The following is a 144,179-nucleotide window of genomic DNA, read 5'->3' as shown; positions in this document are numbered from 1 at the left end:
ATTATAGGTCCCTGACCCAAGAACTACCTTTCCAGGTTCTGTTTTTTAAGAAACCTGTTGTGTATGAATTCAGGCACCATCCACTAAACACCTAAACGGGAGGATGATTTTAGGTAGGAAGGGATGCTGTGTTTGGGAGAAGTCCTCCAGAGTACTCTCAAAGGCTGATTGAGAGTTCCCAACTCTTTTCCTACATCTTAATATTCCTTAGCAAGTAATTAACTTGACTCTCACACAACTTATTATTTTATAAAAGGAAACAAGTCCAGAATCTTTGCATAGGGATTATAAATAGAGGGGTTGGAGACAGAAAAATAAAAATTAAACCCCAAGAGCAGAAGAACAACACGTTTAACAAGAACCCGAACCCCAAACAAAGAAAACCTCAGGTCACTGTTAAGTTGAACCTCAGAAATTTAACCACAAAGATACAGTTTTACTTGGTTCGGTCTGAACTGTTTTCCAAATTCTTACAGACACCACACACAGTGTAATCTTTCTAGAAAAGAGCTCAAAAGGAAATAGATGGCTCAAAGGGGGAAAATGACAGAAAGAAATGTCATAAAAGTTAGTGGAGCTCCCAAAGAAAACAAAAGGTGAGAACAAAAAAATACCACAGAGACAAAAGTTACAAAAGGCCATAAAAATAAAACAAAAGTAACTGAAAATAGGATCCTTTGAGGAAATCATGCAAGACAAAGTGGAAAAGCAACAAGACAATCATGAGTACAAAGCAGCTGGTCTATAATGTTGTAGTGACGGAGTTACCTGGAAATAACTTTGAGGTAAACCACTGCTGGCAGAAGATTGTTTGAGACCATCCTCAGGGCAACAGCTCTAAGGAGAGAAAATTGGCAAGAGCGGGCATACCTGTGATGTGTTTGTAATCGTTCTTCATAGACTCCACACGGAATTATCCGACATTGAGAAGAAAGGAAAACCTTTGTTTTTCTCCCTCAGAACAGACCATCCGTGGTTAGAAGCAGGTCACTGAGTCAGGGGGTTTAGAGCCTTTGCCTCTCAGTCACTGGTTTTTCTAGCAGCCGTGGGGCACCTGACATGATTTGAAAGAGGAGAGCTGATGGAATCTGCCATACCCATTCAAGATCATACTCCCTGGAGCAAGTATCACACCTGGAAAGGAGCTCCTTGTTGTTGTTCCCATAGACCTGGCTTCTCTTTGGTCTCAAAAAGCTGTGGGCATTGGAGATGTAACCTGCTGTAGAATCCTTTCCTGCCTTGGGCATCACTCAATCAGAGACCTATGATGTGTAATTCACAAATGGTTCAAATATGCAGTTATTTGAACTGGAAAAGACCATTGAAATGTAATGCCTCTGTCTTCATGATGGATTGTTGTATAGGACTATCCTTTGAGCCAAACTGCAGCTACTTCATGAGTTCTGGTGGACTCGCCCAGGCAAGATCATCACAACTGGATCTGTTGACAATTGAACTATTTCCCTCCCTCCAGTGGAGGAGGTGGTAGAGAGGGTCATATCACTCTTACCTTAATATCCAGTCACTCTTCTCAACCAGCTGTATACAGTTCTTCCTGTTGCCCTTGGCCTTGAGGGAGGGGATAAAGGATATAGGTGGGCAAAAATGAGGGGCCAGTGTTCTATCCACTAGCCATGTGGAAGCTATAGTCCCTGTGAGGTACAGACCTTCTGTTGTAGATACTTTAAAGTTCACCTTTATTCCTGCCCACATCCACTCATCCATTGGTTTGTAAGCCTAATAAATTCACTGATTTTTCTTGGTGAACTTTGGTGGAATCATGCCTTACCTTATCTCTGTAACCTTGGAAGAGTGGGTTTACCTTGTTTATGTCTCTCCCAGGGAAGAAATTTTAGCAACAAGGATATTATGATATGTAATAATTTATCCTTAACTTTGGAGGATGTCACACATGTCTCAAGTCCCTGGAAATTTCACTGATACATTTGGCCACTAAATCATAGAACAATAGAATAGAGAGCTCCTTAGGGGTTGTGTTAATCTTGTGATTTTATTTATTCTTCTAGATTATAAAAGGAGAATGGGAGAATATCTAGAGAGAATATGTTTTGTCTTACAAGAGGTGCCTATAGGATTGGAGATTGATAACCTGTCTATACAGTGGGCCCATCTGCATAATCTGCACACCCACTGAATTGTGGAGGATCTGAAGTTCAAGGTTTTAAGTTACAAATACAATGGCACCTTTACCCCAAGTCTCTAGTTCACAATCATCTCCCACAAGGGCCCTCATCATTATGGAATTTCTAAGCAAGCTGCTCTGAGGATGGGCTCTTCCCTGTTTGGGGTCAGCATCCTCAGCAGTTTGGGGTTCTTAAATATTGCCATGGAGACACACTGACTTTCACAAGTTTTCTTGCCTTGAAGCTTCCAGTGGAACTCTTCAGCCCCTGCTACTCAAAATTGTCACCTCATGCCATTGTCCCTACAGTCACACCATGTCTCTTAGAGCTGAGACCCCTTCCACCAGCATCATTTGCTCATGTAACTCTTTAACCTGGTCGTAGAAACAGCTGTGCTTGTGTGCTCGCCCTTCTGAGCCTAAAGAGAGGTTGCCAATACTTTTATGCTGGTTTTTAATCCATTATTCTTATCGAATAAGGGCTTGGATCTTGGTTTCTCATTTCCCGTGTTATTCTCCCAGTTTCGTACCACCTGTACATTTGATGGTTATGTCCTCCATGTCTTTATTCAATGTATTGATGAAAGCGTTGAGTAAGATTGGGTTAATTGGACAGAAATGCTGAAGAGGGCAAGGGTAGAAACAGATTTCTGAGGCATGCCAATACAAGGCATGCCTCATTACTTTCACCGATTCAACAAATATTTATTGACTATCTGATATCTTCTGGGCAACCTGTTTCAGTGAGGATGCAATAACAAATATGATGGTTTCACGCTCATAAAGTCCTGATGCCCTTCATAAAGGTTTTTATCAATCAACTTACTTTTTAATAATAGGGGAGGAGAAGGGGCAAACTTTTCTTTTTCTGTTTCAGTACAGGACTTCGGTGACCTTGTGCTGATCACCAACTAAGGGAGTTTCCTTTTGGACAAAGGCTACTGCCACCATTGTGGGCACATAGCTTTGCCCTTCAGTAGCTGGTGTATTGACTAAATTATGAGTAGCTGAAATGGACTACTGGCTAGCCATGTGGTTCTCAGAAATTTTTATTTAGTGGATCTTTATAAATAATAAGAGATGGCTAATATGAATATTATTTTTCCTGCTAGTAATTTTGTAAAGACTCTAATTTAAATGGTACAAAGTGATATAAGGTGATATTACCATTTTATCTAATAAAATAAAGGTACAGATCCTGCCCTTCTAGAATTATTTTGTCTTTTGAGAATTAGATGTTAAGCAAAGACACAAAGGGATGAATACTAAGTGCATGTTTTGTTATTTGATATGAAGGAAGGATTCTGAGTATAAGAGCAGTGACTAATGGAGGAAATTGGGAAAAAGTTAAAGAAATGGCATTTTGGCTTACACAAGAAGGAATATGCATAAATTCCTGCAGAAACTATTCAAGGCAGAGGTCGTTGCATGTAAAGCTTCCTATGGTGCAGTTAGTGGTGTTCCTTCTGTGCTTGAGGAACTGAAGGAATCTAGTGTAACATAGAAACATCCAACGCTTGAAGGTAGGACTGTTAACCCAGGGAAAAGCAGGTTTCTCCCTGCATTGCCAGCCAACTGTCTAGACTGGGCCAAATCTCTGCTTTCCCCCGCAACGAGTGGGTAATGCATGACCTTGGCTCCCCAGAGGGACTCCAGGTGCAATCAGAACTGGGCTGCTGGCTCTCCCAACAGGTGTGTGCAACTCTCCTGAACACCTGGCACCCAAGCTTCCACAGGACCAGATTTTACAACATCCTGTGACAACTGGGAGCTTCATGAGGTGGTGTCCATCTCCTGGGCACAACCCAAGATGCTGATAGGTTGGAGCCCAAGAGACACAGCTGCAGAACCCCTGCCGTTAGGCTACTGAGTCCTTGTCAGGGAACTGGCCAGAGTTGGCTAAGTCACAATAAACAGCTTGGAGTTCATTCAAGAAGAAAAGCGGAATCACTGAAAAACTTTGAGCAAGTAATTGAACAAGGAATCCGACTGATACTCAAAGCCTTTACTCTGCTGGTTTGAATAGGAGTGAACTGCATGAGGACACAGTTGAAGCAGGGGACCAGTAGGAAGGTTACTGAATTAGCCAAGATGCGATCAAGTGAACGAGCAAGTAAATTCACACTGGGAATGGGGAGAAGTAAGTAGATTCCTCATAGGGCCAGTAAGCATGAAGGGTAAAAGTCATTAGCACACTGCAACTAGAATAATATGTAAAAGAAGTATTCAAACATCCGGAAGCTCTGACTGGAGCTACTTACTCCTTAGGGCAGACGGACTACCTGAGCACTATGGGAAGACATGGGGCTTTTAGTTACACGGATGAAGAGAAGGAAAGATTAATTAAAGGAGAAAAAAAAAAGAGTAAGTCCATTTAGTGGTTTGAATGAGAGAAGTCTCCCATAGGCTCACATAACCGAACCCTTGGTCTCCTGTTGGTGGCACTGTTTGGAGACTATGGGACCATTATGAGGGCCTTGCTGGAAGCCCATACATCACTGGGGACAGGCTTTGAGAGTTTATGGCCTCATCCTACTTTTGCTTTGCTCTTTCTGCTTTGTGTTTGTGATTGGAGATGGGGATCCCTCAGTTACCTGCTCTGTCTGGTCTTCTACTACACCTCTCCCGCCATTATGGATTGCCCCTCCAGAGCAATCAGCCAAAATATCCCCTTTCTCTGTAATTTACTTTTAGTTATGGTGTTTTATCACAGCAATAGAAAAGTAACTAATATGGTCTCCTTCCAGTAAGCTGTGTTAGATTAATCTGTCAGATATTGAAATGGAGATATTTAAAATATCCTATTGGGTATATATATGTAGAAATCTGAAGAAGGGTGAGGTCTGGAGAGGTAACTGTTGGAATATTGTCAGATGGTATTTAAAGCCATGGATTAAGGACAGTGTAGAAGATGTAAGTAGAGAACAGTGCTAAAAACCCTGGGGGTAGGGTGGGGGTTTTGTATAGAAAGTAAAAAAAGAGGGGGAAGAAACAGAAGGGGAAGACATAAGATAAATGAAGTGCACTCCGTGAGAAAAGGATGGAGCTGGTGACAGTCAAGGGAGGAGAGTGTTTAGGCAGGAAATGCTGCTAACAATGTACACAGCACACCAGATTGAAAGAGAAGTGACCAGCATATTTGGCAAATGCTGATGATCTTGACGGCAACATCTTTAATGCTGGGAAGCAGATCCATCTTCCTGTAAGATGATGTGAAATTTCTCCCTTTTATTAAGCATAGATTATATTTTCATGCAATATACTCTGAAACCAGTTTCCCCTCACTTTACTCCTTCCAGTTCCTCCCCACCTCCTCTCCTATCCAAATCCACTCCTTTTCTGTCTTTCATTCAGAAAGAACAGGCTTCTAAAAGATAACCGAAAATAACAAAAATATAGTAAGATAAAACAAAAACCATCACATTGAAGTTGGACAGGAAAAGCCAACAGAAAAATAAAAGGGCCCCAAGAGAAGGCACAAGAATCAGAGACCCACCTGCTTACATCAGGAGTTCCACGAAATCACTAAACTGAAAGCCACACATGCAGAGGACCTGGCGTAGACCAATGTGGGTCCTGTGGTTGCTGCTTCAGTCTCTGTGAGTTTGTACTGAGCCCTGCTCGGTTATTTTAGAGGACCTCATTCTCCTGGGATGGGAGGGTGCAAATGAAAGAAAAAATGGAAGAATTCCACTGTTGGGAGAAATAGCGTCATCATGGGCTCGCAGCTGACACGTTCTTAACAAAAGTCAGGTCAGCAGGAGAAAGATGTAACAGATGAACTAAATCCATTTTGCATGTCATGGGAGCCTTTGGAAATGATAATCCATACAGCAAGAGTCTGATAAAAAGAAGCAGATAGTTGTGGAGAAATGTGATTGGGTCCAAAAAATAGTTGTGTGTGTGTGTGTGTGTGTGAGAGAGAGAGAGAGAGAGAGAGAGAGAGAGAATGTGTGTGTGTCCAAAGGGTAATAGACTGTGGCGGCGGGTGAGGAGAACTTGTCAAGGCCTGGTTTATCTGGCTTATTTTGCATTCTGTTGGATTTGGGGTGGAAAGCAGAAATCTTTTGAGGCAAGATGGGTCAGATGATTTCTTCATGGCCACACTTTCAGGGTGAAAAGCAGTAGATTATAGTGTCCAGTTGCTTTGGTGATTTTTGTCAATTGCTAGAGTGGAATAATTTCAGGTATCATGTTTTGAGTCCCAGGGATTTGTCGAAAATTCTGGTAAGGAGTTTGTCCCTAAAGACCATCTTTGGAACAGAATGATAGCTGGAGATGGATGAAGGGCTCCATGAAGCTTCTCAAAAAACACACGATCTCAGGCCATTTTGTGAGCCACTGGAGAACTGCAATGGAGGGGGTCTGTAGACTGTCAGAAAGGGAATGGATCGTGAGCCATGTTAGAAAAAAAGAACCTACTTTTTTCTTAAATCTCCTAAATAACTGGATCCTTGTTCTCTCTAGTCCGTGAGTCTTTAAACACACAATTAAGAGTCTTATTCTTCCGATCATGAATTCTTTTTGAGTGAAATTATCCCAAGTCAAAAGCCCAGAGCTTTTTGACAGGGTATAGTGAGTATGTAGGCACCTTCATTATCCTGTGCCTATCTTGTGATCAGGGTCCATCCGGACGCAGAGCAGTGACTAAGGGTCCCCACCTGCCCTCTCCCTTTGACTGATACTGCACTGTTTGCTGCAGAAACTCCGGTGTTCTCCACTCTGTTAATGCAACCCCATCTGGGAGAACATTTGTGTTGTCCTTCCCAGGGTCGTCATTAGCTGTACCCTTCAGAGATAGCTCTTTGTTGGCATGGCTCGCTCTGGTTCTTCTTCTGGGTGATATGTCCATCTAGTGATCATGTTGACTTATTTTTCAAGGTCCACTTTCTCCATGGAGATTACTATCCTGAGGCTTTAGGAAACAGTCCTTGCCAATGATTGGCCTGTGGCTGACTCTATGTTATGAGGTGAATTCATATATTGAAACATAAACTCCCAGTGGGACTGCATTTGGAGCTTGTATTCAGGGGGGTGGTATCTTTGTGCTGGGAATGGTTCCCTTGTAGGGGGAGATGGGAAAGACCTTATTTATTCTCTCTCAGCTGTCCTTGCCCATGTGAGGCCTCAGTGAGAAGGCATTGCCTGCAAACCAGACAGGCCCTGGCCAGCCCTTGAACCGGCTGGTGCCCTGTTCTTGAACGTCCCAGGTTCTATAATAACAAGAATTGAATGCTTGTTTAAAATACAAACAAAACAAAACCAAGAACTCAGTCTGTGGCAATGTGTTATAGGAGCTTATAATGGATATGACATTGTCAAATTTTTCTAGTCAGTGTGAAGCTAGAAGACAGGGGTGGTGGGATCACAGGAGCCACAGTGAAGCAGAGTCAGCATTCTCGCTAAGTCCACTAACGAAGCTCTGTGGTAGAATGTTCTTCCTTTTAAATCGGTTTGAGTTGGAGCTTCCTGTTTTCCAGCCTAAGCCACCATCCTCTCGCATCTTCTTTCTACCTCTGCACATTCTTCTAAAATCAATGTTCATCAAAAATGACAAAAAGGGTTGGTTTCATTCACTGTCTCCCTGCCATTTTAATTGGTAGTAAGAATTTTGCATCCTGGAAAATTCTTATTTGGGGGCCAGTCAACATCTCCCTCAATAGCCCAATGTTATCAAATTTGAGACCCCATTTCTGACACTCTGCTGTTTTCAAAGACTATTAAGATGTGTGCTAGAAGCCTGGCTGAGACATCCAGACTCCTCTTCAGAGTTCCCCTTGCACCAGTTGCAGCATAAAATCTGTCCTTGTCCTATAAAATGTCCTGACTTTTAGTTTGGAGATGTAGCTACTGTTCTTTTAAAGCCGCCCCGGCGCCAAGCTGACAGGAATGCTTGAAACCGACTTTTCAAAATGACATGTCTGACCAGCGTCAATGTTTCTTTCTTTCACAATAACAGCGTCCAACATGACCTAGCCCCCTCCTCCCAAGGTTCCCATCACCTCTCCTGCATCAATTTGTCCTTCCTTGTTGGTTAGAATTGAGTCCGGAATTGTAGTTCTGCTTTTACATCCTTTTCTTTTTCAGCGACGGAATTGTTAGCTCTGTGAGTCAGGTAGCTCAATTGGGACGGACCCAAGGGATGTATTTGTGGTAATTCACATGCCTGGAAGTAAGGAGTTGGATGTGAGCTTCAGATCAGCAGAGAAATTGGATTTATTTTGGACACTATATCAGGAGGAAAAGGACCAGAGCTGTGGGAGAAATTGAGGTGATTGAATAGATCAGAGTGAGGCTAAAGGCTGTGCACTTTTCCTTTCAAAAAATGAAACACAGCTTCCTAGAGACATCGTGTCTACATTAGAAAGACACCATCAAGGGTTGTTGACAGACTCAGGACAAGACGCAGACCACTTTCTACGGGGACTAGCAAATGTCAGCCTGAGACTCGTCAGTGTTGGGTCACCATTACCAACCACTTTCCTGGTACTTCTTCAGGAGCCTCGTTGGGGCTCATGGCAGAGGGGAAGCTGGTTAGTCAGTGGCAGGTGGCAGTAGTGCGGGGGACGCAGTAGAGCTTTCTCTATAAATTGGGAGAGGTAGGACAGTGGGGAAAGTTTTAGAATCAGCCATCTTTGAGTTTGAGTCCCTCTGCTTACTCCTAGCTCTGGTCAAGAGTAAGTTACGAAACCCATTGGCATGTCAGCATCCTCCTAGGTGAATATAGAGAGTACATTTTCCATGAGCTGGTAAGTAGTTGACTTTCATCTTGGTAAAGATTTCATATGGGATTAGCATAGCCTTATGGATTCAGGAAATGAGATGCTGAACCATTACAGGTCCTGGGTCCCAGCACTGAAAAGGAAAGTGGACACAGGCTCCTTCCCCTAACCAGGAAACTATTTGTAAATGATACCTGCTGACAAAGGAAAAATAGGGTTTTTCCAATGGAGTGTCCTTGAGCGTACCATCCATACTCCAGGGCAGGCCCCATGTCGGGGGTAGACGACCAGCAACAATAACTCCATGTTTCTTTTTTGTGGGCCTTCTTTTTGTTTGGTTTATTTACTTGACAATTTTTTCTTACTGATGTCTTTGTTTTGATTTTCATTTGAGAAAGAGGGAAAGAGAGAAAGAGAAAGAATAGAGTTGGATGGGAAGGGAGGGTGGGAGGATCTGGAAGGAGTTTGGGAAGGGGAAAGACATGATCAAGATATATTGTTAGAAAAAAATGTAATAAATAAAAAAATCGTAGTGCTTGGGGCAAGGAGAGGCAGATTCTTCCCAGGATCAAAAGACTTCTGGGAGCTTTATAAAGTGTAGGAAGTTGGCAGGTGGGGAACTATTTGTGAGGTAAAACTAGGTAAGAATGGGAGGCTAGCCCAGAAATGCTGAGCTAAGGGTTAGAATCCAGAAGCAGGGCTTGGGAAGCCTGTGATAAGGTCTCCTTTCGGTTGGCACACTATGTATACATTTCATGTACATATATTATTGGAATGTTAACATGTACAGAGAAAACGCATGCTTATGCACAATTTAAAAAATGATGGAAAAGAATGAGGATGAGAAAAGCCTGACAATGGATCCCCAGTTCAGATGAGAAAGACAAACCAGTGCCCGGACCATAGAGATTCGTTTGTCCTCTCCGCTGGTTACTTCCCTTCCATTCCCTCCAAAGAACGATTGCCCTGGCATTTATGACTTCATTCTCTGACTTTCCTTCGTTAATATCCTATCTGTTGACATTTCTCTAACTCCTGTGTTGTGTGCGCTGTGGTTTTGAACTTTATGTGGACCACATCACACTATATGCTCCTTCGGTGACTGTTGCTCTGTATGAGCATTGTGAAGGTGGCCAGCTCACTGCAGAGGACAGTGGATAACTTGACAGGAGGAAAACACCATTCCCCAAGCAGAGGGCCAGAGATCACCTGTACCCTTAACAATCAAACCAGAAAATGCACAGATTACAACAGAAATTTGAGAAACATGGAAGATCAAAGTAATCTGATGCCTCTGAAGGATCATAATTCCTCGATGACAGAACCCAAAACCACTGAAAATAAAATAAAATGCCTATTGAAGGCTTCAGGAATTTTCTGGTGAAACTGAAAGAATTACAAAGAAGTGAATGAATTCAACTGAGGTCCTGGAGATAAATGTCATAAAACAGAGGAAAGAACAATACATAAGAGAAAGCAGAAAGGAAATTGAGATTTTGAAACAAACAAATAAAAAACCAAATAGAAATAAAAAAGCTCAACGAATCAACAAACAAAGCATATGTAAAGCATCATCATCTGATCAGCCAAAGCAGAAGAAAGAAAAGTATCAGGATAGATGATAGGATTCATGAAACAGTATATTCAAATATCTGTAAGAAATATAAAAATAAAAGAATATATGAACCCTGGAGTGAAATCATAAGACCAAATTGAAGAATCCATGGAATAGAAACAGGAACTAAGATAAACACTAAAGGCATAGAAATATATTCAGTGAAATTATGGCAGAAAATCCAAGTCTACAGAAAAAAATAGACTTTAAACAAGAGAAACTTATGACCCCACATAGACATGACCACGGATGGTACAGTCAAGATGTCAAAAGACACAAAGCAGAGAAACAATATTAAAGCTTTGAGGGAAAATTGATAACTTACCTACAAAGGCAGAAATATCACAATGAAATCAGATCTCTCATTGTTAATGCAAAAACCAAGGCAGCACAGAAAGATGCATTTCAGGTCCTGAAAGTAAATCCGGGAACATTGAGAGTGCTCTGTCTAGCCAAGCTATCTGTGAAAATTGACCAAGATTGAAGGTATTTCATGACAAGGACACACTAATGCATTTCACAACCACCAAGCCAGCACTATAGAGTATTCTTAAAGGAATCCTATACGCAGAGAAGAAAGACAGTCCCAACCATGAGCACACAGGAAAAAAAGGTTACCTGAGAAGAACAGTTGAGCAAAAGAGAGCTAGGATGGAATCCAACATGGCCAATACAGCGAACCAGACAGAGATCTTCCTAAATACAGCAGAACTAAAATAATCTGTTGAATCTTATCGGAATAGACTGCAACAAACAGAAATCAATAGCACGAGAAACTACAAAAATTAGTCAGATGAATGAACAAGACACTTTGGAATGACCAGTGGGTAAGAAGGAAATTAAAATTAAAGTACAATTTACCAGAAAATTTGTAATATAGCTAAGGCAATGTGATGGCTGGTTTGGTTGTCAACTTTACTCCATCAGGAATTAACTAAAATCCAGGCAGCTGGGCACACTTGTTTCTCCCCCTTAGTGAAATCGTTTGAAGTGGGAAGACTCATTTTTTAATCCAGATTTTTTGAGATGGAATAATTCACCTCTAATCTGGGCTACACCTTCTGCTGGCAGCTTATATAAGAACAGGGAAGAAGGAAGCTTGCTCTCTTGTTTGTTCTTATTCTCGCTAGCAAGTCCATTCCTTCACTGGCATTAGAGCCTACTTGGGATTCTAGCATACACTGAAGATCAGCTGAGACATCCAGCCCTGTGGACTGAACAGCTATTGAATTCTTGGAACTTCTGTTGGTAGATGGCCATGGTTAGTCTAGCTGGACCACACTCTATAAGCGGTTCTAATAAATCCCCGTCATCTGTCTATCAATCAATCATTTCTCTCCATATATATCCATTCACACACCAACACACACACACACACACACACACACACACACACGTATATTTCCATATATATTCATTTTTAAAAGTTCTGTTCTTCTAGAGAACCCTGACTACTACAGACAGGAAGAGAGAAGACCCACCCTAAATATGGGTATTCTCATTCCATGGGTTGGGACCTAGGTCTAAACTAAAAAAGAGAAAGAGAACTAAGCACTACATTCAACTCTTTTCCTGCTGCAGAAGCAGTGTGACCAGCTGCCTCGTGCTCCTGTTGACGTGACTTCCCTGGGGTGATGAACTGTACCCTCACACTATAAGCCGAAGCAAGCCCTTCCCTCCTTCAGTTGCTTGGTTTTGTTCCCATCAATGAGAAAAGTGAGGAAAGAGTACAGAGGAGTAGGACCCAGGTCTGAGGCTGTCAGCATGATGAACCTGACTATGTGGCGCTTAGGCAGCCTTTGGAACTTGGTTGGCAGAAAGAACTTGAAGCTTTGAGTTAGAAAAGCCTGAGAATGCTGTAAGCGAAGCTCAGTGGTCTATGCCTGTGCTAGTTTAGAGACCCGGAATGCTGGGAGAAGAGCTGACAGTGGAACCCTGGCTCTTAAGGTTTAAGCAGGGCCTTAGAAACTGGGATGGAGGCACTTATGTGATATTCTGACAATGAATCTCGCTTCATTCTACCCATGACCTGAGAAGTGAACCAGAAGATATGGAGGTGCTTTCTGGGATGCTAGAATTGTTGTATAGTTGATCTGGATGTTTGCCTAGGTGTGGATATTCTTGCAAAAACTCACCAATTATATAATAGGGATCTCTATACTTCATTGTATATGAATTTCTACACCAATATAAATGACTCCAAATAATAAATTATTCTAAGTATTTAAATGGTCTCCATCTGGTGTTACCGTGTCATTATGACTTGCTCTTCACTGATTGCTTCCTGCACATTGTGCCAGGCATCACATTGAACCCTGAGCTTTGTTTACTGTGGGCAGGCTGTGGTTTATAGAAATGTATAGCAGGGTTATGTCTGTTTAAATAGTCATGCACAAGGAGATACACAGAGATAAAAATTAAAATACATGATGAACAAATTACCCCACTCTAGAACAATATCCTAACTGGTAACACGTGTACCACAAGTTTAGACATTTGACACATATGACAGACATTATGCTACTTTAAAAACCTGGTTTCATGGATGGATGTACTTGCTTAATTTTACGATGCTATGTATTTCCATGCTTGTAGTATTTCGCACCGTGCTTTTAAACTATAAATATATGTTTCTAATAAGGATCAAATGTTTGTGAAAGCCCCGGAGTGCCTCCCAGGTTGAAAATGGCTGGTCTAGCCATATTAACTCTGTGCTGGAGGCCTGGATGTTGCCTTCTGTTTATGCTAAATAACTTTGATAATAGCCAGTCTTAAGCGTTAACACTTCAGTGGTAATGAGTGAGCTGGTGGTCTGGGAGACTAAATGACTCCTGCTAAAAAGTATTGATAATAGTTCCTGGGCAGAAGGGAAGGACAGATAAGTATAGGGAGGTTGGAAACTGTCCAATCCATCTACAAGTCCATGCTAAATGTTAGTGCCACTTTTTCAGCCCAGTTTTGTGAGCCACTCACATTTTGTGGAATGCTGTTTCCTCATGCGCTCTGCCCAACCCACTGGGCTACAACGCAGCTTTGCAGACTTTAGTATGCATTCAACCTGCCTGGAGAGCTTGTTAAAATGCAGGTTATAGGGCTACAGAGACATCTTGGTTGGCAAAGTGCTTTCTTCATGAGGATAAGGCTCTTGTTTTGGGTCCCCAGCATCCATGTAAAAGCCTTGCACGGTGACTGCCTGCATGTGTCTATAATCTTTCAGCAGTAGAAGAGGACACAGGAGGATCTCTGGAGTTCACTGGCCAGCCAGCTTGGTGGGACTGATGAGCTCTAGATTCAGTGAGAGGCCCTGCTTCAAAATACAACATGGAAGCAATCAAGGAAAATGCCTGCGGTCTACTTTGGCCTCTGCCTGTGCACATAGGCACAGAGGCATGTGTACGACCACACAGCTCTTACCAATCAAATAGGCCCAGTAGGGATTGAGGTGAGACCTGGGATTCTACTTGTGCTGTAGACTTGAGACCAACACTGAGAGGGTGCATGGTGAAAGAGCCACATTGCTGCACTTTGAGTGCCGCTCCAGTTTGTGTTAAGAGATGATAGGATTAACAAAAAAAAAAAAAAAGGAGATATTTTGGGGATACGAAGTCCAATATGGTAGCCAGTATCCCTGTGTAGCTATTTAAATGTAAATAAGATAGAATAACAAATTCAGTTCTTAAGTCCAAATAGTCACATTTACAGGGTCCAGCAGTCACTCAAAACAAATCCCGGATAATGTCTTATTAGCAGTATAGACTCAGAACACTTTCCTGGTCTTGAAGAGCTCTATTTTGCAGCTCATGTTGGGGAGGGCTTTATCCCAGAGCAGTCTAGAACTATGGAACTAGAGAGCCTTCTTATGCATCAATTACTCACAGGTCCATCACCTAATCTGGAGTAAGCTGGACACTGATTTTACGGTGAACACTTGTGGTAAATGGTCCCTATGGATCTCATTAGAGTCATTGTAAGTCTCTTGACTTGCTCTATGCAGGTACCTGTCTCTGACCTTTGGTCGGTGCCATTCTATCCCCTCTGCTGCACTCCCAACGTGGGCCACTTGCTTTGAACCAAGGTTAGTGGCTCTTTACATGGTTAAGTGATGGAAAGAAGTCCAATTCTGATGCTTTCTAAGTTGCATTTAGGCCCTGACCCTGAGGTCCTGCAACTGGGTTCCCTCTGCTGCTTCAGACAGGCCCGTCTCTCTTCTTTGTTTGCACACTGGCTTCCTTAGAAGTACACTTTGGGAAAATAACAAAAAACCAAAAAACTGGTCCCACCTTTAAAGAAGATTTCAAAACCACCAGTTCTAGCTTAGCAATCTCATTTTATAAACAATGAAACAGAGGAACAGGGAGTAGGAGGGCCTGACCTTTCCAGGGTTACATGGCCAATTAGTTGTAGAACTGAGATCAGAAGCGGACACCCTTGACCTGGGCAGCATCTCTTCCGTCAGCTCACTGTTAATTAACTTTGTGAGCTACATGTCTGGTGGCCCCAGCTGCAGTTGGCTCCTGGAAGGAAAGACAAGGGCTGGCACATTTCTAGGACCCTTGCTGGACCTGTGCTTGGGTCACTTTGAGGAAGTCATGTTGTGTAGTGAATGTGAATTGTGGTTTGTGAGAGACAGCTTCCTGGGAAATGAGTACCCTGTTGATTTCAGAGGCAGGACATCCACTGTATCATCTTGTCTGTATTTGCAGTTTGGAGGTGACTGTCTACACAGCTTCTGAATGCTTGAAAGAGCCATCAGAAAGAGCCATCAGAAAGGACTTGTTCTTCCCTGGCTCCAGGTTTCTGCTTCCCTGGCCCTGAAGGTGACTAATTTCTAGCCTCCGACTAGAGCTGAGTGTGATTCCATTGTTGGCCTCATTAACCATACAATGATGACTGCTAGCTCCCTCGTTGGCTGTCTTCCTTCTTTTTTGTTTTTATAGTAGATCTTTCTTGAGCTTCTATCTGTCCCTCTGGTAACACTTCAGCTCTATATTCAAAATGCTAGCCATCTGCCGAGGAACAGAAGTTTCTGGGCTTCTCCTAAGTAGTTCTGAGGAGGGACCATGTTTGGTTAAAGTCACTGAATGCTCAAAGGGGTTAGTTAGAGAATGATCTGAGGAACAAGTCTCCAACAACTGAGTCTTCCTCTTAAGCTGTATTCTTCCCCAGAGAGCCAGGGGCTGACTATTCCAGACACAGAGCTTTTGGCTTCATGAAAGTGTTGATGTAGCAGGGCATTTATAATTTAGCTTAACTTAAAGCACATTCTAAATTTAACAGTCTCTTTGTTTACTCCATGATGATTTACTGGAACATACGTAACACATAGGCATCCATGAATCCACAAAGTTAGTGTGTGTGTACACCCCAGAGGTCTCGTTCGGAAGATTTCTGTGCCTCTGTTATAGTTCTGACCCTCATATACACGTGCAGCTGGTTGGAGAAGCAGGCCAAGGGATTCACCCAAATAGTGTAGCCAGCCCCAGAATTGGAAGACCCAAAAGTCAGAAACCAGGGTCGGGAGGACCAGGCTGACAAGGATGCTCTTCTCTCAGCCTGATTACTTTGTTGTCTTTTCTAAGATTAATGACTGACAGCACTAGTTGGATCACTCAAGGTCCACATTCGTCCCTGCTTGCTTGTCGATCTGCCTTATGGACTCTAGAAAGCAAAATTACTGCCATCTCTCATTTTGTTTGCCACCTTGGTGCCCATGTGAGATCATTCTGGATAGTTGGATGTTGTTGGATTCTGGAGAGATAGCTTCCGTTCCTGAACAAAACCCGGAAGGCTTCCGAGGATAGAGATGGTTTGCTACATTGAACATGCTTTCCTTCTTCCTGTTTGTGATACAGAAATGATGTCTGGAGGTACGGCAGCTCTTTCCTCACCATGAAGCCTGAGAATGAAAGCTTCGTGTTTCAAGGTGGCAGAGCTGAGAGACAGAGGAGTTTGCATCCCTGGCGATAGCTCTATCAGCTGTCTTGCCCCAGAACTGCAACTCTGCCCTCTTCTTGTGAGAGAGGACATTTTTGAAGCCTCTGTTGATTGTGTTTTGGATTACTCTCAAATATATTCTTTAGAACACCAGGGAGAATGTACCATTTTCAATGCCCTACTTTTCCTACAGGGCCTTCTTGGTTAAGATGCCAGGGAGTGACCAGGTTGGACCCCAGACTAAACTCCAGAATGGAATTCGGAATCTTAGGTGCTAGTAGTTGACACACACATGCACCTTCAAGGCCTTTTCACATAAGCCATCTTCCTTACCACATGTTCATCTGAAAAATTGTAGTCTTTCACCATTTTTTTTTTTACTTTTCTAGGTCTCTATGAAAATTCAGGGAAAGATACGTTTCAAAATCCTTTCTCTTGATCAGAACCTCTTTCCTTTGTATGTTATACTTCCTACATTTTTAAATGACTGAGCAAGGGGCTGGGGAGAGAGAATGAATATAAATCACAAGAAACAAACCATTGTTACTGTAATCTATTAGGTACTGGTCCAGTTTGTTAGGCAGCATGGTTAGACTAACAGATATAAGGCAAGGAGTAGAGACAGTGGGACTGGGCTGTGTGATTTTGAATTAGAAGTCAGGGACCTCAGTTTGTAGTTTAGTTTGGCCACCAGGTAAATTTGTCACTATATTAAACTGGTTTGGCCTTTTTTTTTTCTTTTTGAGAGAGAGAAAACGAGGGTCTCATCTATTCCATGCCAGCCTTGAACTCATTACATTAACTTATCAGTTGAACTTCTTATCTTCCTGCCCACATCTCCTAAGTGCTGTGATGACAGCCACACACCATCATACTTCATTTAAGGGGTGCCAGGGATTGAACCCAGGGATTTATGCATGCAAACACTCCACCAAATGAGCTATATCCTCAGCACCCCATTATCTTTACTTTAATTTCTTCATCTGTAAATTAACTGCATCCTTGCCCTCATTCTGGATGGGGATGAAGGCCTTCTCCCTTTGACCATCATCCTCTTCTATGTGCATTTTTCCAGCTGGTCCAGGCTGCATCTCTCAGTTGGGAGTCCTTTGGTTTCCGAGTTTTAGCCCCAGTTATTTCTACTGATGGTCTGAGAATGACAGGGTGATGGATGCTGCTCTTGCCATACCGTGGGGAATGTTTGCTTTGGCTGCTGTGGAAGTTTCCCTGCTATGGATTTTCCTGGGGCTCAGAAGCTTGACAGATGGCAGTCAAAGGAGGCCTGGGATGCCCTAGGAGAACTCCCCAGTTATCTGTCCTGTGAGTGTGTTTAGCCACTGCCTAGCTTTAGAAGTATTTACTATGTTGTAAAGTTTGGAGAAGAAGAAAACAAATGAACTGGGAGGTTCCTGCAGAGTGTCTAAACTACAGGAAGCAGGAAGGAGGTGGATTGGGTTCTTTCTATAACCCATTATATTCTTTCCTATTGTCTGGGGATGTGGTAGAGTGGAGAGAATGGTTCTTCCAGACACCTGTGTCAGAAATGGCATCCCAAGCAGTCTGCTCCCAGCTCGTCTGCCATGACAGTTGTACAAGGCATGATCAGTTGCATCCTGGACAGGAGGTGACCTGCAACCTGTCTCCAACATCTTGGCCGCTGGAGAAGGTGCCACAAATGACAAGGTTTCTTGTATTCTCGCAAATGGGCAGAAAAATGCTCCCTACCCACAATGGTTGGGGAGAGCACAAAGTTCAGTCATACAAGAGTTCCTTCCAAAGAGTTGACTGTGACATCTCAAATGCTTTCTATAATGGATCTTCTGTGTGTGAGTGCCTGAGTGATCTATTCCTCCAAGGGCCTGGGGCCCAGATTAAAACAAAACAAAACAGAGAAATGCATATAGCAACTGACTTTTAACCTGGGCCGAGGAGAAAGTCCAGAGTGAATATCTTTTTTTTTTTTTTTTGCTTGCTTGATGTGTTTGCTTGAGAATCTGCTCTCTGTTGGAAAACCATATTGAGTCCTTAAGGATGGGTCAAAGCAAGAAAAAAAAAAAAAACCCAGGGTCTAGAAGGAGAAATCAAGGTGAAAGATTTGTTCCTTTTGGAAGCGCCACTTGAGAGAAGACACAGGACCCCAGAGGTTCCATTTCTGTTTATTTTGGGGGCAGTCAAAGAGAGGGCACTGTGAGTTGATGCCCCTTCTACATACGTTATGACACCTGCTGCTTTCGGCTGTTTTTCTTGGATTCTGGCTTAGAGTGAAGCTTCAGAAACTGGGAGAGAAGAGTGTCTCTCTTCAGCCTGCCTGACCCTGGGAGCAAAGCATGGACTGTGGTCAGGCCCTGTTACCCCTGGGAGGTAGAAGAATAAAGCCCCATCTGAACATCCTGCTGGAGCCGACAGGAGTCCTGGAACACCTTTGAAGTGTAAAATCATAAAACTGACGGGAACTTGGCAACCGGCAGGTCCTCCCCAGAGGAATTAATGACAGCACCACATCTAGCTGGGTGCTAGAGACTACACTGCAGAAACAGCTCCCCTGCACCCTGGCCCTGTTAGCTGATGGCCTGTGCCCTCCTGCTCCTGGCCCAGCTATGGGCTGGCAGAGGTGGTCCATATGGGCAGTGGTTGAACACAACCTGGGGGTGGAGAAGAACCTGACAGCAGCCAGATCCTTGAGGGTCAGGTGAGGTTAGAGCAGATCCGGGCCGCTTAAAGAATGGCCTTCGGAAGCCCTGGAGGAAGGCAGGCAGAGGAAGGTGGACTTGCAAAAAGGGTAGTGTGAGAAAGAAGAGGAGAGAAAAGCAGAAGCGAGGAGAAAGGAGGAAAAACAGCTAACACAGGAGAAACTGACCTGAGTAGAAGGACGAAAAAACCAAGTTTGGGAAATGGAACCCAAGTATGGGACTGTGCTTAATCATCAAATGAGCATTCCTGACTCTACGGGGTAACTTCTAAAGCGAAGGTGGAGCTAAAGAGCTCATGCTCCCCGCCTTTCCTAGAATCATTTGACTACAGTGGACACAGCATTTTTGGTAACAAGAGTCAGCTGCTAGGAGCAGCCTCCAGCTGGTAAGAGGGGCAATGGTGAGAGACTGTAGTAGCTGCAAGCCCCCTCCCCCTAATCCTCTGCAAGGTGGCATGCCTTTAGAGAAGGGACCCTGTGTGGTAAGGACAGAAGCAAAGAGGAAGCTTGAGTAAGGCATTGAATGCTCTGTGCCTCAGTTTCCCCATTGTGAAATGGGAATTATGTCTCTTGCCTTTTTCTTCCTTACGTTTCTGCAAGAACTAAACAGATAATTACTCCTTCCATACATTCCTTTCTCTTTCTCCCTTTTCTCCACCCTTTTCTTTCCATGCCTCTCTTTCCTTTCTTCTCCTTTCCTGAATCTTCTCCCTGCCTTCTTTCTCTTCTTCCCTGTTACTTCACTTCTTTCCCTTTTCTTTTATTACCCTCCCTTCCTTTCTCTCTCCCTTCTTTCCTTCCTCCCTCCTTCCCTTCCTCCCTCCCTTCCTCCTTTCCTTCTTCCCCTCCTTCCTCCCTCCCTTCCTCCCTCCCTTCCTCCCTTCCTCCCTTCCTTCCTCCCTTCCTTTCTCCCTCCTTTCCTCCCTTTCTTTCTTCCTCCCTCCTTTCCTTCCTTCCTCCTACCCTTCCTTCCTCTTTCCCTCCCTTCCTTCCTGTCTGTCTGCCTTCCTTCTTGCCTTCCTACCCTCCCGTCTTTCTACCCCCTTCCTTATTTTCTTCCTCCTTCCCTTCCTTCCTGTCTTCCTCCCTCTCTCTCTTAATCCCTTCCTCCTTCTGTCCTTCCCATCTTTCCTCCCTCCCTCCCTCCCTCCCTTCCTCCCTCCCTCCCTCCCTCCCTCCCTCCCTCCCTCCCTTCCTCCTCCGTCCCTCCCTCCCTCCCTCCCTCCCTCCCTCCTTCCCTCTCTTTTTTTCCTTCCTCCCTTTGTCTCTCCTTTCTCCTTTAAAATTTCTTTCCTCCTCTCTTCCTTCTGTAATACAAAACCTCTGGTGACAAGTGATTACTGTTGGACACTATGTTGATGCCAGAGCTACCAGGTGACTAAGACAAGGTCCTTGCTTTCAGAACCAGATTAGCACAAGAGTAGCATGTTGATGGCCAGATCTCAGAGCTCTGTGGGATATGTGTAAAAACAACATCATGTGTGATGTCTTACTGTTATCCATGCTGGGATAAAAGCCAGCCTCACTTGCATGACTTGTGAATATCTCCATGACTTGCATGCGGATTGAGCTTCTTCTTTGAGCCTTTCCTGTTACATTGACTGCTGTTCCTCTCTGCAGACAGGCAGCTGATGCCACTGCTTCTGCATTCATGCTTTCCAGGAATAAGATACTATCGTCTTTCTGACTCTGGACCCCAATCCCATAGTTCTAGAAAGACTTTTGCCATCTCCTCTCTGCTGACCTCCCCAGCTAGAGACCTCAAATACTGTTTTTAATTAAAAAATTAGAAATTCAGAACCATCATGAATTTCTATCACTGTTACAGAGGCAGAGGGATCAGGGACCTCTCCTCATGCTTGTATCTCAGTAGACAGTGAATAGCAAAGTTAATGTTACTGAGAGTCTGTTGAGATGAATGGAACCATGGGTCTTGTTTGGAGGAGTTTGTGGAGGAGAAAAGATGGATAAATGTATTCTAGTAGGATACCATGTATTCAAAGACCCAGGACATGGGACTGTATGGTTTGTCCAGGAGGGACTGTGAAGGCTGGATGAACAGCAGGTACAAAGCCAACAGGTAAAAAGTTAATTCTATTAATCAGCTTGGGTATGCTGCCAAGCGCCATTCTGGATGTGTCTGTGCTGGTTTCTGTATTTCAGTGAGATTAGCACTTGCTGGGTGAATTGGATGAAGAAGGCAGTCTTTCCACTGTGGCTCAGGCTCACCAGCTCAGCTGAAGTCTATGTGGGACCAGGAGGCTGAGCAAGAGGAAACTGCTGTTTGTCTGCTGAGCTGGACTTGGGATTTTTCCTGTCTTTGCATTGGAGCTGAAACTGCTGGGCTGTCTTCCTGAGACTGGAATCTGCTGGCCCTGGGATGGGAACCGGGCAAGTTAGTTTTCTCATTGCCTTGACAGAACACCTAATAAAAGTAGCTTACAAGAGGGAGGGAGGCTTGTGACGATAAAATCTATTGATCTGGGAAGACACTGCTACAGGAATGCGACATGACTGGTCACATTATGTCTTGCAGTTAGGAAGCAAGAGAAGGCAGGAAGTAGGGCTGGTCTATCTAGAATCAAGGCTCATCCTCAGCGACTCACATCTGCTAGGGGAATCTCTACTTCCTAAAAGCTCTACTGCCTGCCAAAACACAACCACCAAATAGGAAAAGGTGTACAAATGCATGAGCACTGGGGGATGGTTTGATAGTTCAAACAAACCATCCCCTTCTGAAATCTGTATCTTGTTGCCTTCCGATCTTGGGACTGGCAAGCTTTGTAACCTCCTGAGCTAATTCATTATCATGCACCTCTGTGTCTGTGTGTCTGTAGTCTCTGATGGAAGATCACTAACCAGTGTACAGGGCTCCATTTTAGAAGACTGTGACTAGAGAGTGATGGGGAGATAAGGGAAGGCATAATGATAACATCATATTTGATTTCATTGCATCATGGGATTGGTTCTGACACATCCATATCTCTTGTACAAGCCTGCTAGTCCTGGCTGTCTTGTGCTAGTGAATATGGGATTGCATCAGAGGTTGTATCTGTCTCATGGGTGAACATGGGTATTCATGCTGTCTCCTGTGGGTTGGGGTGATTTTTTTCCCCTCTATGTTCCCCTAATCCAACTTTGCTAGTAGACATTGACTGCACATGGACTATAGGGTCACTTTTTTGATTATAATGGACAGTTCAGCCTGTGAACTCACTTTTGGCAAGATCAGGAGACTGGGGGTTAAATGCTGATGTTCCCTCCTTTTTTTCTCCTCTGTACTATTTGGTAGAGTTTTCTCTGATAAGTTAACTGCCTCAGTTGTTCTAATTGGCTCCATGAGCCAGACTTACACATATATTTGGGCAGTGTTTTTAAAGTGGAGAGCGGTCCTTTGGGGCTAGCTAGGCAGCCACATTGGGCTGCAGATGCCAGAACTCAGAGGAAAAGAGGAACTGTAAAGAAAACCACAAGAGCCTCTTGTTTCTGCTTGCTTTTCCAACCCAGAGGCGTTGATATCTGAGATTAAACCATGGGAGGTACAATTTTGTCTTAATAAGGGGATCTCTTTACAGCCTGTCACTTGGCAAAAGCCATGCTCTTGGCAACAACAAATACAGTTTCCCCTAGACTTTGGAGTCAGTCCTAGGTTTGAGTTTTGGCATCACTGTAGAGTTGTGTGCCTAGGTACCATTCTCCTGGGTCTCTGAGAGACACAAGATTTTACTTACCTGACAGAAGGGTTGTGGGAACAACTTAATGGGGTGAGTGTGTGAGAGTATGTGGTACTGTGCTCCCCATACACATTTCTTCTTCCCTTCCAACCCCTAGGTGAGATCTGTAGAGAAACTAACCCATCCTTCTTTGTGGACCCTCTTGAGAATTCATTCCTTCTGTTTATTTCCTTTACAGTGAAATGTTTGCTCCTTCTCCATAGTGGAGTTTATACTAACAGCTTTGGTAGTCCAGGCCTAGAGGCTCAATGAAGTCTCAGCCAGTTAAGGTCCTTGGAAAAAAACTGAATCCTCAGATATATTCCCAGGCAATGGCTAAGAATCTGTATGTCCAGGTCCAGTCTGCTGCTGAGGTAGACCATAGCTCTTTAATTCCTTGTCCAATGAAGAAAGGACTCCAGAGAGAAGCCAACTTGTAGTGTTAGGAAAAAGAGAGGCATTCAGACACAAACCTAGCTTTTTGTATTCTTTCATTCGCCATGGAACTGTGAAATCTTCTTGACTATCCACTCTAGTCTGGTGAATAGTATTTTCCACCCACCCATCCATCCACCCATCTACCACCCACCCATCCATCCATCATCCATCCATCCATCCATCCATCCACTCACCTACCCATCCACCCACCCACCCATCCATCCACCCACCCACCCATACACTCACCCATCCACCCACCCATCCATCCACCCACCCACCCATCCATCTATTCATCCACCCACTCATCCACCCACCCACCCATCCATCTATTCATCCACCCACCCATCCACCCACCCACCCATCTACCCACCCACCTATCCACCTACCCACTCATCCACCCACCCATCCACCCACCCATCCACCCATCCATCCATCCATCCATCCATCCACCCACCCACTCATCCATCCATCCATACACCCACCTACTCACTCATCCACCTACCCACTTACCCATCCATCCATCCATCCATCCATCCATCCATCCATCCATCCACATACCTACTTATCCATCTAATCAACCAAATATCCACTTAGCCATCTACTCACCCACTGGTCATTCCCATGCTTCCCTCAATCCCTGTCTTCCCTGCACTTTGTGCTTACTCAGAGCCAAATGCTGCATCTCCAGTTCATCAAACCTCAATTTACTATGGAAAATGAGAATAAATAAGAGGTGTTTTTCCCCAGCCCAGTGATAAACAGTGTGACAAAAACAAACGACAAATAAGGTTATCAGAACACACACACACATGCACAAAAATCTTCAAAGAGAATTCCTAAACATGTGACCTTTGACCTGGGTCTTTATGGACAAACAGGAATTTTCTAAATCTAGTAAGAATTGTGTGGCATGAGAGGGAGTCCCTGAAACAGGAGATCCTATGCAAACGCTTGAGAAGCTGTGCTGTGCTTGGCTGTTGTACATGGGTCAGGCTAGCTGGCAGGCAGAGGCGTGGAAGGGACTGAGACCATGTGATTGTGAGGGTAGATTATCATGGCAGGTGGGATTCATAGGGATAGTTAAGAGCAGAATGCCCCAAACAGTATGCTTTGAGGCTAATGATTCCAGGCTAGTTTAGTTACACTATACAGGAACTGTAGAAGAGCAGCTACGGCATTTCTTTCTTGATTACTCTTTTTCTATGATTAGTAATGCAGATATTCAAAAAGGAATTGTCAGGAATGTTTCTTGTATTTGTGGAGCTCAAGCTTTGATTGAAATAACGTGAAAACCCAGGGCCTGGGTCCTCCCTTCTCTCTTGTATGTTTCTCACTTGTGCTATGAATGTTCTAATCAAATGTTCTCTACAGAGCTGAAATCATGCTGAGAATCCCCTACACCCCCTACTATGTTGCTCAAGCTGATTTCAAAATCCTCCTGCCTCAGTTTCCCAAGTAGCTTGGACAACAGGAATGAACAACAGACCCAGCTTATAAACAGGTTCTTGAATACCAGTTCCCTGCTGCTGGTCCTAGAAAAAGGAAGCCTATTTCAGCATCCACAGAGACACTCACAATCCACCCCAGAAGACACATATGGGGCAAATGATGCTAATTTATGAATATTTATAATCAACTGATTCTGTATCCTAATGAGTTATATATAGCCTTATGAGTTCAAAGTTAATCTCCTAACAACAAAAGCAGAATTTTGACTAAAAAGAATAGCCTAGGCATCTGGCAGATGTGGTTGGTTAGGAGGGGCATCTATTAAGCAGCCATCAAAGTAACTTGGCCATTGTAACTGATTCTTATTTAAATGAGTTTTCTCTTTTTGTAAAAAAAAAAAAAAAAAAAACCAACAAAGGGAAAAACCGTCTGTGTTTGCAATGTTTTTCAGTGAACTGGGATTTCTTTCTCTTTTTGAAAAAAAGTCATAATTGACTTATTTTTGTAATGAAATGTTGCCCAACATTCTCAGCCTCATTTGAATAAATTATTTACCAGGATTTTCTTGGTTTTATTGAGGAGCCAGTGCAGGCCTGCTTGGTGTCCTATCAGCTCCCTTCTTGCTACCCAAGTGCAAGCATACAGGGCAGGCAGAAGGAACAAAAACGTGAAGCCAGGGAGTCGGTTTTAATTAAAGTCATGAAAGACTAGGCTGTTAATGGGGATACTTGATGGATCTCAGCACTAATGAGATGCGGGAAGGGGTGGAATCAGAAGCTAGCTCTGGTAGTGTGCATCTTATTTGCTAGAATCTGGAATCTTCCTTGCTTGTCAGGAATGTTACGAAACCAGGCTCAAGTCACTGGATGCACGTGGGACAGTATTTTAGCCAATGGTCTTGGGCAAAAGTGTCATTTCTTTGGACTCCCCCTTCCAATTCAGAACATAGATTCTAAGCCGGCGTTTGGAGCTCATGAAAGGTACATGGATCTTAAAAACTTTAGCCCAAGAATGAACGCTGTCATTATGGTCATTAATGTCCTTTAACATTGAGGACAGAAGGGACTCTGTAGGGTCATGTTGGCGAGCATGAGACATGAGATCAAAATCTTTCATCTGGGACCAAGGTGCGGTTGCCCCTGGCAGAGACATACAGAAATGGGGCTATCTGGAATTTGGAAGTAGAATCATGGACTCCCTAAGGTGCACCCTGAGGTTTGGGCTCAGAAAAAGCTCATATAGTAAATGCTTATTATGCAAGCGTGATGGCCTGAGTTCAGTTCTCCGCACCTACATTAAAAACTAGGCATAGTGGGCTGTGCTTTTATTACCATTACAAGGAGTCAGGCAAATCTCTGGGCCTTTCTGGCTAATTAGTTTAACTTAGTAGACGAGACAGTAGTCCCAATGAGTTGCTGGTTCCGAGAGAGAGACCCTATCTCAAAAACTAAGGTAAATGTCTCCTAACAAATGACTCCTGAGGTTTCCATCTGGCCTCCACAACACACAAATGGACACATATCAATACTCTTTAACACACATGAACACCCCTCCCAAGCCCACATGAATAAAATTTTCTGGGGGAAAAGCTGTGTGTGTCAAAAGGACGAAGAAGTTGCCAGCCAACCCTGGCCTTTCAAGTGGCATTTCAAGGTGGCTGTGACCCCTTATTCATTCCCTTGACAAGTAAGAAAGGACTCTTTTTCTCACTAGAGGAAGTTTTGGGTCCTTGGGGAATTCTGGCAGAATTCTTAGAGAACAGCTGTCAATCCCTAGACCAATCCCAAGATTAGCATGTTCCACGAAGAATTCTTTTTGTTATTATTTTAATATTAATAGAACTAATTAAATATAGCGGTATATTCTAGCCTTAATCTGTGGCTTCTCATCTTTATTCTCCCCTCCCTTCCTCTTCCCACTGTGCCAGAGTTGTATTGTCAAAGTGTCAAGTGGGGAGGGAAGGAGAAAACCAGGCCAGATAACGCGGAATTGGTATGCTTAGTGAAGGCTGCAGACACAAGGGACTTCTTTTAATCCAGTCCATTAATCAATTTCTTCGTAGAAATTGAATTAACTGTCTTTCATCAACATCACACCCTGTGACTGGAAAACACTGTGTGCACCCGGGAATGTAAATGCAGTGGGTGTTTCCTCTTTGCCTGTGTAGGTGAACCTGCGACAATCATATTATTGGTTTCTTTGGTCCTATGCATGGAGAAGAAAAGACCTCAATGTCAAATGATACTGGCCCTGAACTTGGGTCCCAGGGAAACAATTAAGCAATCTACTGTTTTGCTTTTCTTATCACAGGTACTTAGAAAGAGCCCAACTCCTACACGCCCCTTTAACCTCAATGTGATTCACCACTGAATATGAGAAACACTGTAAATTATTTTCTTTTTATTTGAGTTACAAAGGAAACAACTGGTCTACCCTCCCAACCCCCATGAGCCCTCTATCTTTTGGAAACCAGGCTCTCTTATTGAGTCACTGGGCTCTTGCTTGTGTGGGGAATCATGCAAGGATGAAAATATCTCTCTTAGTCTCTGAGAGAAAATTTTTGATGTTTCTTTTTTCTTCTTTTCTTCAAATTGGCAAATAGAAATGTTATGTATTTGTGGTGTGTCACATGAAGTTTTGTATTGTGACTACAGTGTAGAATGCTAAATTACGCTAACAAATATCCTTATTAGAATACTTAACTGTTTTCTGTGATGGCAACATTACTCTACTAGCAATTTTCAAGTATATAGATCATTATAATCTATAAGTCACCACATTGTATAACAGATTTATTAAATTCATTTGCCTCGTTTAAATAAAATTTTCTAAATTTGGATTCACATATCCTGAGTCTTCTAGGCTTTCAGACCCCTGTACACATCCTATGTTCTGTTTCAAAGGTTGGCCTTTTAAGATTCCATGTATAAGTGCAGTAGGGTGGTGTTTGTCTACCCATGCTTGGATTATTTCATAGACTGTTCAATATGTGTGAGGACACAATCCCAAAGGCAGGCCATCTATCAGTGGAGGAGCAGACCCTTCACGTTTTGTGTGAAACAAAGTCACTCTAGGCTGGTTACAAGCTTATTTGGGGCCAATGAGACAAAATAACCACACTCATAAGTTATGTGAAGTTATAAGAAACAGGTTTATTAGTTACAATTATTAGCTATAAATGAGAAGTAAGGCTGAAGTTTTATTTTTGTGACCTATTCACATTACAGTTGAAGGATTCCACCAAGTAACACGCCCTTACATCTATAGTCTATAAAAGCAAGCCTTACAGAATTCAAACGCTAAAACATGTCATGTGTGAGTTTGTATATTTGAATGAATCCTGATTAGATCTTGGATTATTTTGTCCAGTCCCTCATTAACCCAGAATATTGGGCACCCACAACATTCTACATATTTTTTTTTTTCTGAAGAGCAACCAAAAAGTAAAAGCAGAGAATTGGTTTGACCAGAGGGTCTCTGAGTCCCTCAATTTTAATATTTCACTCATTTAGTTGGTTGCTAATAAAATATTATTGGCCATCTGCAAGGTTCTAGGGTCTTCGACTTGTCTGAAGGGCACAAGGATGAAACAAAACAAACACGCACTGCAATGGAGTACGGCGGGTGTCCAGCTAAGTTGTCATGGACTGGCAGAGGCAAGAGCAACAACTCTCCCAACAGCCTGATTAACACATGTTAAGATAGAAGTCTGCTGTTTCTGGGGTAATCAGAGGAACTTCTCAAAACATGTGGACTCTGGAAAGGGAAACAGATCACCTAATTCAGGGACAGAGGGATTGGAAGTCAGTACCAAAGACCGGCCCCTCTCATTCCATTCGCTAGTCAATTAACCAGGTCAAAATACAGTCATGCCATTTTCACCTTTACAGTCTCAGTGGAGCTGTGCTACCCTCAGAACAATGAAAACATTTTTTTTCTAACCAAGAAGAGTCCCATGGCTGTGTCTTCCCTAGGGAAGGCAGCGGCTTCACTGAGCCAGATCCAACTTCAAAGAGGGAATCCATCTGCCGTCCTTCAGACTAAAACGTCTTCCTTACTTCCCCAGCTCTCTTTGCCATTGCCCAACAGAGTCATGAGACTTTTAAACTGTTTTGCCTGCCACAGTTGGACGAGCCTTCCATCATATCTTCACACAGTAGCTTGAACTTTTTTTCCTCCAGCAAGGAACACAGCTGCAATTACTGTTTAACTCTTGGATCTTTCTGCCTTGGTTTCAGTGTCTCCCAAGGCTGCATAGGTTGGACACATAACCCTTGATTTGTCAGTGGTATTTGGAACTGGGATATTGAAAGGTAATTAGGGACAGGTGAAGACATGAGAATGGGGTTCCTGTGATGGCGTTAGTGACTTTGGAGGAACACAGATCACAGCTAACACATCTGCTTGTGATGTGAGTCCCTCTGTCATGTTGCAATATAGTAGAAAGTCCATTGCCAGGTCTGGACCCAAGCTCATGAACTTCTTAGCTTATTAGAATCACCTAGCTTCTAATAATCTGTTGTAACAACTCAAAATGGACTTAGACAATTTCTGGAAAAGGCAGGGCTGGTGTCTGCTTTGATCACTTTTGAAGTCAGGGTGCATGGGTTTCTTTTTTGTAACTGTATCAGGATAGCTGAAAGGACAACTGTGGGGTGTTCTTATTCTTCCATTTTTTGTATGCATTCCTGAATGTGTGCACACTTGTATGTGTGTGTGCTCAAGAGTAAGCACATGCATGTGCATGTGTGTAATGGCCAGAGGTTGATGACAGTTATCTTCCTCTAACTTCTCTTCACTTTATTTATTATTATTACATTATTTATTTATCCAGTTTTGCTGATGTGTTTGAAAGTGACATAATGCTCATGGGGAAGGTCAAAGGTCAACCTGTGGGAATCAGCTCTGTCCTTCCATGTGGATCTTGGAATCTAACTCAGGCTTAGCTGTAAGTGTCTGTATCTCTGGCTCACTCTACATTGTTTTTGAAGACAGTGACTCTCACTAATCCTGGAGCTTACTGACTGGGCAATACTAGCTGGCCAGCAAGCTCCAAGGATCTTCTTGCCTCTGTCTTCCCAGAGTCAGGATTATAGATGAACACCACTATGGTGGCTGTTTGTGTGGGTGCTGAAGATGCAAACTTAGATCCTCCTTGATCGCATAGCAAGGACTTTACTGAGTGGGCCATCTACTCCATTCCTCTTCTTCCTTCTTAAAAGAGAAATTGCTTACTTGGCTTATGGCTCAAAGGGTTTAGTCCATGATTGCTTGGCTCCATTCACTTGGCCAGAACATCATGAGGGCAGGAGTACATGGGAGAGAAAATTCTTTGGTTCATGGCAGACAGGAAGCAGAGGGAAAGAAGACTGCGAACTAGTTATTACTTTCAAAGGCTTGTCCTCCTGGGACCTACTTCCTTTAGCTACAGGCGCTGGCCATAGTGGGGCTGGGAGTCACATGCAGACACCAGTGTGCACCTGTCAAACTTGTTTTCCCCCAGTCAGCTAAACTGGAAAAAGTGAGACTTTGAGAAATCAGCCCCACCTCCCAAAATAGCATCCCCAGCTGGGGATGCAGTCATTAACATATAAGACTGTGAGGGGACATTGCATATTCAAACTGGGACACGAGAAATAACATATAGTCGGTACTGTATAAAAACTGGGTGTTTGGGTGGATGAGCAAAGGTGGCATAGACAGAGGCTCATCTGGGAAACAGTGAGTGTAACCAGCCAGCGGCTGGCTCAGCACAGCACTGACCAAGATCACTGTGAGAGACTGGATGTGATTGCATATCACACTAAGGGGTTTAGATGTGTTCCCGCAGGCAGAGGGAACCTTGGAAGTCTCATAAGCGAGAGAGTAACTTAACTTGTTCTGTGTTTCAGAAACACAGCTCGAGGGCACTTGATTTTCAGAGTTGACTACCTGGAGTTGGCTCTTATCTCATTTTGGAGGGTCTCACTTTTCCAGTTTAGCTAAGAGAGGGAAAACAAGTTTTGACTCTGAGTGGCACACAGCATCTTCTGCCTCTGACAACTCCCTTCCTTCAGCCAGCCCCACAGATGCTCTTGTTACCTGAAGTTTTGATTTGTGTCTCCCTTGGAGCTGTGGACTTTTCCTTCCCCCAACCCCGCCCCCGGCTCACAGAGGAGACTCATCTGGCCCTTGTGACTTGACTGGTTCCAGTCCTTCTGTCTGCAACACCCTCCATATTACCACCTCTTCTGGGCTCAGAACAGCACACATTCCCTCACTGAGTCATCTCTGACGGCAGCAGGCAGGCCTATTGCTTTATGGGACACAGAAACCACTCATGTTCTGTGCCATTCAGAGGCTCACATAAGCAGAGGGCCAGTTCTAGAGGCCACTGGAATCTACCTCTTCTTTTTAGAAAGGTATGCACTGTCAGGTTATACATCAGGGAAACAACAAAAACAGGAAAAGTTTCTCAGTGGTATACTAGTCAGCTTTCTGTTACTATAGCAACATGCCTGAGATCATCAACTTAAGGAAAGGAAAGGTTGGTGTTAGTTCACAGCTTCAGAGGATTTAGTCCATTGTCATTTGACCTTGTCTCTTTGTGCTTATGATTGTTGGCACATCATGGGAAAAATACATGGAAGAGAAAGCTGCTGGCTTATCAGTGGACAGGAAGCAGGCAGGAAGAGATGGAGTCACACAATCTCCTTGGACAGCAATGATATAAAATCTCCCATTAGGCTCACCACTAAAGTTTTCTGCTTCTTTCACTTTCACTAAGCTACAGACCAAGCCTTTAATACTTGGTACTTTGGGAGAAAACGTATTCCAACCATAACAGATGGCTTGACCCAAGTCCAATGCTTTTTCTATTACATGGAACTTCCTAACTGTGCCTCAAACACAGGACTTGCATAAAGCTTCAGTTCTATTCATTAGAGTAGTGGTGACTTTGGGACAGAATCACTGATAGCATGAACAGGGGCTTGCTGTAGAAGGGCATACCCTTATTTCTCTAGACAGCTAGTTTGGTATATCATCTGTGTCCATCTCAGGGTCCTTAGAAGGAAGGACACCCTTGCTATACTTTTTCTGCATCCCTATCCTAGAGACTGACTTCCCCTGGGTAGAATCACCTATATGACTGCATTCTGTGGGGCTGGGGATAAGCCCTTTCCACCTTGCCCTACATATAGTTCCTAGGAGGGGCTACTTTTCCCTGAACCCACCTAATTCAGGTGACACTGGTCTTTCCCCTAAGCTAATGTCCCATGACAATTCGGTCTTCCTATCAACACCTAAATTGTAGACACTTTACTGAGTTCTTCCTGGAACATGCTGGTTTCAGCCAGAACCTGGTTTGATGCAAGAGCTCAGAGGATCACAGAAACATGCTAGTGAGGAAGAGGATTCTTCATGGTCAAGTAGTTTTCGTTACTGGTGCAGCATACTGAGGAGTAGCTGTATACCCACTGTTTCAATGAATGTACTCTGTGGTTGGAATGGGAGAACTGGGGGTTAAAAGAGCACTTTCCTATTTCCCCATTCTTAGAGGGCCCAACAGGGGTCACTTGCATTCAATATTTTGGTTTCTGGTTCATGAACGACAGTTTTATTCAAAGCATTAATAAGATGTTACCACTTTCTTCAAGGAACTCACCATTTAATGAGAAATGACCAATGGGGAAATTGTATTGGAGGCAAGTAGGTGAAAGAACTACGCCAGAGAGGCAACACATGTAGTTTGATGTGGAAGCCATCAGTTGGCAACTCCAGTAATGGACCTAGAGTCACACAGAAAGAGATTTGAGCTGGAGGAAGAATAGCTTAGATCCTGGGTCCTGTAATAACTCTCTGATCCTAGGTTAATGTGGGAAAATAGCCTGCTTTTTTCAGATCATCTGAGATCAAGCTGTAGTGATCTCCAGAATCATGGATGGGTGCGCCTCCTAAGTGTGTAACGATAGGACACTCTTGTTTCCCCCCAACATGGGACACACCCAGAAATGCAACATGTGACATACCCAACAATGCAACATGGGACACACACAGCAATGCAACATGGGACACACCCAGCAATGCTTTGCTTAGCCCGGCTTCTCCTCGAAACTCATTGAATTAAAAAAAAAAGTCAACATTTCCTTCATCCTGTTTTTCTTGCTCACTGTCATAGCTTAAGCACTAGAGAGGTTGGAGGGCGGGGGAGAACCGAAAAGAAAAAAACCCAAACCCAAAAGAGCTCTGGGCATGAAGGCAACTTTAAAAGATGGTGTTCATGGCTCATCTTTTTTATGAACTGGGTGAGTCACCCTGGTCCACATAAAGCAAAGAACCTTAGTGTTCCAGCCGGCTTTGAAGAAGAGCTGCCTTGGTTGAGTTCAAAGAGAATAAAAAAGCAGGTCAGTTGCCCAGCATTCTTCAAGAAGAAAAGGAGGAAAAAAAAACACACACATTTTCAGTGCAGCTACCATTGTCTTGGTTCCTAACCAAATAAAATAAATAAACTAGTAGGTGTGGAACTTATATCAAAGTGAAGACTGAATGCCCAAGAAACACCAGTTAGTTAAGTTACTTGTGCTGTAGATCACTTCATTTCCCTCTGGCTCCATACATAGAACATTCTGGGCCTAAGGAACAGGAAGAGGGCGGATCTTTTCCTGGTGTGCTGGTGTCAGACTCTGTCATCTCTCAGGGTCCGTCCTGGTGCAGGGTTACTCACAGAAATAGCAGTTACTTTCTTCTCTCCCTTTATCCATCTACTTATTCACCAAATGATCATATTCTGACCTACGGGGCAGGTCTCTATGTCAATCACCCTGGGACTCAGCAATCATACCTCTGCCAATGGTGACCATGTGCTCACTGGAAAGCTCCTGGCCAGGCACTGTCCTCAGAATGTCTCACTTCGGTCTATTTTGCCCATTTCTGGGACCCTATACTCAGACACCACAGCTGCCTCTCCTAGCTTAGAGATTCATCAATTACTGTTGGCAGCCAAGTCCTGGTACGTCCCCCTCCGTCTCTAATGCCAGGTTCTTAGAGACGGCTATTACACATTTTAACAAATAACAGGAGAACTAAGGCAAGGACTTTTATCACAATATGAACACTGTAATTTCAACCTTTTAGGGCAACCAATCTATGGAATCAAATCCAATGCGGAGGGTGCAGAATGGTGGTTCAGCTGTAGCCACTTCGACTGGGAAGAAAAACGTTCCACAGAATCTAGTTTGGACTGGAAGCGCTCAGTGCTTCTGGAACTTAACGTGGGAATTCCTGGAGCTAAGGCTATGTCAGGGCCCTGGACAGTATCAGCTTTTCCGCCCCCTCACTCACAGACGGAAATTGCTGGTTAGGATTTGCAAACAGAACTCTGTGTTGTGTGGAGAAATGTCTACTTCTGACAACTTTGAAACAGAGACTGATTACATCATGGCTTCACAAGGTACCATGCTGAGTGTCTTCTAGGCTGCTGCAATGAATGCTTCTGCTCTCTGTGGTGTAGATGTAACTACCAGCAAATATTCTTTCCTTAAGGAGTACAAAGTCCACTAGTTAGTGGGTGTTTGTGAGTTGTTATACTGAGTATTCTGCAGATTGTTATAACTAATGCTTATACTCTTTGGGGGCTTAGATATCATCACAGATCCTTTTCACCTGTAAGGGATATTAGGCTTAAAGAGACTCACTTGCTTTGAGAGAAGCAGTTTGCAGGGAAAGAGCAGGGACTCACACTCAGAGAACCTATGTCCGGAATGTCCAGAGTCACCACAGGCAACTATATCTCTCGCTTCCTTTCTATAAAGTGATACATCACCTACAAGCTGGCCCCAAACTCAACATCCCACCCATTGGCCATACTGCCTTGACCTTCAACTCCAGTCTTCTTTGCTAAGTCTCTAGTTTAATGATAGGAGACTATTTTTCTATTAAGCCAGTCTAAGCACTGCAAGGAATGGCTCATTACATTTGGGACTATGTATTTTTTAAACTATGTGATAGAGGAAGGTCATTGGTTAACTAATAAAGAAACTGCCTTGGCCCATTTGATTGGCCAACCCTTAGGTGGGTGGAGTAGACAGAAGAGAATGCTGGGAGAAAGAAGCCGAGTCAGGAGTCGCCATGATTCTCCCACTCCAGACAGACGCAGGTTAAGATCTTCCCTGGTAAGCCAGCTCGTGGTACTACACAGAATATTAGAAATGGGTTAGATCAATATGTAAGAGCTAGCCAATAAGAGGCTGGAACTAATGGGCCAGGCAGCGATCAAAAGAATACAGTTTCCGTGTAATTATTTCGGGGCATAAGCTAGCCATGTGGGCGGCTGGGTGCCAGGGACGCAGCCCCGCCGCTCTTATTACAACAACTATGGGTTAAAATAGTTGTTGCTCTGGGAATTCATACATGGGATAAAGCATGGTAAAGTTGATGTGGCCACAGGAAGGAAGGGGAAATAGCTTGAGAAGAAAAAGTTTGTTATACTCCTGGTCCTAGAGAGGAGTCACTACATGCCATGCAGGGCCACAAAGGTTGTACCAGCCTTTGTCAGGTGACCCAAAGGTATCAGAAGAAAGAACAGACTAGAATTGCAATGGAGCCTGTTGACATCACAATCTTCCTAACATCATCACCCTGGGAACCATCACTCACATGTATCATGGTGACTGGTGTGAACAAACCACTCACTGCTAGTTAGGCATAAGTGTGGCACATACAACTGTGTGCAGTGCATGGTATGGAGAAAGACAATTGTGTTACTGCTTATATGCTTTCTATACAATAATTTTTAGTATTAATGTGTGTTAGAGAACTTCTTAGAGAACAGTATACTCTAAAACAATATGCCACGCTATACTGGCAACAACCTTGAACATTTTATGTTGACTGCATACCTTCTTTTTCAAAACAATATTTTTATTACATTTTATTGTGTATGCATGCCACAGAGACTATATGGAAGTCAGAGGATAACTTATGGGAACCAGTTCTTTCATTCCACCAGGTGGCTTCTGGAAATGAAACTTGGGTCATCAGCCTTGACAGCAAGCCCCTTTACCCACAGATGCATCTCCCAGCCTCTTATTACTTTTATTGCTTGCCTCATTTTCTCTTATGTTTTACTTAATCTCATTTTGTTCCCCATTTTTATATACCTAGGGCCATGTTAAGAAAACAATATGAGATATGCATACACACATGTGCACAAACATATACAAGTGTATTTGTGCAAGCACACATTCATACACACACACACAGCACATCGCCTAGTTGTGCAGTTGGCTATGTAACATAGATAAGTACAGTCTATGATGTTTGCATAATGACAAAGTCACCTAATGGTGCATTGTTTAGACTGTGTTTTCTTCACTAAATGATGCATGACTGACATCTCATTCTGCCTCTACCATCCTGTATTTTTTCCTTCAGTGTTTTTCAGCTACCTTCTTAATGCAATGTTTAATCCTTCCTAGGATTTCCTAGCATGAGTGGGCTTATTCACTTCTGATCCCCAAATGACCATTTAGGGTCACTCTTCACCCTTCCTTTTCTCAAAGGGAAGTTATTGCCAGTCCCTCCAGCATGTGCGTCCTCTGCTGACTGGATCCATCTGTTTGCATGTCACCTCTGCTTAAAGACTCAGTTTTCATGAGCTAATCTCCTTTCTATAGGCAGGAGTTAATCACTTCACTCCCTGCCCCCCATGGTGTTTGTCTGTCTGCTATGATTCAGTTTGTCTTATATTTTATGATAATTTCCTTGAGACATGGCAAAGACTGATATATAGGTTGGGAAAGCTGGCCCCTTCTTCTCTGCTGGGGCTGGCAATTCAGCTCAGGCTGGCTGCTGTAAGCCTGGGTCAGGACTCTAATAGACCCAAGTTTTATCTCCTCTTTGGGGTAACCTGACCCCTTTCCTCATACACAAGGGTGGAGGTGGAGAGATACCATGAATAGTAGATCTAGGACTCTCACCCTTACAGGGTTTCCTAGTACCAGAGAGATCATCTGAGTGGACACCTTTCTCCCCCTGCCCACTGTGGTATTTCTAGGGTTGAGATTGGATCAGAGAAGCAACAGTACTGACTTATTGTCTTTAGATGTCTCCTGTTCAAGTCAGACCAAGAGTGAGTCTAGAGTTCTAGTTTATCTGTGGTTCATTTCCAGCACTTGGGGACAAGCCTCAAGGAAACTCCAGTCTAGACATATTCTGCCTGTGGTACTGCCTCCAGCCCACGGTATCTTTAGACAATAGGCATCATGGCAGGTGTCTTTTGTACTGATGTTGATACCCAGGCCACACTGGTACCTGTTCTGTTCCATGTGTCAGGAAGGCCAAAGGGAGGGCAGTTGTTAGAAACTGCACTTCCCTCTTCTAGTAGCCTCTCTGGTGATGTTCTTTTGCTCTGTGTTCTATGCCGACATTGTGCTCTGCCATTTGGTTTTAAAGCTTGTCTAACGAATCCTGCTGTGAAGAAAAACTCCTGTCTCACCCTGCCCACGGCCCCTGCCTGCCTTCCACCCAGGTAGCAGCATAGGAAGGTGAGCACACAGGAAACACTCCCGAAGAGCCACTCATGTACCAGAAACTCAGTAATTATGACTCCAAAGTTCAAGAGGAGATACAGTTTGCAGATGCCGATTTCCATTTATGCTATAAAATTCCACCCATACGTCTAACGCAGCCAGAAAATGAGCTAACATTTACATTTTTCTGTATACTCAGGGAAGATCTGCATTTATGATCATCCTCAGCGAGGCACTTGGAAGAGCTCCGAGAGTTATTGGAAGCTACTGTGCAGGGCAGCATGTAAACAATGCAGTATCATATGGGATGGTGTCAACAGCATTAAAGACAGCAGTATATCCCAGGGAGCTGCAGAGGCAAGAAGCCATCCAGTGTTTCAGTGCAAACGCATTTTAGAGAAAGAGCGATGTGAATAAATAGTAGCATGGGTACCTGTTTCTTCAGGTGGGAGCTGTAAAATTAGCCAGGAATGATTTGTTTGAGGATCAAAACACGAGGAGAGATTTCTGGACCTAGAAGGAAAATAAGCTGCCAAGATCTTCGAAGGTTGGAGGCACACTAATTGGGCAATAAAGAAACAGTCACTTACAGTTTAAAAAACCTAAAATGCCCCCCACAGGTGCGTGTTTTGAATTTGTATCCTCAAATGGTAGTGCTATTTTGGGAGGCTGGGGTGCCTTTAGGAGGTGGATCTGAAGTCGGTCATTATGGGGTGAGCCTTTAAATGTCTCTGCCACTCTCTCTGCTTCCTTGGTCTGCTATGATGTGAACAGTCTCTCACATCCTGCTGCCACGGATTGAACCACTCTTTCAGGTCTTTGGATCTGTGATGGATGGGAAGCCTCTGAAGTTACGAAATAGCCTTTGATCCCTCCAGTTGTGTCTGTTGGCCATTCTCCTAAAATAATGGGGAAGTGACTCATTCACAGCCCTCATTCAAAGGCAACAAAGCGTAGGCTGTGTCCACTCTGGGCCAAATGTGGCCACTCTTGTTTGTTCAACCATTTTCTGGGGTTGCTTTCTGTGCCAAAGCAGAAGAGTTGAGAGCTGGCTGGTAGTGGCTGCGTTAGATCCTCTTCCTCCAACCCTGGAGGCCAGCTGGAACTGGAGCTAGCTGTACTCACTGTCTGGGATGAGTGTGACAAGCCCCATCAGTACTTAAGTGGGTTGACATACTTTACGTTTGTTTTTGTAGTACGGGTTGGCTCTGTGTCCACAAGATCAAATATGTATATATAATTTGGCTCGTGGTAGGCATTGGTTTTTGCTTCTAAATCTGTGTTAGTAAGCCACTGAGAGATGGTTTTTGCTAACTTTTTATTTTGAAGTACTTTTTAACTTACAGGAAAATAATGCCACACAATACAAACAACTTTCATCTTGTTTTTACTCAGAAAGTCTCTGAATGAAGCTTTACTAACGGTCCCAGTAATGTCCTTTATAATAAGAGGAGCCTGTCTGGATACACCAGGAACACATAGCTCTCTTGGCTCTCTAGGTTCCTTCTGTTTGAAATAATCTTTCACAACCATGTTTTTCATTTATTTATTTATTTATTTATTTATTTATTTATTTATTTATTTGAAATGATTAGAGACGCACAGAGAGCTGCAGTAATGGGCAGAGAGAACCCACGAAAGCTCTGCCCATCCCCCTTGAATTAGTTACTTTCTCTTCACTTAGAAAAACCATCTTAAAGAGAGAGGACTTAATCTGCCTCACAGTTCCAGGATACAGTCCACGGTGGCAGGAAAGTCACACTAGCTGGAGTACGGTGCAGGCAGTCACAGCATCACATCCACATCCAGGAAAAGGGGAGAGATAGATGCTTTTCGTTCAGCTAGCTTTCCTTCTTTTAAATTAGGCAAGGAGTACAGTCCTTAGAATGTAGTAATACACATGAACAACTCAGTTAACCTAAACTAGAAAATCTCACAGGTACGCCTAGAGACTCATCTTAAAGGTGATTCTAGGTCCTGTTAAGTTGATAATAGATAGAAACCATCCCAAGCCTACTCCTTGTCAACTTGACGTATCAATATATCAATCACTTCTCCTCTTACTTCTGCTCATAAATGTCTTCGTGCCGAATGCATCCAATCCATTCAGACTCTGTAGTCTTCAACAGTTTGACATTGTTTAAATGCCAACATCCAAGTATCTTCTGAAATTCAAAGTGATTTATTAACTGCGAGCCCCTAAACATCACAGAACAAATTACATACTTCCAGCATACCGTGGCACAGAATAAGCTCTCCCATTTCAATAAGGAGGAAAGAAGGCATAGCAAGAAAAAGGGCAAAGCAATGCAAGAAAAAAAAAAACCCTCATCATGGAAATATAAATGTTTGCAGCTCTGTATCTGGTATTTGGGGCTTACGATGAAATTATCTGGACTTTAAAGGACTTGGGTAGCTCAGCTACTCCAGTTCTGTGTGCATTCAGGATGCATACTTTCTGAGTCGGTTCACTCTGCCTGTATCTTTTCTCAGTGGACATCTCATGGTCCTGGCATCTAGACCATCCTGATATCTCTACTGAAGCTTAGGGTTCATCTCTACATGTGCAGGAAATAGCCTCTCGGGGCCTCCCCCTCCAGCCTTTCCTTCTAGCCTACCTCCATTCTTTGTGATTCATACTGACCCACAGAACTACTCTCTACCAGGGACTCATAGCCTCCACACGTGGTTGGGACTCAGGAAACTTTACTCTCTTTCCTGTGCTCAAGTTCATAGATAATAGCCCCCTTTGCCCTGCAAACATCAGTCTATTGCCAAACCTATTGGTTACTCTCTATAATCTGATGGTAAGGCCCTATTCCCGAAGACTCCACTTACACCACTGAACACGGAGATATCAGTACCAACTAGACACTTTGCCTCTACTGATTAGCATTCACGATGCTTAAGGAACTTTTTAGACTAATGAAGAGAAAAGAAAGCATCAGTGTCATCCAGCTACAAATTCAGAGACCTACAGCAGAGGTCTGCCTGCAACATACTGGTGTGTAATAGTAACACACACACGCACACACACACACGTGCACTCACACACACATATTGCTAGCTAATTTGTGTTAGTTTAACACAAGCTAGTGTCATCTGGGAATAAAGAATCTTATTCAAGAAAATGTAGGATTGGCTAGTCTGTAGGTCATTTTCTTGATGGTTGATGTGGGAGCCTCCTGGGCTAGCGGTCCTGGTGCTATAAGACAGCAGGCTGAGAAAACCATGGGGAGAAAGCCAATAAATAGTGTTTCTCCATGGCCTTTGCACCAGTTCATTCCTCCAGGTTCCTGCCCTGAGTTCCTATTTCAACTTCCTTTGCTGATAGACTATGGTGTGGAACTGTGAGATAAGCCCTTTGCTTCCCAAGTTGCTTTTGGCCATGCATTTTTATCATAGCAATATGAACATAATTAAGACACACACATATGTGTTATATAGTTTATATATGTTTGCATATTTCCATATATATTAATATAAGGAATTACCTAACTATTGGGGAGGCTAGCGAGCATTTGTACTATAAGGACAGCACACTTCTGGATATAACCCAGGAGAACCGATGGTGCGGATGGAGCCTGGACGCAGCTGTTTGATAATGCGCTCTTGTTTGGGAAGGCTGGTTTGTTATTGTCATCACTGCCATTCTCTTCGGGCCTTCTACTGGGCAAGGTATGCTTCTTCCCTTATCAGGCTAGCCTTACTTCTGCTCTGGCTGAAAGCTTACCTTTGAGCTCCTGAAGACACCTTACCGTGACCTCCCATCAGGACTGATCTTACTCCTCCATTTTCTACACCCCTAGCTAGCTTGGGCATATGTCACAGTCCTCCACCCCTCACCCCTGTCTTTCCTCCTCTGACCTCTAATATCTTCTTGTCTCAGATGAAGCCTTTCTATTCTTTCTGCTGAAGTTCCATTCTTTACCTTCCTCACTGGCCGCCGTTCTTGAGAAGGGAGAGGTGGGTCGAATGTTCCTCTTCTTCAACAGAAATGACCTGTAAGTGCACATCAGAAACAAATTCTGTGCCACAAGGTCACAACAATGGTGGGACATTTCAATAAACCATTTTCAGCCTTTCAGCAAGTAAATTAAATGACAAATAAGAACACTAGATACTTCAATGGCATACAACAATTTTTGATTTTAATAGATGTTATTAAACTTTGTGCCCCACAGCCCTTTTAATCACATTTTGTGAAACACATGTTTCATAGTTTACTTTGATCATCTATAGCTCCATGATTTGGTAACCTCCCAGTTTTAGAGTTAATATTAATAGAGATTTTTAATAAAGAGTATTAGATACCTTCAAGCTTTAGACACATTTTTTAATATTTATTATTATTTAAGATCCAGGCCATCATAAAGCCTTTGACCTCCTTAAACAGCCTTTTTAATTTAATTGATTATTTTAATTTTTCCAGCCTGATCAGTTTTCCCTTCCTCCCTCCTCTCCTCTCAGTACCTTCCTCACCTCCCTTCCCCCAATTCACTCCTCTCTTCTCTTCAGAAAAGTGCAGGCCTCCTGTACATCAGCCAGCCTTTCCAAATCAAGTTGCAATAAGACTAGGCATCCTTTCTCCTATTAAAGCTAGAGAAGGTAACCTGTTGGAGGAGAGAGGGCCTGTTTTTCATCCTGGCCGCCCGGCTAGCTTACATCCAAAATAACCACATAGAAACTGTATTAATTAAATTACTGCTTGGCTCATTAGCTCTAGCCTCTTATTGGCTAACTCTCACATCTTGATTTAACCCATTTCTATTAATCTGTATATCACCACGAGGTCGTGGCTTACCAGGAAAGATTCAGCATGTCTGACCTGGCAGCTCCATGGCAGCTCTCTGACTCTGCCTTTTTCCTCCCAGAATTCAGTCTGTCTTCTTCACCTACCTAAATTCTGCCCTATCAGGCCAAGCAGTTCCTTTATTGATTAACCAATGAAAGCAACACATAAACAGAAGGACCTACTACACCAGGAACCTAGTAGGCAGAAGGGTCCCCAAAACAGGTAACAGAGTCAGAGAGGCCCTGCTCCCACTGTGAGGAGTCCCACAGGAAGACCAAGATATACAACTGTAACATGCACGCAGAGAGCCTTCGTCAGTCCCACGCAAGCTCTCTGGTAGGCGGTTTAGTCTCTGTTAGTCCCTATGAACCCAGGTTCATTGATTCCCTGAGGTTTCTTGTGGTGTCCTTGACCCTTCTGGCTCCCACAGTGCTTCCTCCCCATCTTCCACAGGCTTCCCAGAGCTCTGTGGGTCTCTGCATCTTGGAAAAGTATTTTGCATCCATCATGTCTCCTTTATTCTATTCATCTTGTTTAATCAACCGCCCTCTACACAATTTATTTAGATCTATTTTCGTTTGGTTTCAATGCTTACCATAGGGTTTTTGAGTTCTCCCATCTCCCTACCATTTTCCCATTATTGAATCCAGTGGCCTGGAGAATGTTTTAAGTAATTTTTTTCTTTTCTTTTTTTTTTTTAGGATGAGAATTCAGATATACTTAATAAACAGAGAGTATGTGAAATATGACTTTCTGTTGTTCTTATGCATAAAATAATTGGGTTACTCCCTTCCCTGATACCTGGCTTCCCCCTCTTCTGTTTGAAGATTGTTATCTAGCTTATCTGTGAAAACGCTGATCCATTTTCCACAGTACTCAATCAAATGTGGCATGAAGCGAGGCTGTTATGGTGCTTCCTGCAGTTTCCATGTGTTAGATTCCAAACTGGCAAAGTGCCCTCATGTTTCTGTTGCACACATAACATATATTTTCTCATTTTTTTCCTGCTACCTGTACTGGGCCTTCTTTAGAAGATGCATTTCTATTTGAGAGTTGATCATTTTGCTGTCTTACACTGCAGGCTATGTTTGAAGACTACATACTCACTCAGTGATTCACTTAATAAATACATCTGACCATAGGAAATCCAGGTACTCCTGACCATAGGTTCTAGAAACTATAGGTGTAATGGTTAATAAAAAGGCAAAACTCTCTGTTTTCCCAAGTTTATATTCTAGTGTCAGAAGCTAACACTATGCAAAAGCAAACAGATGGCATACAAGCATTCTTAGTGTTTGTATAGTCAATTCCAAGAATCCTTAGAGATGCTGAAATCCACAGGTGTCCAAACCCTTACATTCAGCGGTGTTGAGTTTGCACCTAATCTACATAAACCTTCCACATACTTTAAGTCACCTCTGGATTACTTAAGTACCTGATAAAATGCAAATGTTGTGTGCAGAGTTCTTATATTGCTTAGTTTATGGAATAAAGACAACAATAAAAATGTCTGTTCACATTTACTGTATTTACCAAAAATTTTCTTTTCTTGTTTCTTTTGAGGTGTGTGTGTGTGTGTGTGTGTGTTGTTTGCATGTGGAGGCCAGAGCAGATCATCTGGTGTCCTATTCTGCTACATTCATCTTATTCCTCTGAGACATGCTGTCTCCTTGAGCTTGGAGTTAGGCTGTCAGCCAACAAGCCACAAGTGATCTTGTATTTAGTGCCATGGTGCTGGCACATATGTGGCCACACCCACCAGTTTTTTAACAGAGGCACCAGGATTCAAACTCAGTACTGTTACCAATGAGCCCTTTGTCCAGCCCACTTGCCAAATGGTTTTGATGTGTGGTTGGTTGAATCTACAGGCACTTAACCCATGGCTGTGGTGGGCCAACTGTACGTAGCATGCTAAATAGTGATGAATTCAAGGGAGAAACATAAAAGGAAATAAAGCAGCAATGTTGGTGGATGCTGCAAGTTACCTGCTGTAGGGTTAACTGAAAACCAGGTGATCCTGGAATCAAGGTGTGAATTGAGGGGTGGCATCATTGTATGGGTGGCATCATTGTATAACCACGGGAAAGAAATCAGAGACATAGGTAGCAATAGATTGTGTGCATGCCCTAAGATGAATGTATTTCTGACATGCTCTAAAACATCAACAACTCTAAGGGACTACACAATCAAGTGCCAAAAGAAGGGGTAGAAGTCCATGTCTGTTTGAACTTAGCTAGAGCAGACCCTGCAAGGATCCTGACCACATGTGGAATATAGTAAGTCACTCCAGGGAGAGGTCTTTATAGATGGCATTGTGTTTTGCTAGTTCACTCTGTCTGGTATGCTATGAAAAGGCCAGTGTCAAACTGAGAAACCAGCCAGGAAGCTATTGAGGTAGTTAGAGGACTTTGTGTTGGCTTGGAGAGAGGGCTTAACTGTAGAGACTGTGCAAGATGGTCAGATTTTAGGTCTAGTTTAGAGACGGGAGAAGGATCTGGCAGAGGAGCTATGGAATGTGAACTGAAGAGCACACAAGACTGACTCTACAGCTTTGGGACTGAGTAATGAAAAGGGAAGGGCTGTCACTGAGGAAGATGAAAGACAGATACTAGGGGCTTGGTTAGTAGGAATCTGGAGCTTTGATTTCGGTCATGTTGAATTTGAGGAGGACACAGACATGCAGAAATCTGGAGTTGGTTTTGAACATAGGAAGATGGAGACGCCTTATGAAATAAAACTAAAAGTTTGCATATATGTCATATATGCTTCCTATCCACAGTCAGCTGATGCAATAGTTTAGTGCACCCGCAGTTTGAATATGGTTCACTCTTAGAGGTCAGGTGTGGAATTTTCCATTATGGTGTCATGTTAGTCTCAAAAAGTTTGAAAGCAGTTTGAAGCACTTCAGAGTTTGGATTTTGCAGTTAAAGATGTTAACCGTCTAACATAATGCTATCTGGGAAGTTGGATACTATCACCTTTATCATCAATCAAACCATAGATTTGGTTTGAGTATGGCAAGATGGCTCTTGGGTGATCTTAGGGTATATTGCATATATGCTATAACACATAAACACACATACACACACACACACACGGGGAAGAAGTCATTAGAGGAAACTGAAGTACAGTTGAGAGGAAAACTGTGGCAATCATATGTGAGAGAGGAATAGGTGAAGACATTCTGCTGAGTGCAAGGCACAGACAAACCAAGGACAATGACAGGAAAGGAAACAGAGATGGCACGTCAGTAGCTGTCTGTGTGTTTTATGGCAGAGCTGGGGCTTCTTGCACTTCTTTCTCTTCAGTAACATCATTGAGATGGAGACAGGTGACAAGTAGCTGAAAGTCAGATGGGGAGGAGGACTCGAGGTCTTATTTTAATATATCTTCATATTTCTTATCATATGGCTCATTCCTTTTTATTTATTGTAATGACTTTCTATCTCTTTTATTAGTTGCCTGCTGTCATCTTCAGGGAAGGAGAAAACATAAACCACAGACTTGGCACTAGAGAGCCCCTTGAGGGAGTGGACAGTCTGGAGTTTTTGTCTGAGCATCCTCAGAAGCCAGGCTGGAGCACTTAGGTGAGGAGCAGATGGACAACTTAGGTCTTTGCTGAATAGGGGAGGGGGTTATAGTAGAAACCTAAATGCAATCAGTGAGGAGGCTGCTGGCTTGGGATGGACCAGAGTGGGGTTGGTGGTCTAATCACCATGACTGGTGGCACTGAGGCATTAAGGATGCATTTAACCAGTGATTCAGAATGCGGAGCCGCAAGGCTAATAGACACTGCATATTCAATATTTTCATTTATAGCTCATAAATGCAGGGCTTGTCCTGGCTTATTCACTGCATGGAACACCTGTATCACAATGTATTTTCCCCACATAATTTCCCAGGTAATTAGTTTTATGGAGTGTTGCCATTTGGCACATCTTTACCCCCGTTCCAAGCACTCCTGGGGATATCTGAAATACTGAGAAGAAATCGTAGCACATAGCTGTATTTAGAAGCTGAATGAGCATAAACGTACTCCATAGCAGCAGTCTTAAGCATTAGCTGCTTCTATGAGCAGAAATCCCAGTCGTCCTCATGCTTGGAAATCCATTCATCTCCACACAGCCATGGAGACTCTTTTCTTATTGTAACTCCAGAATGGCAGGGAAGACCCAGGGGGATGTTGTCTTTTGTAACCAGGCTTCCCACTTCCCTGTTTGTTTGTTTGTTTTTAGCATCCCATGAATCCCCTGCCTTTGATGCATCTCCCTAACAGCTTTCCCAGCACCAATCTTGAAGGTTTCATCCTCTCTGAACTGCCACTTCTTCTGCAGCAGGTGGCCTAGACGTGAAGTGTTCTTTACTTTCTGATGACTATATATCCATGGATTTCATGGCCCAGGGTTCTAGTGTACTCTGTCTTGATCTGGCATGTTACTACTGCACACATTTAGTGATGAAAGAGAAGGATTCCTTTTTTTTTTTTTTTTTTTTGTGGATGTGATTTCTTTTTCTCTTTCTCTAAATCATTCAGCTGTTCTCAAAAGTGACTTTTGGATCCTCTTGGGTAAAGTGAGACCCATGCATTGTTGTGTGCTACTCTGGAAGGACCTTTGAGGAAGAAGTCATAGGAGACGAGTGAGGACAGGGCATGAAATACAGGTCCTTGTCCCACCAAAGTCACTATATACACAATATACCACATAACCTGTATAAAATCTTGCGATAGCTAATCTTGACTGTCAGCTTGGAAAGATTTTGGATCACTTGGGAACCACACATATGAGTAGATATTTGAGGCCATTTCCAGAGAGATTTAACTGAGAAAAGAAGACCCACCCCTTATCCCATGCACTGGGGTTCTTGGCCTGCGTGAAGGAGGAGAAGGAGAGTGAGTACCACTTCTCACCTCCCTGTCTTTCCGGACTATAGCTCAGTGTGGCCAGTGCATCCCACTCCTGCCACAATGCCTTCTACGCCATGATGTAGTGTACCACACACCATGAGCCAAAATAAAGTGTTCTTCATTTCGGCTGCTTCCTACCAGGTATTCTGTCACAGTAACAAGGAAAGTAGTTAGTTTAAGTATGTATAAACTATTTTTCAGATTATCTGTATTGGATATTACGTATTAATATCATTTTTATATATGTTCAAATAATATAGGCAGTAGTTCATCTTTAGACCAATACTGTGGATTTCTTTCACAAGCATTATCACATGACCTGTGATCATATATAATATTTGTTAGTGGTACAAAATGTATATGAAAGAAATAAACATATTTTAAAGATGAAATAGCACCTAAAATACTTTATTAATGGATCAAAGATATAAGTAATTGAAAGTACTTCAAGATATTTCTTAATTCTTAGTGTATCCTTTTGCTTCATATCAATCTATTCATCTAACTCATCTATTTTGAGGTAGAGTTTATCTTACATTTTAGCTTTATTGACAAAGATATGCATGCAAATATGTGCAGTTGCGTGATCTTAGTAAGTTATGCTATTAATTATTTTACTCTCATCTGCCAAATATATGAAGATTTTGCTTGAAGCTTAGCTGGTAAGATTTTGTGTTTGGTATATGTGTGTATGTGGTGTGTATGGGTGGATCCATGAATGTGTGTATGTTGTCTGTGTACGTGTGTGTGTGTGTATACGTGTGTGTGGTGTGCATGTATGGATGCATTCCTACTCATGTATGCAGAGGTAAGAGGAGGAAGTTGAGTGTCCTGTTCTATCACTTTTTACCCATTCCCTTGAGACAGAGTCAATCACTGAACCTAGGCCAGAAGCTAGCAAGTCCCAGAAATCCTCCTGTTTCTGTTTCTCAGAAAATGCTATGGTTACAGGAAGGCACAGCCATACCATAAATGAGTCCTGGGGATTTAAACTCAGTTCCTTATGCTTGTTCAGCAAACAGTCGGTGTTACCCGCTGACCTATCTCCCCAGTCCCCTAAGTAGCATGTGGTTGGTATCTACCTGCCATTCTGGAAGATCAGCACCCTGGCAGCTCAAGTATATCAGTTAGCTCAGTGTAGATATTGGCCAGAAGGAAAACTCTGCATGGTTTAAGGGGACAACTTTTTGTATGATTACTTCTCATTTTGTTAGGACTATCTGGGAAGACTCCATTACCATTTTAAAAAGAATGAACTGGGGTTGGAAAAATGGCTTAGTTATCAAGGGCACTTGCTGATCTTGAAGGGGACCTGAATTTGGTTCCTAATTCTCATGTCTGGCAGCTTACAAGGGGATCCTATGACATTTTCTGGCCACTTTGGGTGCTATGTTCATGGACATAAACCCTTACACATATAAATAGTATGTAATTAAAAGCAAAAGAAAATAATTATAAATAACACAGAAAAACAACTTGGAAGGAGGATAAGTGGCTAGAAACACTTTGAAAAGCAGTGTGGATTTTTTTTAAGTATTAAAAATAGAATTACCATATAAACTGGAAACCCCACTATATAACTAAAGGAAATAGATCCATATCTATCACCATGCACAAAACTCAAGTCCAAATGGATTAAAGACCTCAATATCAGTCCAAACACACTGAACCTGATAGAAGAGAAAGTGGGAAGTACTCTACAACACATGGGCACAGGAGACCACTTCCTACGTATAACCCCAGCAGCACAAACACTAAGGACATCATTGAATAAATGGGACCTCCTGAGACTGAGAAGCTTCTGTAAAGCAAAGGACACTGTCACTAAGACAGAAAGGCAACCCACTGACTGGGAGAAGATCTTCACCAACCCCGCAACTGACAAAGGTCTGATCTCCAAAATATATAAAGAACTCAAGAAATTAGACCGTAAAAGGTTAAACAAAATCAAATCAATGCCTCAAACTATTTGCACTACCATGTCCAGGGCACCATCATTTATAGTTGACAGATATAGAAACAGCCCAGCAGTGTAAGCAGATAAATTCATAAAGAAAATGAGGTATATACATACATATATTGAAATATTACTCAGGCTTAAAAAGAAGATCCTGCCATGTTGATTAATGGGATAAATCACTGTCATGATCCAGACATGTCTAAACTAGTCAAGTTCACAGGAGTATAGATAGGGTGGTTTTAAGTCTGAGAGATAAAGAAACAAGAAAGTATTAGTTAGAGGGTGAAGTGAAATCTTAAGGATCTGTAAAAAACAAATTGCCCATACCTTATGATACTATACTGTATAACAGACAAACATGCTAAAAGAATAGATTTCTGTTATGTGTTCTTACACAAACTAATTATAGAGCAAGGCATTGGAAAGAAAGTTTTGGAGTTGAAGAAGACACCCACGACATAGATGTGAGTGTGTATTATCTTCCAAATCATCAAATTGTATGCATTAAACATAGATAAGTTTTTATATAGCAGAAAGGAGAGAGAGAGAGAGAGAGAGAGAGAGAGAGAGAGAGAGAGAGAGAGAGAGAGAGAGAAGGAGAGAGAGAGTGGAGAGGGAAGGTGGGAGATAGGGAGAAGGAAGAAATGGGTGACAGAAATGTTGAAAAACACAGTGCGCCCTATGAGAGTGAGGCATTACCCTGTATGCAGCGCAGTACCCTCACCTTCCCATAAAACACTTTGAGTTCCAAAACGTGTTTTATGGGAACATAAATGTGGTGAGGGAAGCCTGTGTCTTGTGGGATGGCACTGGAAATGAGCCACGTGGCGCATGCAGGTGCTGTCATATGTAATATCCACATGACTGGCAGATGGGCAGGACCCAGGTGTTGGGGAGACGGGTAGCTAGGGTGAGCTCACCATTCCTGCATTGTACAGTCTCCTAGCAGAGCAATGTTACTTCCTGAAAGAGTGGGAAGTAGATCCAGGAAGCAGGGCATGCAGGAGCAGGCTGGTGTGATGGAAGCAGCCACTAATCATATGGACAAGGATGCTGAACGGAAGGTTGCCTGGGGAGGCTCAGAGCAGAGGCCCTGGCAGCTGCCTTTGTGTCTGAGGTCTATGGAGCGGACAGATTCCCCCAACTCTTGCTGCCTTCCCTGGAGGGCTTGCTCTTCCTAGAGCTTCAAATTACAGAAGCAAAGGATGAGTGGTTGCCTTGGTCCAGGCTGGAGGAACTCTTCATGTGGTCCAGCCCCAGGCCCTGGCTGCACTGGGACTCCTCTCACAATTAGATCTTGATTGAGCTTGACTTAGGATGTAAACTGTCCCTGTGAACTTACCCCAAGTGAGGACTGACCTTGATGGAGCATGACTGATGGCTCTGGTGTTGGGATCCTGACACCTTTCTCCCTAAGATCCATCCACACGTCCATTTCCATCCCCGTGAAGCTCCACAGCCCTTCCCCTTATCTCTTCATTCTCTCTCTATGGCTTTAGTTTCTTACAGTTAGCCGAGGTCTGCAATATTTAACATACTGAAAACACCAAAAGGAAAAATAGCAGGTAGGTGGCTCCAGGGGAAAGACACTCAAGGCTTACCTCCGGCTTCTCTATGCTTGCTATCCACACACACACACATCTCCCCACTTCAGGCACACAAAGAATGGTCCTAAACCACAAGAGCAATTTTATCACTGGACATTTTTTCCATTGTTCTATTTCATTATAAGTTGTTGACAATAATCCCTCACGGTGTTTAATTTATGAATTGATCTTAATCATACATCTTTATGGACAAGGAAACTACAGTAGATGTGGATGTTGGGGTTGAAAGCACTGCATTTAGACAGCTGCTGGGGGTCTTGGGACATATCCCCCAAGGGGAAGAGAGCTACCTGCATGTACTACGCCTCTGCTTTGTTTCTATGCCTTCCAGAGTCACTGCCCTGGAAACAGCTAACATCTGGGGCAGGTCACGCTGTTTCCTTGCATGTGCCCATGCGCTCACTTATCCGTAGCCTCAGCAGCAGAGCCAAGTCGCCAGGATCACAGGCTCCAGAGTCTGACAGCTGTGTGGGCACCCGACACGTGTTTCTTTGTTTAATTTACTTCTCTGCCTTGTCTCAGTTTTCTCATATGCAAAAAAGGTAAAAATATCATACCGATGACAGAAATCCTTACACATGTAAAATCCTTCCCTTTATTCTTGACATAAAAGAGCCGTTCACTAGGTGTGTCTGTGTCTATCCACCCCAAGGAAATATCACACACACAAGAGTCCGTTTCTTCATAAGGTGTCATTCACAGGGCATTTTTCCCCATAAGGCCTCTCTGAATTAGTTTCTTGTGTTACATTCTTCAATGAAGTATTTTCATACCTTGTGAGCAAAAGCATCATTGTTTATCAGATGGCATTTCAGGTTAATTTTACATTTGGCACTCCTATTATGATTGGCTGTTCTCTCACCTCCTGGACCACTGGACCTCATTGATTTTTTTCCTTCATTAATTAGTCCTTCCCTTGCTTTTATTCATCTGACCCCTGACAATAGGCTAAGCATTGTGTGAGGTAGAAATCGTTACGTTGCTCACAGTATAATGGACAAACTGGCCTATCAAAATCTATTCCAGTTCAAGGGTCAGGGCAGAGTTGGTGCTGAGCCACACAGCTATTGGAACTTGGTGACAGTCCCATCCTGGACTGTCCTTCACAGCAATCCATGCCCTTCCCATCAGGAATGTGTAAGCTACTTGAGAACAGCACAGGAAATCGAAAGGAAATATATATTTTTTTCCTACCCTCTTAGGAATAAAACGTGGACAAAGAAGCTGAAGTGGGCACAGATACATTCTGAGTCCTTTTTCCCTTGTGGGAACAGCGTCCAATTGATTCTTTTCCAGTGATGAAAACTGAGTTTTGTGGGTATCTCTTGCCAGCCCCTTCACACTCTTCATCATGCCTGACATCCTCCACTCCACCAAAGGAGATCCAGGCACAATTCCAGAATGTCTTAGAGGCCCCTCCTTTGCTCGTGTTTTCCCCTCTTCTTGCACTGCACACCAGCCCATTGCTCAGCCAATCACCGACCTACCTGACCAGCTTTGGTCTCTCCAGACTCCCCTAGCACCAGGAACGGGTCTTCATAGTCACACTTTCCAGATTGTGTTGGAGTGTTGACTTTCTGGTCTGTGTGCTTCTTTTTTTTTTTTTTTTTTTTTTTTTGCAACTTTTTCTTTTATATTCACATTTTATGAAAATACTGAAATGATTTCAATTCTACCCAGTAGTTTATATTCACACTGGTCCTATGTCATTTCTAACCCTTGTTGTTTCTATCACAGAATGGGTGTTTTTTTTTCTTTCTGATTTTTATTAATTAATTAATTTAATTATTAAAGATTTCTGCCTCTTCCCCGCCACCACCTCCCATTCCCTCCCCCTCCCCCAATCAAGTCTTCCTTCCTCCTCAGCCCAAAGAGTAAGCAGGTTTCTCTGCCCTGTGGGAGGTCCAAGGACCACCCACCTCCATCCAGGTCTATTAAGGTGAGCATCCAAACTACCTGGGCTCCCACAAAGCCATTACATGCAATAGGATCAAGAACCCATTGCCATTGTTCTTCAGTTCTCAGTAGTCCTCATTGTCCATTATGTTCAGCGAGACCGGTTTTGTCCCATGCTTTTTCAGTCCCCGGCCAGCTGGCCTTGGTGAGTTCCCGATAGATCATCCCCATTGCCTCAATACCACTATTGGGAATATACCCAAGAGATGCCCAAACATACAACAAAAGTATATGCTCAACTATGTTCATAGCAGCATTGTTTGTAATTGCCAGAACCTGGAAACAACCTAGATGTCCTTCAATGGAAGAATGGATGAAGAAAGTATGGAATATATACATATTAGAGTACTACTCAGCAGTAAAAAACAATGACTTCTTGAATTTTGCATACAAATGGACGGAAATTGAAAACACTATCCTGAGTGAGGTAAGCCAGACCCAAAAAGAGGAACATGGGATGTACTCACTCATATTTGGTTTCTAGCCATAAATAAAGGACATTGAGACTATAATTCGTGACTCTAGAGAAGCTAAATAAGAAGGTGAACCCAAAGAAAAACATATAAGCACCCCCCTGAATATTAACCTTCATCAGGCGATGAAAGAAGACAGAGACAGAGACCAACATTGGAGCACTGGACTGAAGTCTCACGATCCAAAGGAGGAGCAGAAGGAGAGTGAGCACGAGCAAGGAACTCAGGACGGCGAGGGGTGCACCCACACACTGAGTCTGTGTGCTTCTTGAAGCAAAACAGTGCCTTACTCTGGTTATCCCTTATGAAAGTTAGGATGACAAGATTCCTGTAGCAGGGTTCAAGCAGGTGCCAAAGGACACAAACCACTCGCAGCAGGCCAGCATGGCCACTGGGGAATGAGCACATTGCTTCTCTGTGGGAGCATGTCCAGGGCTTGCTAGCCAACTCCATTTGCAGCAGACTGCCTCGCTCTTAAGGCAGGAGAGCACATCTACCTTCACCCACCCCCGCTCTCTCTTCTGACTGCAAACACAGAGGGTGCTGTTGGTTTCCAGACCCCCACCTTTCCCCTTGACCTTTCCCTGCATCAGCACTGACTCCATCGTAGCTGCATTAAGTCATCTGGCTGCTTTCGCTGTTACTCGATTGACTGAAGCTTTCACAGCAATTGCTTTTATCTGAAATTTGAAGAACCCACTTTCGTAACAATTTTTATTCCAGCTGCGCATTTTCAAAGCTATTAACTGTACTTTGTCCTCAAAATGGGGCCGAGCCCTTACTTGAGGGTCAATGCTTCTGCTTGGTATGCCCAGCTCTGGAGTGGCAAGGTCCCTCCTGCTTCTGACTGAGCTAGAAGCATGAGGGTGCGTGTTCTGCCTGAGTTAGCTAGTGCCTGGCCTCCCCTGTGTGGATACTCAGCAGTGGCTCCATGGAGGCTGCAAGTCCCACATCTCTCCCTACAGGAGGGAGAGACCTTAGGGACTGTACTTTTATTAAGGACCACAGTGTGGCGCTGTTCCTTGGAGATGTACAACATTTAAAAATTATTTAAAAATTTGACTTTCTTTTGTTTTGTTGTTTGTTTGCTTTGTAGGTTGCCTTTTTTGTCTTGTTAACCACGTCCTTTGCTTTACAGAGGCTTCTCAGTTTCAGGAGGTCCTATTTATTAATTGTTTCTCTCAGTGTCTGTGCTACTGTGGCTATATTTAGGAAGTGGTCTCCTGTGCCAAGGCGTTCAAGGCTACTTCCCACTTTCTCTTCTATGAGGTTCAGTGTGGTTAGTTTTATGTTGAGATCTTTGATTGATTTGGACTTGAGTTTTGTGCATGGTCATAGATATGGATCTATTTTCAATCTTTTACATGTTGTTATCCAGTTATCCCAGCACCATTTATTGAATATGCTTTTATTCATTTTAAATTTTTTGCTTCTTTGTCAAAAATTAGGTGTTCATAAGTGTGTGGATTGATATCCAGGTCTTTGATTCAATTCCATTTGTCCTCCTGTTTGTTTTTATGTCAGTAGCAGGGTGTTTTTTATTACGGTAGCTATCTAGTAGAGTTTGAAGTCAGATGTTATGATGCCTCCAGAAGTTCCTTTATTGTACATGATTGTTTTGACTATTTTGGGTTTTTTTTTTACCATATGAAGTTGAATATTGTTCTTTAAGGTCTGAGAAGAATTTTGCTGGAATTTTGATGGACATTGCATTGAATCTATAGTTTGCTTTTTTAAGATTGCCATTTTTTAAAATATTTTTTTATTGTTTATTTAACTTTATTTTATGTGCATTGGTGTGAAGTGTCAGATCCCCTGGAACTGATCTTCAGACAGTTGTGAGCTGCCATGTGGGTGCTGAGAATTGAACCCGGGTCCTCTAGGAAGAGCAGTCAGTGCTCTTAACCACTGAGCTATTTCTCCAGCCCCCAAGATTGCCATTTTTACTATGTTAATTCTACCTACCAAAGAGCATGGGAAATGGCTCCATTTCTTCAATTTCTTTCTTCAAAGATTTAAAGTTCTTGTCGTATGGGTATTTTACTAGTTTGGTTAGAGTTTCTTTAAGATTTTTTTGTGTTATTTGTTTCCATTGTGAAGTGTGATGTTTCTCTGATTTCTTTCTCAGCCCATTTATCATCTGTATAAAGGAAAGGCTACTGATTTTTTTTGAGTTAATCTTGTAGCCTACTATATTACTAAAGGTGTTTATAAGTTAAAGTTTCTTGGTAAAAATTTTGGGGTCACTTATGTAAACTGTAACAGGAGGAGCTGTTTGTTGGGGTTTCTGTCCTGCCCTGTTCCCACAGCCAGCATGTCCCAAAGAAAGTCGCACAGAGGTCTCTATAAGTTATAAACTGAGTGGTCCATTAGCTCAGGCTTTGTATTAGCTCTTATAATGTATATTAACCCATTATCCTTATCTATGTTAGCCACATGGCTCAGTACCTTTTTCAGTGGTACAGGTCACATCCTGCTTCTTCTGTGATCTGGGCAGGACTGCCAAGGGTGCTTTCTGCTTCCCAGAATTTTCCCATTCTCTTTGCCCTGCCTCTTCTTCCTGTCTGGTTGTCCCACCTATACATCCTGCCTGGCTAATGGCCAATCAGCGTTTATTTAAAACATAATTGACAGAATATAGAATTGTCCTACAGTAAACTATCAGATCATTAGCAAATAGTGAAAGATTGACTTCTTCTTTTCCAATTTTTATCCTGTTGGAAAAGGTCTTCACTAACTCAACCCCACATCAGACAGAAGGCTGATTTCCAAAAAATACAAAGAACTCAAGAACCTGGTCATCAAAAGAATAAATAATCCAATAAAATGACATACAGACCTAAACAGAGAACTCTTAATAGATGAATCTAAAATGGCTGAGAGACACTTAAGAAAATGCTCACCATCCTTAGCCATCAGAGAAAGGCAAATCAAAACAACTCTGAGATTCCATCTTACACCCGTTAGAATGGCCAAGAACAAAAGAACAATGACAGCTTATGCTGGAAAGGATGTGGGGTAAAGAGAACACTCCTGCATTGCTGGTGGGAGTGCAAGCTGGTACAACTGCTTTGGATATCAGTATGGTGATTTCTCAGAAAATTAGGAAACAAGCTACCTCTAGACCCAGCAATGCCACTTTTGGGTATATATCCAAAGGATGCTCACTCATACCGTAAGGTATGAACATGTGCTCAACTGTGTTCATAGGAGCATTATTTGTAATAGCCAGAACCTAGAAAACCTAAATGCCCCTTGAATGAAGGATAGATAAAGAAAATATGATACATTTACACAATGGAATACTACACAGCAGACAAAATAACGACATCTTGAAATTTGCAGGCAAATGGATGGAGCTAGAAAATACCACATTGAGTGAGGTAACCCAGACCCAGAAAGACAAATATCATATGTACTCATTCATAAGTGGCTTTTTGACATAAAGCAAAGAAAAACCAACCTATAATTTACAACCCCAAAGAACCTAAGACAACAAAAAGGACCCTAAGAGAGACACACATGAATATAATTTATGTGGGAAGTAGAAAAAGACAAGATCTCCTGAGTAAACTGGGAGCATGGGATCATGGGAAAGGGTAGAAGGGAATGGGGAGGAAAGGAGGGAAGTGAAGAAAATATATAGCTCAATAAAAACAATAAAATAATTCTGTTTGCATGATAAAATTTTGTGTCACTTGATAAAAAGGTTTTTTTTTTAAATTTTAAATACCAACCACAGTTCTCCCTTTCTCCCATTCTTCTGCTCCCCCAAAACCTCCCCCCACCCAAAGCCTCCCCCCACCCAAAGCCCAGATCCACTCCTCAGAAAGGATAAGGCCTCCCATGGGGAGTCAACAAAGTCTGGCATATCAAGTTGCGACAGGACCAAACCCCTGCCCCCTCCCCCATGTTGAGTCTGAGCAAGACACCTCACCATAGGGAATGAGCTCCAAAAAGCCAGTTCATGCTTTTTGGGATAAATCCTTTTCCCACTCCAGTGGGTCCACAGCCACAGAACAAAATGGCAGCCTACCGAATGGGAAAAGATCTTCACCCCACATGACAGAAGGCTGATCTCCAAAATACATAAAGAACTCAAGAAACTAGACACCAAAATACCAAATAATTCAATTTAGAAATGCGGTACAGATCTAAACAGAGTTCTCAACAGAAGAAATTGAAACGGCTGAAAGACATTTAAAGTGTACAGATTTCTAAGACTGTATTGCATCATGTGCTTGGGGGCTTGTAAATCGGTTGTGTCTGTAGACAAGCTTGGGTGCCTAGTGGGACTGAGACTGTGAGGTTGATGGGGCAAAGAGCCAGAGGAAACTGAGAGGGGGAGGCAGGTAGATCTAGAAGCACTCAATCAGTGTCCTGATCCTTCATCCTTCCCTCTGACCATCTGCAGCTTATGATTCAAAAGCCTTCCTTCTACTCAGTTTCCCCCTAACCCCCTAACCTGGACTTTATGATACTATGCCCACATGAGACTTTGTCTGATGTATCAGGCTTTCTTTGCAGCCACCAACTAGATCCCAAATCATGACATAAAACTTGTTATTAGTTATGAGTACTTGGCCTTATCTTATCTCCTGTTTTAATCTGTTTTTCTTTATCCACATTCTCTCTGCCCATCAGCCCCATCTATCTCCCTATATTGCTACTGCCTAGCTATTGGCCCCCCTCTTTTGCCATCTAGTTTTTATTAGACCAATCAGGTGCTTTTGGCAAGCAAGGTAGAACATCAGCACACCTTTTCATAATTAAACAAATGCAGCATAAACAAATGTAACACACATTTACATAGCTAAAGTAATATTTCACACAGTCTGAAGGTTTATGGGTAAAGATGACAAGGTGTCAATTATGAAGCCACTCAGATAAGAATTACATATTTCTGCTTGTGTGTAGCCATCCCCAGAAAGCTGCCTTGTGTCCATCCAAATCCAAGAAAGAACACTCATGAAGGGGACCAGGGTGTCGGCTGCAGCCGAATATGCCCAGTAGGACCTGTGAAAGCAGAGGTGCCCTTTCCAGTATGTAGAAGGAGTGGTGGGCTACGTTCCTGCCCAGATCCCACACGGCTAGCTTAGCCCCGGAAATAATAACACACAAATTGTGTTCTTTTAAACAGTGCTTAGCCCATTAGCTCTAGCCTCTTACTGGCCAACTCTCACATCTTGATTAACCCATTTCTATAAATCTGTGTAGCACCACAAGGTGGTGGCTTACCAGAAAGATTCTAACCTGCATCCATCTCGGAGAGGAGAGCTATGGCGACTGTTTGAATCTGCTTCTTTCTCCCAGCATTCTGTTCTGTTTACTCCACATACCTAATTTTCTGTCCTATCAGGGCCAAGACAGTTTCTTTATTAACCAATGAAAGTAACACATACAAACAAGACACTCCCACATCAACAGTAGCCAGCTTCCGGGTGCCAAAGAGAAGGGCAACATTTCCCCGAGTCTTCCAGTGTTTTGTTATTCCCCACTAACTTGCTGATAAGATGTGTTCAGTAAGGTTTTGAGCTGGGTAGATATGTCCTTGCTACTATTTGTCCAGTGGTTCCTTCAAATTCTCTTTTCTCCTGGGTCACAAGTCCATCTTTTCTGTAATCACGGAATCAAGAGAAATGACCTTTATACAGCACATACAGTGTGCCAAGAGCATAAACACTCATTCAGATCTGTGGTCATCTTACAACTCAGTTGTCCTATTATTTCCACCTCACAGATGAGGAAACAGCCCCAGAGAGCTCTGTTAATTTCTTCCCTTGGCATAGCCTAGGAGGGCATGGTACGGAAGTATCCGAGCCTAGGCATTCCAGTCTCAGAGCCTACATATTTGTCTGTTCCTAGCTGTGTTTTAGTTGCTCTCTTTGGGATTTCTTTTCAGGGACCCAGGAAAAATATGGTCTCGATCTTGTCACATAGCATGGTGCTGAGGCAACATCTGGGACATGATAGAAAGTTCGCCATGTGGCCCATCTGGAGTGGATAAGAGGCGTCTCAGTGTTAGGTATTTCTGAACAAGTTGGAGAATCCGGGTCCTTCTTGCTCCCAAAATGTTGCTGCTGAGCCAAGACCAAGGTCCACATGGTATTCCAGTACAATGTGGTTCTGAGTATAACTTCTCTGAAGTTGAAAGGCCCAGTGTTGGGGCTGTATAGGTGGAATAATGAGTATCTGAAGCTAATAAAAAACAAGCCTGTGCAGTCATTTAGTCTCCTGGAGGGTTGGGTTATTGAGGACTATTAAGGAGGGCTTGCAGACCAAAGGTCTACAAATGATGATGATTGGAAAAGATGGTCGCTAAGATTTATAACCTGGAGGTACAGGTACCTCACTAAGATAGGCTGGGGTTTTCTTGACTGATGCCTTAGGCAACTGAGCAAGTATTAGCAACATGTTCTTAACAGTTGCTATAAAAGTCACTGTCATTCATTTTTTCCCTTTCCTTCCGTTCCCTTCCCTCATTTATTCAAAAGTGCTTATTAATCCAGAGAAGCCAGTGTCTAAAGTAGTCACTGTGGGGGTAAATGCAAAAGCCAGTGCATTATAGCTAAAGCCATTTTCAGGCTGTCTGCCTTCATCTCTAAAGTAGGACTCTGGGACCCTGGGCTCAATATCATTTCCTCTCCCGTGTGGAGGGCTACACACCCTCAGTCATGCGACCAAGTTCCAAGTGAGAATACAGGAATCTACATTTTTTTACAGTCCCACCAGAAGTGAGTAACTGGATGACTGGTGACAATATACATTTTAAAGTTAGATCCCAGCCTAGGGAAAAGAACAGTGGAGGAAGACAAGAAGTATGGAAGAGGGAGAGTAAATTGTTCACAATACAAGAGGAAGAGAACTGCATCTATTGTACCCTCATTTCATGTAAATAAGGCAAACCCTGCTGTTTTAATGGGCTCTAGAAAACCAAATGGGCCCACAGGGAGAATATGCTGGTAAGAAATGAGATGCAGATTTGGGAGGGAAACAGTCAGTACCTCTTCCCAGCAAAAGCTACAAGATGAGGATGTTTTTAATTAGGCTGAACTTGTAGAAGCCCAGCCAGGGAGAGGGCACGACCCCTGAAGCCCTGTTCAAGATCTTGGCCCTTGAATGAGCATGGCCATGAGAAGGCTCTGAAGGCAACTGTACCAAGTCAAACACCATCAGGAGAGGACCTGTGACCTGGTCGGATGTTGCCATCAGTGCAGAACAGGGATGGGATGGAAGAGCTGAGTGAGAGTGTGAGATCTGTGCTATAAGGATTCATAAGCATGCAAGTCTAGTGTGTTTCTGTTGTGTTTGGGCAGACCTTCAGGAACGGTGTCTCCTGGCAGGGCTTGGAAAGCGAGATCTCCAGGAAGCCTTGCGTATTACAACTAGGTATTGATTAATGCCTCAGTTATACTGACCTTTGCTCCTGTACATAGCTGTGCAGAACCGTTATCATTTGTGACAAGATAGAGCGGAGAGATGTGAAAGCTGATGGTTTCTTTTGCATTGTTTAATTTAGAGTCAAAAAGCCTAGGCCAAATTAGCAGGAGACAGGTAGAAGGGAAGCCTGGTGTAGGGCATTCTTGCAGCCAAGAAGGCATGGTTAGGGGAGCAACTGGGAGGGGGGCAGTGAGGAGACACTCAGTCCTAGGCCTGGCAAGAGCAGAAAGGCAATGCTCTAGCTGTGTGCCATCACGCGGAGAGCACGGAGTGGACTGGCTTTGGTTAGAGTCCTGGCTCAGTCATGCTCACTGACCCACCATGTGCAAGTCATGAACGTGCCCCTTGTTTCACTTACTCCCATCTGAAAAGCAAGCTTGGCGTGGGAATTAGTTCATACTCACACAATACCCTGGAACTTGCACAAAGTTAAGTTCCATGTAATAGCTTGTTAAGGAAAAGACATTTAACATGGAAAGCACCAGGAACTTACCCACGGTAAGATAACACAGAGGAAACAGAGGAGCTGAGCAGAGGTCTGGTTACTATGTGGAGACGTTGGGAGGGGGATTATTAATTCAGGGAACATGGCTTAGGAGGACCGTGGGGAGGATTTTAGGCTGGGGGCCCAAGGTAATTCACTGAACATGGCTTAGGAGGGACTGTGGGGAGGATTTTAGGCTGGGGGCCCAGGGTGATTCACACACATGGCTTATGAGGAACCATGGGGAGGATTTTAGCCTAGCCTTCTGGATCACTGGATAATTAGAGAAGACCCTGGATTCTCATCTGAAGAATGATCCAGGGAGAGGGATCCAGGCAGTATGTGACCTTCAGAACCAGTGGAGGGGAGGTGATGTCCGGAAGTGGCTGCCACATAGGCCACTGCTTCCCTGACAGTATCACACTGGGAAGCCACAAAATATACAGCCAGGTCTTTGCTTCAGCAAGTGCATATTACACTTTGAACTTGTTTCTTTGGGGGCAAATTTTGTGCAGGAGACATGGGAGTACTAAAGTCCGGTGGCTTTTCTATGACCTTTGAGGCTCACAGGTAAATCTTGGCATAAAACCAGCCAGCCAGCCAGCCAAGTATCTGTTTTAACTGGGGATACAAGCTTGGGTGTGCTTGAACATGTAGGGGGTCCCAAACGTTTACTGTTTGTTTTGGACTGGCACCAGATGGTGGAACTTTTGTTTCCCAAGCCTACTGCTCTTCTGGACAGAACTCCCTCAACCCACACCTTGAGATTTTCTGCCTTAACCTCACCTGCTTGTAACTGCTCTGCAGCTAGGCAAGCAAGCAAGTACACCTAGTTCATGAGGGAGTGTGGTGGAGCGGGCTGCTCCTTCCTAACGGTTCTCTCTTAACTCACTGCTGTTGAAGCGGTTGTAAGACAGCAGGGTATTGGCCTTCAGTCCTCTGAAGCAAAAAGCTCCCAATGGTGGAGTTTGTTTTCTGGAAGTAAATTAATTGAACAGCCCTGTGAAAAACGGGGGAGAGAGAAAAGAGAAAGGAACCGGAGGGAAGCAGAGGGCCAGATAGTAGAGGGTTGGGGCCAAGATGGGCGAAAGCAGAGTAAAATGTTTCAATAATTGTGATGGATTCTTGGTGTTAATCAAATTAACAGTTACCTCAAGACTTGGCGTCAGCTGTGCTCATTACCTTCTGGGCTTCAGACAGCTGTTGAAGGGCTCTTAGAAGCTCCTGCTAGGCCAGGGACAGAGACGAGGATGAAGGAATCCCCTCTAGGACTTACCCCCACTGGGTCTTGCTGTGCCTACTAACTTGGCTCATGATAATACCATCTGGGATTTCTTCGACATCTGTCCTTGGGAGTCGTAGGACAGTTTTCCAGCAGTGTCCTTGACCTCAAGAAGCTAGGAAGAAGGACTCTTAAGTGTCCTCTGGGTAAATTAAAAATAGTAGCCCCCGTCCTCCTTAATAGGCTACTAGAGGGTAGCAACTCTCCATGTTTGGAATCGGTGAGAGTAATGGCATACTTTCTTTTTCTCCACTTTGTTACCATTGTCAGATTCTTCCAATTCTTTCTGGCCATTTGTCTGTACCTCTTCTGTCTCTATCCAGGGGCGTGGGTAGTTTCTATTCTCTTTGGAGCTGGACCTAAAGGTTCATGTTTGTAGTAGACCCTTCAGGGACACCTGTATACGTTACTCCACAGACAGTAAAAAATGGGCAGACAGAGGGGATCCCAGGAGAGAATAGTAAATGCAAACGCAAGCCTCAAAATGGATAATTTCTCCTAGTTTCTTCTATAGGGATAGATCTGTTCTCAACACAAGGGACCTGAAGAGTCTTCCTGGGTCTATAGCCCCCTGGCTTTCTGATCTTGGGAAAGTCAGCATACCTCTGTGTATCCTGTTTCCTTCTCTTAAAAATGAAGGTCTGATGAAAACTAGAGTTCCTGGGTGGCAGTGGGGTGGGGGTGGTTGGATCTGTGAAGGCCCTGAAGATGGAACTAGCTCCATCTGTGTGCTTGAACATGTTGCTAGGTAGAGGTTCATACTGCCCATCAGGGGCTCAAGAGAAGGTCCAAGGAGAAGATATTATTCTGTTGTTGTTGACATCTACAGATCTCTCTAGGGTCCATAGCTGAGGCAAGGCCCATCAAAGGCCGACTTCCTTCTCCTCTACAAGGTTTCTCACAAGGTCTGTCCAGTCCTATGATTACTCACTTTGATTGTTTCTTTTTTCTTGCTAGGTATACCAATACCTGTCTAGCCTTTAAAAGACTTGAGAGTCTAATTTCTCTACCCAGTCAGGTTTCACATTAGTCTTCATACCCCTGAAGGTGGGAAAACAGCTTGAGAAACACAGTTTCAATGTCCAAACCATTGCATTTCCTGTAAGTTCTCATGCATATGAAAGCAGAGACCTGGAGCTGAGCTGTTGGGCACCTGGCTTCTTACTTTCCCTTTGATGCTCCTATTTTTTTTTCTTCTATAAGTTGAGATTCTGATATGTTTAGACACATGGAACATCAAGCTTAGGAAACTCATTTCAGAGGAAATATTTGCTCAGATTTGCCAAGGTCTACTTGTCCAATCCTTGTGGAGATGCTTTGGTTTTATCTTGGCATTATTAATAACAATCCCTTTGTTTAGAAGATTTTTTTTTTAAAATAAAACTCTGACTTGATTCCATGACAACCCTGTCAGGTAGCTCTCCGATAAGCTGATACATATGAAATACCCTAGTGTGGGACAGGTATAAGATGGGTCTGTGAGAAAGCATCACTTACCTGTCAAAGCATAGTAGCGCAGACTAATTAGATGTGATTTGGCTTAGCACAGTTGCTCAACCCAGGGCCTTTATAAATGGGCTGGGGAGGGGGAGGTTGTGCCCTACTCTTTGGTTGAATAAGTGTATTATATTGAACAAAGTGCTTAAACTCTCTGGGTCTCAGTTTCCTACACATAAGTGAATGGGTGACAGTAGTTCTGATACCAGAGATGACATGAAGATCAACAGGAATTATTAGCACAGAACTTATAGTGGAATGTCTGATATGTTGCGGTGCTCAGTACCTGGTAGGCATCATCATTTTGGAAATGCTGACATAGAAATGGTTACCTTTTCCCAAAATTTGCATTTGATTCATTCTAAGTTTCTAGAAAATTCTAGGAGAGTCCCATAACCAAAGAGTCAGAAATGGAAGCAATGGTATAGACCCCGTTTCCAGATCAGTTGGGAGAAGAGACACAGAGAATGTGACAGAGACATAGAATCCACTGTCAGAAAATCATCTTCCTCTTAAGCAGGTGGGGTGGCCAGTTCCCTCGGCGTTAAGAGGGTTCTCTCATAGGGAGAACTTCAAAGGTGAAAATGAGGCCATCTTTGGCTAACTCAAATGGCTAGTCATTACAGGCAGTGATGACCCTCCAGCTGTCTAAGCTATTCAGAGCTAAGGGGAAGAAGTAATATGTGGGCAGGGGAAGAAAATCTGGACTGATCACAGTTAATGGAGAGGGACACTAGGCCCAAAATAAAGTGGGGAAATGGAAGAAAAGGACTGAGGGGTTGAGGTTGGGGTGTGATGCTCTGTTGGTACCACATCACACTCTTGGCCCAGGTGCGATATACACATGAAGAGCCTTATTTCCAGAATAGATAAGGAATTCCTCTAAACCAATAGGAAATAACCAAGCCGGGTGGTGGTAATCTCAATACTCAGAAAGCAGAGCCAGTCTGACCTCTGAGTTCCAAGCTAGCCTGGTCTACAGGGCAAGTTCCGGAACAGCCAGGGATACACAGAAAAACAAAACAAAACAAAAGACAGAAGCCTTGACAAAATGCAACTAAATGGTCAGTACTGTATGAAAAGGGCACAAACCTTCAGTAATCAGAGAAATAGGAATTCAAGTAATTTATAGTCACCAAAGTCACTGAACTCAAGCGTTGTATGCGGTTGAAAATGTCCAGCAACGGAAACTCCCTTGTTCTGCAGTAGAGAAGAATGAATTGATGTGACCACTTGGACTGTTATCCACCAAAGCCACACCACAATTGTGGGTTAGCCATTTTACACCTGAATGAGAACTAAGACAGAAAAGCATCTGTGTTCACCAACAAAGGAAGATTGTGCTGTGGAGGTATTGCTGTCAAGGGCTCCAGATGAAGTTGGGGTATAGTTCAGAAGCTGAGTGTTTTTGCATGGCATAACATCCCCAGATGTGCTGGTCAGTTTTTCCAATGTAACATAAGCTAGAGTAACCAGGGAAGAGAGAACGTCACTTGAGCAATTGCCTCCATCAGATTGGCCTGCAGACATGTTTGTGGGGCATTTTCTTGGTGAGTTATTGATATGGGAGAGCCACGCCCACTAGGGCAGGACCATCTAGGGAGGTGGTCCCGGGTGATATAAGAAGTCTGGTTGAAAAAGTCATTGAAAAGGATCTCCTAAGTATCATTCTATCATGGCGTCTGCTTCAGTGTCTGCCTTCAAGTTCTTGCCTTGGCTTCATTGGTGATAGACTGCAGTCTGAAAGCCAACAACAACAACAACAAATCAGGCTGCTCCCCAAGTAGCTCTTGGCCAGTGTTTTATCACTGTGACGATGAAGCAAACTAGAACAACAGGATTGAGAAAAGATCTCCACGTTGGAAAAAATCAAATATCTATTAATGTCATAAAGAATAAGTAACTATGATATTAAACATGAACGAATGCTATGCAACAGTGTATCAAAATGAGTGATATTAGTATGTGTAGCAGTATGATTTGGTCTCTTTCTATTTCTGTTTCTGTCTCTTATACACACATGCACACACACACGCACACACTGACAGTAATTCCAAAAAATGGGTACCACTAACCTACAGTTTTTTAAATGAATCTAGTCATGGAACTCCCAACTGGCAACTACAAGAAGTCTGTGTATGATTTCTTAACACGTTCTTTTACTTGACATGAATAGTGGTTTTGTGAATGACTTTACCCTGTGAAAATGATTGAGACAATTCTTATACCTTGAACATTTTTGGTGTATATAAACACTGACAAATAAATCTGTTTAAAAATAAACACTGACAAAGAAACGGGTGGAAATTTTTTATCTGGTGTGTTTACTCCACGTCGACTCCCTGTGCTACTGGCAGCAGTGAACCTGGGCTTTGGTTTTCCCCGGGTGCTACCTTGCTATCCAGAGCATGTTGCAGAAGGAAGGTATCCATCCTGTCCCCTTGGGGCTTCATTCTCTAAGGTTGGTGTGTGTGCCTCGGACTCCTTCTCTCTTTGAAGACTCCTTGTACGATAGAACAATGACCCAAATCTTTTAGCCTTCTCTTTAGGGAAAGAAACATGTCTTCTATTTGTTCTGGCTCCATACCTTCTTCATAAACCCATTCTAGAACTTTAACCTACCGACTTCTGCCAATCTCCCCCCTTTTTCTAGCCTCCTACTTCATTTTCAGGCCACTTTGTCTGTTCATCTCCCCTCCTTTGTCCTTGGTTTTCAAGACATACCATTTGGGCTGATCCCTATTCGGTGACAAGTTGTCAGAACAACTCAGGCCTCAGTTCTGTTGTGTGATTTAAGCAAAAAAAAAAAATGACTGGGGAAATTAGATGGAGGTGATTGCAGCTAAAGTGCCTTTTATTGAAGCTTTTGGAAAACGTAAATGTCATCAGTCTTGTCAAAGGCAGACACAGGAGAAAATAACAGGACTAGAGGCAGGCCAGGATACACGCTGGGACTGTACTAACTTAGAATTAGCCTTCCTATTTGTTATTATTTTTTTCTTTGTAGGTAGTGGGGTGGAAGAGGGAGGAGAAGAGAAGACAAATTGGAGAGGAGTGTGGGACATGGAGGAGACCGAGGTGAAAAAGCTGAATCTGAAGCAGTGGAATTTATTTATTTATTTTTATTTTCATGGAGTGTTGACTACATCCTTACGACTGCCAAGCAACTGTGATGAGAACAGTTAGGGGTTTAAAAATCCAGCTTTGGTTTTAGAATTAGAAAACAGGAGCAGGCTGGGCTGGCAGAGGAAACGAGACACTAAGATCCATACACAACAGTCAGGAGTACCCAAGCCGTCCAGGATGCCCTTGTCTGTGACATGTGGTGACTCTGCCTATATTCCAGTACCTGCCCACCATTCAGTGACCCGCTGGGAAATTATTATATGTGAGAACTTGAGTAGACTGCCAAGAAGACCCTGGCATAGTCTTGTCCCAGAGGCTCATATGGTTATGAATCTTGTGGGCTTGGGCTTGGAATGAAGTGTTCCCCTAGAAAGATGACATATTGAAGGCTTAGTTCTCAGTGTGGTGTTTCAGGAAGGGGGGTCTTGTGAGAAATTATTGGATCATGAGGGGCCTGAGTGTGATTAATGGATAAATTCGTTGAAGGATTCATAATTTATTGACATTATTGGTAGCTGGTAGAAACCAGAGGGTGGAGGCTCTGTGGGGAAAATGGGTCACTGGAAGCATGTCCTTGAAGATTCTACATGGCCCTGGTCCTTTCCTCTGTTTCTGCTTTCTGGTTGCAATGAAATGAGCAGCCACCTATGACACATGCTATGCCATTCTGAGGTTCTGTGACACCACAGGTCTAGTTGATTTGGGTCTAAAGCCTCTGAAACCATGAGCAAAATCAAAAACATTTTGCCTCATTTCTCTCAGGTATTTCGTCATAGCCATGGATATCTGAGAACATAAACTTCCCGTGGGAATCTGAGGAAGGGCTGGAGTTAGTGATGGAGCTGGAGAAAATGAAGAAGGGGAAAATCAGTTGAAATTTGAGTCTGAAACTAATTTGCTGAAATTTGCTGGGTAAGGAGAAATCACTGGCCATGAGTCAGATACTTAATCAGAAGTCACAGAATAGAGCGAGGTTGGGGCATGCCAAACAAGGCTCAGAGAGATGGATTGGGTGCAAATGTCTGGGCTGGCAATGGTCATCCCTGAGGAAGGCAGGTAGGAGGCAACATGTGACCATATGTAAGTTCAGTGGAAAGAGAGCTAGGTTCTAGGAGAGGGCATGGGCATAGAATTTGAAGAAAGCTAAGCACTAAGGAATGGGAACAAGGTATGGATGGGTTTACAGAGTTGAAGCTGGGCCTGATCTCAGAGAGGCAAACTGTTGGGGTTAGAGTCATCAGTGGTAAATCCCCTATTGGGTAAAGGGATGAGACTGTTGGAGATTTGAGCGGCTTTATCTTCTGATGTCACCACACTGGAGGGAGCCCAAGTTCCTGTGTGGGAGCTTCATCTCGCTACACACTATCTAGGATCTAGTGCACTAAATCTGAGCACTCCAAGAACTTGGAATTCATAAAATGGAGGAACGGCTTAAGACTGAGGTCCTCTGTGGAGGTTTTGTGGAAGAGATGGGACTCCCACTCAAAAGTCTATATAACCTCTCTGGTTCTCAAAGACAGTTTGGCAATCAGATCGTAACACAGACTGGATACTAAGTCTGAAAATAAAGCATAGAGTTCTCCAACCTAAATGTTTTGAGTCCTTATGATGTTATAAGTAGAAAAATTCACCCCTGACCTCATCATTTTGTGTCATACCCAAAACATGGGCACATGGAAAACACCACGCAAAGTTGTTTCTCACCCGTAATCAAAAGGAATATATAAAACATAAACAGATATTGTGTTTGTGCTCGAGCCCTGTCCCTAGATATCTCATTATGTGTATGCAAATATTCCACAATCTGACAGAGCCAAAATCACAACCACTTTTGGCCCCATTCCAAACGTTTAAGTACAGGATAACTCGCCTGTTTCCGGTGACAACCACAGCCATTGCCATCAGTAGCCTTCAGGTAAACCCTTAAATTCCCCTTTCACAGACTCACTTTCCTCCTTTGTGAAGGGAGAGTTTAGATTAAGCACCTGTTAAGATCACTTCCTTGTTTCGCCTATTGTGACATGTCTTCATTCCTCCTCATTGATACACTTGAGCATGTCACTCCCTCTTTTATAGTTCCTGCTTTAATGTCTGCTTCCTCAGATCTCAGACAGAAGGGAGTTGGCCTCTTTTTCATATCAGCAGTATGACAGAAACATTGTCACAAAGGGGGCACTCAATACATATTTATTGAACAAACGAGTGGAAAACAGTCACTATTCTTTGATATCTGTCTGTCGGCTGGAGACCTGGGGCCACCAAGAGAGGCACAATTCCACCCACGCCTCCATCCCTGCCAGTATGCTTTATAGGATCCAAACTCCCTTTCTTAGGGCAGGATGAATTTTAAGAGATTTATGTTCTCATTTTAAACGCCGTAAATACTGAGGCAGATAAGCCATGGTTTGCATTACACAGAACAGAGGACAGTGGGTTTGAGAAAGGTAACTTATATGGCAGACCCTTTCCAGTAGGAGTGGGAGGACCACTGGGATGTGCTGTCACTAGGCAGAACCAAGCACAGTATGGCCAGCCACAATAGCAACCACACATGCCCCCTTCATTGTCCCTGTGAACTTCCCTTGCCTAGTCCACTGGCAGCTTTAGAGATTCAGCCTTCACTGGGCTTTCCCAGAACCTGAACAGGATTCCAGCGAGGAGCCATGTCCTGCTTAGAATTCAAGTCAAAACAAACTATAATACTTTTCCTTCTGTGTCCACGTTTCTTCCATCAGGGAAATCTAATGGTTTGGATTAGTATTCGGATCCCTTTGTTTTCTGTGTGTTCTGGCCTCTTCCTTTTCCTGTAGAAAACCAGTGTGTCTTCTTTTCTAGCATACATCCTCGGGAACAATAATGTGGATAAGACAAGTGTCCTGAAATGCTTTTCTCCTGAGCTTGCTACCTGATAAATGTTACCAATGTCTTTTCCCAAGTATTGATTTTTTTTATAGCCCCCAACATGTCGGGACAAAGAAATGTTGGCCAAGGAGTTCATGCAAGATAGAATAAAAGGAAATAATGTTGAGGCTCTAATATATTTTGGAAACTCCAGTCAGCTCAATAGTTAGCACTATAATCACTGGGCTTTGTGATTTGTGGGTGACGGAGAAACTGGGGATGTGCGGACAATGAGCCCTGGATTTCTGTCTTCCTGCTCTGTTTTCCTCCTCCTTTTCCATTCCCATCTGACTTCTGTATCAGTTCCTTTTCTGTTGCTGTGATAGAACATCATGGCCAAGGGAGCTTGCAGATGTGTGTATTTTGGTTGATGGTTCCAAAAGGTTAGAAGCCATAATGGCAGAGGCAATGGGCATGAGAGCAGGAGCAGGGAGCTGAGTGCTTATCCCATGAACCACAAACACAGAGTACAGAAGACAAAATTCTAGTAGGACAAGGCCTTAGGCTCTCAAAGTCTGCGGCCAGTGATGTACTTCCTCCGTGAAGGCCACACCTTCCCAAACAGCACCACCAAGTAGGGATCCAGGGTTTAATTATGGGACATTTTCATTCAAACAACCATCAGAAACTTGTCTGTGCCTTTCCTTTTAAGATTATCTCTGTTCCCCAGTCACGCGCTCCTCCAACCCTTTCACTTCCACCTTGATTTCTGTTTTAAGTTCTTTCATCTTGACTCATCTAACCCCCGTGTCTTTGACTCTGCATACTTGACCAACCACTGGGAAATTTGAACTTAGCTGGGGAAGACATGTCCTCATATCTAGAATGACAATGCCCTCTACATTAAAAAAAAAATTGTGATGCATTTCTGTTGTAGTCATTTTCCCTTCACCATGACCCCAGGGTCAGTTCTGTTAGTTTGATCTTCCAGATGAACAAACCAAGATGGCTGGTGGTAACTCCCCAAAGTCAACCTACTTATAAACAAAAGTCTGGGTTCTGTGTCCGGAACTTCTAGGTTTAAAGCCTTTACTGCTCTGTAGCAGTTGCCAATGGCCAAGAGAATAATCAAGCCATGATTGGTTGAGAATTTTCAATTAAAGCAATGGTCAAACCCAAGTAGTAATTGCCACTGGTAATTTCAGTCCCAGAAAGGCACCTCTTGGGTATACTGGACGTGTCCCCTTGTACAGAGCGAAGATTGCAAGGGGCAGGAGTCTCTGCTATCCTACTGTGTTGGGCACGGGAATCATCTAGAAAAAGGCAACCTTAATTGTGAAGAAGGTCCCATAAAATTAGCTAGTGTACAAATCTGTGGGAGTATTTTATTGTCTAATGATTGATGTGGGAGGCTCTCGCCCACTCTGGGCAGATGGTCCTGGGAGGTATAAGTAAGGTTGCTGACTTTGATGAACTTGACTAGCAAGACAGTAAACAGTGTTACTCATGGTTTCGGCTTCAGTTCCTACCTTGAGTTCCTGCCCTGACTTCCTTTAATGATAGATTATAACAACATATAAGATGAGATAAAGTCTTTACCCTCTAAGATGCTTTTGGCCATATTATTTATCTTAGCCATAGAGAACAAGTGAGAACATTTGCCTTGGCACAGAGCTGGGTGTTTGTTGTCAGAAAAGGGAAGGGGTGATGACCTGTCCAGCAGGCTTCTCAATTAGCAAATGCTTTTGGGCAGTTAGATTCATTACTGCACATTAATTGGAAGCTGAGAGTGAGGCTGGATAGAATGGCTTAATTGCACAATGGAAAAGCCAACCTCCTGGCCTCTGAGCAGCGTGAAGCACCGGAGGCTGCAGTCTCCCACCCTCTTTTCTCCTCCGTAATCTTCTCTTGAATTCATGAGCCTGAGTTTTGCAAGCCCAGCAGAAAGGCGACTCCCATTATTGCCTTTTCCTCTAGCATTTGGACATTTAAACCAGGCCCCCTTGAAAGTGGGCTGGTTTTGAGCCCAGCCTTCATTTCAGTGAGCCATTCGAAAATTTCTCCGTGTTTCTATTGTACATAACACTTTCACTAATGGTCATTTAGTCACAGGCATCCTGTCCCACGAGCAGAGGGTTAGGGGCAACGTTAGCACAGACTCTGAAGGGTTGAAGCTTAAATGCTTCCATCAGAAATAGCAAGAACGTTGGAACCAGACCAACTCAGGTGCGAATCCCAACTTTGTTGCTTATGAGCCGTGATCCCTTGCTTTCTGGAATATTGATTCTCAATTGTAAATGGAGAAAAAAAAAAACCTACCTTCAGAGTGGTATGGGAAGAAGGAGGCAGTAGATGGGAGCTGCTTCCTCCTCCAACTGGCTAAAACTTCTGTGCTTTCTCCTGCCCTTCGGAGCCAAACCGGATTTTAAATCTCATCTCATTTGACCAGTATCTTCCACCTCCAGTCATACCCTCCTCCCATCCTCTCTTTTTTATTTCTTGTTTTTTTAATAGTACACATACACACACAAGAAAGAGACAGAGAGAGAGAGATACAGAGACACACAGAGAGAAAGACAGAGAGAGAGAGAGAGAGAGCTCAGACTTCAAATGCTTTTAGGATGTGGTGGCCAATTCGTGACAGCTTGATTCCATGACTTTGTTATTTGTAGTTAACTTTACCCTGCAATTTAATACATTGATAAGACATAGATTGATTGGAGGTGGCACAACAGTGCCTGTGTCCTTAAAGTGAGAGAGGTGCACATTCCATGCCACTCTCGGTTCTAATTGTTCATTTATATGAATTATTTTATACTTTACCATGGTTTAATAATGACTTCAGAGGCCCTGGATTGACACACGTGTAACCCACTCTAGATGAGCCACAAGACCTGATACAGTCACCTTGATATCGGAGAAAGGAAAGTTCATCCTGAGGAGTGGGGTCAGGAGGTTGTTTCTTATGCAGTTATTCAGAGACTTTGGTTCCCTCACACAGGCTTAGCACCAGGCTTCCAAGGTGGTTCCAGATATGGGGAAACATACAGTAAAAGGAGACGGGAGAAAGGGGATCACTCTAAGCTTTTTAAAATGTGTTGGTCAGATTGGACGAGGCATCATTTCTTCCCACTTTCCTAGTCCTATGGTCACAAGTTATCCAGTGACCATGTCTAACCACAGAAGCTGGAAAAATGTAATCTAACCACACTTTCATGTGTGTATATGTCTGTGGATACAAGTGTATGTGAGCGTGTGTGGGTTGTGTGGGGGTGTATATGAATACACACATATATGTGGGTAACTTCTGTCCCTTGACACAGACTAGTCATCTGGGAAGAGGGAACCACAACCGAGGAATGGCCTCCCTCAGACTATCCTATAGAAGTGTCTGTGGGACATTTTCTTGGAGCCTGTCCTGGAACTCCCTTTGTAGACCAGGCTGGCCTCGAACTCACAGAGATCCGCCTGCCTCTGCCTCCCGAGTGCTGGGATTAAAGGAGTGTGCCACCACTGCCCGGCTAGTTCCTCCTTTTTAAAGACTTACTTGTTTTTTCTGTTTGCAGTATTCTGCCTTCATATAGGCATGAAGGCCAGAAGAGCGTGAATTATGGATGGTTGTGAGCCACCATTTGGTTGTTAGGAATTGAATTTAGGACCTCTGGAAGAGCAGCCTGTTCTCTTAGCCTCTGGACATCTCTCCAGTCTGCCTTGGTTAGTTCCTATTGTGAGAGGGCCTAGCCCATTTTCGGTGGTACTACACCTGGGCAGATAGTCTTGGGCTGGATAAGAGAGCCAGCAAGACAGACCAGTTCCTTTGCAGTTTTTGCTTCAGTTCCTGCCTCCAGGTCTTTTTTTGGAAGCTATACACTTTGTTTTGTAAGACAGAGTCACTGGAGCTAGCTAAGTAGGCTAGGCTAGCTGACCAATGTGTCCAAAGAATTCATCTGTCTCCACCTTCCCAGCACTAAAATTACAAACGCAGGCTATCACACCCAGCTTGTGGAAGGGGGAAAGGGCAGGGCAGGGAGACTCATACTGAGGTCTTCTTGCAAGGCAAGATCTTACCACTACCACCCCTCCCCGTTTCCCGGCCTCTTATTTCCCCCTGTAAAAACTATTTTTAGACTTGGGCATGTGTCTTTTCACCCTTCAACTTTCCAAGAATTGAGTTTGGAGATTTCTAGGTACTTTTCAGAATCACACACACGTGCACGCACGCGCGCACACACACAAACACACACACACAATAAAGTCTCTCTGTGAAGCCCAGGTTTGCTTCAAACCTGAAGTTGTTAAAAATGTTATTAGTTCTCTGAGAATTTTGTACAGCATATTTTGATTATGTGCAACCTGACAATTCTTCCTACATCTACCCTTGTCAGGACGTTGTGCTGTCCAAATATTCCAGTCTTCAGTGATGCTGTGATAACATTCCTAGAGAATAGCGGCTCTTCCTCTCCTGGTAGTGAACAGTTGCTAATATCCCTAGTGCCAGGGGTGGGATCTCATGTTCACCTCACCTCTGACTTGTGCTTGCGCATTGCGCAGGTCTTACATATGCTGCCACAAGTGTTCTACATATGTACATATGTAATATGTACAGATACCCTGTTGTTCCCAGAAGATTTTTTTTCCCCTGTAGTCATCTACTTCCTCTGGTTCTTACCCTCTCTCTGCCTTCTATTCCTTGAGCCTTAGGTAGTGGGTAGAGCACATATGTTTCCTTTAGAGCTGAACATTCTGTGTTCTCTTATCGGCATCTTGTCAAGTTGTGAGTCTCTGTGTGTATTAGTTTCCATCTACTGAAAACAGAAGCGTCTGTGATTCTGTAGGAGCCAAGTGATGCATTAATCTATGAGTATAACAAAAAGGCATTAGGAGTTAGTTTAACATTATATCCATTAGTAGCAGATAGTAATAAATTCTCTCCTTGGACCTATGCCTGTCTAACCATAGATTCTTGACTTAATATTGGTACAAGGTATGGATTTTATCTTGTGGAGCAGTACTTAATTCTGATTAGAAAGTGTTTAGTTACTCCCATGGTGTTCATGCCATTATTGCACTGGTGGACATGGCTTGCCAGGTCAGTCATTATTTTAGTTCATAGACTTCACAGATGGGTAAGGTTTATCTATTTTTTCAGAGCAGCCTACATATAACCTAGCACCATCAAAGATACCCAGTTGAAGCAAGGTTAACAAAAGTTTATAGAGAGAAATTGGGGTTCAATTTGAAGATTCAAAAAGCAAAACATCCAGCCACTGATTCTTACCTCCACCTCAGTCTGAAATGGCAATCTTGCCTCCTGGGATTTCAGAATGAGACTGTATCTGAGAGTTATCTCCCCCGTCTTATATTCCTCTCTAGGGCTGGGATTAAAGGTGTGTGTTACCCTAACCTGGTCCATAAGGCTGACCAGTGGGACTGTTTTGCTCTCAGATCTTCACATATTCTTTATTTATTAAAATACAATTGAAATGCTACTACACTCAGTATACAGGACAGTACCAGCTTGATTTTCTATTTCTCAATTTTCTATAATTCAATTATATGGCATCTTCAGCAACATGGTTGTACCTCCACTTCTGGAGAGTGACCAAGTGCATTGACAATAGTCTGTACTGTTTAGGAGTCAATGAGGCCCCACTGGCCAACAACTTCAAAATAAGCAGCCCATTCCTAAGTGCTAGAATTTTTATGTTAGTCTCTGGTGTTTGGTAGGGTGTGGTTGCTCTGTTACAAAGTGACTTCATTTTAAACTCTTCTTACGGATTTATATGGAAACTTCTACAGTAGTAGACTTTTCTACAGTATATGAATTTTGAAAGGTCTTTAGTGTTATTTATCTTTCTCCACGTTCCCTCTTCTATCTTGCCATCTGCTCCTTCCCAGATTTAGCTCCTCCAATTCCATTATTATCTCTTAACCCTTAATACCAGTGTTTTCTATCTTGTTTCCTTTGAAAAGCCCTCCCCATGACCTCTTAGCAATTTCTTGACTTCTATGTATAATTCAACTTGAACACAACACATGTCTAAAGATTTAAAGCTAACACGCACAGGTGAGAGAAAAACATAAAATAATTGCCGTTCTGTGTCTGAGTTGCCTCAGAGTAATTGTTTCCATCTCTATCAATTTAACTGTAAATTTCCTTTCTCTTAATAGCTGAATAAGATCCTATTGTGTAACTGTACCACATTTTCATTATCCACTCATCTACTGATGGACATATAGGCTTTTTCCATTTCTTGACTATTGTGACTGGAGTAGCAATTAATATGCATAAGTAGGTATCTCTATAGCAGGGCCCAGAGTTCTGTGCTTACATGCTTGAGAGTTGACCAGCTCATGTGCTAAGTTTATTTGAACCTTCTTCTGGAAGTCTCTTAAATGCAGGGATTGCCAGCCTTTGTCGTCAAGTCTCGCTAGCAATATACATTTTTTTAACAAAAAAAAAATTAAACTCAAGTAAAATTGGAATCAAGAAAGGATAATTATAGCAATTTTTCTCAAAATATAATATGAATTAGTAAGTCAAGGACTATCAGGCCTTATGTGTGCTGTAATAGAACTATTTCTTTTGTTTAACAGCCGAGTCTTTTAGAGTACTTTTTCAAGAGAAACAAAACCTGCATATAAAAACACTAGAATGCAAAAAAATAAGAATAATTAAGATTAAAAATTGATCTTCAAGTAAAAAACTTGCCGATTAACATTGTTATGTTTTTGAACAGCTTGGTTAAAAGTCTCTTATTTTAGTTTTAGTGAGGAAAAAGTTCGAGAAAAAAGTGTAAACCCTTCTTAGTAGAAAGATGGTATGTGATACTGTTATTTGCAACTTCTATCTAACCCTTTCTATAATTATTCTAAATAACAGCTGTGCCCTCTGTAATTCTAATAGTGATGACAATAAGAACAAATTCAAGAGTCACCTCAAATTTTATTTTGGTAGTTCAATTTCTGCTATTTTCTTGCCTCACATTAGTGAACCTAGGAATCTAAAATCTTTGCAAGCATATCTTGGCTGACAGTGCCCCATCCTTCAAAGGCAGCCTTGTTGGTCTTTCTTAAATCAATAAGTATTCCATTTTAGCTCTTTAGTTTGAGCTGCTCTCAGCTTACTAAAATCTTCTTTCTGGTCCGCAGGGGACAATCAAATCCTTGTATGCTTTTCTTACCAAATCAAGAGAACATCACTTCAATTCCTCTGTTTTCTCCATTGAGTTAGCCAATTACTCTGCATATAATGACTCTGGCTAATTAATAGTTTTCCCACAGCTGGCTCCCTCTAGACATATTCAACAATTGCTTCCTTGTGGAAGCTGCGCTAGAACCAGAGTTCAACCCAACAATAACTCCTCGCCATAGAGAAGAGCATGTTCATACTGTTTAACTTTATTATAACTATGGGATTGGTTCCCTGGCGTTGTGGAGTACATGTGCCCCAAAAGATGGTGGAAAAGTTTCTTCTCAGCTCTTATTTATTCCTTTGATAGTTATTTATGTTTTCATTCCACTCTTCCATTTTTTAACTTCCCACTTACTCTTAACAGATAGCCTCCCTCATCTACTACTGTCTCTATTGGTGGCAATTTGAAAAAAATATTTCCTGTTTTTGAATTCTCTGTGAACCTCGGGTGCATAGAATTTGACTAGATGGCTATTAGTGCATCGCTTACTTTCATCATGGGTTTTTAGGAAAATTAGGAAAATTTAAATAATGTAATGAATAAATCTCACTGTTTCTTCATTATTTTGCATTTCTTGCTTCCTCTGCATGAGATAAACCCTACTCTGAATAATGAATTTCTATGCTCTTGCTTTCTTTTGAGTTCTCTTTCCTTTCACCTCTATGTAAGCCTCCAAAACCTACTTTTATTTTAATTATGTTACACTCCATGAAACTGACATCAGGATCTGTGTACCCCTTAGGGTTAATGCCGTGGTCAAGAGTACCTCGAGTATTGGAGACTTGGTCCATAACTGGTGTTGATATTAAGAAAATGATTGGCTCATGACAGCTCTGGCATCATCAAATTCATTGGTGGATTCATAATCAAATGCCATTAGTGGAATGTGGTGGGAGTCTTAGAAGATAGGGCCTGGTTGGAAGATATATGTAGTGAAGGTTTACACATGAAGGGCATGGCCTTTTCTTTCTTCCTTTAAGTTTTTAAATTTTTTTTCATTTTCCCCTTTTATTGAAAATAGTTTCTTTTCTCATCCAATATACTGTGTTTATAGTTTTCCTTCATTCTACTCTTCCCAGTCACTTTTCACTTCCCCTCTCTTCTAGATCCACTCCCTTTATGTCTCTCATTTAAAAAGAACAGGCTCCTAAGAGATAACAACCAAACATCTCAGAATTATATATATAAAAGTAAAACTATTACATCAAAGTTCAGGATGGCAACCCAACAGAAGGAAAAGAGTCCCAAGAACAGGCACGAGAATCAGAGATCCATTCATTATCACACTCAGGAGTCCCACAAAAATACTAAGCTAAAAGCTATAATATATACACAGACAACTTGACATAGACCCATGTAGGCCCTGTGCTCTCAATTTCAGTCTCTTTGAGTTCATATGCACCCTGCTTAGTTTATTCAGAGAGTTTAAGAAAGAGGAACAAAGGAGAACACTCCTGGGGTCGTCCATTCCCTCTGGTGCTTACACTCTTTCCACCTCCTCTTCTGTGGAATTTGCTGAGGTCTGAGGAGAGGGATTTGATGTAGACATAACATTTAGACTCTCTCCATGTAGTATCTGGCTTAGATCTTTGCATCTGTTCCCATCTGCTGCCCAGGGAAGCTTCTCTGATGGTGACTGAATAAGGCAGTTAGGTATTTTCTCTTTGCTTCCTAACCACCAATGAGGGAAGCCGCTTTCCCAACCATGGTCATCCATGAAGTGGAGCCAAAATAAACCTTACTACTTTTAATTATCTAAGTTAATTTATCATAGCAATAGAAAGCTGACTAACACAGTTTCTTACTTAACACTTTGTAGCTAAAATCTGTCCATAAGGCTACAAATTAGTAGTTTATTTACTTGATCCTTTTATGATATCCTGTCACATGACTGATCTAAATTTAGTACATACATTCTCCCACCCATTAACAATGGGTCATCTTGACTTTTAATTTGCTTTGATAAACAGTGATCCTATAAAATAAATATCCTCATATGCATTTCATGTTATACATGCTCAATTTTTCTTTTGTGTATATAATTAGGAGTAGAATTTCTGTGTTGCAGGATATACAAATAGATACATTTAGGAAATATACACTAAAACATTTTCTGAAGCAGTTGTACTAATTTATTGCTTCAGTCCCAGCAGTAATACGATCTTGTAGATATATATCATTTCCAATATACAATTTTGTAAAAATTTTAAAGGAATTGGTATCATGTTTTTGCTTTCATCTTTATTCCTATAATTAAACACATCTTCTTGTGATTTTATCCATGCAATTATTCAGTAAAATATATGTATTACATTTTCCATTTTTCTAATGTGTTGTTTGTGCTTTTCCTATTAATTTAGAAGTCTCTTTATTTTCTATACATAATTATCACTCATCTCTGAGCATTACAGATATTGTCTCTCAATATTTATCTGCTGATATTTGGTTTCCTTCGAGAACACGTTGAAGTACACTTTGTCAGAATATTTTACTTCATATGATAGTCTGTCACTCTCCATTTATTTAATTATTTAGAAATGTTAAAGTATTAAATCTGTCTTTGTGGTCCCACAAGTATTTCATAAAATTAATTCTCAGACATTCTCTGATAGTGTTGTAGCTATTTCTCTGAAAGGACCACAGATCTTATTGTCCCCAGGCACACTGTAGGTTGGTCTTACAGCTTGGGACTTTGCTGAATCTCCTTCCCTGAGTGGTTGTCAGCTGTCTGAGTTTGTCTATGTATAGATTTGTCATTTACAAATCCTTATGAGTCATGCTTCTTAATTTACTAGTGAGGACTTGTATGATCTGGGATATAAGTGCTTATTGTAATTTTCCATGATTATAAACATCATGCAGGGATATAGTTACCAAGATTTAAAAATATATTGATAACCTTCATGAAATTAAGAAACTACTGTTTATTATTAACTTAATGAGGATTAATTAATATAGAGTGTGGACTTTAATCAAATTTTTCCTTATAGTTGCTGAAAATAATTTCTCCTATTAGCTTCTTAATTTGGAGACTTATGTGTCTTGATTTTTAAACATATTAACTCATCTTTGCAAACCAGGGATGAAGCCAATTTTTTCAGGTGTGCTATGTTATCAATATGTATTTCAGTAGTTGTGTCTGTTAATATTTAAAAGAATATTTACATATTTATAGCTGTACTTAAAATGCAATGGCTTGACTGTTTCTTCTCTTGGAATATCTTTGTGTGGTTTAAATGTTGGAATTCTTCTGGCCTCATAGAAAAACAGTGGCATATGTTTTCTTTTTTATTTTCCAGAAGTGTTTGCATGACAGTGACAAAATCTATTTCATAAAATCTGGGGAAATTTAAAAACAAATCAAGATTTTTAAATTAGATATATTTTATTTCTGAGGATTTGATGCATGTATACAATGTATTGCACTTACACTCATTCCCACATTACTCTCTTGTATCCCCCTTCCACTCCTTACACTTTTGTAAAACTGAAGAGGGATAGTTATTAAATAGTAATTTACCATCCTCTCCTCTCTAGGCCATCAGCATCCATCACTGTACTTTTTCTGTGACTTTGAATCTTCTAAATATATAGATAAGTGGAATTGTAAAGTATTTACATTTGTGATTAGCTTATTTCACTTTTTATAACCTTGCTAGAGAAAATCCATGCTGAAATGTATGTCAGAATTACTTTCTTTTTCTTTAGGATGAACAGTATTCTTCTGGATGTGCCAATCACACTTCCATTAAACAGTTATCTGGCCTTCCACAGTATATTGTTTGGTTATCTACTATTAGTAACATAGCTATGAAAATGAGTATATCCGTTGGTATTTGTTTCTGAAGTCTTTCTGTAGATTTCTCTCTTTTTACTAAAAAATATTTTCATGTGTCTTTCTTCTTTCCTTTTAAATGTTCAGAATTTTCTCCAATACCAGCAAGTACTAGAATTGGGTTATATCAATTGAATTGTTAGCCAAAGAGGTGCCATGGGAATCCCCAAATAACTCAGGCTATTGCAAAGACAAACTGATAGCAAGGACCCATTGCTGAAGATAGCACCTACATAATTCATTTGAACATGGAGAAGTGCTTTTGTTGGTTTTTTATTCTTTATTCTTTCAGTTCTTCTGGGTGGCCTGCCACCCAGTTCCCAAATAAATCACACATGGAATCTCATTCTTTCTTAGAAATGCCTACCTTAGCTTGGCTTATTTCTAGCCAGCTTTTCTTAAATTATCCAATCTACCTTTTGCCTCTGGGTTTTACCTTTTTCACTTTCTGTATTTCTTTTGTACTTCTTTCTTCATGGCTTGATGTGTAGTTGCATGGCTGACCCCTGAAGTCCTCCTCTTTATCCTGTTCTTTGATCTCCTTTTGCTCCCAGATTTCTCCCATTTATTCTCTCTGCTGCCAGCCCCACATATCCTTTTTCCTGTCTTGTAATTGGCTGTTCACCTCTTTATTAGAAAAATCAAGTGTTTTAGGCAGGCAAACTAACACAGCTTCAAAGAATTAAACAAATGCAACATAAAAGAATGTGACACATTTTTGCATCATTAAAATAAAGGTTCCACATTGTAAACAAGTGAAACACATCTTAAAATAATATTATACAACATTTCCCCCCTTTTGCCTAGATAAAAATAAAAGATTTTTAACTTTAACACACTATATACAATAAAAACAGTTATCAAGTGAGAATTAGAACACTCAATTGTTGGGCGGGGCTGCAGCGGGGCTGTGTCCCGCCACCCTACTAGCTTTACCCGAAATAATTACACAGAAACTGTATTCTTTTAAACACTGCCTGGCCCATTAGTTCCAGACTCTTATTGGCTAGCTCTTACATTTCGATCTAACCCATTTCTAATATTCTGTGTAGCACCATGAGTTGGCTTACCAGGAAAGATCTTAACCTGCATCTGTCTGGAGTGGGAGAATCATGGCGACTCACTGACTTGGCTTCTTTCTCCCAGCATTCTGTTCTGTCTACTTCACCTACCTAATTTTCTGTCCTATCAGAGGCCAAGCAGTTTCTTTATTAATTAACCAATGAAAGCAACAGATAGATACAGACATTCCCACATCATTTCCCCCCTTTTTTGGGGCACTAGGTGTGGGTATAGCAGCATAAATGAATGCAGACAGATTGTAAAAATATATACAGCTTTAATGGGGAAAACAGGCTTACAGAACCAGAGGTTCCTGCAGAGAACAGGAAAGCAGAAGGGGCGGCTGGGAGCACGCCTGCAATCTTTATAAGTAAAATATATCCTCGGGGGACCCTGGCCCCTGCTAGGAAGGTGATTGGCTGAGTCTCCCCTACACTCAATCCATTTGTATTTAGGAAATTAAGAGAAAACACTATATTATCTATCTTATTTTAGTGAGTGCAAAGTTTTATACCTAACTTACTATCATTGTAACTAAGGAAAACTATAAATATTTAGCCTTAACTCCATCCAAGACCCAGAAGGGATTAATATTACCTAAGTAAACAGGAAGTGCATTGCAAGTAACTTACAAGACCCTAGAAATGACAGACACCAGGCTGCCTGGACAGTTATCCAATGTTTCTTTGCAATGTTGGGGCATCCATCTTCAGCCTATAGGTATAGAGTATTGGGAAGAATTTTCATTGGAGTAGGAAATTTGAAGGATTGTTCTACCTTATATTGGCAATGTTCATCCATCACTTTTCTCTATGTCCTACAGAATGTCTGTTAGACTCTTAAGTGAAGCAGGAACCCCGAAGAATCATCCTATCTTTTTTGGCAAAGTTCAGTAGTCACTCTTTTGTGGGTCCTGCACATCCAGTTTATACAGCATGCCATCAAGCAGTCAAGGAAAAAGCAGTTTCTTACCCAAATGGCTAACCTTGCCACAATGAAAGCAAACTCCTATGGAGTTTCTTTAATGCCCATTGTCCTTTTATCAAGTAAATTGGTGCTGCAAGGAACAGATGTGTCTCATTATCATGAAAAGCTCTAAGTTAACAAAACCATTTTAAATGCCATATTATATAGGTCTTTGAAGTATTTGAATACCTTTTATATATATAGGATATAGCTATTTAATCTAGAAAACATACCTAATGTGACTATAAGTTTAACTATTATACATTAATTACTAACCTCAGTTTTTATTTATACATTGCACTTTTTAAATGAACCACATAAGCCCAGTACCTCAAACACACACACATATATATTCTAATACTAGAATATATATTTCATATGTATATACAGTATAACAAAAATAATTTTAAATTAGTGTAATATACTATATTCCCCCAGTGGTGGCACACACCTTTAATCCCAGTACTTGGGAGGCAGAGGCAGGCGGATCTGTGGGAGTTCAAGGCCAGCCTGGTCTACAAGAGCTAGTTCCAGGACAGGCACCAAAGCTACAGAGAAACCCTGTCTCGAAAAACAAAAACAAAAAAACAAACAAAAAACAAACAAACAAACAAAAAATCCATAACCCACCAAATAACCAAATGCTTCCCATACCCCTCTTGGGAATGTGGGTGTCATGTTCTCCAAAATACTGCTGAGTGTGGGTAAAGGCATCTTTAAGGTCCCTGAGAAAATTCGAGACAATGGCTAAGTGCTGGAAAGACTAGTGGTAACCTTTTTGATAAATATCATCTCTCAAGATTCAGGAGGTCTCCCCTGATCAAACCTGATCAATATTACTCCTGAAGGAATCCATGCTACTAGTCTCCTTTGAAACAAAACTCCAAAGCATTTTTGATTTCCACTTGGAAATACATTTTTGACTTTTTAAAATTTAATATAGCCCTAAAGTATCTAGGTTGGTTCTAGGTTGGTTCGATTTCTCAGTCCTGTTCACAGTCCCATGTCTTTTGCTCATCAGCATTCAGAAGTTTTAAAATCAACACACTAGCATACAGGATCCAGACTCCCTGTGTACTTCCCATGTTTACACTGCTTTTTCCCATTAAATTACTTTTATTAACTCTTTAAAGACTTTATTTTATTTTTAAAACTATTTCTTTCTATCACTGCCTATACCCATATTTTTTCTTTCTTAAGCTTATGCACATTGTAAAACACATTGGAATCTCTTTAGCGTTTTTCCCCCCATCTGGACCTCTTTGGCTGCTTATCTCTAGTCTTTTTTGACTGCATGAGCAAACTTGTAACTGCTATGCTACACCTGGAGCTTCAGCATGGCTCTCAGCTGCCTCCCCCTGCTTCTAGGTTTCTGAGAGGACACCAGGAAAACAAATAAACATGATGAGCACTCAAATGAACACACACAGCTGAGGCAGCATGCACAGGGTCTGTGTGGGTCTGCCCCAGACACCCTAGAGCTGAGATGAGAAGAGGACACGTGCCCCATTCCTAATTCAGGAGCACTTTCCAGCTGGTAGAACTTGCAAATAAAATTTAATTTCCTCTTGGTGACTATCCTTGCTGTCATCAGAGAGTCTTCATTCAGTGACTGATGGAGGCAGATTCAGAGATTCATGCCCAAACATTGGACCAGCACAGGTAGTCAAGCTGAGGAGAGGGAAGAAGGATTGTAGGATACAGGGAGGTCAGAACATTACAGGAAAACCCACAGAAACCACTGGCCTGATTCATGGGAACTCAGAGTCTGAACCAACAACCAGGGAGCCTACATGAGACCTACCTAGGCCCTTTACATATATGTGAGTTGTATAGCTTGGTCTACATATGGGACTCCTGGCAATCAAAGCAGGGGCTGTCCCCGGTGCAATGACTGACACTCAGGAATCTCTTCCTCATGCTGTATTGCATTGCACAGCCTGAATACAGGGGGAGATGTTTGGTCTTATGGCAACTTGATATGCCATGCTTTGCTGATGCCCATGGGAGGCTCTTTCTGAGCGATTATGGGAGAGGAGGGTAAGCATGAGGAAGTGATTATGGAAGAGGGGAGTCGGGGGAAGGAGTAGGAGAAGTGGGGAGGTTGTGGTTGGGATGTAAAATGAATAAATAAATGAATAAAATAAAAAACAAGATATAGATAGATAGATAGATAGATAGATAGATAGATAGATAGATAGATAGAATTTAGTTTTCTTCAAGGGAGTCTAACTGCGAAAATAAGCTATTCTTAAGGGTAGGTTGTGTCAATAGAAAACAGACTCAATGGCATCTTTGGAGGTTCTTTGTCTTACAATGTCATGTCAAGGCTTTTCAGTTTTTGTTTTGTTTTTAATTTTTAATTTTATCATATGACTTTTATTTTTACTTTACTTTTATTTTCCTCTGTCTCTTTAACCCTACAAATCTTCTGTGTATGTGTTATGATTTCCCACTTGGTGTTATTATGGGATTCATGAATGTGTAAACAAGTGGGTCTTTGTTTCTTGTGACTTCTCTTGGGCTCTTTTCCTCCAAGTTGTTTGTTTTGTAAAATTCTGATGTGCTAGTGTGTTTGTATTACTATAATATGTTAATTATATTAAATTACTTTTCATTAGAGGCCGGTTTGTTTTCTAATGAGAGACAGAAAGGGGGTGGGGAAGCACCAGAAGGAGCAGGAGTGGAAATGATAATAAAAATGTATTGTGTGAGATAAAGATCTATTTTCAATAAAAGGAAAAAAATTGAACAAGTCAACTTCTGACCACTTAAAACACTGATTGTATCTTTGTTTGCTATTTGTTGAGTTCCCCTAATGTTTTCATCATCCATTTCTTTTCATCTGGTAATTTTATATTACTTTTTTGTCCATTAAGATGAGAAAGCCCATAGCTTGCATTATGTTCAAACTAATAAACAAATACAGCGAAACAGCAGAATAAAAATGAGTGCATAAAGCTTGGTAGCACAACTCTATACTAACAATGAATATTCCAGAAATGAAATTGAAAGTACTATTTACAGTGGGCATGAAAACCTATGCAAAATGCTTCGAAATAAATGTAACAAAAAGTATTAGACACTCATATGCTGAAAACTATAAAATGTTAATGAAAAAGACAAAGAAGGCATATAAATGGAAAATACCCATGCTCGAAATCTAGAAGAATCTTATTACAATATTCATACTACTCAAAGGCGATTTACAGATTCAGTGAAATTGCTATTAAAATTTCAAGGCAATTTTTCACAATTTTTCAACAATCCTGAAATTTGCATGGAGCCACAAGATAGCCATGCCTAGCTAAGGCAGTTATGAGCAATAAGAGCAGTGATGCGGACATTCTACTCTCTGATTGCAAACTATCCTAGAGATTAAAACAGCAGAGCACAACTATAAAAACAGACGTGGTGGTCAGTGGAATACAGGTCCAGAGAAGAGCTCATGCATATGTGGTGAGTTAAACTGTGAGAAACTGGTCAAGAAAACACAATGGGAAAAGAACAAAAACTACTGTTGTCTTGTATGTCCAGGGACTGTTGAGATGGTTTTTCTGGTAAATATGACTTGAACTAAGACTGACTAACATATGACTGGAGTTCTATCCCCAGGACCCACGTGGTGGAAACAGAGAACCTACTCTCACTAGGTGCCCACTCTGACTTCCAGACATATATGCACATGCATGTGCACACACACATGCACACACAGACATAATACACCCTACAACATGCACAGACATACACATCACAACCCAAATACACACACATACACATACCCTACAACATGCACACACACACCACAACCCAAATACACACACATACACATACCCTACAACATTCACACACACTCTACAACCCAAATACACACACACATACACACACACACCCTATAACATGCACACACATGTCAATGTAATAAGAAAAAATTTAAAAACTGTTTATCCACAGGTAGAACAATGAAATTAGAACTTAACTCACATCCCATGCAAACCTCAACTCAAAGTAGATTAAAGACTTAAACATGTTTTTTACTGTGTATATATTCCATACTTTCTTCATCAATGACTTCTTGAATTTTGCATACAAATGGACGGAAATTGAAAACACTATCCTGAGTGAGGTAAGCCAGACCCAAAAAGAGGAACATGGGATGTACTCACTCATATTTGGTTTCTAGCCATAAATAAAGGACATTGAGACTATAATTCGTGACTCTAGAGAAGCTAAATAAGAAGGTGAACCCAAAGAAAAACATATAAGCATCCCCCTGAATATTAACCTTCATCAGGCGATGAAAGAAGACAGAGACAGAGACCAACATTGGAGCACTGGACTGAAGTCTCACGATCCAAAGGAGGAGCAGAAGGAGAGTGAGCACGAGCAAGGAACTCAGGACGGCGAGGGGTGCACCCACACACTGAGGCAATGGGGATGATCTATCGGGAACTCACCAAGGCCAGCTGGCCGGGGACTGAAAAAGCATGGGACAAAACCGGTCTCGCTGAACATAATGGACAATGAGGACTACTGAGAACTGAAGAACAATGGCAATGGGTTCTTGATCCTATTGCATGTAATGGCTTTGTGGGAGCCCAGGTAGTTTGGATGCTCACCTTAATAGACCTGGATGGAGGTGGGTGGTCCTTGGACCTCCCACAGGGCAGAGAAACCTGCTTACTCTTTGGGCTGAGGAGGAAGGAAGACTTGATTGGGGGAGGGTAGGGAATGGGAGGTGGTGGCGGGGAAGAGGCAGAAATCTTTAATAATTAAATTAATTAATTAATAAAAAAAATAAAAAAAAAGACTTAAACATGTGATCTAACACTCTAAATACTACTAGAAGAAAGCACAGAGAAAATGAATTTTTAAATTTAACTTCTAGGGTTCAAAATAGACAAATGGGATTATATTAAAATACAGTGCATCTAAACAGTAACACAGGAAATAGTAAAGCGCAGAGACAGTGAATTGGGATCTGTGTTTGCAAACCATGCTTATACATACACACATCACAAGACTTTAAAATCTATGATATGAAAGGAGTCCAATTTTGCAGAAAGAAAACAATCTGTTTAAGTCAGGACCTTAAACAGACATGTCAGTTTTTGTCAGCTTTTGGAACCCTATTTTTCACATTGGTTCACCTTGCCCAGCCTTAATATAGGGGGACATCCTTAGTCTTACTGTAACTGGATATGCTATGTTTTGTTGATAAACATGAGAGAGAAGAGGAATGGATGGGGTGGGAGCAGAAAGGAGATGGGGATATTGGGAAGAGAAGAAGGAGGAGAAGCTTCAGTCAGGATGTAAAAAAAAAGAAAATAAGCAAATGACCAGCAAATATATGGCAAAAACCCTCAATACTACTAATAATTTAAAAAGTAAGAATTAAGGCCATAACAGATGTCACCTTCTACCTGCCAGTGGCTATTGCTAAGAAGTCAAAACGCAGGTGTTAGTGAGGATGTGGTAAGGGGAACTTTAGACAATGTCACTGGTGTAAATTAGTATTGCAGTCACTTAGGAAATTACATGGTAGCTCAGAGAACAAAAAATGGAATTATATTTCCTAACATTCCTAGTTTGGGTTTTCATACAAGCTTATGGTATGAGTTAAGATCTAATTTCATCCTTCTGCCTATGGATACCTAATTTTTAGAGATTTCTTATTACATTAATTAATTTGTGTCTGTGTGTGTGCGCACTCATAGACATGTGGAGCTCAGAGGTGCCCAGAAGATTTGAAATCAGCACCTCAAGGAGATACTCACACCTGGACATTTATTGTTCTATTCTTAATAGCAAAGATAATGTAATAAACTAAATGTTTGTCAGTAGACAATAGAAAAGGAAAAATCCTCTATGTACATGGGGGATAGTTTTTATTTCTGAAAAATGAAGACTGTGACATTTGCAGCAACACAGTTGAAATTTTGGAAGCAATATAGTAAGTGATATAAATCTGCATCAAGTATCAGCTACTGCATATTCTTACCTATAAGTGGAATATAAATCCATCTGACTTTAAGGAGCAGAGAGGAGAACATTGATTACCAGAGGCTGGGTGAGAACGAGAGAGTAATGGTCAAGATTATTTATTGTTTCCTTCTTTTTTGTGATATTTTGAAATCTTATTAAGCACAGTTGCCCTGTGTTGAACATTTCCAAATTACTAAGAGGAAATTTTGAGCTATGGTAGACATATGGGGTTATGGGTATATTAATTGGTTGGTTTAAGTGTTTCATATGATATGCATAAATCAAAACAATTTACACCCTAAAAAAATGTCAGTTCATGATTCAAAATAGAGAATTTGAATCTTATAACTAGAAAAAAGTGTCGTGAGGAATTTGGAAACTAAGCACGGTATACTTTCAAGTTTTGAAATTATGAGGCTGTATTGTTGTTAATATTCAACTTAATGTCTGTTATCAGAATTATAATTGAGGCCTAGTGGTTTCAGTGCATGCTGAAACTTCGCAGATAACTTCACACATCATTGGACATCCACGCCAAACAGCTGCTCAATGGTTATTGACTGTGCTGTTCACATTATGCTGCCCTGGACGAGTCGTCTCTGCTGGTTTTGTCAATATGGATTTCCTACTGCAGTGGTTCTCAACCCTCCTAATGCCGAAACCCTGTAACACGGTTTCTCATGTTGTGGGGACCCCAACCATAAAATGATTCTGTTGCTACTTCATAACTGTAATTTTGCCACTGTTAGGAATTGCAATGTAAATATCTGCTCTAAAGGATATTTACTCAAAGGGGTTGCAACCCACAGATTGAGAACCACTGTCCTACTGCAATGGTAACCTATGAAAAATCTTGGAAAAGTCTATACATTTTCCTTTGAATATATTGAGACTATTTTTATTAGATTAGTAGTTTTAGAAACTACTAAAAAGTTTTGGTGATTTGAAACTTCTATCAGTATAAAGACGCATTTTTCATCCAGGATCACATTTTCTGTTATTCTAATTTAAATCACATTAAGATACTTCTATCATCTATTTTAGCTAAACATCAGCCAATGCATTTTCTTCATGTCCCTCATTGTCAGTATTATTTTATTTAGAATTCTGATAAAATTTTAAATATCCAATCTACTAGTGATTATATAATAACAATCTTAAAGCTAGCTTAAGAATTTTCATGATTATGCCTATCTATAATATTTAATTTGTCCAGCATTTTTCTGTTTATGAAAACTTGGATTGCTTTATTACAAACATCTTTTGTATCTTGTCCTTGACATAGCTTTCTTTATCTGAATACTTTATTTTACATAAATTTTGCTACGAGACTTCCTATGGCATGTTAGGTCTTTGTGTACCTATGATATTGTTCTACTCTCATACTTGAAAAATTATGGAATGCACATAACTCTCAACATTTTATCTTCTTTTTTTGAATATTTAAAAAATACTTAATAGTCTCCCAGGGTTCGGTGTTTTTTTTTTTTTTTTTTTTTTTTGTAAAATTTATGTTAATCAAATTCTTGCTGTTTAAATGATGCACTCTTTTCCTTCTGGGAGTGTTTGTGCTTTCCGTGTATCTGTATGCAGAAGACACGGGTTATGTTCTAACACCATCAGGAAGTGTTCCAAAGCTCAAATTGTATAGAAACTTTTAAGTAGGTGCAAAGATTCTGTTCTATACACATTTTCCTCCACCTGAAGGTGACTTCTCTTGAACTGTTTTCTAGCAATTAAACTTCTATTATCCACCGGTCTTAATTTATAAAAACTTGTACTATTAAGTTTTATTTTTACTCCATTTCATAGGAAATAATTGATATTTTTACTTTTGCCCTTTTTGTAATCCTATTTCAAATTGCTAAAACCATCCCCATCTCTCTTAAGGAAAAGTATACAAAATCTGAAATTATGAGGGAGGATAAATACAAGTCCTTTCCATGTCCTAACGGGACACTGTCTACTCCAAATCAAATATGACCCAACACCCTGAGATAATGCACTCCTTCTATTTGATTGGAACTCATACTGTTTATGCTATAGGTTATGGTTTAACTCCCACACAGTTGATACATGTAATTTCTGCCTACTGGAAAGTGATCTTGAATGGATTCACTTTACTTTTGTTTAGATTTAATTGTATGAGCCAGTTTTGTGTCTGTCCATCTTAGGCCTCATATTCTAACTGTCTTTCTTCCATTGTCTGTACATATCCCACTTCTCAAATTTTCACTTGAGCTAACTTTGTCATCATGTTGGATTTACTGTGCCTATAAATTTGAAATAAAACATGTGCTCACTCTGGCTTGCATGAACCAATTTTTAGATGAGATAATTATTCTTTGAACTTACTTATAAAGAAGTTTGTACTAATAGTATGTATTTGACTTTTTCCCTTTTAGTCAAATACATACTAATTAGTTACTGCACTCGGGATACAGGCAGAGAAGGGGGAGTAGGGAGAAGGGGAGTAGGGAGAATCCTCGTTCTGATTTCTCTTAGTCTTACCTGTTACCTCAGGTTCTCACAGCCCAAGGCCTCTCTATGCTATCCAGACCCCATTCCTGAGGTTAAGTGTGAAAGCGCAGCCAGCACAGTTTGTCCCAAAGAACCAGTGAAAAGGAGGGACAAAACACCAGTGTTCCTTTTCTATTTACCGCCTCCTCCCTCTCCCCTTCCCCCTCTCCCTTTCTCTCGGAGTTGCTGTAGGCTTTGTCCTAGGGCAGGGACAGCTACCTCACAGGTTTAGCATCTCAGAAGAGACCAGAGCCAGCAAGAGACTGGCGAGCTTAATGGTTGCCCTGCCGATTCTTAGTCATTCTCAGACACTGGGAGTCCATTTCCGTCATGGCTTCATTTCTTAGCTGATTTTCCTGTTATTCCTGGTGCCCCCATGGTAGCCAGCTGTGCCCTTCTGGGGTTACTGGGGTGACTCTGGTTGCCGGAGGGGAAACACTGGCCTCCGCTTATTTACTCAGTCTCAATGGCAGTACAATTTCTTTCTTTAATTACAACAATCATAGGTAGCAGATCCGATGGTCCCCTTCAGAAAAATCTCATGATTTTAATGTGAACAAATCTTTGCAGAATAGTTTGGTTAAGGATTTTGGTATGGAATCAACCTAAAGGACAGCGAAAAGTATTCTTAGAAAGGGCTGAAGAGTCACAGGATCAGAGAAGGGCTCCTAAATGACTACATCACTGCACTCCAAGAAATGCCCAGAACCATCCAGAAACTGGAAGCTGAAATGTGTGAAGAGAAAGAAGTATTCTTCCCGAGTGTTTCATGGAAGCATAACCTTTAAGAATGGACTTTTGGCCTCCGACACCTTAACAGAATGAGTTCATATTGTTCTGAGCCAAGTTTGCGGTCATTTCGTCCAGAAGCCCGAGGAAATCAATTCATATAAGCAAGTTCAGATCGCTGGTTGATAGGAAGAAAAAACAGCAAGAGGAATAATTTATAACTACAGCACAGGTCCAGGGCATCAGATCCAGGACATCTGGGGACCTCTCCAGATGGCTCCTCACCAGGGACACTCTCTACATTTCTGTGACCAGGAGCAGTATTTTGAAATCTTCACAGTGTGGAGACTGGCCCGATTTCCCCGCAGCGGGCAGAGAAGAGGGAATTTTTCTCTCCACAGCTGTTGGTGTCTGATTCTTTAATCCTTACCATCCTCGGGACTGACGTTTTTCTGTTTCCACGAGTAGCCCGCTTCCACCTGCAGGCTCTGCACTCCAGTCCCATCAGTCATCAAGTGGGGCCACAGGTTTGATTGTGGCTTGAATATGCACTTTGAGAGTTTTGAGCTGGGGGCTTAGTCCCCAGTGTGATGGCGTCGGGGTGGTAGAACTATTAAAAAGTTGAGCCTAATGGATTTAGGTCCTTGGGGTCCCCATCCCCGGTCAAGGAATATTTAGCTCTTTAAGTGCACTCTGACTAAAGGGGAAGGGCTGGCATCTTTAAGCTTTTAGCTTCCTGTGTCTGATCTCTCACACAGGCTCTCGCCATGACATTATCTGCCAGGGTTTCATGTAACCAGAGGTCAAACCATGTAGCCACTTAATCTTAGTGACTCAGTCTACAAAGGTTTGAGGTGGGGGGAAACAAAATTCTCTTTCATAAGTTGCTCACGTTTGGTTATTTTTATCATAGCAACAGAAAATGGGATAATTCAGGCACATGTCCCAAAGTCTGTGTTTTTTTATTCTAAATAGTAACCCACATGGGCTGCTATAAAGACTCTGTATGGTTGGGATGGGTCCAAGTACACGGTGCTGCTTTTTCTACTTTATGGTTTCAGAGAATAACCCTGGAATTGGTATCACCAAGGAAATATCCCTATCTTCTGTTCCTAGGAGGGATAGACACTGCTCATGAAATAAGATTTGCTAGTGATTATAATTATGCATAGTCAAGGAATACCGGTAAAGACTGGGAGGGGATCCAAGCATCACTAATGGTTTTCATGGACTGACAAGAGAATGCACAGGTCACAAGTGAAATTATGAGTGAGATTTTTATCCATTCTTATATGACTTCTAATGTTTCTTTCACTGTGTACAGTGCTCTTTTATAGCAAATAAGAAAAGTCATAAAGTTTCGATGCTATAAAATATATATATATATTCCTCTGTCTATCCCTCATCATTTTGCAGGTCGAGGCAAGGTACTGGTTGCTAGGGGTAAATTTTTCTGCTGAGAGAGATTTTCAGTTTATGTGCATTTCAAATAATGATAGATCTACTTAGAGAGAGAGCTACTTTCCTCTCTTGTTCATTTCCTTCTTTTATTAAAAATATCAGTTATGAAATATCATCTACATTGTGTGAGAAGAGAGAGGGAGAAGGCTCAAAGAGAGAAAAAAAGGGAGACAGACTGTGAGATGGATGGAGTCAGGAATTAGAGAGGGAGCAGAAGAGAAGAGAGAAATTCAGCAGGGCCAAGTAATGGAAGGGGATGGGGATTGAAGAATGTAGGACAATGAGGGCCATCAAGTCTGTCTCCTTAATTAGGGGAAACTTCTGCTGGGTCAGGCAGAAGATGCATGCTGTCAGAAAACTGAATAAAACCAATGATCAAATTCTGATGTGTGGGGAATTCTGCCTCAGTCTGCTTTCTCCTTCTGGAATGTACTTTTTACCTCTACCCATTGGCATCTAGAAGCTCTTATAAGATTTTCCCCAAATGATATTTTCTTTGTAAAATCTTGACTCCATTTCTATCAGGTACCTAAACTGTAAGTTCCTTAAAACATTTTCAGGAGGGATGAGACAAGAGAATTACCCCTTCAAGACTGGTTGGATTGTGTGACAAAACCTTAGCTTATAAAACATAGTCTTCAGAAGTTAAAGATAACAGCAGTGTCTGCTCACAGGGGTTTTAGGGACTAGATCTTTCCTCCCAACAGTTGGGGCAGAGAATAAGGAGTGCTGAGGAGGGCTCAGTATGCTGAGAGTCCTTTGTCCCACTCTTCTGTGTTCTTGTGTAGGACTAAAAATGCTGTGTGTGCTTCTGAAAGCACACTTGAGGGACTGGAGTTTATCATTAGCCTTATCTCTAGATGAAGTTTAAGCCATTTTCTTAACAAAATGAGGACCAATGCCTGTTCTCCATTCCTCATGTGAAACCCCTCCCAATTGGATATGAAAAAGAATCGAGAGCCTTGACAAGTACTCATGGGTTGACCATAGCCCTAATTTCATTACTATATATATGGACAGGCATGTGTATGGGATGTAGTCACATCTTCTTTATTTGTTTTGAATAGTGACCATTGTAGTGTACTTCAAGCCACTTGCTAATGGTAAGAATTATCGTAAATAAACAACTTAAAAGTAAAACAAAGATCATTGAGAGCAGTGGCTTTCACCCTTCCCAATGATTCAACCCATTAATATAGTTCCTCATGTTGTGGTGACCCCAGCTATAAAATTATTTGGTCGCTACTTCATAACTGTAATTTTGCTATTGTTATGAATCATAATGTAAATACCTGATATGCAGGATATCTGATATGTGACCCCTGTGAAAATATCATTCAACCCTTCAAATGGTCATGACCCATAGGCTGAGGATCAATTTTATAGACATTAAAAAAGAGGATATTTAAAAAGACATCAAAATTGCAATATTTTAGCATACTATTCAGAAAAGAATGCAATTTAAAATTTATAAATTGCTCATTTATGGGGTTTTCCACGGAATATTTTGAGATTTATTTGACTAAAGTAACTGATGCCACAGAAAGCAAACCATGTCTAAGAGCGACAGATATAAACCATTCTGTCATCTTCGTATCATGTTCTTGCCTTATCCTCACATGTGCCCCACTCTCCCCACACCTTTCACACACTGTCTTAGAAGATCCTTAAGTTCAGCAAAAGTGTAGATTTTTTTATTTGTCAGTTATAGGATGTTTATTTTAAACTTGCTGTTCAAACTTTTAAAAACAGCATGTGCCAAAGAAACAAGTTAACATACAACCTCTGCCATAATTCTACCTCTGAACTGCCTTTTCTATATGGCGTGGTACTTTAAATTTCTTTCTTTTCTATTTAAATTTATTTTCTTAAAAAAGAAAACAAACTATCTTTTTTCATTTTACATACCAACTACAGTTCCCTCTCCCTCCCTTCCTCCCCTTCCCTCTACCTATCTCACCAACCCCCATCCATTCCTCAGAGAGGGTAAGGCACATTGCTTTGAGAAAGGTCCAAGGTGATCCCTATTATATCTAGGCTGAGCAAGGTATCCATCCAAAGAGAATACGTTCCTTAAAAGCTAGTATAAGCAGTAGGGATAAGTCTTGATGCCACCGCTAGTAGCCCAGCACTCTACCCCAGCCACATACAACTGTCACCCACATTTAGAGAGTCTAGTTTGGTCCTATGCTGCTTCCTTCCCTGTCTGGCCCTGTCCCCAGGTAATCTGTTTCAGTGGGTGTCCCTATCACGGTCTTGACCTCTGCTCATATTCTCATTCCTCCCACTTCTTAACAAGACTTTGGGAGCTCAGCCCAGTGCTCTGCTCCTGTCTCCCTCAGTCGCAGGATGAAGGTTCTATGGTGACATTTAAGATAGTCATCAGTCTGACTACAGGGCAAGGCCAGTTTGGGCACCCTCTCCACTATTGCTTAGGGTCTGAGCTAGAGTCATCCTTGTAGATTCCTGGGAATTTTTCTAGTGCCAGGTTTCTTGTTAGTCTCATAATGGCTCCATCAATCAAAATATCTATTTCCTTGCTCTTCATCTCTGTCCTTCCCCATCTTGACTCTTCACTATCCCATTCCCTCAAGTTTTTCTCCCTGCTTAAATTCATCCCTCTTCCTTTTGTTTTGACATTCCTTCCCCCTACCCCCATTCTCCCAATTTTGTCAGGAGATCTTGTCTATTTCTGCTTCCTAGGGGGATCTAAATATGATTCTTTTACAGTTCACCTTGTTACATAGCTTCTCTAGGGTTATGGACTGTAGGCTCATTATCTCATTATCCTTTGCTTTACAACTAGTATCCACTTATGAGTGAGTATACCATCTTCATCATTCTGCATCTGGGTTATCTCACTCAGAATAGGATTTTTTTTAGTTCCATCCATTTGCATGCAAATTTTAAGATGTCATTGATTTTTACTGCTGAGTAAATGTACCACATTCTCTTTATACATTCTTCGTTTGAGGGGCATCTAGGTTGTTTCCAGATTCTGGCTATTCCAAATAATGCTGCTATGAACACAGCCGAACAAATGTCCTTGTAGTATGATTGAGCATCTTTTGGGTATATGCCCAAAAGTGATATTGCTGGGTTTTGAGGTAGGTTGATTTCCTGTTTTCTGAGAAACCACCATAGTGATTTCCAGAGAGATTGTACAAGTTTGCATTATCACCAGAAATGGGGAATATTGTCCTTTCTTCCACATCCTCTCCTGCATAAGATATCATTGGTGCTTTTGATTTTAACCATTCTGACCGGTGTAGGATGGTATCTCAGAGTCATTTTGATTTGCATTTCCCTGATGGCTAAGGATGTTGAACATTTCCTTAAGTGTCTTTTGGCCATTTGAGATCTTCTGTTGAGAATTCTCTCTTTAGTTCTGTATCCCATTTTTAAATTGGATTATTTGGATTTTGGTATCTAATTTCTTGAGTTCTTTATATATTTTGGAGATCAGTCCTCTGTCTGATGTGATTTTTCCCCATTCTTTAGTCTGCCTTTTTGTCTTGTTGACTGTGTCAATTGCTTTACAGAAGTTTCTCAGTTTCAGGAGGTCCCATTTATTTATTGTTGCTCTCAGTGTATGTTCTACTGGTGTTATGTTTAGGAAGTGGACTCCTGTGCCCATGCATTGAAGGCTACTTCCCACTTTCTCTTCTTTCAGGTCCAGTGTAGTCAGATTTATATTGAGATCTTAAGTCCATTTGGACCTGAGTTTTGTTCATGGAGATAGATATGAATCTATTTGAATTCTTCTACATGTTGGTATTCAGTTATGCCAGTACCAACTGTTAATGATGCTTTCTTTTTTCCATTGTATAATTTTAGATTCTTTGTCAAAAATCAGGTGTTCATAGGTGTATAGATTAATATCCGTGTCTTTTATTTTATTCCATTTGTCAACCTGTTTGTTTTTATACCAATACCAAGGTGTTTTCATTACTGTAGTTCTATAATTGAGCTTGATGTCAGGGATGGTGATGCCCCTGGAAGTTCCTTTATTGTTCAGGATTATTTTGGCTATCCTAGATTTTTTGTTTTTCCATATGAAGTTGATTATTTTTCTTTCAAGATTTGTGAAGAATTGTGTTGGAATTTTGATGGGCTTGCATTGAATTCATAGATTGCTTTTGGTAGGATTGCCATTTTTATCATGTTGATCCTACCTATACAAGAGCATGGGAGATCTTTCCACTTTCTGGTATCTTCTTCAATTTCCTTCTTCAAAGACTTAAAATTCTTGTCAACCAGGTCTTTCACTTCTTTATTTAGTGTTACCCCAAGATATTTTATGTTATTTGTGGCTATTATGAAGGGCGATGTTTCTCTGATTTCCTTCTCAGCTTCTTTATTAATTGTATAAAGGAAGACTACTGATTTTTTTGAGTTGATTTTGTATCTTGCCACACTACTGAAGGTATTTATCAGCTGTAGAAGTTCCCTGGTAGAGCTTTTGGGGTCACTTATACATACTATTATGTCTCCTGCAAATAGCAAAAGTTTGATTTCTTCCTTTCCAATTTGTATCCCCTCGATCTTCTTTTGTTGTCTCATTGCTATTTCCAGTACTTCAAGAATTATGTTGAATAGATATGGAGAGATTGGACAGCCTTGTCTATTTCCTGATTTTAGTGGAATCACTTTGAATTTTTCTCCATTTAATTTGGTGTTGGCTGTCAGCTTGTTGCACATTGCTTTTATTATGTTTAGATATGTTCTCTGCATCCCTGATCTCTCCAAGACCTTTATCATGAAGGGGTGTTGGATTTTGTCAAATGGTTTTCCAGCATCTAAAGAGATATCATCTGTTTTTCATTTAGTTTACTTATATAATGGATTACATTGATAGATTTTTGTGTGTTGAACCATCCCTGCATCTCTGAGATGGATGATTTTTTTATGGGTTCTTGATTGATTCAGTTTGCCAGTATTTTATTGAGTATTTTTGCATCAATGTTTATGAGGGAGACTGGTCTGTAATTCTCTTTCTTTGTTGTGTGGTTTTGGTAACAGAGTAACTGTAGCCTCATAAAAAGAATTTGCCAATGTTCCTACTGTTTCTTTTTATGTGGAACAGTTTGAGGAGTATAGGTGTTAGCTCTTCCTTTAAGTTCTGGTAGAATTTTCCATAAAAACCATCTGGCTTTGAGTTTTTATTTTTTGGTTTGGAGGCTTTTGATGAGTGTTTCTATTTCCTTGGAGGTTATAGGTTTATTTAAATTGTTCACCTTGTATTGATTTAATTTTGGAATGTGGTACCTATCCAGAAAATTGTCCATTTCTTTTACATTTTCAAATTTTGTGGAGTATGACCTAATGATTCTCTGGATTTTCTCTGTGTTTGTTGTTATGTCCTCCTTTTCATTTCTAATTTTGTTAATTTTGATGTTTTCATTCTGCCTTTTGATAGCTGGGATAAGGGTTTTTCTATCTTGTTGATTTTCTCAAAGAACCTGCTCTTTGTTTCATTGATTCTCTGTATTGTTTTCTTTGGTTCTATTTTATTGACTTTAGCCCTCAATTTGATGATTTCTTATTGCCTACTTCTCCTGGGTGAGTTTGCTTCTTTCTGTTCTAGAGCTTTCAGGTGTGTTGTTAAGTTGCTAGTGTGAGATTTCTCTACTTTCTTTATGTAGGTACTTAGTGCTATAAACTTTCCTCTTAGCATTGCTTTCATAGTGTCCCATAGGTTTAGGTATGTTGTTATCTTCATTTTCATTGTGTTCTAGGAAGTCTTTAATTTCTTTATTTCTTCCTTGACCCAGGGGTGTTTCAATTGAGTACTGTTCAGTTTCCATGAGTTTGTAGGCCTTCTGCAATGAGTGTTGTTGTTGAATTCTAACTTTAAACCATGGTGTTCTGATTAGATACATAGGGTTCTTTCTTTTTTTCTTTTGTATCTTTTGAGGTTTGTTTTGTTATCAAGTATGTACTCAGTTTTAGAAAAGGTTCCATGAGGTGCTGAGAAGTTATATTTTTTGTGTGTGTTTGGGTGAAATGTTCTGTAGATGTCTGTTAAGTCCATTTTAGTCATGACATCAGTGAGTTTTCTTATTTCTTTGTTAAGTCTGTCTGGTTGATTCGTCCATTGTAGAGAGTAGAGTGTTGAAGTTTACTGCTGTTTTTGTGAGGGATTTGATATGTGATTTAAGCTTTAGTAATGTTTCTTTTACATATGTGAGTGCTCTTGTATTTGGGGCATAGATATTCAGGATTAGACTTCACTTGATCAATTGTTCCTGTGATGAGTATAAAGTGTCTTCCTCCATCTCTTTTGATTGATTTTAGTTTGAAATCTATTTTGTTAAATATTAGGGTAGCTATATCTGCTTGTTTATTAGTCCATTTGATTGGAAAATCTTTTCCCAACCCTTTACTCTGAGGTAACATCTGTCTTTGAGGTTGGGGTGTGTTTCTTGTGTACAGCAGGATGAATCCTGTTTTCATATGCATTCTTTTAGCCTGTGACTTTTTATAGGTGAATTTAGTTCATTGATATTAGGAAATATTAACGACTGGTGATTGTTAATTACTGGGGTTTTTTTTGGTGGTAGTGTTTGTGTGCTTCTCTTTTTGGGGATTTGCTGGTGTGAGGTTATCTGTTGCCTTGTTTTTGTGGGTGTAGTTAGCTTCCTCGGGTTTTATTTTTCCTTCTAGTACTTTCTGTAGGGTTGGAATTGTGTTTAGGTATTGTTTAAATATGTTTTTTTTTTCATGGAATATCTTCTTTTCTCCATCTATGGTGACTGAAGGCTTTGAGTGTAGTAGTCTGGGCTTGCATCCGTGGTCTTTTGGTGTCTGCAGCACATCTGTCCAGGACTTTCTGGCTTTCATAGTTTCCATTGAGAAGTTAGGTGTAATTCTGATAGGTCTGCTTTTATATGTATATGTTACTTAATTTTTTTCCTTTGCAGCTCTTAATATTCTTTATTTTTTGTGTTTTGCATTTTGATTATTATATGGTGGGGTACTTTTTTTTTTTTTTTTTTTTTTTTGGTCCAGTCTATTTGGTGTTCTGTGAGTTTCTTGTACCTTCATGGGGATATCCTCTTTTTAGATTGGGAAAGTTTTCTACTATGATTTTGTTGAGTATATTTTCTGTGCCTTTGAGTTGGAGTTCTCCTTCTTCTGCTGTAGGAATTCCTACTGCCAGTAGCCTTTAAGTTACCCGCTCACTTGGCCGTGGCCTCTTATACTATATATGCTTATGAAAAGCACATGTTCAGCTTCTTTCCTGCCTGCTGGATTCAGTTACTGTTACCTATTCGAGCAGAGGATTATGATCTGTGAGTCTACCCCTAAATAAATAATCCTCTATTATACTCAATTCTGAGCCAGTGTGGGATTTCTTTTAAGTGTCCTTATTCATTCTTCTGTCTTTATTATTCTTTGGTTTGGTTTTGTCATGGTGTCCTAGATTTCCTTGATGTTATGTATTAAGAATTTGTTGCATTTAACGTTGTCTTTGACTGAGGAATCTATTTCCTCTATAGTATCTTCAACACCCGAGATTCTTCCATCTCTTGTATTCTGTTGGTTATGCTTGCCTCTGTAGTTACCATTCATTTACCCAGGTTTTCCATTTCCAGAATTTCTCAGTTTGTTTATTGCCTCTATTTCAGTCTTCAAGTCTTGAACTGTTTGAACTATTTGCTTCAACTCTTTGATTGTTTTTTCTTGTTTTCCTTGGGTTTCTTTAAGAAATTTATTGATTTCTTCCAATTTTTTGTTCGTCTCTTCCTCCATTTCTTTAAGGGAAATTTTAATTTCCTCTTTAAAGGTCTCCATCATCCTCATAAAGTTACATTTAAAAGAGTTTTTTATGCTTTTTCTGGGTTAGGATGATCAAATCTTTCTGTTTTATGACCACTGTGTTCTGGTGTTATTATGTTGCTTTTTAAGTTGTTGAATTAATTCTTCATTGGCACCTACCTATCGCTCTCTTGGTTTGCTCCCTTGGTCCACTCTTTGTAGTTACAGCCTGTGCTTCAGAGTTTTTCTCTTGGTCCCCTCTGTGTAGTTGCAGTCTGTGTTTCAGAGTTACTCTGAGGTACTGGGGGATAGGAGAGCTTGAGGGGCAGACTGGGATTTTTAGCTTATAGGGTCCAATTAAATGTGTAGAATTTTAGGGTCTACAGTGTGTCTTTATTTGTCAAGGAAAAATATGTTTATGTACATTCATTTGAGTCCCAGTGATAACATGAAGGCTGTTTTGAATGTGCTGAAATAGTAACGTAAGTTGGAGAAAATGATATCAAATTATATTTCTTTGTTCACTTTTAAACATTAATTTTATTCCATTTTAATATCACTTTGCAATTGAGACAAAAGTCATTCTCTGTGTAAGAAGGCCAGCAGGCACAAAAGATTGAAAAAAATATGCCACTTCCCATTATCCACATCTGTTGTCAGTATCTGGCTGTTGAGACCTCAAGCATCGTCTGGTCTCCAGCAGGTGTGATTGTATCGTGAGTACAGACAGCTTGAAGGAGCAATAAGGGATCTCCGAAGGCTAACACAGTCTCACAGAACAGTGAAAACCGATGCTGTCTACAGTCCCTTGGAACCTGAAGGGCTCATGGTTTTGCGATTATTATTATTTTGGTAACAGTAATAGCTAACATTTATTGCTGCTAGCTTGGTGCCTGGCTCCTTTGTGTGTGTTCTCTGGTTTTACTTCAGTGACCGTATGCAGACCTGTGAGCTCAAGGAATCAAGTAGGCAGGGACAGCTCTAACCCTCTTCCAAATGGTGACGTCTCCCCCCAAATCCATGCTCTTCAACACCTTGCACTCCTGGCTCTTCACACCTTGCCTTATGATGCAAAGGCCTGAACCTATAAAGCCTTTCATTCCAAAGGACAACACGAGAAGGCGAAGGCAAAGGCTAAGTGTTATATTAAAACTTTGAAGTATGGTCCTCCCCCATTTCCTATCAAGGTCTTCCTTAAGCATGTATGAAGCAGAATACTTGGCTGAACATGGCTTGCTTATCATGTATGGTGTGTGGTGGTATGAAATTAACATGACTCAGCATGCATGCAGACAACACAGGTAGCATGAGTACCATCTATTGTAACTTGCTTTCTATTGTTGTGCTAAATCACCATGATCAAAAGCAAGCGGGAGAGGGACAGTCTACCAGGATCTCAAGGCAGACACCTGGAGGCAGGAAATGAAGCAGAAGGCATTGGAAGAGACTGCTTACTCACTTACTATTCGTTATTTGTTCAGCCTGTTTCTTTATAGCATCCAGGACTACTTACCCCAGGGTAAGGTGACATGGCCCCTAAAGTGGAATAGGCCCTACTGTATCAATCATTAATCAAGAAAAACGCCCTACAAACTTGTCTACAGGTGATCTGATGGCAGCCTTCTCTCATTTGGGGTTCTAGTTTGTGACAAGTTGACAAAACTCCAACCAGGACACAATATGCGACATGGTGACATGAAAACAACATGCTGGAATATAGGATGCTTAGAATGTGTGCAGAGTTGTATATAAACCTAGTACAGCTCGGCATGTTTGAAGGAAGCATGCTTAGCCTTTATGTAATGTGGTGTATGTTGTTAATGTGACTACAGACTTAAGGGTTACATAGTGTTAAATAATAGGCAAAGGATAGACTTGAGGATATCTTCATCCTTAACCAGCTGCAGGACCTTAAACTACTTGTTTAATTTTCTGAACTTCACATCTTTATGTGTCAATGCTTGATTGACAAGGTCAGATTGCTGTGTATTTGGCATCTAGCTTGGTGTTGAGAACCAATATGTGATATGAAAGGTTTGCTGACATACACCAAGAAAGCTGGACTTCACTGAGCCCTTGCGATTGTGCAGGACTCTGGAGACGGAGACATCAGAGCCACTGTGTTTGTTCAGAGCACAGGGCTTAATCTAATAGGAATGACATACTGTTCTAATGAAACAAAGTTTGGAAGAACGTGGAAGGCATTCTAAACTCAGTCTGTTAAGAAAGGCTCTTGCAGATTACCTGAGATCACCAACTCCAGCTGGACAGGGAAGGAGCCAGCATAGGTTCAAAGTAGTCCCTCTGAATGTGGTGACAGTTGTGTGACTGGGGCAGACTGAGGGGCCACTGGCAGTGACACTAGATTTATCCCTATTGCTTGTGCTGGCTTTTTAGGAACCTGTTCTGTTTGGATGGAAGCCTTGCTCAGCCTAGATATAGTAGGGAGGGTCTTGGGCCTTCCCCCAAAGCAAGGAGCCTTAGCCTCTCTGAGTGGATGGGGGGTGGTACGTGGAGGGAATGGGAGGAGGGAAAGGAGAGGGAACTGGGATTGGTATGTAAAATAAAAAAAGATAGTTTGTTTTCTTTTTTTAAAAAAAAGAAAAGAAATTAAAAAGAAGAAAGAAAGGCTCTTGCCTGTTGTTATGCAAGGAAGAAGCAGGCTTTATCTGTGTGAAACAAGTGCTTCTCTCACGGCTGCTTTTACCCATCCCCAAACTATCATGCCTGTGATGTTAAAATTAGAGATTTATTAATTTGGGTCAAGCATTTCCATTTTCCCAAGGGCTTGTATTAAAGTGCCAATTAACTGGGAGGTGGCAAGAGTTTGCTAATGATATTTTGATGAATTCTTAGGTGATAAGTCACAGGATCCCGCAACCCACTGAGATCAACTCAGTGAGTCTAGGTGGTGCCTAGAAACGACCTTGGCTGCTAGTGGTCCATCCATGGCTTATACCCAGGGATGCAATAGTCAAAGGGTTCCTGAAGCCAAATGGTGGTCCCTTTCATGGGAAAGGACGAAAAGCACATGAAGAAAGTAGGTTCGTCAATTGGAGTAGGAAACCTGGGGACATGTCCACCTCCTGAGTGTAACTGGACTCTTTCTATCTTCTGTGGCTCGCTGAAGCCTGCAATAGAAAGTGCTTTGGAGTCTGCAGGACCCAGGGCATCCTGAACTCATCTTCCTTCCAGCTTGCTCATTCCCTCTGTGTTTGCTCTGAGCCCAGCACCCCACGTCTGTCCTCAGTCATGTGGCTAATGAGAGGCCTATTCAGCCCTCATTAGGAGATCAACTTGGTTTCTTCTGCTCTCAGAAGCTAATTATGTCTCTTTCATTAGTTTGATTTCAGCAATTAATGTGCCTCTGTATACATAAGTGACCATTTGTTTCTAGACTAAGTGACACATGTGCAGTCGCCCTTCCCTCACATTCATTTGCCTCTTTATCTTCATTCAGGTTCCAGTTTTAAGCCACAGGAATCAACAGGACAAATCTGTTAGGTGCAGAAACTGGGCTGTTCAAGGAGGCAAAGGAAGTGTCAAGGTTTGATCTCCAGAAACAAGGATGAGCTCTGGGTGGGGTGGGGAGCACTTACACAACCTGGGACTCTCGATTGTACATTTGAGTGTCACAGAGCACTGTGGCTCCAGAGTTGGTGAATTCTACAACTCAATGACCTTCTCAAGAACTTAGACTGTGGGCCAGCAGGATAGCTCAGAGAGAAAGGTTCGTACTCTGATGCCCCGCATGTATGCCTTGGCAAGCAAGCACCACTGACTAAAAAACAGACAAACAAATCTGTATTTTTGTAAAATAACTGAGGGTGCATCTCAATATTGGCTATCTCAAAATTTTTCTATACCCTTTTATCTATTATTCCTATTCTGGTCTCTTGTCCCACGGGTTCTAAGATGCTAATGTATTCCATGTGTGTGATGTATTGATAGACTCTCCATAGCTGTGATGGAAGGGGTAACTTTGCCTACCCTTCTCCTTTATTTTCTCCTTTTTCACTCCCCCTCTTCCTTCCCCTCCCCTCCCCTTTCTTTTCCTTCCTCTGTCCTCTTTTATTGAGTATCTCACATGGAGAAGCATTCCAAGTAGCCTCCTAGTCTCTTGTGTTTCCTTGGTTACAACTGTACCAAGTCACTGGGAATTGCTGCCACATATAGGCCAATTAGGGCTAAGCAAAGGGCCTGGTCGCTTCTGAAGAACAGACAGAGCCACCAGATATGGGAGTAAACTCCAGACTCTTAGAAAGCGAATTGCCTCAATGTTTTGCCACAGCCATCTGTGAAGAAGTGAGTGAAAGACATTACTAATGTGGAAAGTCAGGGAGGGAATATTAAATGTAGATGTTCCTCACTCAAATTCCAAAGCAACAGTAGGATTCACACTCAAACTGCTGCATATGTTTAGCATAGGGTGACCACTGGCGATGAAGCCTTGAGAGAGACATCATGGTGGGCGACCAGATCCAGTTGGCTTGGGAATGTGAACAAGTGCTAAGGTAAAGCTATGTAACCTTGGCAGCAATGAAGATGAAGATCTCTCTGCTTTTGAGATCAGCCTGAAAGTTGGTTTCCTGTACTGTCAGTCAAGAGCCCATTTGGGTGCCTGGTTTGAAAAGAACACTGCAAACTGAAGGAAATAGAAAGGTGATCTCCTTGACAGGGAAAGGACTTGATGCTGTTGACTGAAGACTGGGACTCTTGCCTGGGGATAGCACTGTCTCCATATATGTGAAAGGTGACCATAGAGATGATGGGTGGACTCATTCTTTTTAGAGATGGAAGACTGAGCAAAGACCTATAGGTAGAAATCATTAGGAAGGGATGCTAAATTCAGCAGGGAAAGAAATGGCCCTTAACTTTACATAGTTGTTTGCTGTTCATATAGCTTCTTCCCCTAACTTAGTAACTTAAGGGGGGCATTTCTTTCTCCCAGCTCAGAGAGGGAGCTGATGTCTTAAGAAACCCACTCACTTGCTGAAGATTAGCCAGCTAAATATTTAATTAAATCTTTGTGCTAGATTATAAGAAGCACGGATTTAGATGAATGCTAGTGATACAGACCAGAAGAATTGGAGAGTATCTGGAAATCTGTACATTTCCTTGTCTTACTTTGGGTTTCTTCTCTGTGTACTCACAAATGGGTAGGAACATGGTTCAAACTTCCACACACTGAGAATGTTTCCTTCTGTGCTATAGTCCTGGCCACTATGACTGGAGATGTAGTTCAACCACTGTCCATTTTTTACTTGTACACGCATATCAAACCAACCCATACAGGAACTAAGATTAGGCTTAGTTCTTTTGGCTGTTGATACAGGTTTCCCATGTGACTGTGGGTATGAGCTAACTGGGATGACAAGATGATGATGTGGCTGTGTTGTTGACATGGGGTCACTTCACACATGGCCTACTTGGATCCTACTTAGCCTTGACTTAGATGCACCATTTCTCACTATGATGATGGCTGCTGTGCATGTCTGACTCAGGACTTGGCAGATCCTACAGAACTTCACAATCAACTCTACTGGAGGACACTTGGTAACCTCATGTCCCATGGCCAGGCATTCTCTTTATTAAGCCTGCTGTTATTCCATGAACTGTTTTCTTAAAAGATGTTTAATTCTTGATTGTGGTAGGCACAGCCTTGGTCTAGAATCCCAGGCTCATATGACTTTCCCTCTATTTGTCCCTTAAATGCCATATTGTGTCTCTCCACATCATAGATATTCCAGCATCATATGATCTTCCAGGTTGTGGGGTCCAAGCTGTAGGACTTCACTGTAGCCTGCAGATTCCACAGAGTTCCTTTCTTCACCACTAAAAGCTGATTTTGAGTGGTAAAACACTCAAAACACATACATTATCTAGAATATGCGTTGGATCTGTTCCTGTGTGTGCAGCAATTCCTTCTGATCACGCTCCACAGCCCACCAGGAACAAGGATTCCTTCTTTTATTGACTTTCAAGTTTCAGTGGTTTGCCTTTTACTTTGATAGAGATCTTCTGGCAAAACCATGATGGATGGATACCCTAAAATCATTATCAGAGTTGCATATCCTTGAATCTTTGTCAGAGATATCCTCTACCTCCTAGGGCACGTATGTGTTATGGTGGTTGCCCAGAAGAGCTCTTGCTCATGCTGTCTAATCAGCAGCGTACCACTAATTCTGTGGGCAGCAGTGATGCCCATGAGATGACTAGGGTGATCATGTCTCTTGTTGGGAGAGGGTGTGGCACAGTCTCCAAGCAAAGCCATCATTGAATATGGTTTTCCATTCTATTTGAGTGCAAATTTCTGGTTCTATTTTCTTGCTAGATTTTACAAAAAGGAGAGAGAGAATACATCTATGAAATTCATGGCCACATAGCATGTACTTGAGGCTTTGTTAATCTTCTGTAACAAAAACACTATCTTCGAACAGTGGCTTTGATTAATGCCCCAATTGGGTTAAGCCTATACTAGTTTGTAGCCATTTGCCAGGATCCACCAGTGTCTGTACATGCTGAATTTTCCAGGTGAGTGGAGGTTAGAAGGGTGGCATCATTCTTGCATTCAGCAGGTCTTTAGGGATAGCACTGATCTCTGACATTGGCTCCAGCATGAGATACTGGATTCGATTTGCTGTTGTGAACAGTGATGGGACAATTTCAGAAACTCTTGTTTGGTTTTTATCAGTATGACAGGATTTTTCCCCAAAGAAGGACCAATATAAAGTCTAATTATATTAGTCAGGGTTCTCAAGAGTAACAGAATTTATCTCTATCATATACACATACACACAAATACACACACACGCATACGTATATGTATGCTGTGTGTGTGTAATTTGTTAGAATGATATACAGGCTATGGTCTAGCTAATCTAACAATGACTGCCAATGAAGAAATGAAGAGAAGGCCCAAGAATCCAGCAGTTGTTCAGTCCATGAGGCTGGATGTCTCAGCTTGTTTTCAGCATATGCTGGAATCCCAGAGAAGTAGGCACCAATGCCAGTAAGGAATGAACTTACTATCAAGGAGAGAGCAAGCAGACAAAGAGCAAAGAGCAAAATCTTTCTTCTTCCATGACCTTATATAGGCTTCCAGCAGAAGGTGTAGCCCAGATTAAAGGTGGCCTATTCCAATCGCAAAAAATCCGGATTAAAGGTGTGTCTTCTACCTCAAAGATCCAGATAAGAAATGGATTTTCTCATTTTAAAGTAAGCAAATATCCCTCATAGGTGTGTCCCTCAGTTTTTGGGTTTTAGTTAATTCCAGATGTAGTCAAGTTGACAATCAAGAATAGCCATCCTCCCACTCCTCTTCCCCTCCCCCCACTCCTCTCCCCCACCCCCACTCCTCTCTCCTTCTCCCCACTCCATTCCCCCTCCCTCTCCAGTCTGAAGAGCAGAGGAAAATGGGAGGTGGGGAGGAGGCGGAAATTTTTTCAATTAAAAAAAAAAGTACAAAAAAAGAAAAAGAAAAAGTGGGGAATGGGAAGGAACCAAAGGGGAAAAAGAGAAAGCTAGATTTGATGGAAACAAACTTCAGTGTATGAATTCTCAAACTAAAAAATAAAATAAGAAAATCTAATAGAAAAAAATCATTTTAATTAAACAGAAGATTAATATTGGGAAAAAAAGAATAGCCATCATACTACACAGAATGACAAATACGTTGGTTATAACTACATATCCATGGCAGAATCAGTGACTGCTAGACAGGGCTCAGCAGGTTCATGGCATGGACTCAGAGAACTTTTCAAGTTAATAGTTTAACCAGGATTCCATTTATTACCTTCTTATTCTAAATCCAGGTCTAGTGGCAGAAACTCATGAGCATCTCATTTAATATCTTTGACTATCAATGCCAAACTCAGACCTGGATCAGTAATCCTTAACATATCTTACTTGATTCCTTCTATCATCCGGTTAAATAAATAGAGCCATAGGTCAATTTGAGAAAAGATTGGGGGATCCAGAAAACCTGCCATAGCACTGCAGACCCTTCTTTCCCATGTGTATTGAACTTGAATATGGGCACAGGTTACAGCACTGACCAAGGGGTAGCAAGTTGATAGAGTAAGCAGCCTTATACCTCATTCTCCAGTGCTACTGCATGGAGTAATGATGATTAGCCACCTTGGCTTATCTCTTTTTTCTTATACCCTGTCCTGTAAACCTTTCCTCCTATTGTTCCAAGGAGAAGCCTCCTTGCCTGGTCTCCAGGTCCTTCCATAAACCATGGTCTTCTTAGTCTTTGGCTCTGACTTTACATAGCGGCTTTATTCTTGTGTGTTCACTTTCCTCTGCTCCTTCATTCTTTCTGCCTTCTTCCTGAACAACTCAGGCATTTCCATGTTATCAGTGTTGACTTTCTTTCTTTTCTTTTTTTGGCTTTCTAAGAGCTTCTTTTACTCCATGGGCCAGGGACAAGCATGGATGCATTGCTTCTTATCTAACCTTGTATTATAATCCTCTTGATCAAGCATCTTTAAATTCCAGTCCTAGTCTGATTGTCTGGCTCTAAATGAAACTTGCTAAGTCTTGAATATCTTTTCTGTAGAGTTATTTCCTTCTCCATGCCCAAATTAATCCTAGTTACCAGCCTTACATCAGGAAAGGAAGTAAATGTTGCTCCTGGGAGAAGCACCTGCTGCCTTTTAGGAGAGAGCCTTGGTCTTCTATAACATCTACCATGTAGCAAAATTCTAGCTCTTTTTAGGGAAGCATGAGCCTTTGCAGCATGCTCTTAGAGCAAGGCAGAACAAATAAGCTAAGGGCCATTTATCCAACTACCCACATCTTATGTTTCTGGGACACAAATATTCTTACCAGAGTCTTGATCTTGACATAACAGGTCTGCCCTATGTAAGTGTTCAGATGTTTGATTAAATATACTACTACATACCAGAGGGGCATCTTGATAAGTTTATATTCTTAGCCATGGAAAATGTAAGGGCACTTTGTTTAGTTTGATGACTTAGCCACAAGTTTCCTGGATCTCATTATCCTTTCTTGGGGTATTAAAATAACTTATCAATAACAAAGCAATTCAATTTTATTTATAGGCCTTTCCCCATGCTTCCCAAGGCTGCAATGGTATTTCCTTCCACCAGAACCCTTCCCACCTGCAATGTTGTTCCCACATTGTAGCAATTTGGGATACTTTCCCTGCTCAGGACCAGTAGAATCTTCAGCAGCTGGCTACTCCTTCTTGCATCTTTGAGGCAGGTAAAGGCACCAGTGGAATGACTCTGATCTCACCCAGCTGCTACAAGTCACTTCTAAGCTTTCAATGGTGATTGTCTTCATGTTCAAGTCAACAACCGCATTACTATGGTCTCTGCTTCCATTGTTTTATCCTCAGCTTAGCTCCTCCTGCCACTCCTTCCTAAGGGCTATTATCATGTGGACTATGCCAGAAAGATCAAGGATAATCTCCTTACTCCTAATCCCTTATTCATTTACATTTGCACAATTCCCTTCCCTGCAGAAGATAACATTTACTAGTTTGGGGGATTATGACAGATATATTGGGGGGATGGCAGCATTTAAGCTGCAGAAGGTGTTTTTTCTGTGGACGGCAAGAATGTACGAGACCGGATAGTAAGATTTAGTGAAGTGAGAAGGTATAATAGGGCATCGAGAGGAACCAATTAAAACAGCATCCTTGACAAATGCTACCTGTGTTTATCTGTGCTACTGGCAGGATTGTAGCTCGAATGCTTTGCCTGTGACCACAATGTCCTTTTCAGTATGCAATGCTGCTACATGCTCAGGCTTCATGGTGGTCTGAGCACTGTTGTTGCTTTCTAGGTTAAGGCTGATTCTCCCTTGGCCATGTTCACCCTGTCTGAGCTGGCTATAGTCAACAAAGCTAACCCACCCTTCCTTTGTTCTTTTGTTTCTTCATTACTTTGCTCCTTTGTCCCTTTCTTCCTTTTATCCATCCCTCATTCTGTCCTCCTCTTCCACCTTCTTCTCCCCCTCACCTATATTCATCTCTCTCTTTCTTCCCATCTATATTCTTGATGTGAACTATTTTTATAATGTCGTCACTAATTTATATTAAAACTAGGCATGTTTGTATTATTATGTGGAAACAAATAACATTCATAAATCAAATAAAAACAAAACCGCAAAAACAATAAGCATAAACAGAATAACTGAAGGAGTCAGTTTTTTTTTTTTTTTTTAAGTGAATTGTCCCTTGCAATGGTACTGGTTGCTTTAGTTCCAGTTCTTCTGAGTGACAGTGTTTGGCCTCTGGTAACTAAGCATTATTAATTCTCTTCTTATTAGTTCAAAACGACTAGCACAATGTTTCTTATTTGTGATTATTAGCTCAGATTTAAGCTTGGGTATCAAACTGATTTGACAGACTCATTTATAAGTACTTATATTGTATGAAGTACATTTTTATTATTCATTTTAGATTGCGAAGATAAAACTCAAGTACTCAAAGTGAAGTTATAGGAGAGGACCTGGGGGTGTCTGGAAATATTTTTGTGATCAAACACCGAGATAATGAATGTGGATATGCTCTTCAAAAGTTAAAAAGAGTTAATAGTTGCTAGAAGCCATTCCAGAGACAAGATGGCAAGCTGACAACAGCTGCTCTGACTCCTGTGGCATGCCTTTCCTTGACACTGCTGGCTCTTGGCAGCCTCCGAAAAACCAGGGTACTGCCATTTCTGTTTCATTTTGCATTTCTTTGGCTCTCTAGGCAGACTGGGGCTCCCTGAAGTCACCAGAAGTCAGCCAGTGTAAAGAAAAACCGAATTCCCCAGTAAGCCAGCATTCTCTCAGCACTCTCCCAGTAAGGCAGGAAGAAAGGCCGGCAGGCCCTGAGTAAAAGCATTTTCTGGACATGACTCACCTCTCTCCTTATTCTCCAGGAAGGTCAATGGTTTTCCTTTTTTGCCAGTTACTGTGATTCTGGACTCTCTGGGGGTCTTATTTACAAAATTGGAATAGGATTGATTGCAGAATTTCCTGGGGATCTTTAAAGCCTTTCCTGCAAGGTTAGCAGCACCAATCTTCAGTTTTGGGATGCTGTTCCAGGGGGATGGAGGAAGAAGCTTGAGGGCTCTTCTTTTCTCCTCTTTCCTGTAAGTTTCCCTTTCTCCTTCTCCTTTACACTTTTATCTTTTTTTTTAAAATCTCCTTTGGTTAACCAAGGACATAGATTTTGGGGGAGGGTATATTTTTATTCATCTATTTATTTTACTTGCCTCAGCCTCCTCCACATCCTCCTCTCCCAGTTTCTCTCTTATCCCCACTGCCTCACCCCCAATTCCCTCTTCTTCTGTCTCCACAGGAAAGGACAGGTCTCTTATGAGTATCATCAAAACAGGATATAGATTTTTCTAGTTGCGTGGTCATTGTTCCTTTTTGTTTATCCCAGACAATCATATTTAGGGTTACCTAATTATTTGACTGCTAAAGGGAAAAAATCTTGTAAGATATTATTATTGAAAATAGTATAATAGTTTTGCATTTATCAAACGTAACTAAAGAGCTAAACCATTTTATGGAATTCTCACGATCACCTGTGACATTACTTTTGTCAGTGGAAAAAATAAACTGAAGGTCAAAAGAGAACCTTTGGCTCCTTGTCCCCCATCTCTGTGGCATCTGGTCCTCATCATTCTCCTCCTCCATCTTTTCTATATTCTCCTCATCTTCTGTCTTTTCAGCTTCTTCTCCTTCTTCCCCATCTCTGCTGTTTTTCCCTTAATTTTCTTCTCCATCTTTCATTCTAAGCCACTCACGTTTGAACAATGGAAAGCTGAGTCCCAGTAAGGCTACAAGCTATGCTGGGACATGGGCTTGAGTAGCCTAGAGTGAGTATTAGAGCTCAGAGGGATTTGCTTCAATATATTGACCAAACATATGTGATATTTAGCAGAAAATATAACTCACACTCAGAAAAACAAAAGCTACTCAAAAGACATTGAACCTAAGTGGACTCTTGCAAGGTATTTTAAGCTACAAAAACTTCAAAGTAACGTTTACCATCTTTTCAAAATGAAAGAGAAAAAAAAAAACAAGCAAATAAAAAGTCTCAATACAAAAAATGAGGGCTTTCATAAAAGACCTCATAGAATTATGGAGTTGAAATATGTAGTTGAGATGAAAATCCTACTGTGTGTGCTCAGTAGTAGCTGTGAGAATGAAGTATTATTAGTGGAGGGGATGATAGGTGAGTAGAGACCATCCAGTCATCAGATCAGGGAGAGGGGAGAAAGGATACGGAAAACACCTGCGAGACAGACCCAGCTAGAAAAGTGAGAAATTCATGGAATGCGAAATATAGAAGGGAAAAGAAGGTGATAAAAGAAATGACCTTTTGAAGAAATAATGCTTTTCAAACCTTCAAATTTGGTAAAAGGAGAAAAAAAAACCGTCACATATATCTAAAAATATACTGAACCAGAAATAAGTAAATCCTAAGAGTAGCCTCCTGTACCCTACCAATGCCCTACAATCAGACAGTCGGAAGTCACCCATCACAGAGGACCTTGGGTGATATCAGAGAAAAGAGGACTTACCCTACGCAGGGAAATCGTAGTAAGTGTAACCGCTGCGTTCTAAGGAGAAACAAGAGATGCCAGGAGGGGGAGGGAGGATAGTGATGTAGACTGTGTAGGTATGTTTCTCTCCCTCTCACACACCTGCCATTGAGTGTGTATGACTGTATATGTGTGTGTGTGTGCTTGTGTGAGACTGTGTCTATGTGTGTGTGTCTGTGTATACAGCCTGTGAACATGTATGTGATGTGTATGTGTGTAGCCTGTGAACATGCATGTGATGTGTATGTGTGTGTGTGTAGCCTGTGAATGTGTGTGTGTATCCTGTGACTCTGTGTGTGCGACTGTGTTTACGTCCTGCGAATGTGTTTCTGTGAAGGACAGAGGTTGATGTTGGATGTCTTGTTTTTTTGAGACATGTTCTCTCACTGAACCTAGAGCTCACTGACTGGCTAGACTGACTAGGCAGCAAGCCTCCAGAATCTTCCTGTCACTGCCTGTCTTCTAGTACTAAGAACATAGACTGTAGGCAATGACACTGCCAACAGCTGAAACTCACAGGAATAAACAACCTCAGAGATGATAAATAGGTAGACAACAATGAAAGAGCTATAAATGTGTTTCCATTATTTTTCTTCAGTAATTTTCCTAACAGTCACGAGATTCTATAAACAGTAATTATGGTGCTATGTGTTGGGCTTCTAATGTAGACATGTAATATATATGGAACCTACAGCAGAAGCGAGGAGGAAACAATGGAGTTAACTGTAGCTTAATTGCTGTATTTTACTATAATTAAGTTAGTATTAACCGTCCTTAATTTCAAGGGTGTTGTGATAGTTAAAGATGCATTTTGTAATCCACGGAGCAAGTAAATAACTCATGAATCTATTGTTAGTAAATTCAAAGGAAGAATTAAAGAAAAGAAATTAAAAGTAATAAAAAAATTAGGGAAAAATGCTTAAAACAAGAGAAGGACATAAACGGGAAATAAATGCTTGCATGTAAAGGAAATACAAGGCAAGACAGAAGACATTAAAAAACGCATGACCATTATGTTAAATTTGGATGTGTCATTAAGCCAGTAAGTAGGCAAAGATTATTGTGATGGTTTGAAGGAGAATGGGACTGGTGGGCTCATATGTTTAAATGTTTGGTTCCCAGTTGGTGGAGTATTTAGGAAGGATTAGTAGGTGTAGCCTTGTTGGAGAAGGCGAGTCACTGAGGGTGGGTTTTGAAGTTTCAAAAACTCAAGCCGGTCTACTCACTTTCTGCCAGTAAGACATAAACTCTCAGCTACTGCTCCAGCACCATGCCTGCCCTGCCTCCTGCATCCTCCCTGCCATGATGGTCATGGATTAACCCTCTGAAACTTTAAGCAAGTTCCCACTTGAATGCTTTCTTTTATACATTGCCTGCATCATGGTATCTCTCCATAGCAGTAGGGGAATAATTAAGACAAGCAGCATATTGTAATATTTTTATGCTACCTATGAGAGGCACATTTCACGTATAAAAACAGAGTAACAGGATGAAAACAAATGCAATAGGCAGTGGTAACTACATACACACTAGAACAACTCTATCATTATCAGCCAAAATAAAATTTAAATGCTATTACTGGAAAAGGAATTTTCATAATGATAAGGAGTCAATGTGTCCAGTAGATATTAACAGTCAAATACACACTCACCTTTTACAAAGCTCCCAAACACATTTACCTGAGACAGAATTAAGAGAAGAGACAGAATTCAATGATCGTAGTTGGGGGTTTCAGTGCTATACTTGACTACGTGAGTAAACAGCTGGACAGAATTGTAATGATCTGAATTTATTCCCTAAAGTTTTGTGTGTCAGAGGGTTGGTGCCTGGAAACTGTGCAAGTGATGAAGGTTTTAGGGAAAGTTCTAGTGGAAGGTGCTTGGTTTAATTCAGGTGACAATTGGCTGCTGTAAAGGTGCCTGGAGCATGCCCAGAATCCCTATTCTGTCCATATTATTTGCCACTGCTGCGTGCACATCGGAACCACTACTGTTCAGCTGGAACTTTCCCAAGTTAGTCCATGAGATTTACCCAGCCTGGATAATATTGTTCTATCTTAACCAAAGAACTGGAAAGTCAAATGCAGACTAGGCTTGAGCAGACTGTAGAAAGCCCAATGGCACACTGTGGCTCACATGCACACTTGGCAGAAGATTAGCATGCAACAGGAAAATCCCTTTTACCTAGTGACATAGCTATCATGATAAATAGCACAGTGTGTGACTCACAGGGTTATGATGGTGCTGGTGGAAACCTCTAGTCTTTTAGGTGGTGACACACCTAGTTGTGTGCAGACGGCCAATGACTGTTACCTTTGTAACTGTTCTAGAGTGAAATCTTCTAAAACTTGTTAGCTGTGGACACTGGAGTGCATAAAGCATGAGGACTAGGGTTTAGACCCTAGAGTGCATAAAAAGTAGCTGCTCACACACTAGAGGGAAGATGGGAGATGCCAGGGCAAGCTGGTTAGGTAGACTAGCTCTGAGTCCAGGAAGAGACCCTGCTTTGGTAAATAGAGTGATCGAGGAAGACGCTTCATGTCAATTTATAGCATTCACACATGTGTACACAAGCACATCCAGACTTCCAGCCATCCAAAAAATGCTTATACATCCCACTTCCATCACACATATGCATACACATGACCCCTCCCAAAGTGTTTATGAGCAGTCTCTGGCCTGACCAGGGGAAGGAACTTCAGAAGACATTTGTCATGGTGGATGACAGCTCTGTATGGTTACTGCTCATCCACTAGGAACAAGACATGGATACAGAAGACAGGGGCATTGATGATCCTAATCCTGCATAGGCCTCAGCTAATATGAGTTTTGGTTTTTAAAAAACAGTATAAAACTTAAGACAAAAGAATAAAACAGAGCAAAACTAATTTTGGACAGCAGGATATTGTGTGTTTTAAGCATTACTGAACACTTGAAAGTGTCTAAAACTAGTTTTTATTATAAAGTTAAGGTGTACGATAAGGCAAGATTGTTTGTTATTGTAGCAATAATTTTGTTTATAAATGAAGCATAGCTAAAGTGTATGGTATATGACAATGTCCCAAATCTTCACGCTTGCCACTTGCTCACAATTCTCTCATTCAAAGCAACTTCCAATATTTTCAGAGGCACTGTCTTTACATATGGAAACATATTTTTACTGTATCCTTTTATGTTCATCCAGAGAGTGACAAACTATTCTAAGTTGCTTCCCCGTGTTCATCTATGGAAAGACATGCTGTGATAACACGATCACCTATCCAGATGTCTTAGACGAAATCTTCATTCTTGTGGTGCATGAGTGTTCTTGATGCCTTGCTCATTTTGAATGGGGGAATGCTTACCTGAACAGTCTCTAGAAAAAAAGCTACACAGAAAAAGGTTAGCACCAGAACCCAGGCTTCTTGTCTTCCTGGCTCATAGTCTTCCACTTTCTTCAACCTAGTGTTTAACTGCTTGCGGCTCACTGTCTTAGACCTGGACGTAACTTTGTTCCCTATATCATTATGTTCGTCAGTTGATTCATTTGAAGGTCAGGTGGGACCTGTTCCCCATATGTTTTGCTCTTGTCCTTTATGTCACTAGACCAAGTGTCTTAGTTAGGGTCTCCATTGTACTATGATCACTGCAAACTCTTAAAAAAAAACATTTAACAGCTGTAGGAGTTCTTTGGTAGAGTTTTTGGGGTCGCTTATGTATACTATCATATCATCTGCAAATAATGAAAGCTTAACTTCTTCCTTTCCAATATGGATCCCCTTGATCCCCTTATGTTGTCTTATTGCTATTGCTAGAACTTCAAGCACTATATTGAAGAGGTATGGAGAGAGTGGACATCCTTGTCGTGTTCCTGATTTTAGTGGGATGGCTTTGAGTTTTTCTCCATTTAATTTAATATTAGCTGTCGGCTTGCTGTAAATAGCTTTTATTATATTTAGGTATGACCCTTGGATCCCTAATCTCTCCAAGACCTTTATCATAAAGGAGTGTTGAATTTTGTCGAATGCTTTTTCAGCATCTAATGAAATGATCATATGGTTTTTTTCTTTCAGTTTATTTATATGGTTGATTACATTGATAGATTTGCGTATGTTGAACCAGCCCTGCATTTCTGGAATGAAGCCTACTTGATCATAATGGATAACTTTTCTAATGTGTTCTTGGATTCGGTTTGCCAGTATTTTATTGAGAATTTTTGCGTCGATGTTCATGAGTGAGATAGGCCTGTAATTCTCTTTCTTGGTTGGGTCTTTGTGTGGTTTTGGTATCAGGGTAACTGTAGCTTCATAAAAGGAATTTGGCAATGACTCTTCTGTTTCTATATTGTGAAATACATTAAGAAGTATAGGTATTAGCTCTTCTTGGAAGTTCTGGTAGAATTCTGCATTGAAACCATCTGGCCCTGGGCTTTTTTTGGAAGGGAGATTTTTGATAACTGTTTCTAATTCTTCGCGACTAACAGGTCTATTTAGATCGTTCACCTGGTCTTGGTTTAGGTTTGGTATATGGTACTTATCTAAAAAAGTGTCCATTTCTTTTGCATTTTCCAGTTTTGTGGCATACAGGCTTTTGTAGTAAGATCTAATGATTCTCTGAATTTCCTCTGTGTCTGTGGTTATGTCCCCCTTTTCATTTCTGATCTTATTTATTTGCGTGTTCTCTCTCTGTCGTTTAATTAGTTTGGATAGGGGTTTGTCAATCTTGTTGATTTTCTCCAAGAACCAACTTTTTGTTTCATTGATTCTTTGGACTGTTTTCTGTGTTTCTATTTTGTTGATTTCTGCCCTCAGTTTGATTATTTCCAGTCTTCTACTCCTCCTGGGCGCGTCTGCTTCTTTTTTTTCTAGAGCTTTCAGGTGTGCTGTTAAGTCCCCAATGTATGCTTTCTCCGTTTTCTTTAAGTGGGCACTTAGTGCTATGAACTTTCCTCTTAGCACTGCTTTCATCGTGTCCCATAGGTTTGAGTATGTTGTCTCTTTGTTTTCATTAAATTCAAGGAAGACTTTAATTTCTTTCTTAATTTCTTCCTTGACCCAGGTGTGGTTCAGTAGTTGACTGTTCAGTTTCCATGAGTTTGTCAGCTTTCTGGGGGTAGCATTGTTGGTGGCTTCTAACTTTAATCCGTGGTGATCTGATAAGACACAGGTGGACACTGATATTTTTTTGTATCTGTGGAGGTTTCCTTTGTTTCCAAGTATGTGGTCAATTTTCGAGAAGGTTCCATGAGCTGCAGAGAAGAAGGTGTATTCTTTCCTATTTGGGTGGAGTGTTCTATAGATGTCTGTTAAGTCCATTTGATTCATTACCTCCAACAATTCTCTTAATTCTCTATTAGTTTTCTGGACCTCCCACAGGGCAGAGAAACCTGCTTGCTCTTTGGGCTGAGGAGGAAGGAAGACTTGATTGGGGGAGGGGGAGGGAATGGGAGGTGGTGGCGGGGAAGAGGCAGAAATCTTTAATAATTAAATAAATTAATAAAAAAAAAGAAAAAAAAAACATTTAACCGGGGGCTGTCTTACAATTCAGAGATTTAGTCCATTTTCATCACGGCGGAAAGGATGGTGACATGCAAGCAGACAGATTGCTGGACAAGTAGTTGAGAGACTAAATCTGGATCCGAAGGCAGCAGGAAGAGGAAGTGACACCAGGGCTCACTTGAGAATCTGAATTCTCGAAGCACACTTCTGCCAACAAGGCCATACCTACTCCAATAAGTCCATACCTAAGAGTGCCAGTCCATAATAGTCTATGAGGATCATTTTATTTCAAACCATCACAGCAAGCCAGCTAGAAAAAAAAAAAAAAAAAAACTTAGCCTCAGAGAAATCCTCCTTCTATCCCACTCCTGTCTCTATTCCTATGGTCACATAGACAAAACCAGCCAACAATAATAAACCCAATATTTAACAAGTACTGAATGTCAGGAACTATGTTAAAACACTTCCTTGAACCCTAAGACTAGGTACCATTTTATTTTTATGCTTTTGTAGACAAGCAAGTGGAAGCAAGGAGAATTCAGCCAGCCAGGCCAAGGTCACCTGACAAAGGGAGGAGCCTGAAAGTGAGCCCAGGCAAGTTGGGTTCCCGGGGCCTATACATATAAACACCATCATCAGTTTTGAAAGTGAGCGCATAGGGATGGCAAGAATTCAGGTGCCCTTCCCCGTGTACCCCAGCTCCTCAGTGTGGGTGACCCAGCTCTGACCCTGCCCCTCCTAGTACCCTGTCCTTGAGACTCTTGGGAAACCATTGTGGGTGCCTCTGTCTTTCCCTGAATCCTCCTCCAACTGCAAAACCATTCTGCAATTCAAGCCCAGTGTTTAATGAATTATGTTTCTCCAAATTGCTACATTAATAAGGACCATGTGTTCCTGGAGGATCATTAATTACAGACACATTTTTATTTCCTTCTGAAAAATGGCCCACGTTTCTGGGCCACGTGGTGCAGGCACAGCCCTGCCTCAGCACGCCTGCGTGTTGCTTCTGACATCTGTCTCTCACTGCTCAGGGAAGACTGCCTTCACATTCCTGATTTTTTACATCCTTTCTTCCTCCTTGGTGGTCACATCTTTCCCCTCAACCCGAGTGCCTTCCTGCAAACCTGGGTGGCAGGGGAAGTCTCCATATCTCAGCCTTCTCCAGTCTAAATCAATGAAAACCACCATGATAATTGTGGGATGAAGAAGCTAGATGATCCTCTGCCTTGGCCCCTGCCAAGGCATGCCAGGAGGGTAAACAGCTTAGTAAAATTCAGGGTGCGAATGAATTTCACCAGGGACCAAGTTAATAGGAAAGGAAGAGTTACGAATGCACTGGAAAGACTCCGAGTGTGTTTCCAAAGAGCTCACATTGCTAAGAGTACAGGAAATCTGCTTTCATGAGAAAGGGCAGCAGTGAGGTCTTATTGGTGGGGCACCTATGCAAGGCTCATATCTAGAGGGCTAGGTGGACTTTTCATTAGTTTGCTGAGGAAACCTTTGTACGGCGTAAGTTCTTCTCAGGACTGACTAGCAAGGCGCCATGAGTTACTAGGGGGTCAGACTCCTGATGAGCTCAGCCTGCTCATTAAAGAATGAGATTCTCAACAGCCGTGTCATCATGTGGGATAGATTGCAGCTCGGGTTCACTCGGGTGAGTTTCTTTCTGGTTTTCCTCGGAGGTAGCTGCAGCGGGCTTGGGCTGAGTCTAGTCTGCTCAGAGGCAAACAGCCTTGTTCCGAGGCTAGAATAGCTCCTCTCTGTCCTAGAACGGTGTCTATATTTCTTTCAAAGACTCACCTGCATGGAAGGTGGTGATGGTAAATGGGGTGTCCTGGATAGGTAATGTTCCTTGCCTCTGTCCAGGGACCTTCCTTAGTCCCCTGATGACTTTACGCTTAGGCCCGGGCTCTAAGAAGGTAGACTAAAACAAGAGACCTGGCAGGGTCTTTCTGTTTTTCCATCTTTTGAGGCTTGAAGTTAGAAATGCAATCTTTTGCTCTTCCTTGATGGGTGAGCCACAGGAAGTGCTGGTATCTATAGACAACGGCAAAACAATTCCTTCTTTTGCGGTAGAGTCTCTATCCTTGGACTTGGGCTTTCTCCAAATTTCTGCTCCTTATGCTACCTTGCCACCTACACACAGCTTCCTTCGGCCTCCATCCCAGTGGCTCCCAAACATGGCAGTCTCTTAGAATCACCGGGGAGAATTTTTGTTCCAAACAATTATGCTGAGGCCATGCCCACCCAACTCAGAATCTCAGCGCGATGCTCGGCACTGAACTTTCTCAAAGTTTCTTGCACAATCACACTCTGCAGGTAGCACTCAGGAGGCAGAGGCAGACAGATCTCTATGAGTTCAAGGTCAGCCTGGTCTACGGAGAGGGTTCTAGGACAGCCAGGACTATACACAAAGAAATTCTGTCAAAAAAGGAAAGAAAGAGAGCAAGAAAGAAAGAAAGAAAGAAAGGAAGGAAGAAAGAAAGAAAGAAAGAAAGAAAGAAAGAAAGAAAGAAAACATGAAAAAGAAATCTATTCTACCCCTGAGTCTCAAAGCAGAATCCACACTCAGGGGTGTGAACAGCGTCTGGCCTCTGGGAGGTGACTAGAGATGCAGACTCTCAGACCCCGTCCCAGATGCACATGAGGAGTCAGAATCATCTAATTTTAATAAGATCTCCTATAATTTGTATGCACCTTAAAGATTGAAAGGCACTCCAGCTCAAAATAGTTTTCAAACTTTTGCCTGTGAAAGAATCACCGAGAGAGCTTATTTAAAAAAAAAAAAAATCCAATAGGGCTGGGATTGGGCTAGGGATCTGATTTTTTTAACAACATCCCCAGTTAGTTCTGACATGGCCCTGTCCTGGCATCACCTTGAGATGTACCACATCCAGGATTTGGACTGGGGTCCTTTGACTTGAGGCGGACTACCAGGATGAGGCTTTCCACTCTAGGCAGCAGCCTGGCTCCTAGAGAGAAGAGATCTGGATTTGGGAAGCCTGTCTAGAAGAGCAGATCCTTTCATTGTCAGCTAAGCTGGCAGAGCTGTCTGGTCTACACTGAGGCAGGTCCTCTGTCCATTGACAGCATCTGCAGTTTCCTGATTGAGATATCCATCACATGACACAAGACTCATCATTTTCAAGTGCTCAACTCATTGGTTTTTAGTATATTCACTTAGTTTGGCATCCATCGTCACTATCTAATTCACCACCTCCCTTAGATACCCTGAGCTCATCAGTAGGCGATTCAAGTTTCCTCCTGGTTCCCTCACAATGGCTGATTGACTTGCTGACTTCGTGGGTTTGGCAGTTGAGGACATTTCCTATCTGTACAATCATGCAAAGTGTGGACCTCTGTTTCAGTTTCATCCACTTATGAGGAGCAGGGTGGGTGTTTTCAGAATCCATGCTGTAACAAGTAACCAGGCTAACAATTTTGAATTTTTTGGCCTGTTGTGTGAACCTTTCCTGGGAAGATGAGAAATGTCTTTTCATTCCTGGTAAAGCAGCAACAAAAGGCCAAAGAGAGGAGTCCAGGCATGGCTAGCTCGAACCAATGAATTTAACTACTTTTAATTGTGGGAGTGTGGGTGAAAGGGTTACCCTTAGGAGCATAGGCAAGGAGTTACTATGCCACTCAAAAAATGTCTTTCTACTTAGTAACTGTGACACTTTGAAAGTGACAGAATTTTAATAGGCTCAATCTTGTATAGAGTGTCATAGTTGGTGAGGGTTCAAGAGGGTAACCTTTGTGTCATGCCTGAAGGACAGGTATTCTTGACACCACCTATACCTGGGGACTTAATTGATCTTGAGTGTTTCCAGGGAAGCCTCTCTCCAAATCTTTATTCTATCTCTTATTCCCTTAATGCCCAACCCCCACACCTTTAGAGACATACCAAGTTGAGTGTCATTGAGATAAGAACAAGCCTTCCAGGCCACGTGGTACAACCTCATTCCCATGATGAAGAAACTGAGGCATTTGAACACTGGGATAGTCCTCCTGGACCCACAGGATGGTAAAGGAAGATGTAGGAATTCAGAGAAGGGGATTAGGATGAATGGCTAAGAAACTAGGAAGAGGGTGCCAGGAGGCATCCATGCTCCAGCCTGGAACATCATGCCCCTGAGGAGAGAAAAATGAAGCTTCCAACTGAGATTTATGTCTGAGATTTTAAGTTTTCAGAGGAGAGTGCAGAAAAGACACATTTATTGAGAGATGACAAATTCCCTCTTCACAGATTTATTAGAACTTGCATGGTGCTGGCTCATAGATTTTTTTTTTTTTTGGCAAAAGCCTTAAACTTTTATGTCCTATCATAATGGTAAATGAAGTCCAGTAAGCAGTTTAAATTATTCTTGATTAAATACTCCTCCCATGATGTCAGCAACAAGCCCCTGCCATCCCGCTAGATCTCAGTGGTGGGGGAAGTATGGGCAGACCTCCTGGGAGACACAGAGTCAGGGGATAAAATCTTTACTTTGGTAAATAGTTGCTTCAGTCTGGCATCCAGAGACTCCAGAAGAAAGCATAGTGTGGGTTATATATAGTCCAGTGATCAAATAATCAGATTAAATTGATTTTTAAAAATAAAATGTTTCCTTATGTGGTTGATCTTGGAAGCTCAGTGCCACATATAATAAATATATGGGGAAGGAATTTTCTCGTGGATATGCACCCTCTTCTCTCCTTCCTTTCATTTACTCTATCCCAGATCCAGGCAGCTTGTTTGCTGTTCCTTCAGCACATCCAGCTCTCTGCAATCTCAGGGTTCTGTCCTCCTAGAAATGTCTTCTCTTAGATATAGTTGTGGTTTCTCAGACTTTCTTGTAAACATCAAAGGAGAGACTTCTGGGTATTAAAAATGGCAGAAGAGGTGAGAGAGGACGGTCAACCACAATTAAGTATGTGTGAAAATGCCCTAGGGACACCTGATAAAGACACCTCTCTTTGCAGTGACTGGTGATGAATGCAGAGGCTCACAGCTGCTCAGGGTGCTGAGAATAATGGTTGAGGGCTCTGCTCTAAACAGAACATTTATACTCTCTCCTCTGTGGCTCAGAGAACATCTTGGACGAGTGGGCAGAAAGAATGGGAGAGCTGGAAGTAGGGGAAGGGGCTGTGAAATGTCTTAAGTTCATGATGCTGTGATCGTGAACTAACAGCAGCTGTGACCGCCTGAACTGGACATGCACAAGAGTGGTCCTGTTAGCAGTGAGCAGGGATGAAGGGTGCTCATGTCTCCCCAACCATTCTTTCCTAAAATACTGGTCCCTGATAGTCTCTCTCTCTCTCTCTCTCTCTCTCTCTCTCTCTCTCTCTCTCTCTCTCTCTGTGTGTGTGTGTGTTGGTAGGATTCTGACTTCAGTTGTGCACACCCTGCTGAACTCACCAGGACACAATGGCAGATTCCACACCATGCTCACGTAGTTGGCCCCAGTTAAATTCACTGGGTCACAAAAACAGAACGAAAAGACAAATGTGGGTAAGTGAGTCATAGGGCATGGGTGTGTTGACAGACAGGAGAAGGTGGAGGACAGTCTAATCAGAATGTATTAAAAGCACATATGAGATTGCCAAAGAACAAATTTAATTAATAAAAATGTGCCAAAAAGTAAAAAAAAATACCTATTTATTACTTATTTTTTCTTATATTGCTTTGCAACTCAGTCATCCAATAACTCCAGTGGTATAAAAGTTGAGAACAAATTGAGAAGCATTTCATAGAAAAGTATCTATAGACTGAAAATAGCCCATGAAAACATGTTCAGCATTGTGAGTTGTTAAGAAGATACCAGGTTGGAATTCCTTACTGCCAACCTAGTACAGTTCAGATTAGAAACACAAACCACTACATGTGGTCAAGTGCTGGATTAAGCATTTCCTTCTTGACTGCTGGTGTGGTGTGTGTGGTATTGTGCTATTGGTGGTGTATATGTGATATTGTATGTGTGTGATGGTATATGTGTGGTGTATGCTATTGTGTGTATATGTCATGTTGTATATGTGGTATGTGTATGTGCTGTATGTGTGGTGATGTATAGTGGTGTTGTATGTGGGTGGTGGTGTATTTATAATGTTGTGCATGTTATGTTGTATGTGTGCTGTGCTGTACATATGTGATATTGTATGTATGGTGTTGTGTATGCGGTATATATACGTAGTCTTGCTTTGTGTGTATGTGGTGTTCTATATGTGGTGCTGTATATGTTGCGTTATATGTGTTATGAATGGTATTATATATGTGGCATTGTATCTATGATGGTGTGTGTGATGGAGTGTGTATGTGTGTTTTATGTTGTATTGCAATATTGATTCTGTTGTGTGTTGTAAGTGGTGTTGTAGCTATGTGGTTTGTGTGTATAGTGGTGTATGTGTGGTATTGTACATATATGTTGTTGTGTATGTGATGTTATATGTGTGGTGGTATTGGTGTGTTATTATATGTTATGTGTATGATGTATTTATGGTTTTGAGTATATTGTGGTATGTGCGTGTATATGTGTGTGGTGTGTCTTATGAGTGGTGTTGTATGTGTGATATGTTATATGGGTTATGAGTGTGTGTATGTGTGTGTGTTACATGAGTTTGTTAGTGTAGCTGTGTGTATATATGCATGTGTGTCCCATGTGTCTGTAGTCCTTGGATAGACTTTTCTTATTTCTAAGTCATTTTGATTTGAATATGAATTGTTCATGCTCATTCTTGCTGTTTTTGTGTTCTGAAGCTTTATTTCACTGCTGAATGGTATCTAGGATGTGAGCACAACACACTGTGCTTACCAACTGTCCTTCTAGCAGATATTTGGATTTTTCCCTCCACTTTGGGACTATAACAAATGAGGCTAGCAGTAGAGTCAGGATGAATGGGTTGATAGAACTCTTCATTATGAAGATTGTAGTTACTGTTACACAATTATGAAAATGTGTCATGTTTCTAACTGTAAATATGTTCTCCTTATTATATGGCAATTACACATCACAAAACTCATTAAAGAAAAACAGTACCATGTTAGTCAGTGAAGTAAATCTGTTTCACTTTCACGGGCAAGGGGTCTTACAGCTAAGAAATAAATCTTGTTTTCAAAATAGAAGCATCCCATAGACACTGCCTTCCCTACAGCCTTCTAGAGGTCCAAGTTAGTTTTCAAGGTTGTGAAGGGAAGTTCTAGATCAATGTTTCTCAACATGTAGGTTGTGACCCCTTGGGGATCCAATGACTCTTTTACAGTGGTCACACATCAGATATTTGCATTACCATTTATAACAGTAGCAAAATTACAGTTACGAAGTGACAAAGAAATAATTTTATGGTTGGGGGTCACCACTATATTAAAGGGTCAAAGCATTGGGAAGGGACCACTTGTATAGATGGTTATGGACTGTTTGCTGACTTCTGCTTTCACAGTCCTAGCTAGCCTGTCTTCCTTAGGAAAGAACTCCCTCATTGATTTCCAATGCTGTCAGTCACTCAGTCAAGTTCCTGGGCTATTAATGAGTCCATGTGCCTAGAACCACTCAGGTCACCATGTTGAAATCTCCAGCCAAAGCTGGATTTATCTACTGTGCCTTGTCATTCCACTGACTTTTGCTCCTGTGATTTGAACTCCTTTCATTGGTGCCCACACATACTTGCATGTTATCTTGAGAATTGGCTCTCCTCTCATTTGGAATGGACGTGTGCATCTCTGACAATATTATTTACTTTAAAAACCTGTCCCACCTGATAATTTATATGGCCACCCTACCTTGGCTTTCTTGAACTATGGTGTTTTCCCCATGAACTGTTAGGTTTTTTTTTATTGCATGTGTGTGTACCAGTACATGTGTGTACAGGTGTGCATGTGTGTGTTTGTGGAGGCTGGACTGTGACTATAGGTATCATCTTTAAGATCGCCATTTACCTCCTTTGAAGCAGTGTCTTTCACTCACTTGAGTTCACCAGTTAGGCCAGATTGGCTGACTGACACGTGTCAGGGAAACTTTTGTCTCTGTCTCACAGTTCTGAGATTACAAATGCATACGGTTATACTTGGCATTTTTGATTGGGTTTTGGTGTCAAACTTAGGTCCCCATGCTTATAAAACAAGCATTATACTGGGTCCTCCTTCAGGCAAGCTTTTAGTTTTTAGCCCTGGAAAGTAGCATTTTTGTAGGCAGAAGTGTATAGTTGTTCCTAACAGTGCAGCTCGAAACAGTGCCTTTTAGTTGAATATTTCTTTAATCATTTCAATTTTATATGATTGGATATATATTTATCATAAAATTTTTTTCCTTGGTCCTCCTTTACTTTATTCTGCTTTCTTTTGGATAAACTATTTTTTATTATTACATGTATCTCATTTGTTGGCTTATAAAGTATTTTTTCACTTTCTTATCAATTATATAGTATTATAGCATATAGTTTTACATTTATAGTATAATTTTAAATAATAATGCATCATTTCAAATGTATAATACTATATCCTACTACATCCCAGTGCATTCCAATACATTCCAGCGTAATCCAGTGCATTCCAGTACATTCTAGTACATTCAAGTACATTCCAGTGCATTTCAGTGAATTACAGTGCATTCCAGTGAATTCCATTGCATTCCAGTAAATTCCTGTGAATTCCAATACATTCCAGTGCATTCAAGTACATTCTAGTGCATTCCAGTACATTCCACTGCTTACTTGTCCCTTGCTGTTTTATGACAAAAATCCTGTATTTGCTTTGATATAAATTATAAAAATACATCCAGTATCGATATTCTTGCTTTAAGCAGTCAGCTGTATTTTAAGGAGTTTATAGAAACACAAGGAGTTTACTTTTGCCTCCACATCTCCAATTTCTGGTGTTCCCCTTTTTAGTTTGTAGAGATTCTGATGACATCTTTAAAATAGCATATACCACCTCACAGGGTTTCTCTGGGGTATTGTGCATTATTTTCAGGAAAGATTAGCTTAGCTGGCTGTTTCTAATTCAAGGTCTGTCTGTTATACAAGCATAGTCAAGTTGTGGTCAAAGCGGTAGTCCTCTGAAGGTGTTGGAAAACCAGCTTCCAGGCTAAGGCATGTCCTTTAACATATGGACTTTTCCTCAGGCTTCTCAAGCACAAGACATCTACTGTCCCCCAGTGCAACAAGAGAAGGAAGGGGGAGAGAGGAGGGAAGGAGGAAGAAAGGTAGAGGGGGGAAACAATGAGTATTACGGGGTGGAGTACCTCTAAGAAGACAGACAGCCACAGACTCTTTATTTTATTGTATTTTTAAAACAATCTTTGACATATCAATCCCAGGTCCTGTTCCCTCTTGTCCTCCTTCTGCCCATATCATCTCTCCATCCCATGCCCTCATCCACTTCTTAGAGAGGGTGAGGCCTCCCATGGGGAGTCAACAAAGAATGTCACATCACTTGAGGTAGGACCAAGCCCCCCCCCCCCCCCATCTAGGCTGAGCAATGTATCCCTCCATAGGTAATGGGCTCTAAAAAGCCAGTCCATGCCCTTGGGATAAATACTGGTTCCACTGCTAGTGGCCCCACAAACTGTTCTAGCTACACAACTGTCACCCACATTTAGAGGGCCTAATTCGGTCTCACGCAGGTTCCCCAGCTGTCAGTACCACTAACTCAGGTCAGCTGTTTCTGTGGGTTTCCCCATCATGGTCTTGGCCCTTTGGCATGTAATATTGCCCCCCTTTCTATGGCTGGACTCCAGGAGTTATGCTTAGCTGCGGGTCTCTGCACCTGCTTCCATCAGATGCTGGATGAAGGATCTATGTCAACAATTATGGTAGTCATAAAGCTGATTACAGGGAAAGGGCATTTTAGGTATCTTCTCCACTATTGCTTAGATTCTTAGCTGGGGTCATCCTTGTGGATTCCTGGGAATTTCCCTAGTACCTGCTTTTTCCCTAACCCCGTAATGGCTCCCTCTTTCAAGGTATCTCTCTCCTTGCTCTTCCTCTCTGCCCTTCACCTAACTCAATATTCCTGATCCCTCATGGTCTTCTCCCTGCTCCGTTTCTCCCCTCCCCACTCTCCTACCACCAATTCCCTGCCCCTCCCCATGCTGCCACATTACTAAACATATCTTCTCTACTTCCCCTTCCCAGGGAAATTTATGCATGTCTCTCCTAGGGCTCTCCTTGTTTCCTGTCTTCGCTGAGGTAACAGTCACAGACTCTTAGAACCTTCCATCTTCATTTCCCATGTCATATGCTATTATTGGTCACCATGATTAGCCTGAGAACACATATGGGTATCAATATTGGGGGTGAAGATCATTGAGAATCATCTAAGCCTTTATAAGACAATACCTTGTTCTCTTCAAGGATTCCCAGAGTTGTCTCTTTAAGTCAGGGAGATTGTGGGCTCCTTCTGGATCTCCCTCCCCTGCCTCTAACATCCTTTAGTCCAGAGACTTTGGAAGAAAGCTAGGACAATAAGAGGTATTTGTGTCCTTTCTCTTGGGGACCATTAGCCCTTCCTATCATATGCCTGATGCTTGTTTTCTGTATTTTCTCATTTGTTTCGGGAGGGAAGCTTATTTGATTCTTTCCGTTGTATGTTTAGGCATGGTGGAAGGTTTCCACTATTTTAGAGTAAACTCTGGGTGCTTTATGAAGTGGGAGGACAGACATTTAGGAGGGAGAGGGGAGAGGTTGAAGGGCAGTGTGAAAATCAAGTGAGCCAGGCCTCGGTATGAGGAGGTAGTCAGGCCTCGGGATAAATGGCGTGGGTGGAAATCACAGTGAGGAATGGGGAAGGTAAAGGGAAGGGTGTCCTGGTTGTACCAAGGGTCCACTTTGGTGATTTTTCACTTCTTGCTATTACCACCTTCCATTCCATGATATTTCTTTGGCAGGGTCTTGTCCGAACCTTGATGGATTTAGGTGCGGTCTTGTGGATTTCTCAGTTTGCGTTGTAACCAGTGGGGGGGGAAGGCTCAGGTGAGGCCTGCACCGGGGTTAGGGATGGAGATGGAAAAACCAGTGGTAGACAGCCAGTACATCAGGAATGACATAGCCGAGCTGTGTCAGCAGAAGAGGGCCAGAGTGTACTATGGCATTCTTAATCATTAGCTGCCCTCATTCACTTCCCTTTTATCTAGTTGTTACATAATCTCTTCTTAAAAAAATTATCAAACATCTGCTTTTTAAAATAACTTTTTATTTTTTTAAAAAGAAAACAAACTATCTTTTTTTCATTTTACATATTAATCCCAGTTCCCACTCCCTTTCCTCATCCCATTTCCTCCATCTACCCCACTCCCCATCTACTCCTCAGAGAGGGTAAGACACATTGCTTTGGGGAAGGTCCAAGTTTTTCCCTTCTATATCTAGGCTGAGCAAGGTATCCACCCAAAGAGAATAGGTTCCCAAAAAGCCAGTACAAGCAGTAGGGATAAATCTTAGTGCCACTGCCAGTGGCCCCTCAGTCTTCCCCAGCCATACAACTGTCACCCACATTCAGAGGGACTATTTGGACTTAACCTGGCACTAGAGAAATTCCCAGAAATCCACAAGGATGACCCCAGCTAAGACCCTAAGCAATAGAGCGAGGGTGCCTGAACTGGCTTTGCCCTGTAATCAGATGGATGACTATCTTAAATGTTACCATAGAATCTTCATCCAGCAACTGATGGAAACAGAGGCAGAGACCCACAGTGGAACAATGGGCTGAGCTCCCAAAGTCCAGTTGAGGAGTGGAAAGAGTGAGATTATGAGCAAAGACTTCAAGACCACGATTGGGACACCCACTGAGACAGTTTACCTGAGCTGATGGTAGCTCACCAACTCCAGCCGGACTGGGAAGGGCACAGACATCTGCTTTGAGCTAAGCTGTTGGCGCTCAGCAAAGGATAAGACAAGCACCTTCATGTCCCTACAGGATTTTTTTACAGCCTAGCAGCGTAGGGACACAGTAGAGGTCAGACTGTCCACTTTGCTGTTATGTTGGTACCTGCCAGTACAACCATGAGTGCCAGGAGGGCAAGCATTGGTGGGACAGGGGCGAGGATGACTGGAAAGAGTTCACAGTGCTGAGCTTGCTCACTCTCCTGGAGTCCTAGTTTTACCCCCCTCCTTCATCTCCTGTTGGTTCAGAGTCCTCCTGGAGGGGCTTTGGCAGTACAGCCATTAGCATAAGTCAACAGCACCCTGCTCCTGGGAGGTCAGGTGCTGAGTACATGGACCCAGCTACTGTGCAGAGTCAGTTCTTCTTCTTCTTCTTCTTTTATTACTTTTTTTGACAGAGTCAATATGCATAAGATTAAAACACACACGGTTTTGTTTGACAGTCTCCCGGGAGCCGCACAGACCTGTGGTTTTCTGTGTAAATACAAACTTGGTTGATTCTTCTCAGCCTCCGACTTTACCGGCAGAATTTGGGTTTCTCATCCTCCTTCCCTGTATCCAGGTGGTTATGTGCAGGAAAGGGCATTTGGGCCAGGTTTAAAGAGGGATACGACGCTTCAACATTATATGTGTGTCCATGTACACCCAGGCATGAATCGCCTTGCGTGTGACTTTCTGTGTTTATGCCTGTGTGAATCTTTATGTCTGTGTGTCTCTATGTGCATGTATATGTGTGGTATGAATACTGAGTGTATGTTATGTGTGTGTTTTGTGTGTCTGTGTTTGCAAGTATGTATGTCTATATGCGTGTCGGTGTGGTTTATCTGTCTGTGTATTTGTCTGTACATGTATTTTAATTTGTATGTCTCTTTGCTTATGTATGATTTGTGCATGCTTATATGTATGTGGGCATGTGACATTGTGTCATAGCTACGTCTTTCTGTGTACCTATATCTGTCTTGTCTCCATGGTTATAATATCTGTGTATATGTATGTGTGTTTTGCCTGAATGTATGCTTCTCTCTCTCCTCATTCCTTCTCTCTCTATCTTTATCTCTCTCTCTCTCTCTCTCTCTATATATATATATATATACACACACACACATACACATACATGTTTATACACACAGATGCACACATACACACGCACATATATATGTTTGTGTCATTTCCTGAATGTCTGACTATATGTGTATGAGCGTGCTTATTTGAGTTGTGTTTATAAATTTGTATGTTAATCAGATTTTGTTGCTGTTATGAAATACCCAGAAAAATCTGCTTATCAAGAATAATGGTTCATTTTGGCCCCTGGTTACAAGGGTTTCAACTCATGATTTTTGGTTCCCTTACTCTGGGCTTGTGTTGAGGCAGAATGTTATGTGGGACCGCAAAGTGAAGTAAGGCTGTTCTCCTCATGGTTCCTGGGAAGTTAGGATAGAGGGAGAACAGGGAAGAGGGGGTTGATGTCCTTTAAGGGCACAACCCCAATGACCCAATTTTCTCCCATTAGGCCCTACCTCTTAAGGATTCCACTAATTCCTAATAGTGCCAATAGGTAAACACTGTTTTGTGAGGATCATTCCAGATAGAAGTTGTGCCTTCAGATCTGAGCATTTGTTTGTATCTTTATCTATTCATTTCTGTGTGTACATACCAGTTTGTATCTGTACATATGTGTATCTGTGCACATTGTATATCTTCATGTGTTTTTCTGTGCATATGAAGTGCTTGCTATGATGTTGTCTTTTTGTGCAGTTTGTACGAGGTTATGGGTGTCATTTTTTGGTTTCCTTTTGAATGCCATTGTCATCTTTCCTGATGGTGAGTGTCCCCAGTATCAGTTATTACTGAATGCCCTTCCTAATATGCATTTCCAGCCACAGGCCCCTTCCTGCCAGCACCATCTCGTTCTGGGCTTACTCTCTGCTCACCTCTGATGACTTGCTTATGTCATGGTCCTTCTGCTGCCCAGTGGAATGTGCAGACTACATCTGTTCACTTCTTACTATGGCCTTTAACTGACCATAGCCCTACTCTGATTTATTCAATCTGGAGGTATCCTAGTTAGGATTTCGATTGTTGGGATGAAACACCATGACCAAAATCAAGTTGGAGAAGAAGGGATTTATCTGACTTATGCTTCCACATCATAGTCCATTGTTGAAGGGAGTCCGGACAGAAACTCAAAAAAGGCAGGGACCTGGAGGCAGGAGGTAATGCAGAGACCATGGAAGGGTACAACTTACTGGCTTGTTCCTTATGGCTTGTTCAGCCTGCTTTTTTACAGAAACCAGGACCACCAGCCCAGGGATGGCACCACCCACCATGGGCTGGGCCTCCCACATCAGTAATTAACAAGATTGCCTACAGCAGGATCTTACAGAGGAATTTTCTCAATTGATGTTCCCCCCTTATAATGACTCTAAAGTGTGTCCAGTTGGCATCAATCTAGCCAAGACAGGAGAGTGAATATGTTAATGCATGTAAAGCTCCCATTGGACCCAGCTACTCTGAAGGGAAGTTATGAAAATTACCATCCATTTCTTTTCAGGGAAGAAATCAAAGTCGGAGAGAGGTTGAGACCCTTGCTTAAGGTCACGTATATAGAAACCAGCTTGCACATGGCAGCTTGGTTCCAGCTATAAAGATAGCCAGGATGTTAGTCGTTCATGGCAACGAGTGCTTTCTAGAGAAGCAAGTCAATAGGCCCAAGTGGAAGAATGAAAGAGAATGGAAGAAACGTAATTGCCCTGAAAACTCTTTTTCAAGTGATGCCTAACTTGTGCTGGGGGCACAGCTACAGGAGAAACGGTAGAGGAGCTTGGATGGGATTTGCAGCTGGGCAGATGAACCTCCATGCCCAGGCGTGCCCACTGCTTAACAAGCTGAGAGGTCATGTTGTCTGGCATCTCCTTTGATAGGAGCCATTTTATAAGACCCTTAAGACCATGTCAGCAGAGCATCTGGGATGCAGCGGCCATATGTTAGGTCAGAACTCTGACTCTTCCCATGGGTTAGGGAAGGCATGAGAGGTCTGTGTTGTCAGGATGGTGGCTTTATCTCCTACACTCTCAGCACCTGAATTCGATGGCTCCAATGTTTCTTTCTGCTGCTCTATTTGAGCCTTGTACGTACCTCATCTAACAATAGCCCAGACTGCTTATTTGCCGAGAGAGCGACAAGGTGAGATGGGAAGGCCAGTGGACTCCAATCAGCTGGGGAGGATGTGCTTTTGTATATAACGAAGAGTTCTGGGCCCCAGTCCAGACCTGCTTAATCGCATGATTGTCCCTGAAAATCTGCATTCTACAGCGTCTTACGGCTTGAATATATAATGTCTCCCTAGGCGCCTGTGTTTGTACACTTGGTCTCCAGCTGGTGGCCCTGGTTTGAAAGGAATTGGAACCTTCGGGACAAAGTGCCTAGCTGGCAGGCATAGGGTTAAGATTAGGATTAGGAGCCTTGAAAGTTAAACCTGCTTGCAGTTTGCATTTGTGAGCCTCCTTGCTTGTCTGGTAAGGTGTGAAGAGCTGCGGCCTTCCCCTCTGCTGCTATAGGCAAAGATGCCCAACCCACATGCCTTCCTTGCCATGATGCACTAAATCTAATGCCAGAATTGTAAGCCAAGATGATGTTCTTCTTTTTAAAATCATGCTTGTCAGTGGTGCACAGGTGACTTGTGCACAAAGACAAACATGCACACACATTTTTTGTTGTTTGTTTGCTTCAGGGACTGTATTGTGTTTTATTTTTAAGAGAAAAACAAGTTTATTCACATATGTCCATGGGATATGGCTATCACATGAGTTTAATTTTATTTTGAGAACTGTGTGGTCAGGTAGTTAGATCATCACACAGGCTTCCAGGAGTGTACTTACAAAAACTTATATAGCATAGACCAGTCACTCAGTTTATTATCTTGATGAAATTAAGAGATTATAAAGATAGGATTTAAGGCTGTTGTACCATGGCTTGTTGTTTTGCAGTAAGAGATTGTAAATAAATAGTAATGTGTTCTAAAATAATAATTAAACGTGTACTTTAGAAAGTACATAGTCTATGATATTAGAAAGTAACAGGAAATTTTAACCTTCATTCCAATCCTATTAGATCACCATTTTCTATGGGATTTACAGCCCCAAACTAATGAAGTGGTCGTATGCTAGTCTAGCATAAAATCCATCTTCAGATGAAGCCAAAACAGTATAAAGAGAAAGTCCGTCGTAAGTGGTTTCTCAGGTAAAAGCATGACAAACTGTCAGACTTTTATTATGCAAACTTGCTTGTGCCCTCTTTACGGATGTGTTTCTAGAGATTCAGAGCTGTCTCTCTCTTCCTGGTTCAGATAGGAGACATCCCAATACATGGTGATTTTCCATATAAATGTAAATTTCTCTTCGGAAAAGGTGACATGTGCTTTATTTTCAAAGTTTTTCCTGTACTCTCCTGAAGAAAGTCGCTATCATGCTTATGACAAAGAGGCATATTTGAGTAGCAGAATCTGATCACTTTGACATACATGTAGCAGCTTTTAATTATGTATAAGAAAGCTTTTCACTAACTCAGTTCGGCACACTAGCCTATTAAGCTGTATGATCTTTGCCAGTCTGATAAGAGAAAAGTAGAAATAACATCTCTCAGACCAGTCCTGGTAGTACATGCTTTTAAAACCATCACCTGGGAGGCTGAGACAGGATGCTCCCTAGCTCAAGGCTGTTCTGGGCTACATTAGCAAAAGTCTGTCCCACAGGTAAGCAAACAAATGAACAAAAAAAAATGACAGCAATTTTGAAACAAATGAAAATAGAACAAGTGAAAAATATATGAAATGCAATAATAAGATATTAATAGTAAAAATCACCTACATCTATATCATTGTTTTATGTCAAACACCATATCAATGCGTTTCAGAAAACCAGGAAAGCAAAGAGGAATAAATGAGTACAAGGAAGGAATAAGTAAGGGACATAGTATAAATAAATAATTAAGTTTTTTTTCCTTTTTTTTTATTCTTTTTTAATTAAAATTTCCACCTGCTCCCAGTTTCCCATTTCCCTCCCCTCCTCCCAAATATTGCCCCCTCCCCCCACTCCCCTCCCCCTATCCCCACGCCTCTTCTCCTCCCCCCACACCATTCCCCCTCCCTCTCGATACTGAAGAGCAGTCCAAATTCTCTGCCCTGCGGGAAGACGAAGGTCTTCTATCTACGTCCAGGAAGGTGAGCGTCTAAACAGGCTAAGCTCCCACAAAGCCAGTTCATGTATTAGGATCGAAACCTAGTGCCATTGTCCTTGGCTTCTCATTAAGTTTTTAAAAGCCATATAGATTCACTAAAATCAAAGGTTAGGTTTTGTAGAGATAAAAATGACAAAAGCTTAGACAAAGAACAAAGAGAAGCTCGTAAAATTAGAGATGAAGAAGGAGATGTTACAATGGATATGGCATAAATTCAAAAGTCCACTAAAATGACTGTGAACAGTTATATAGCAACAAATTAGATGGGCGTCTTTATATATGTAACCTACAAAGATTGAAGAAATACAAAATACCTAAAGAAAAACCATAAGTATCTCATAAAAGTACAAAACCTAATGATATTATTAGTGAATTCTACAAAGAAAGTTGGCCACTGTTTTTTAATTACATTTTTCCCTTCTCTGTCTTCCCTCCAGACTTTCCCATATATTTCTCTTCATTCTCCTTCAATTTCATGGCCTCTTTTTGTATCAATTTTTATTGCTTAAAATATTTATTTGTAAATACAGACATATTCCCAAATAGGACCTGTTGAGTCTATATAGTCTTATTTGTATGTATGTTTCCAAGACTGACCATTTGGCACCAGACAACCGGTTGGTTTGCTCTTCCCTGGGAAGGGATATCTCTCTAGCTCCTAACTTTACTCAGTCACCTGTAGTTCTTTATGTAGGGTTGAAGTCTTGTGGGCTTTTGCCCAAGTAGTTGTCATGTTTGCCAGTTGTCTGTCTCATGTCATGTTGGTGCGACTTTATGGATATAACTCCTGATGTTACTAAGAGACACACTATCATAGCAAAGTCCTCGACCCTCTGGCTCTTACAGTCTTTCCACCTCTCTTCTACAGTGTTCCCCGAAGTTGAGGTCTGGCAATGCTTTGTAGATGTAACCACTGGGCCTGGGGTCTACAACTCTGGTGCATTCTTCATACATGCTAGCATCTCAGGGCACTAACTTGCAGTCTGAGGGGTTTATGTTTATCACCTTGGGAAAGACTTGGACTGTCTTTCCTCCAAGGATTCTCTTTAGACGCACAGGGACCCTTAGCTAAAAGCAGAAGATGTTGGAGCCCACAGTACTGTACAGGGAATGCACAGCTGACAGACGAATAGGCAGATCTGTGGAAAGTGTATACGTACATGTCCACATGGAGCAATCCATTTTGCAGATCTGAGAGAACACTCGTCTTTCGGAAAAGTCACTGTCATATCTGTAAAAACCTTGTGAAGCCATGATTCTTTCCTTTGAAATGGGATTCATTCCCAAAACACCTCAGCAGTGTGACTTCTACATAAGTAACAGAGTGACCTTGCTCCATTCTCCCATACCTTGAGGCTTGGAACGACGGCATTCACTCTTTGTTCTAACAGTCAAATTTACATAGAGTCAATTCCACAAAATTACCTGTTAATAGACCACATAGAAATTTCTATTGAAGACAGGCAGGCACTGAGCAGGAAGGCAACATGCCCCACCTTTGCTAACAAACATATCTGGGCATCCCCAAAGCCGGTTATTACAAAAGAGATTAGATGAGGAGAATGGGTGAATCCAGGAATCAGGGGTGTTTAGTAACTTTATCTAATGGTTTGGAATGTCAGGTACTTTGCCTTGAATGCTGGCTCTTCCTGGGTTGGGTCACCTGTTCTGGAGTACTGCTACATCAGGTCCTACATGTCCCTTTTTGTGATTTTGATATGCATTATCATTGTTCTTGCCTACAGAATTTTCCAACTGTGTCCGTAAAAACTAGAAACCTTGTGAAGATCTGACCTTACTCTTCTTCTTCTCCTCCTCCTCGCTACTACCACTTCTTCCCCTTACTCTCCTTTCTTCTTTGTAGTCTTCCCCTTACTTTTCTTCTTATTCTTCCTCTCCTCTGTGCCCCCTTCACTTCACTTTTTCCCCTTACACAAAAAATAAAGAAGATGCAGAGGTAATGTACTTGAGTCATTTTTTTACCCTCAGATATTCGCCCACCATAGACATCCAATTCTGAGCCCTGAGAGGGTTCTGAGGCTGGTGCTCAGGGTCTCCTGTAGGAAGATAGTCCCTATTTCAAGACAATGAGAGGAGGAAGCGGCAGGGCTAACTGTTATTTCCCAACTTGGCTGGGCATTCCTGGCCTTATTAGCTAACTTAGGTCTGGGGACTTGTTTCATTCATAGGTGACATCAAAGCTAGGGGCATGAAAATTCACCTTTGATTCATGACTGTCTGCAATCTACAGTTGCAGTCCCCTGCCCAAGAGAGGATGACAGGTATACTGAGGTGATCTGAAGTCCTCCCCACATCTCAACATGCTATTCAGTGTCCCCTTAGCAACCACAGCTGTAGGAACAAGCTGTATGTCCTTTCCAAGGCTGCTGCTGGGCTCTTAGCCTGCTATGCGTTCTCAGCACTGGAAGGCTTTTCAGTATTTAAAATGATTTTGTTTTCTATCTTAGGGTGGAACCAGCCCACTCCATGAGCAAAATCTATAGTGCTGAGAAGCGTCAGAAATTGGCAAGGCTTAATAAACCTCATGCCTGACGTGCTCCTGTGGCTATATATCAAAGGGAAAACAAATATATTGACTAATTCCTCTCGGAAGAACATCCATAAATTACAGCTGTTTGAAACCAGCCTGTTGTGGAGAAAGGTTACGGATGATGTCATTTGTACCATTATAGGTATCACCATACCAACCCTGGCCCAGCTTTTCCTGTAGCCTCTCTGCTCTGAGCGTGGGATGGACTCAGCATTCTGGGTACATCATGTGGCTCTAGGGTGGGAGAAGAATAATGGCCTCTGTTTGCCTTTTCTGAATCCTTTCCCCCCTCCAGCATAGGCTTCCTGTGACTCCCTCAATGGTCCACTGAAAAGAATTCAAGTGCTCAGAGGCAGAATCTAGGAGGGTTTCTGTGGGCTTGGGTAACTAAGCAGTTCATTGACCATGGCAGAGGGTCTTAGATGTGGCTGAGTGTAGCTCTTCTGTCAGGCACCCATGGAGAACTCAGAGCTTTACTTCTATATTAAGTGGCCACTGTTGTGTCCAGGGAAAGAATATGGAAAGGCTCCTGTAGATCCAAAGGTGACATTCACTTACCTTCATTGATACATGTCAAGCCAGGGTGAGTGCTGTGGTTACCTTAGGCTGCTGTTGTGCCCTCCATCTGAGGATGAGAAAGCTGAGACCTACAGGTGCCAAGCTGTGTATGTGGTGGGAGACACAAGGAGATATATGAGTACTTCGACGTCCTACTCCCTGGCCTCTGTCCCTCTAGCAGAGGGCTGGTTTTAGGCTTAGCAGAGTATCGGAGCGGCAGGTACTCCATGTGAATACAGGGCCTGGGGTTTACAATTTCAGGGAGTCTGAGACCCTGAACCTGTATATAATTTTTAAACAACATTGAAATGGTTGTGGCATGTTGCTGGATCCTAATATCTTCCTTGGAAGAGGGGATGAAAAGGCAGCATGCCAATGACCATAGATACTGGGAGTCAGACAGAAGGCTTACAGCAGACTCATTTATTTAACAATGGGGAAAAACTTAAATACCTTTCCAACACCCAGGCTGGATGACAGATGACATATCATGCTCATTTCTCATGAACGGCTAGGCATGATTAGGACCTCTGACAATGCCTGTTGCTAGGCACTTAGGAAACACCACTTGGTAGATCTTTATTGGCTAGGCATAGACAGGACCTTTGACAGCTCCAGGCAGATTCCAGGTTGACTCCTTTTGGTCTGGTAGGCCTTAAATTCCTATATATCCACAATTTTTTATGTATTACATAGGGTACTCAGAGGGAGCCTGAGTTCTTTGCTCAGGCCTTGTTGACCCTGCCTAGGAGGGCTCAGCAACTAGACTGTGCCTGTCTTAGGTTGGCCTGCCAAAGAAGCGCTTACCCGTCTTTGACTACTAGCCCTCGAAGAACACTCATTTCTGGAGAGCTGATAGGGTGTGTGTGTTGAGGGGGGTACTAGGCAGTAACCTTTTGAATTACAAATAATCAGGCATTCATAACCTCCTGTGGAGGACTGTGAGAAGAATGCCTAAGAGCCATGAACACTGAAGAGTCACCTTAGTTACTATCTACTGGTGTCAGATCTGCTGCATGAGACATTTAAGGAAAATAAAGGTTAACAAAACCACCTACCAATTAATGTATATGTGAGCATCCAGGAAGGATCCAATAGCCTTTTTATATTATGTCAAACTTTTTTTTTTAAATGAGTAATCAAAGGCCACAACTTCTGCCCTTAATAAAACAATTTGTTAGGGGGGCAATGAGAACAAGAAAGGGGAACATATACATTACCCATCCTGGGTTATTCCTTCCTTGGTGGAAGCAGGCTGATCCATGGCTAGATGTAGATCTCTTACTGAGACCCACATTGATGTGGCAGTCTGAGGAAAAACACAAGTATACCCTCTCCCACAGGTTAGTAGAGGGCTGGTGGCTTCCATTAGAGGGAGATAGGATCTCCCCCATCTCACCAGGGACAGGGGTGTGTTACTTGGCAAGGATGCCCAGTGCTTGTAAGCTGGATTGAGCCCTTTGTCATCCAAATTGAGAAAGTTCATATGGAAAAGGACCTCTGTTAAGGCCAGATGATTATCTCTTCTAGCCTCTGGAGAGACAGTCCTGGCCAACAACTCCTTAAGAGCTCTGTTGGTCCTCTCCACAATGTCTTGTCTCTGTGGACTGTAGGGTATGCCAGTGGTATGAGAAATCTTCCAAGAGCCCAGAAAGTCATTGAATTGTTGAGAGGAATAGGCAGGACCATACCTGCAGTATGCACCACACATATACTTACAAATAATTAAATATAAGATAAATATGTTAAAATGTAATGCTACTCTACTGAGTATATATATTATATCTATCTATCAATCAATCATCTATCTATCAATCTATCTTCCGTCTTCTATTATCTATCTATGTATCTATTCATCTATCTATTTTTCTATCATGTATCTATCTATATACCTATAATCATCTATCTTCTATATATCATCTATATAGCTATCTATTTTTCTATTGACCTCTTTATTTTACCTATTAATCTGTCAGATTAACCAAAGAAAGGTACTAAAGAGTCAAAAAATAAGGAAGGGAAGAAATAGAATTTGGGGGAGATAACAGAGATTTAACACCAATAGTCCCTAGGTTTTTGGTTTTATTCTGTTCCACACCATGTGACTCTTCTGATATAAGACAGAAACTCTGATTTTTTTTCTTCTAGTAACATGCTTGGATTTAGAGAAGGAGAGAGCCATTTTCCAACTCAAAAGCCAGCTTTGAGTTTTAATTGAGTTGGGACTACAAATTTTCTGAGAATTAAAGAGATATAGGTGTTTAGGTAGTGAGATCTAATATATGATAGGTAGCAGTGCTCAGTCCTCTGAGTTTTTATTTGAATCTAAAAAGGCCAGTGTGATTAAAAGATGGGAGTGGAGGAAGAGACTACATGAGGCTGTATCTTTATTGAAAGTATAGGGAGCACTGCTAAAATCTTGTTTTCTGGCAAGTGATTGTCAATTAATTTGATATTATATCCAAAATGATAGTATCCAATACACCATTCTGTTTTGGGATATCTGGGAGTTAATCCCTGTCCAGTCCAGTTAATCTTTAAAAGTGGTTTCCTAAGGAAGAAGATGGGCAGTGCTCCAACTAAAGGCTCCAAAATCACCCACATTGTCCCATGAATCTGAATACTTTTACACTTCGGCTAAAGGCATGTCACCAATCAAGGGCTCTAGGGTCACCCATTGTCCCATGAGTCGGAATACTTTTCACACCAGCTCCACAAAAATATCGTTTGATCTCCAAATCAACCTCTCAATTTCCTACAAAACTGATCTGAAGGCCCAGAATAATTTGTCTTTTGTTTACATTTTTAGTATAAACATTAACACCATTGACTCTATGGGGCTGGCTGCTGACCCATGTTTACTTGTGTGAAGCTGAAGGTGCTGAGGTGGGCATTTGCTCCCCACACAGTTGATTCTATGGTTTTTTGAAAAGGCTTCTCTATAAATTGACAAATAAAGGAACACATATGCTTTACTACCTTGTTTAGTCATTCTTCTCTTGGTGTCTGGAAAATGATCCCAGGTGGGCAGACTACAGGCATGCAACCCTAGGTGCACAGCTTGCTCCTTCAACAGTGCCGGCATAGGGCACAGGTGGCTGGCCTTGGAGCCATGACTCTGGCAGCACCAGGCCAGAAGCCCAAGTACCAGCAGCACCCAACTGAAGATCAGTCCCAGGTAGCTAAGGGCATACACTTAAAGCAGCAGCAAAAAGCTGTGGCCACTGTTACATCCAGCTACCAGCTGTTGAGAGTCAAAGAGGACCAGGAACTATGAGGACACACTGGAACAGCCAGTTGCAGCTTCTCTCTGTGGTCCAGGCCCAAGCTCCCACTGCTCAGACCTGTAACCAAAGCCCTAGTGGGCCCCACAGAAGCAGCAGGCATCCCTGATGGCTCTGGTGGGCTCCGACCCCTGGGGTAATACAGGTCTCAGGCCCTGGGATTCCAACTTTCACCAGCGACATATTGCCATTCATGGACAGGCTGCTGAAGCCCAACTGGGCTCCAGGCTGCCCTCCATGGCCTACTGTGAAGTCTCCTGGGTCAGCTACACAGGGCTACAGACCTATTGGGACCACCTGGGAGGACAGAAGCACTGGAAGAAGCAGGTGACTCAGATGACAGGTACAAAGCCCAGCCACGGTCTGAGATTGGCTGAGAGCATATGGTTGCATACCCGGCTAGGGAAGCCTATTACCCCTGAGCCCACATCTTGAAGTATCACCTACACCCGAGGCTCAGTTAGCACCCTGAGACCTCAGCCAAGCAGGAAGCTCACACCAGTCACAGCTGACACTCCTCAGGTCTGGCCAGCATCAGCCTCTGGGCCCCTCATCTCACATGCCTCCATGCATGCTAACTTCTCTCTGCTAACTTCTACCACAGATGGCAGGTCACTCTACCCCTCCTGCCAGCTCCTGTCTGAGGTGGACAGCAGGAGATCAACAGTCAACAGAGGTGGGAAATTGTATAGGACCTTATGTCTAGTGATTAGTGGGAGAACTTTTGTGATTCTTTAGGCCACAGCCATCTGCCCACATGGTGTCTCTGGACAAGGAACAACATTCAGGAGCCAAGCCTTAGTTCTGCCTCCTTGGGTGCCAGGCCTTATATGTAGACGCTGGGTGAACTGAAACAGATAAAATTGCCTTACTAACCAAATGGACAGACAACATGAAGGAAAGGATGGGGGTCCGAATGCTTACTTGCCAAAGGAACTGAGGGGGTCTTTCACCGAAAATACACTGTTTTGGGGGGCATTGTGGAGCACTACAAGTGAGGAGAGGAAAATGACTGGAACCTGAGCCTGGCAAAACACAAAATTTCCAGTGACAATGAGAAAAGGACTCTGACCAGGTGAGCTCAAAACCTGCTAAAAATCCCTGTTCCTGATGACAGATGTTGCTGCGTCCTAGCGTCTTCCTCAGGGGAGGAGGTGAAAAGGCAGGAATGACCACAGATGCTGGGAATCAGGTTGAAGGCTTACAGATTCATTTATCTAACAGCAGGGGAAAACTTACATACCCTCCCAGCACCAAGCTGGGTGACAGTTGACAGCTAACACATTATGCTCCTCTCTCATTGGTAGGCACGATCAGAATCTCTGACAGTGCCTGTTGCTAGGCACTGTGATGGATCTAGGTTAAGAACTCTTGGATTCATCTGGGAGCCTTTTGATTCAATGTGGGCCACATAGGCCTGTCTCTTATCTCTTGCTAACCGAGAGAACGTTGTCCATGGTTGTGTAGGCACTTGATTTGATGTCTCCTCAGGCTGTCTCAAATGAGCTCTCTGGACTGGCACAGGAGAAGACCATAGCCAAGAACTTTCCAGTGAGCAA

This window comes from Chionomys nivalis, chromosome 12, assembly GCF_950005125.1.
Source record: "Chionomys nivalis chromosome 12, mChiNiv1.1, whole genome shotgun sequence".
NCBI classification, from domain to species: domain Eukaryota; kingdom Metazoa; phylum Chordata; class Mammalia; order Rodentia; family Cricetidae; genus Chionomys; species Chionomys nivalis.
The sequence above is the reverse complement of the archived record's forward strand: the minus strand, read 5'-3'. Positions refer to the sequence as shown.